Here is a 131894-nt window from a genome sequence, read left to right on the forward strand (position 1 = left end):
TTATGGGACAATACATTTTACCTTGCATAGTATGGAAAATACGTACCAAGGAGTCCGAACATTTCATGAGTTATGTGCCCTTTGGTGTGCTAATTTCTGGTTTCAGAGCTCTGAGTAAAAAAAATATTTCCTTAAATTCACTCATCTTGTTGCAGTCATTTTCGGGTTAAAACAGTGGCATTGACATTGTTTCAAGAATCAATAGATCTATTTACGGTAACCTTATGACTTTAGATGATATATTGCATGTGTTCTTGTGAGTTAAGAAATAATTGATGCCAGCTATACTTTATTGTAGTTTTAACATGGGTAGGCATTATATTCGTGATTATTTTTGCCAGAGCGATAGCGAGGGCTAAAATAATAAAGAATATAATGCCTACCCATGTTAAAACTAAAATACAGTATAGCTGGCATCAATTATTTCGATTCTGATTAGGACATTTATGGTAATTTCTATGTTTGCTGTGTATAAGTGTACACTGCTAGGGTCAATCCATTTTATCAGAAATATGAAACAGTTTTGTCATTTCAGTACAACAGTAATAATAACCTATATTTTATTTCATATTTTATATTTTATCGTCGGAACATATGTTTAAATGAAATTATTATATACAATATCATGCCTTTTTAAAAGGAGAGATGAAACATGTTTTTCAGAGGGAGGGGTTTTGAAGTTAGAACAGCTAACATGAATGTTGCGGTATCTAGATCAAATATGTCAATTACGAATTGTAACACATGGTTGTCATTGTAAAGGTATTTGTAACAAAATGTGTATCATTTTAGCATGTTTAGTGTTTTAATTTAAGGACATACATTAAGGTAGATGCATGGTATACCGCCATCTTGGATTGTACAATCACAGTACAAAGTCGGTCTAGTTATTTGCATAAATCTGCAAATTTGGAGACAGATTTGTAATTCAATGGTTAGACTGTTTTTTCTATGTAAAGAAACTTGATAATTAATCGTATTATTCAAAATATTAAACAAATATATTTTTTTTTTAAATCATTTTTTTCAAATGAGCAATTTTTAAGGGGAAATAATTCTTTTAGTACAAAATTTAAACTGGGCTAATAGGGATTTTTTTATGTTTACTTGTAGCAAGAAAACAAGTTCGGTGACACCATGTTTTCTTTTTATTTTCTTAAAGCATATTATGAAACCTTTCTTCTCACAATTTATTTCAAAATTTTATCTCATAGAATTTTTTTTATACACACTAGTGTGTTTTTTTATGAACAAACTAACCATTTTTTTTGCAATTTTCAACGCCTCATAGCTTGAAAAATAGCACGGTGACCCATACTTTTTATTAAATTTTTGAAATCTTCATTTTGGCAATTATTAAAAAAATCTGTCTCAAAAAATATATACTGGTGATCTACCTTAAATGCATATCAATTTGACGATATTCATTTTTCTGCCGTAGTCAATATACGCATGTGCAAACTAATTTTATTGGATGGTAAAGAATAGTTTCTTTACCAAGCTAAAGAAGCACGTCATATTAGAATAACCCATGAGTTGTTTACATGATTTTATAATGGCGGACGACCTTATAAAGCCCAACGCATGCGACGCATGTCTTTTTACTTGGGTAAAAGTTTCACAATGGGTATTACACATACTTTAGTATTAAATGAAATAAAACTCTAGAAGACCCAAAGGAAATACCAACCATACAAATTAAAGAGTAATAATGTATTATTACAGTACACGAGCAGAACACAAAACATTCATAACTCACACGTGGAATAAACTTGGAAAATAGTTATCAAGAGTACCAGGATTATAATTTTATACGCCAGACGCGCGTTTCGTCTACATAAGACTCATCAGTGACGCTCAGATCAAAATAGTTAAAAAGCCAAACAAATACATAGTTGAAGAGCATTGAGGTCCCAAAATTCCAAAAAGTTGTGCCAAATACGGCTAAGGTAATCTACTCCTGGGGTAAGAAAATCCTTAGTTTTTCGAAAAATTCAAAGTTTTGTAAACAGAAAATTTATAAAATGACCATATAATTGATATTCATGTCAACACCGAAGTGCTGACTACTGGGCTGGTGATACCCTCGGGGACGAAACGTCCACCAGCAGTGGCATCGACCCAGTGGTGTAAATAGTTATCAAGAGTACCAGGATTATAATTTTATACGCCAGACGCGCGTTTCGTCTACATAAGACTCATCAGTGACGCTCAGATCAAAATAGTTAAAAAGCCAAACAAATACAAAGTTGAAGAGCATTGAGGTCCCAAAATTCCAAAAAGTTGTGCCAAATACGGCTAAGGTAATCTACTCCTGGGGTAAGAAAATCCTTAGTTTTTCGAAAAATTCAAAGTTTTGTAAACAGAAAATTTATAAAATGACCATATAATTGATATTCATGTCAACACCGAAGTGCTGACTACTGGGCTGGTGAAACCCTCGGGGACGAAACGTCCACCAGCAGTGGCATCGACCCAGTGGTGTAAATAGTTATCAAGAGTACCAGGATTATAATTTTATACGCCAGACGCGCGTTTCGTCTACATAAGACTCATCAGTGACGCTCAGATCAAAATAGTTAAAAAGCCAAACAAATACAAAGTTGAAGAGCATTGAGGTCCCAAAATTCCAAAAAGTTGTGCCAAATACGGCTAAGGTAATCTACTCCTGGAGTAAGAAAATCCTTAGTTTTTCGAAAAATTCAAAGTTTTGTAAACAGAAAATTTATAAAATGACCATATAATTGATATTCATGTCAACACCGAAGTGCTGACTACTGGGCTGGTGATACCCTCGGGGACGAAACGTCCACCAGCAGAGGCATCGACCCAGTGGTGTAAATAGTTATCAAGAGTACCAGGATTATAATTTTATACGCCACAAAAACCGTTACATCTAAATGGTAAATTTAGACAGCAAGTTACAAATGTGACTATAAAAGATGCTTCGTTTGAAATGAGTGACAATATTTGGTGATGTTGTGCAGGGGTTCCTTCGCAGTAGTCTGATTTAAGGTACGGATATCAGGACTGGAAAATGCTATAATGTGTAACTAACAAACTGTATCTCAATAAATTCCAACTGCAACCGAATTCTGGAGATTTAGTGTCAGGGTGTTCGTAGATAATGACAGGACATAGTATAATCTTAACGATGTGCAAACAAAACGTCCAGTTAAAATCAAGCGGCACGCAAATGTTATCGATGCAGCAGTACTGATCATAGAATGATAGATTGAACTCACTCCGAAAAAATATGTTTTCGGGAAAGAAGGTCATATTCAAAGGGATTTTCAGGCTGATGATCAAAAACGGATAGTGACTATGTGCAGGACTTTCAAGAAGGAAGAGGTGCAAATAAAGATGACTTGTTTATCAAGGACATTAACATAGAGGAATTTATTGTTGAATAAAACAAAACAAATGAAAATGAGTTGTAAAATAAAAAATACTACACTCCCTACTCATCAAACAGTAGTCTTTGGTGCATCCAATTGTATTCGTCTTTGAAATCAGAAACAAAGTATAAAGAAGAGGTATCAGGCACCACTCATAATCAAGTTTTGTCAATCTGATAATATTGCAAATTCTGACTTTGTTTCTTATGAGATCATTAGGGACAAAAGACATCAGTAGGTACAGAAGTGACACTGAGCAAATAAGATCAAATCTTGTATGGTGCCTCTATACAAGCAACTAACTTGGGTTTAGGCTAGTTTAGTAGATAGATATAGGAAGGAGTGGTGTGAGTGCCAATGAGACAACTCTCCATCTAAATAACAATTTAATAAAGTAAACCATTATAGGTCAATTATGTACGGCCTTCAACACGAAGCCTTGGCTCACACCGAACAACAAGCTATAAAGGGCCCCAAAATTACTAGTGTAAAACCATTCAAACGGGAAAAACAACAGTCTAATATATATATAAAAAAAACGAGAAACGAGAAACACGTATAAATTACATAAACAAACGACAACTACTGTTCATCAGATTCCTGACTTAGGACAGGTGCAAACATTTGCAGGTTAGATTAGTTTAGTGTTTGTTTCTGTCTCATTCGTCCGCTGTGCATTTCTACTAGATCTAACTGTTTAATGCATGTCTACCCACTTTCTCTGTTCTAATGTTATAAAGACATCCTTACAACAATGTAAGTTAGAAAACTTCAAAGACAGCAACTTAATTTTCATACAGATTTAATTGGTTGTGAAATATAGCTTGTATTAAGCACCAGCAACATAAATCACAAGATTTGTAAGTTATGACAAAATCAATCACGAAGAAAAACTACAAAAAGATTTGGACAATGTCTTAATGTGGGCGTATTGTACTCTCTTTCACAGTCTTTTGATTCTCTTAAAAATCTTTACAATTAAGTTTTCTATGCAAACAAATGGTGATTTTCTTTTCATACAGATGATAAAAGATAATATGTAGGAATACCATATCACAATTAATTTCGACATTTTATTCTTTGCATCTCTGTATGAGTTTCTATTTAACGACTTTCATCTTTGATGAGTTTTTTTCAGATCATGACAGATATAAAAAAAAGTTGAAAATGTCAAGTCATCTTAGTACGAAATCACATCTATAGAAAATAATTTTCGTATTGGTAATACTATATAAACACGCCTAGTATTGTTTAATTTGATATGTTAAAGAATTCATTATGGCACGAGTGTTCTGGACAAAACAGTCGTCCATTATACAATTAAGTAAACGTGTAAAAAAGTATGTGGGTGCAACGTTCTAATCTATATCAAAAACAAGAAGCGAGAAACATTTTTGAACAACATCAACAAACGACAAGCTCCAAACTTCAGTTTCCTGACTTAGAACAGGTGCAAACAAGTGCAGCGGGTTTTAAGTTTTTAAAATAAGTACCAACTTTTACCCTTACCTGAAAAAGTAGTGTAACATCACAACACAGATAGATACGGTATAAAATATCAATTGAAATGGCTTAACTCAATCAAAGGACATATTAACACCAACAAGTGAATATGCACTAAACGAATAAACTTGATCTATGACAAAATGAAAATACAAAAACAATACATAAAAGGATGAGATAATAAACAATTGCAGAAAGTCAACCATATCCTTGAACAAAATGCCGCAATTGACATACATTTATTTATGTGTTGTAAGTAGTCGATACTTTTTTAATTACTTTTGCAGTGCTGTAAGGTTTTGTTCACTTTTCAAGTACTATTTCTTTTAAAAACTTAAGTTGATCTTCACGATGTCTTTAATTATTGATCAATTACCGACGTACTTATCCTGCAATTTAAAATCTATATGTTAATGATGGACTAGTGAAATTGATAATTTTGAACATGTTTGATGAAATACATGAATGTTTGATGAAATAAAAAACAGTGTTCAAAAATAAACTCAATATATGAAAAAAACAATTCAAAGAACACATTATCAAATTTAATATAATGCTTCCGAAGTGTGTTTTGGAAATATCACCATCGAGGTCAAATATTTGAAAGGCAAGAATGTATAATTTCTGAAACTCATAAAGAGATAATGACCATTAAGGACATAAAAATAACAGCCGAATATTATATTTTGTACAATTAGTAGGGATACTGATATTGTTTTGGTTTCGTTAATCAATGTAAAATTGCGTGACATTGTCAAACATATTAGAAGATACAAAGTTCGAACACAAGATAATCAAAAATAATATTTCGAGGACAAAGTAATTTTAAAAATAAAAAATGTCTTGAATAGCTACATCAGTAATGGTATAAATCCCGCGTCAAGGCCAACTTCATTATAAAACAAAACTCACACGACAGGATGCAAGAAAATCTTCACTTAACCTTCAGAAACAATTGTGTGATTATTCAAGGGAAGTTGATACAGCTTTTAGATAACACATTGTATTTTGTTATTACTCTGCACTCTAGATGGCATTGTTTATTGCTGGTGGACGTTTCGTCCCCAAGGGTATCACTAACATATTAGTCAGTATTCCGGTGTTTACATGAATATCAATTATATGGTCATTTTGTAAATTTCCTGTTTACAAAACTTTGAATTTTTCGGAAAAAAAATACGGATTTTCTTATCACAGGAATATATTACCTTAGCCGTATTAGGCACAATTTTTTGGAATTTTGGATCATCAAGGCTCTTCAACTTTGTACTTGTTTGCTTAAGAACTATTTTGATCTGAGCTTCACTGGTAAGTCTTATGTAGACAACACGCGCGTCTGGCGTATTAAATTATAATCCTGGTTCCTTTGATAGCTATTTATTTCCAACAAGCGCTTTTGTTATTACAGAACTATATACCCGATATGTTTCCTAGTTTTTGAATAATTCATTTTATTCAAAGTCATATTAAACTTCAAATTAAAAGAAATATGCATATTTGTTTTTTTATAGTTAAATGGCTAGTTTTTATTATTAATCTTTTGAATTTCTGAAAAAAAATCTTAAATTTGTTCAAATCTAAATGAAATGTACCATTGTTTATTTAAATTGTAGGCTTCAAGACAATAATTCGCCCACACGTTGCCCGTGGGCAGTTACTTCAGTGCCATCCTTCTCGGAAAAATCTGGTCATCGCAATACGCAAGTGCGAAGTAGAAACCCAAATTGACAGAGTGTTTCAACATACGTAAACATCGCTCTCATCGAAATGACTGATGTGGAGTTTATTGTCTGGCTATCATGATAGGTATTGCGGACTGCAATAACCTATTCTTGCAGTCTTGAATCTGCTTTTCCTTTCCCTTTCATTCTACTCCGACCTAGTTGTTGAGTGTTTGGCCGTTCGTGTAAGGCAAAGGGAGAATGAATGGCCTCTGGATCTGGCATGGATGTCATCGACATAAATATTTTAACCTTATATACACGTGCATACCAATACTTTTTTGTTTAATGTTTACATAATAAACATTCGGTAAACTTCTGCCTTACAACACAACCATTAATTAGCTGTCATATTTTCACATCACTGACCGAGTGCAATATTTGTTTGAGGATGATACACAATGGATGCGTAAAAATGCTATAGTCGTGAACAAAAGACTAAGTTTATAATATATGAATGCATTGGTTTAAGAATTGGATTAATATTAGATTTCACCTGTCACTCGTAATGACTTTAACTTGTTAAAGACTTGTTTAAAGTCAGGAATCGGTAATTCAGTGCTTATCATTGGTTGCTGTCTGTCATATTTGCTTTTTTTTAATTCTTTATATGTATGATGATTTAGTGATGCCATTGCTTTTCACTTTATAAAACTTCACATTTGTTCATGCCTGTGCTTATTATAACTTACTATGCGATATAGGGCATGTTCATGAGTGAAGGCTTACGTTAAACAAAATAGTCAACCTCTTGTAATAAATTTTGTTGTTACTTCGTGATTTCTATTTCAAAGAAAAGAATAACGGATTCTTCCCTTATTTCTTATTTAGATGACGTATGATCATTAATCAGCAAAACTCTCAGGTTTTGGCACTTAAACCAGATAAAAAGACAAAATAGAACAGCAATTAGTATTGCAATGCGAGGTCAGCGCAGCGATATGTATCAATTTGATGATAGAGAAATATAAGCATTTAATATTTCACTCCGAATCAATGTGTATCGTACATGGCCTTTATATATTGACCGACATGATGAAGCATGAAACAATTTATACAAGAAAACCAACGGCCTGATTTATGACAACAACGTACGACAACCACTGAACACGATGACCAAGACTATATAATGATAGAGTTAAATATATGTGTGAGTACACAACCCTACACCCAATCATGCAAGTAATGAAATAAGAACAAACTGCAAACACAGAACAGTCAGAAGTGGCTTGACTTGTGTTGTTAAATTGGAATGAAGAATACAAAACAATATATGAATAAAGTTAACACACCAAAAATGTCTAAGAGAACTCACAAAAACTTAAGGTATTTCAAAGCCTATTTCAAGCCTGAAATCTATAATAAGATTTTACAACTAGGAATACATAGGGGAAAGTAGAATGATGGTACTTTTCAGGTTTGAAAGACATTTGATCTGGATTTCCCCTTTCAATAAATGGAAAACCATTACCTAGTCATTAATTCTATTATTTCGGATTGATGAAAGCGATAAAAGTAGAATTTAATTCATCGTTTTGAGTAAAACCCATGAATAGTTGAGTACAAATTACGATTCAGTAATGTTTACTACCGCAGCTGATTATATATTATGCATGAATATTGTTTCAACCGTTACGTATATGGAAACATTGGCATACATTATTTGCCACTGAATTTGCAAAAATAATAAAATTGTTCAAACCAATCAAAGTTATGATTATTTTATTGACGAATGAGTTGAAGGATATAATCTAGGCTTCATAATTCTAAAATACCCTTGACCATATTCATGGCGATAATGACGTATTTGACCTTAAATGGTTATTTTACATATAGCTTTGGAACAGACAGATCTAACAAAAATGCTGAAACCCAAGGTAAATTTTAGAAAAGGCGAAGTCTATAAAAATGACTAAACAAAACATTTGAAATCAATTGAACGAAAGAAGAACTGTATTATTCTTGACTTTCTAGGGGTCTTTTACGAAAATTGTATACAAATTACAAAACAACCATCTGGCTCATCCAATTGAATGAGGTATTTTTAACAGTGATATGTCGACAACATCGAAATCACTTTATAAACTTGCTGTATACCCTTGAATTTTACTTTGGTATATCATGAAGTCCAACAAAACCTATCTATACCATTGGCTTTTCATCATGTTTGATGCAAAGATAGAAATGATCTCTCTGAACCCTCGGTTATTTCTGACCTAAAGTTCCATGTTAATCAAGTACACCTCAATTCTAGTGGATCATAATGGGTTATATCAAGTTCGTTCACATATACAAAAGCAGTATTACGAGTATTCAGTTGTAATAAGCCAAATACAAATTGTTGGTGCACACTTCGGATTTTTTAAAGAAAAAAACAGAAGGTTCCGAACAGCGAATAACAAGATTTATAAATCATCAAATACTATAGTAGTAAAGAAGCGCTAATTAAAGTGCAACCAAACATGCTGCCTTTTGTAACTGGATAATGCATTTATTGAGTAGTTTCAAAGCGATGCATTAGTGTTTTATTCTTGTTGTTATCTGAATATTGATTTTGTTTATCCTTTTTTATGAAGAATATTTTACATTTTACTTCCGTCTATCCGTCGACTCATTCGCTCGTTCCACTTTCTTTTTAGAGAGCGTATTTACCATATATAGCTTTGAAATTCCGAAACAGCGTAATCAGAAATACTGATGCAATTGGTTAAAATGTTAGTGTCAGAGACAACTGTTGGTATAGGATAATAAATCTCCCGCAATAAGATACCAGAGGGACAGTCAAACTCATAGATCTAAAATAATTGAGGTATTATAAAGGTGCATCCCTATCTATATCGACGTAAAATTAACATCATAATTATAATGTGCATAATTGATTATGATATTTATAAAACTATTGAACACGTAATAGCATTGACATTGACGATTTTAAACTGTGATAATATGTGTGATCTGTGATCTAAATTGAAAACAAACAAATGTTTATGGCATGTAGCAGTATTATCTGCAATAATAATTTGTCATTTTTCAATTTGATATTCCCTTTAACTTTTGATCAGCTCACACATGTGTTAGGTTTTTAGCTTGAAGTCTTTAATAAATGTCTCAGGTGTATATTTAAGTAGATTTTTTAACGCAATATCTTATCCTTGAATCTGTATATTCCGTTAGGTATATATTCCAAACATAATAAAACAGCAGTATCTACCTACTTTAACTCATTACAATCTTCAAACCTTTAATTTTATCTGTGTATCGTTTATAGTGACTCAAATCATGCAAACATAACATTATGCATGTTATATAAATATACACATCAGGAAATTAGAAAATGCACTTCCGAATGACTAGTTAATTGATGATTGTTTAACGTCTAGTCTAGCATAAATCAATCAGCCGTTATATTCCGCTGCTTTACGACGACTACAATAACCCTTGAAGGTAGGACAGATCCATATATATGGAGGAACTGAATAATTCGGGTAATGTCTAGCCACACCCTAGCGCTTGAATGTTCAGGAGGGTAATATGTTAATGTCATCAGAACATATCTTTGTTGAAGCGTATGGACCCACATGATAATAAGAAAATGATGTGTTATTGCCAATGAGAGAACTCAGCTATCCATACGAAGTCTTATTTCGTACGTCTTTAATGAAAAGAGATATTCTAAATGAGGACAAGTCAATCTCTAAAGATATCAGTCGGAAAACAAAACAATACAATAAGAAACAATAAGTTTTGGCGAACCAGTTGATCATTGAACTCAGAGCTAGTCTATTCAATAGGCCAGAGTCGAGACTTACATGCTATCATTAGACCATCAATATGGTTTACTTACGAAAATATTTATTATAAATATATTGTAACAAAAAGCACATGAAAATAGTTTTGGGAAATTATTATCATTTTGTAATACGGTATTGAGTTCCACTAATGAGTCTCATGTAGACAATACGCGCGCCAATTGTAACAAGTTTTAATCCGGGACTATTTGAAGAGTTTTTACACAGTAGTAGTATTGTTTTTTTTTTATCATTTTAGAAAGCTGTATGCTGGTTAATTCTTTAAAATACCGAAAATAAAATTTCAAGTCCTATAATTATAAGACACACATGTCATATGTGTAATGTCGTTTTCTGGAATGTTTCGAACAACGGTATACTACTATTGCCTTTATTTATCCTATATCTCATTTATATGGTTACCAGACTGATGATTGAGTTACTGCTAACTTAATCAAATGTGATACAAAATTATTTACATCAAAATAACTTCGTGTCAACGTACATGAAATGATATATTGAAGATATGGCCGGAAGTGAAACATGAAATGAGATATTGAAGATATGGCCGGAAGTGAAACATGAAATACGTTTTAAGGAACTGTCTGCTGTGAAAGCAAATACAGTTCGTAGAGGTAACAACTCAGATTTACACCCGGAGATTGATTTACGATTAGTATACAATGGATATTGGCATATAAAACGAAGAAATCTAGAAATAATGTTTAAATAGTAGAGATTGTTTAGCCACAATCACATCTATTCTTTAAAGAGTAGGCAGAAAAAATGACTATGGAAATCCCTGCCTTATAAAATTCCCATCATAGCCGTGTTCGGTATTTACAAGGAACATTAGACTTTGACATTTGATTACTCCAGAGACCTCTATTAATGATGAATGCATAATGACACTACTTAAGTTTCATTTCTGCCATAAATTGTAATCACATAAATTGAATATGAAATGGATATACTGTCACGCTTGTTAATACTTGCAGTAATGGTGGGCAATATAATGCACGAGAAAAGCATTAATAACAAATGGTCTAAGGTATGAAATAAAACATTAATGAGACTGTTTCAGTTTATGAGGAACTGACATACAATTCGTTATAGGGTTAGACTTTGATCATTAGATAAAACCAGTAAATCGTGATATGCCTTATACTTTTCTGGCAATCCCTTTCGTAGGTATCGTTTCTATGAGATTTAGTTTGTCTTTACAATTATAACTTGCAACATAATATGTAAGTTACTGTCGGTAGAACGTCTATATAACAGTCAGTTCTCCTGACATCTTTAGAAATGTTTCTTATTAAAGAGGGACGAAAGATACCAAAGGGACAGTCAAACTCATAAATCTAAAACAAACTGACAACGCCAAGGCTAAAAATGAAAAAGAAAAACAGGAAAAAAATAGTACACACGACACAACATAGAAAACTAAAGAATAAACAAGACGAACGCCTCCAAAAACTAGGGTTGATCTCAGGTGCTCCGGAAGGGTAAGTAGATCCTGCTCCACATGTGGCACCCGTCGTGTCGCTTATGTGATTACAAATCCGGTAAACAGTCTAATTCGGTAGGTCGCATTCATGAAAGGGAAGGGGATTGTAGTTACGACGTAAGGAACATATCCGATATCATTTGTAAAACGGTTATTCCATAACGGTCAACCAACTCGTGATGGCGTCCGTAAAATTTACGAGAGATGATTTCAACTTCACCATTTGGAACTCTTGGTTTAATAGCTTCCTTGTGAGCAGTAACCCTCAATCAAGAAAATCATGAAGGAAATGCAAGCACGGGAATATCGTATCAATTGGGAGATACATACCCCGTATGCAGGTGCTGCTGGAATGTTGCTACTTAGAAATGGAAGGTTCTCAATTGGAAAGCTGAAATCATCTCTTTTGTCGTAAAGTTATGAGGGTCGGTTGAAATAGTGGTTCTATACTAAAACAGTTTTGGACAGGTCGTACCTTAGAATCGTTGTGATTCTCAGTTCTATCCGGAACAGTGTTTTGTGAAGATATATTCTAACAGTTATATATCCTATAACTTTTGTGACAGTTCTACCTATTATGAAATATTATAGGGGATCGATGATACCTTAAATGAGGAATAATATAGTGTTGTAACTTGTTAGATTGATAGTGTTTTTAGTTTGTTTTAATTATATCTGTGTACTATATTTTGACAAAATATGAACACATGTAAAAATATACATAACAATATCTAACCCTTTATGCAACATAACATAAAGTTCTATAATGTCAAATCAACTCGTGTTTGATACACTCGTCTGGAAAATGATATGGTCACTATGTAATTCAAGTATTGTACATATAATAAGCGCTTCTCGTCATTCTGCTATTTGTGATAATAACTAAGGAAATATTAGAAGTACGTTCCTCTTACAGTACTTGAAAAAATATTATATATAACAATATTTTTTATGAGAAATTAGTAATAAACATGTAGCCATCTGAGAACTTAACTACACACAGAACTGTAAATATTTTAATACTTGATCATTTAACTCTAAAGAACGAACGACATAGGAGAAATCCAGCAAATACTCGTTCCAAATCACGATTAGAGAGAGCTGATAATGAACTTAATCGAGCGTCATTGTACATGTTGTTATCTTTTCAAAATTGTTTTTATCAATATCACGACAAGCTATATAGTACAATGGTTTATAGTATGTCAAATACATTTCTTATCAACATATATATTTCGAAAATCTGAAAACATTTCTAGATCGTATGATTTTTGTCAACAGTGAAAAAAACAAATATGACATTCAACAGAAGTACAATAAGAATGATATACTAACCGTTTTATCGACAGCATGTTGTAAAGCCTGTCATTCTTCATCTGTTCTTCCTCTTTCCTCTAGCCCATGGTGCGCAAAATATTCGCGATTTTATCAAATCTACGTAATTTGTTTTAGGAATTTGACCTCGGTATTTTTGACCATATTTTTTCAAATGCAAATTTATCTCTTCTTACTATCAAAGAAAAACATTTACCATACAGTATAATCATGGCTGGTATCTAAACATTTTGAATTGTTAACACATAATAAAACTGAGAATGGAAATTTGGAATATGTCATAAACTAATAGTAAAGATTTTCCATTCATGTTAAATCATTATCGAGTAGTGCATTATAGTTTTTTGTACAACCCAGCTTTTAAATGCACAGTAAAATGATGTATAGAAGATATATTTTAACTTATATTTCAGGAACTAAATTTAGATTTATTTATTGATATTAAATGTATCATATATTAATCCTTAAATCTTATGCGCAATTAAGTTTTTTTTTCTAGAATACTTTATTTAAGATAATGTCCACGAACGAATTATCAAGATTAACTGCAAGAACAACAATTTTGAAAAATATGAATAATATTTGTACCGCTTAGGAAAGAAAACAATCGCAAACATGAACCTCGGAATGCTTGCAAAAAATGCCAAACATCAAAATATTGGTGGTTGTTATAATTTAAGAACATATTTTGCATACATATTTTAGCAAACATTATTCATGTTTAACTTGAAGTGATTCTTTAATATATACAGACATATTCATATTAATAATAATCATACAATGATCATGGTCGGAAAGAAAACATTATTTCTTGTAGGACATCTTTAAGTTTATTTATGGATATGTATTTGGCAATGAGTTGGGTATATCTCACAGTTAGTAAATATCCCATCTGAATGATTCTTAAAAAACATCCATATTATCATGAAAGCACCAAGTTAAATTACAATACCTAATATATCTTCTGTTCATATGGAGATGACTATTTTATAAAATAGTAATTCTTTAATAGTCTGTACAATACTGAAGTACGATTTTATTAAATAGCAAACAAAAATGTATCCTACCGTGAAACCTATACCGACTGTCGCTGAAAATGATCCTGCTTGAAACTTGCCTTGGTCAAACTGTACTAGTAATGATGTTTTACCAACTCCGCTGTCACCCACCAATATCGTCTGAAAAATAAAAATGAACTTTTGGTAAACAATCTATCAACAATTTCTTAAACGTTGTTCCTATTTAAACTTTCCTAAACGTAGAATGAACAAATACAATTTGGTAAGATTCGATAACAGTGATGTTAAGATTATTATTTTTCGTAGACAGAAAAATCAAGAACTAATTAGCATTTTAACTTGACATAGGAAGCAATACGGCGATGTCACTGGTAGTCCTCAATTTTTCAGTATCTCACAACTTTTAAGCAGATTACTTCTAATTTTATTTTATCAATTTGGTGTGTCAGGCCCTAGATTATTGTAATTAACAATTAAAATTAAAAAAGACAAATTGTCCCTGATCAAATAATTTTCCAAGTTTGAATTCTATTGCAGATCAATATTATCTTGTGTCAAATTATTTTGTCGTCGAAAGTAAAAATTGTCACGATCCTATCCGACGACGATGGGAGTTTTTAACGATCTTAACTGGCTATACAGCCCTTGAACGGTCGACGGTAATCCTATCCAATATCTCTAGTCCCCTTTATTTACAATAAGAATACTTGAAACAAGCATCTGAAACCAGAATAAGACCAATAAGCCAACCAAAAACCCTTGATATTTTTTTAAGTATTGCTTGGTTTTTCGCAAACATGCTAATAAAGAAAGCAGATGTCTTTAAAACTCATAATAAAATAGTGCAAAATGTACATACAAATATCATTTATAATTAATAATGTCACAAGGAACAGGTAACATTGAAAACAGGTAGTTGCACTAACATGAGCAACACGACAGGTGCCACATGTGGAGCAGGATCTGCTGACCTTCCCAAAACATTTGGGATCACCTCCAGTGTTTAGTGGTGGTGCAAGGTCTTTGGTTTTATATGTGGTGTTTTGTGAAATAATGCATATTTTGGTTTCATTTTTGAGGCATGGATTTATTTGTTTGTCTTCGAATTATCAGTTTGAATGTCCCTCTAGTATATGTCGCTCCCTCTTTTGTAAATGGTTGGGTAAGGGAGACATGTGCGGCTTATAGTTGCCGTCAGCTAAAATTCGTAGTGGTTATCGGTAACACAGAGATCATGAAACACAAGTTCAAAGAGAGATAACTCTAAACAAATTAAGTATGAATCGGTCTATGACATGGCATTCATAATAAATGTTCAATACGAATCCTTAGGCACCCTCAAATAATTCGAAAAGTTATAAAAATGCAGGGAAACTTGCTGACTGAACATAAAATAAAGGAAAGTCAACTAATTGACTGTGAAAATTTTTATGATACGTATGGTTTGTCTGAAGAAAACCCTTACTTATTGAGCAGTACACGTGATTGTATGTATGTAATCTAGAAAAACCACTATAGTGTACATCAGTTCTTAAGAATAGAGTTTAAAACAATTCGTCCGATAACCAAAAAATTTGTACAGATATCATAACTATAAATGAAACATAAAAATGTTTTGTATACTTGGAGTTCTCATTGTATGAGTATAATCATCTAAAAGCTGTTTTTTATGTTACAAACTGAACAACATGACGTATTTAATCTCTCAAATCATTACACCTATCATTCAAAGTTAAAACTTTTAACAAATAATGATATATAATAATATATGGTGTGAATCCAGGAGAAAAACAAAGAGGGTAAACAGAATTGAAAAAAGCAAAACAAAAGCCATGATGATACAATATATTATTAAAAAGTCTTACAAAAAACAACATAGTAAGACAAACACCTTGCTACAAACGATGAAGAGGTGTTAGGCTTGTCTCAAAATAAAAAAATGTTTTATGATTTAAATGATTATGTTTATAACTAATAAATTGCAGGTATTACCCTTGAGAAGTTATGAACAAGACGATGATTCTAACATATGTTTAGTACATGTAGTAATACGTTTTCCAATAATCGGTTATTTTTACATATAGCCATGTTCATCTTGTGAATTATAATTAAACATTTACATAGAATCAAATAATGTTGCTTACTGATATAGATAGTATAAACCTATAAATAAAAGTAAGAATTAAAAATTCTGACTTATTTCCCATTGTTTAAAATCTGATCATAGCTCCTCTTCCACCAAAATTAAATAGTCCATCAGCTAGTTCTCAAAAGCGCGCTAGTTAAGGAGTTTGTGTTACACCCCAGGGTACCGCGATTTTTTTTGATAGAATTCAACTTCCTTATCTTATTGATAAAATACAAGGTGTTAGACTAAAAAAAAAGTGTCCAAAAGAGGATTAAAAACGTCCCTTCCAATGGTCCCCTCATTTAGCAATCACGACTAAGTAATTTGTAATTACATTTTTTAATATAAAGCGATTAAAAAAAAATAAAGTATAGGTTTAAACGACTAAAAGAGATACAAAACTTATCATATTAAATGTAACTCGGAAGATTTTTTGTTTAAAATGAAAAGTTTTTTACATTACAAACAATCCGATTTCTTGGGTTCAAATTAAGGCATATTTTCACCTTTCATAAAGAAATTCGTTATAAAATTACCCGTTTTAGCTAATTAAACTTGAGATTTAATCATTATGCAATGTTTAAATCATTTGCAGTATTTACATATCGTCTAAAATATGAATTATTTAATAAAATATATGTACGTGCAAATACTCGTGAAATACCGGAAATCATCAAATTACCGTCTTTGATTCAGTATACAACATGTACAATGTATTCACACATTAGCATTATCAATTTGCAACTGAAAACAAATATTTAATTGTCGATTTATGATGTTTTTGTGAGACAAATTATTTTATAAAGTGAATGTGTAACGAAATATTTATGAAAAAAATACAAATTAAGGTGATTTTGTTTGCGTTCAGAAAAGGTGCACTCTATCGAACTCAATAAAGGTCAGCTTGATAACATTTTGTGTTGTAGCTATGAAGTGATTGATTTAAGATTCAATCGACAAACAACGCTTTGAACGAACGTCAAATAGTGAGTTGTGGGGTTTGGCAATACTTTTTACTCTCTAAGGTTTCTTAGAGATACAAACAAAATGGCTTTGTTGGTTTCAGTTGAAATAAAGATTCTTACAAACGTTGGTTGCTAAATGCACATTAAAGAGCTTTAATATCATTAAAATGTCGAGACTTGGTAGGAAAGGTTAACCCTGAAACATCCGCCCAAAAAGAACTCGAATGAAGTGAGACGAATCTGATTTTTTGAAATTGTTTCAGACACTGCAGAGCTGGCCAATTCCATTATTACATCTGAGCAGTAAAATGGCTTGTTCTCGGGTTCTGTTGCTTCTTCCGAATTAATGTGCGACCTTCTTAACGCGTATGAAAAGGGAAAATTTGCTTCAAAAATTTTCATTACGGAACGGCTTATTCTAAAGTCAACCGATATCTTCAAAACACGCAAAAGAAAATCATTGCTTACATTTTTAAAAAAGGAAATAAAAGGCAAGCAGTTAATGGCTGATAAGAACAACAAAACATTGAGAGCAGATGAAAAAAATGTCGCCTGCTTGTCATAGCCCAGACAAGATAGTTGGTTATGCGATAGGTTCTCCAGTTTGATTTAGGTCCTCTTCCAATGTCTCTCGCAAACTTTGTACACATGTAATGAAAAATTAAAACCTGTCCTGAGTGGTCTTTTAGAAAAGGCTTATTCCTTAGGAAAGCATGTGGATATTTGATGACATGGCAGTATTTCAAACAATTACTAGGATACCAAGCACTTTTTTCGATTTGGCAATTGTTATTTTAAAAACCATCCTTTTAGTTTCAAAAAGTGGTCCCGCATTGATTTTATCACTGAATAGTATCGCACAATATTCATAACGAAATTAGAACGGCAGGTCCTTGGGAGGGCAAATCATTACGATAAGTTCTAAACCATCAGTCAAAATCGTGTTCTTGGGAATGGAAGAAATTGTTGTTAGTTGGGGGAAACAAAGTTGCTTTTGTTGAATTCTTTTGTTTTAAAAGAGTCCTATAGATTTACACTTGAATGTATTGATTTATTTGTATCACATGGAAGTATGTGCCACAAAATATATGTTGAAAATGAAATAGCGTAAAATGGTTTTAGCTTATAATCAAACAGGAAGAAGCCGATAAAGAAATGTTCCTTAATAAAATGCAAAAACATGCAGCTGACAAAGGTTACGACTCCATTGTTATTAAACCTTCTGACACTGTTGTGGAACTATTGGCTTACTATTTTCACAGTTGCATATCAATTCTAACATTGTAAGTCTGACATATACATCCTCCAAATGCTGATTATTAAATGTGCAATCAATGTGTGCAAACTTGGTGAGAATTTTTGTAGAAAACTGCCAGGATTTCGCGCCAATACAGGTTGTGATTCAGTAAGTGTTTTGTCTGGTAAAGAAAAAAAGCAAAGCATTCGGCTTTTCGACACGTTATGTGGAGTTTTCAGAAGGTCAATTCCATCTTGGTGAAACCTTGGAAGAGATTGGCGAAGAGGTTTTCGTGTTCTATATATGGCTACGAAACTAAAAATATCGATAAATAAATATCAGAACGTTTTGAAATGCAAAAGATGCAATGTTAATGCACATTAAACAACCCAACTTTCAGATGAAGATTTGGAAATCTGCTCTTAAACACAACACTGGTCTGTTGACAAACAACTATGATTGGATTGTTTAGAGCGCTATGATCAGTATCAATTTGCTTAACCAACCACCAGCGTTAGATGCTTTGGTAATTCTGATGTGCTGTTCATGTGAAGCTGGTTGTGCCAAAAAAGATGTTCATGTGTTCAACAAGGTTTATCCTGAACAGATAGCTGTATGTTAATGCTCGAAAGCTTGTAGATATAAGCATTATCAAATCGTTGATATTGCTAACGATGACGACGAAGATGATGGAAAAGATAATAATTCGGTAGATGCAGGTGACCAAACTAATGATGATTCTATGGATTGACCTTCTGTGTGACCTTAAAATGTGGTGATGCGGTTGTTAAATTAAAACCAAAAAAAAAAAAGAAACCCTGACAGTTTTGTGTGTTTTAATATGTGAGTTAATTCATGAATATGATGTATAAATTTGTGACAGAATAGTGCATTTCTGGTTACTTATGTTTGTGTTTGTCGTTGATTCTCGTTGTTTTTGTTTCTTATCTTTAATTTTTTTTCAACAGCCTTTATATACTTTATGCTGTATGTTTCAATGTGAAACAATATACCATTTTGTCAAGAAAATTAGTATATATGCTTATTTTCATTCAAAATCATGACTTTTTGGAAATTGACCCTCCCCCTTTTTTCTTGGTCCTCTACAATTTAAAAAATAATTAAAAATTAGCCTGCGTTTAAATAAGATATGATGTGTTCCATTTAATAAATAGTAAAGTACTGAATACTTGGTTATTTTTATATTTTTCTGTAATAGTGTGCAAAACAAAATTTTTGATATACCCTGAAATAAGTCCCCTTTTAACCCCTTTTGGACACTTTTTCAAAAGTCTAACACCTCTTAAAATGTTCTTCAAATATTACTCTTTAAATTTATACAAAAAAATTGCGGTACCCTGGGGTGTAACACAGAATTGAATTTTTGCCCTACCAGCTGATGGACTAAAATACAAAGTAAAACGATAAACTCCAATTATACAATGAGATTGTGGTTAAAGTATTTGTGGAATGAAGTCAATTTACGATTGAAAGCGATTGCACTCCTGTTGTTATTTGAACAGAAACATTGCAAATGAAAGTGATCGTCGTAACAGATTTTTTTTTTTTTAAACTTTACAAAGAATGATATATCTGTTACAGGCTAGACGTTCAACACCACATTTTATTGAGAGTCTTACTTATAATGTGTCGACAGTAAAGTATATGATCTTTATAGTGCAATATATCTAATCAGATGCGGATTTGCTTAACGTCTACATATCATATCTCCACAAATTAAAGTACGATTTCAATTGAAATGTCGATTTATTGGCTCGATTTCCCATACGAAAAAAAATCGCCAAGACTAAACGTCAAAGATTGGAACTGGTCATTGTAATGATTAAAACTCCCTCCCTATAGAGAGATATAATAGGCCGCAGAAACAAATGTGAGATGGCTGAATGTGATACGCATTGCAGATACCAGCTCTTGTAGATAACTGATTATCTTGACAATATCGAAGGTTTATTTTTTTTCTTTTCTTTTTACTTTTATTGTTTTGCTTTTGGTTTTGTGTATGAAAGTGTTTTTTTTAAAATATTGCTTTTATAACGTTTCTTTTTATTTTTCGGAAACTTACTGTGTGAAGATGCATCGATATAGCCCTCTGCACCAACCCGACGTGTTTGTCACACAATGATAAGAACACACCAATGGTACTCAATCGAATATGTTGATAGTTATATATAGTTAAACAGAATATAATAACAAAGCACCCTTCATTCATTCATTTATAGCTATTCTACTATATATGCTATTTTGAGTTGTAAATTTCCAATAACGTCATGCTTAGGTTTTTATATCACATCCTGCAATTTTCATGTTCAAATATCCGGTAACAATGCAGTGTATGGTTTCTATGATTAAACAGATGTAAATGCTGTCACAATAGGGATAATACAACGTTTTTACATCAATATTGATTTTTTTTAACTAAAATAAAATATTTATATTTATAATTTACATAAATGACAATCTAAGAGAGTATATACAAAGGTTATATTAGTGCAAAATGTTTTGAATTTTTATTCCATGTGTTTTCGTACTTGAAGCTCAGTATTCACACTGTTTTGTAAAAAAAATGGTTAGACAAAGGTAAATATAAGACATTATTCCATCCTTAGTTTCTTTTTTTTAATTAATATAGTAATGTCTTTCAACTATATATCCTAACCAATGTAACATATGTGTATTAAGCTCCCCTTTTCACCAATAAGACAAAATATCCTGTCAAAGATTGAAAATTGATAATACATTTGATTTTTTAAGTCCCAAACAACTACGAAAGACAAATGCTTAATATCAAGAAAATGATCAAAGCAACCTCCTTTAATGGCGATCACTAAAATTCTATCAAATATGATTATGTGTTTAAAACTTCTTGTTACTGTCCAAAACATAGTATATCATATCGTATACGCCAGATTTTTAACTGTCGTGCCTATTCTCACTGACATATATACAGAGGGTAAAATTATTGCTTACTGCAGATTCTGATCTTTGTAAACTCAGGCAGAACCCGATAATAAGGTGTCAAGCTTGATATATATAGCACCAAAGCACTGATTAGAGTGACACTATTATTGCTATCGATCCGTAAAGGAAAGACAATAAACAACAGGTAGCAGCAATATTAGACTCGCCTTCACCTGATTCATATTAATATTGTAACTACAACATGATAAATTATGCCCTAACATTTAGATACTATTGATTTCCTGTCGTTACTATAATTTACAAAAGCAATTTGATCTTGTACAAACAGATTCTTGTAAATTCAACTGATTTTGAAAGTAGAAGCTGTAAATGACAAGAATCTAGTGTTGTTATCGGAAGAGATTGTTTACGGTTTGAATTTTCCTCGGAGATCGATGGTTTGTTATTTTAATTTTTTCAAATTTTGTTAGCGGTAGTTTTTGTTGCACTTCAGTTTTTCTGTTGTTCCGTTGGTTTACTTTTATAACTGATGTGTTCAATCGATTTATGAATTTTAAACACCAGAAACTAATATCAACAAATATATGCTTCAAGTTTTCGACACTTAAAAACAATAAATGGTATAATCACGTGATGCATACGCTAGTTAACCCTTAATTTCCAATGCGCTTTCCATTTGTTGATATATTTAAAACTACGTTTGACCTAAGTAAAAAGAATTTGTGATTAGAATTATAAATTACCAATCTTCATTTTAAGGAAATGTCATTCTTGGAAAATATTTCTTTATTATGATAATGCAATACTATTGTTCAGTTCTAATGCGTTAAGGACAGTGCCTTATAAAAATTAGAATCACGGTTTCATTTAGAAAAAGATAGCGTCCGTACCGTCATATTATTTATAAGGTTATCCAGCACATTTTATTTATATATTCAATATAATGTAATGTCAGTTACAGACTCACATATTACATAATTAAGCCTAAAATCGCGTCTGGCGTGTTAAATTATAATCCTGGTACCTTTGATAACTATTTACCAGAACACGAAACAATGTGTAACATCAACCAGTTTCTCTATATAAAAAGAAGATATGTTATGTTTGCCATGTTTATTTTAAATCAAATATCACTATACCATTATAAAACAATCTTATCAATAAATAATAAAATGAGCTCAATAAAATAGACTATAAACAGCTTAACCAATCATTATAATCGCTTTGCCGTTATGAACGAGACATGTTGAATATAAGTCAATAAGACAGAACGCTAGGTTACAATAAAACAAGAAGATTATATATACAAAAAAAGAGGAAAAATGCATTGGGAAAAGGGGGGGGGAAAGACAAGAATCTTTATTTTATGAACAACGTACGAAAATAAAAATAAATCATTAAAAAAGAAAAATACAAATATAGGTTTTATTACAAGACTTCGTGTTGTAATCAGAATGGTACGCGTTTCAAATGTCCGACTTAATCGATTTTCTAACACGATTTGTTATTTTCTGTATAGAAAATAAATTAAAAAATGCCAACGGGTATATCGTTTGATATTTTCTTTCCAATGTTCCAAGTATTAACACGCAAAGACAGTATGATTCTGCTTTTAAGTATTTTATCGTCTGATACGTATTATAATCATTTCTACGTCAACTATACACTCTTGCATCATGCATTTCTAACGTTAGTCACTTAAATATGTTTGACTAGAATTAAAAGAATCTGTAATTAGCATCCTATATTAGTAAGCTTCTTACAGAAATTCAATGTTTTGTGAGAAAGGTGTCTTTGTTATTATTATGCAATAATATGCACAAATGCGTAACGAAAATTGCCAGTGAAAAACGGCATCTCCCCTACACAGCTTCAGTTATTAAAAGACGGTCTCTGTAATGTCAGATTATTGATGAGGTTAAGCAGCACATTCTATTGAAAGTTGAATACAATATGTACCCAATTAGTGTTATTGATTGAGAAGCTCGGAGGAAAATCTCTTCAGACGTTAAATCATATGTCATTTTAGAATATTTCCAATGAGTCGACTTGGTAAAGGTTTGGCAGTAAAAACCAATATTAAAAGATATGTAAGTTTGGCTGTGAAAAATGAACATGATCATGCATAAGCTTTCGGTTAGAACGTCAAGGTTAAGACAATAACAATCAAAACCAAGGAGTAAACAAAGACTCACAAAACCAAAGGACATTTAAATCAACAGTTATAAATAATAACTCAGAAAAACACGAACTCCACTAAAAACCCGGAGTGAAATATGGTACTTCGTGTTGGGAGAGTCTAACGCTACCTGAGCGTTTAATTAAGGACATTTTCAACACATTTTTGGATTTGGAACGTGCAAGTCATATTATTACATTGAACAGAAAGCTGTGCAAATAATTCTGACTACAAACAAATTATTCATAAGACGACAACCAGCAAAAGATATACATATTATAGCTAGGACTAAACGTATTTTTCTACTGTTTCAATCAAATATTTATATTTTCATATAGACATATAGATATCATAAGAATTATCTATCTAAGTAAATGTTTAATAATATATTAAATATAAAAATCACTGCACTGATTATGCCCATAATGGGTCCTCTATATGAAATTGATTTATCATGTGTCATGTATCATATAAACGTAGAGTTTATATAAATCCTAAATGCTTGTTGGACACAAATAAACATAATAAAGACTTGGTTTGCAACTGTAACAATAAATCATATGAAAAATTAGCTATTTCCATAACTATCTTAAATAAAAAAAATCACTCTACATTTCAAATCAAATATCGCTAAACAATAATAAACCATTTTATTTTTCAATCAGGGGATACATAATGAAATAACCTTCTTGAAATAAACTAAAACGAGCTTAAATATTCCAGTCGTAAATCTATCTTATTTTTGTTTACCACAGGATAAAAAGAGAGGCCGTAACAAAAACAAATGTCGAAAAACAAATACTGAAACTTAAAATTAATAAAAAAAACACCGTCCCAAAACAGGTAAAATTTCATATTTTCCAAAAGAGTAAACATTTTCGGTTCTACTTGGTCTTGATGCTTATGGCCAATAAAGGTCACGAAACGAATGTCGATTTTGGATTCGACAATTGAAACAAAATCGTGTTTATTTATATAATTGTAATTGGTAGCTGAAGCGGTTTTATTTGCCATCAATGTATCTTTATTTCACACATAGAAAATATACGGACGAACGTTAAAAACTACAAACACCATTTCTTTCAAAAGATGTTAAAACCACTTTCAATCATAAGTGCAAATTTGATTTGAAAATTTATGACATTGTCAATTCATTACACTGTAAAATAGATATAAAATAATCCTTGCACTTTTCAAGCTATCAATTGCAAACTGCATTCAATTTGAAATAAAAAAAATACTTTGGCTAATGTCGTTCTCAATTGATTGCATTGATGTGTGCCAAAAGACATTTTGTATGTAAATGTCATCATGTATCATACTTCGAGCTTTGCTTTTTTGCGTTCGTTTAGAATCAATACTCCTTTAAAAAAAATAAGTCTAACTTAATATATGGCGTGCTTTAGGGATATATCAGTAATGACAACACATTAACTAAAAGAACATTTTTTAGCAGGAGAATATCAAAGGCTGTAACATCAAATCAGTAAATTATATGATATTTAAAGAAATCTTTTGTCTCTTACACGTCGGGGCATGACTTCGGCTTTATTCCGCACTTTGACCGGGTTGTCGTCCCTTTGGCTTATTGTCCATTTGTATTAGCAATTTTATTTGATGAATAGTGTACTTTATAATGAAAGAAAAAAAAAACCAGAACAGAATGGTACAAACTGATTTACAACCGATTACAAATATATCACATTAAAGAATGGAATAGGATTCACATGTACTTGGTACATTACACCAGCTAAATTCTTAAACAATATCTCTGATTACACATTCTGCACTGATTAATTTACGTTATATGTAACACTTTATTCAATATAACATATAGACAAAAATATCTAAAGTGTCTGAATCCAAGAAAAGTATCACTAATCTCACGCGACAAAACTAAAATGTGTAATGCACTGTGATTGTTGGAAGGGATTTCATTGATATCATTATGTAATACCCTTTGCTATAACGCGCTAAGGACAATGCCATTTGAAAAATGACATCCCTCCTACACAGATTCGTAAAGAAAAGACAGACTCCGTAATATCAGATGATTGATGAGGTAAAGCAGCGCATTCTATTTATATTTTCAGTACAAAGTAATGTCAGTTACAGTCGCTGTTAGTGATTGTGTACGACGGAGGAAAAAAATCCGACTTTGAAAAATATGTCGTTTGCTTTCATATCCAATAAATTTATTGAGGTATAGACAAATATATTTTATATTTTTTCTCGTCTTTTTGCGGCCTTATTGTTACGATTTAATGGAGTTAATAGCTATGTATACCCCAAGACCATTTGAAACAAATGTTCATGATCATAACGAGACGTGGTGATGAAAAAGTATCTTTTCAATATAGTAGTCGTAGTTGTCAGTCTGAATGTTTCGCGGTGATGATGGTGTTGATGATGATAACGTCGGAGTAGGAGAAGGTAAAAAGAAATCTTTAGATATATATCAGGAGAAGAACTATTGAATGTTATATGAAAATGAACTCTCTCTTGTTGATGCTAGACCACTACGGGCACGTTGAAACGGATTCTGTTCGTTTCGAATTGAAAAATGGCACTCTACTAGGGCGCATTATTCTTACCACGAGCAGATCATTTTTCAAGACCGCGTTCTTAATAAATCAACAGCAAATCGTTATTCAAGTCTTTGAACTGACATGCCATGATCAAACCCACGGCCTCCAACTCCCGAGATGAGTTTGCTTTGACGATTAAATGCATGTACCTATAATAGATGGATGCTGTCGAACGTATAGTCATATATATAGTTTTTGTCTTAGCTTGTAGACCACAAAGTGCTTAAAATATCCACATCAAGTGTTTAACGAATACCATGTTTAAGCATTCTTTAGAAACAGAAATAGAGAAATAGAAAATTTATGTAATTGACTTGAAAGTGCCAGTGAGTTTATACAGAAACGTCCATGAACCTATGTCGGACAATTCAACGGATAAATTATGTTAATAAATTGTTCAAAAAGGACAGTCAACTTTTGTCGAACTTTAAAATTGAAGACTGGTGATGCTGATTGCATTTTTTGCTGTCCTAATCAAGCGTAAACCATGTAAAAAAATAATAGATATTCTAAAGGCACCTGAAAAGTTCACTACAGGATTGAAAAGTAGCGGTGGTCAATAAAGGAATGAACTGTAAATCTATAGTATTTGTAAAGAAAGCCTTGTCAACGGCAAAGACTGAATGCTACACGACATTTTCTATTGATTGTCGCAAGAGATTAAGCTACATATGCACTCAAAGGAATGATGAAGTCTTTGATTTCTAAAGGTTTAAAAGGTACAAAGTCAATTGAATAAATAATTCCTAGCAAAATATGATGATAAAAGTACAATAATTTTCGAGTAGCTTTCGCTACTTATACTATAGGATATTATATTTTTTTACTACAATAATCCTTCAAAGGGAGTTGTGTATGACAGATTAATAAGTAATAGTTATTCCACGAGAACGCGGTGTGTCAGTGAAAGCTCATCCCGAGGGACGGAGGCCAAAGGATGTTTAAATTGGAATTAATGTGTCTAAATGATTATACACATTACAGATGTGTGAATCTTCTTACACACAAGAACACCTGTCAATTTCAATCAAACATATGCATGCCTTGTTTTATCACCATAACAACAACAATATGCATCAATATCTTATAAATCTTAAATTAAATATTGCTAAACAATAAAAAAAAAATAGTATGGTCCAATTATGCAATAAAAAAATGTATAACATCCATTACAATATTATACAACTATCTTAAGCAAATATTCCAGTCGTACATCAATGAAACTTTTGTTAATGAAGGAAAACATTTGAAACATGAGTCAACGAGACAGGAACCTTACTTAGAGTAAATAGAGACCAGTTTAAAAGCCCAAAAAAAGAAACGATATCAAAGGAAACTGTATGCATAATACACATCAGAGGAAGACAACCATACTATACTATGCCAAAAATGAAGAAAGGACAATCACACAAATCGTTATAACACTTGACTGCATATTTGAGCAACACAAACGTTACCAAATACTGAAGTGAACTCGAATGTTCCAGAGGAGTGGCAGTAAATTCTCCGACAGTGACAATTGTATTGGTCATGGCAAGTGAAGGTCAGGGAAAAGATAGAAGTGTGGCAACTACAATTAAATCAGATGAGTAGTTAAGATCTTCTTTAACAAATGTCAAGCTCTATACCCTTCAAATTCTGTAAAATGTGTGAATAAATCTAAAAGAGACATATATCTGTTGTCACTAATTGTTAAATTACACACAAATGTAGTGTCAAGTTTTCTTATAAGCACAACACATTATGTGTAAAGGGATACAGCTACATGTATTTGAGATCCCGGAAAAAATTCCCTTGCATTCGTGCTTTCAAATACATTATCATTTTGAATTAAGAAGGAGTTGATATGCCAATGAGACAACTCTCCATCAGCAATGTTTCGAAGAAAATTGTAACTACCCTTTATAAAAAGGAGCTATCATTACTGGATGAAATAAAATACAAAAAGATATCTTGATTCAAAGTCTTACATTTTGTCTATAAAGAGAAAATTTCTTATAAAAAAAAAATGACGGGGAGAAATCATACGCTGGTTTTATATTGTTGCTTTGCTATTATTACAGCTTTTGTTTGTTGTTATTGCATAAAGTCTTGTGTGACTTTTATTGTTCCAATACTCAAAATATTAAACACTTTAACAAACAAATACCCACACACTTTGTAAAAAAGTAATGATCGTGTTAAATCAAAAGTTTAGTTTCTACTTGACAATTTCTGACTTTAAATTCATTGCATAATAGCGTGCGTGCACTTTACAACAAACCAACTTGCAGACTACCAGATCATCAATATGATAAAATACTTAGACTAGTGTCATATTCAATGTTTGTATTAGTGTTCATCAAAAGACATTTTATATTTAAATGTCATTATGTATCAGACTTTCAACCTTGCTTTTCTGTGCTTCTTAAAGAATCAATACTCATATGAAGAAAACCCAAAGTTTTATCAAATATATTGCGTGCTGTAGGTATATACTACAAATGAACAAAATATGAACTAATAGAACATGTGTTAGCAAATGAATGTCAAAGGCAGTAGAATCACGTTAGTAATTGACATGAAATCTGCAGGTATTTATGACGGTCTTAATGGGGGTACTTCATTTATGTGTATCTGGATTTTTTTTTGTTACGGTAATTTTTCGTTGTTTTTGTATGTTCATTATTTTTTATTTATTTTTTAAAGAATTTAGCGTTTATTTATTTTCAATGTTTTATTTTTTTCGTAAATTTTTCGCTTATTAAATGTTCTGTTATTCGCACTATATGATCAGCTGGAAAATGTTTTACATGTAATGGCGACATAAAACAAACGTATTTTGTTGAACTGATAACTGTACGTAATATGTAACACATGTTTTTGATCTAATTTATGGATTCACTAATAAAAAAGAGGAACTATGGTGTGGTAACTCATGACACAAAATATCTACACTCACTTGACAAACTCAAAACTACAATAGAAGAAACAACTCTTTTATAGTTGCTCCTCTCATATAATTACAATCAGACTGTCAACACGAAACAATATTTAGCTAAAAATGCAAGACACCTTTTAGCAGCGTTTGCTGCATTCGGGTAGCATACATAAAATAAGGAGATGTGGTATGATTGCCAAAGAGGGTCCAAATGACATGGATTTCAACAGCTTTCAGACACAGTTCGGCATTTAGCAATGAACAAAACACATACTACATACTCAGCTATGAAAAGCATAACCAAATCTAATTTCAAAAATTGATTGTTTATTTAAGCATGACAACTGTGACCCATTGACCCCACCGGAGACATCATAAGGAGTATAAAAAAACTCTCTCTTTATCAAAGCATGAGTAATCATCAAATTGTACAAAATTATTGTCTCTGTTGCTTTACATGATTTTATTAAGTTAGTTTTTCAATAAGACAAAGAAATGGTTATTTTCCTGAACGACTTTGTAAATTAATAATATTGAAATGTTTCTTAACTATCTTATTTGTTATATCATATTGACAAATGGATATTATAGAATATTGAAAAAGCATTAATTCGTTCATTCAACATGCGTTTCGCTAAAAGAATCAGCCATGCATTCATCTTCATAATATTTATCGATATTCTAACAAAATCTAAAAGATCAAAACTAAATCCGCATTTACCATTTTATAGCACGGTGTTTAATTTACAACAATATTCTATAGCTCACGGTTTATAAAATCGGAAATCTAATTTTCCATTCTGAAAGCTTGTTTTTGTTTAATTGTCCGTCAATGACAGTAGTAGCGATACAGATTAGTAACACTTATTGACTCCTACTGAGGATTCGTGTACAATAATGATGATGTATTACTTTTCACAAATGTCAACACTGATCAATACGTTCACTTTTGTTGTTGTTTTAAGCTACAGAAGTTGCGTATTGAAAGCACTGACTGCCGAATTTTGTATCCGTTTTAGCCGTAAATGAAGAAATATATTGATAATAGCATTGGCTTGAGAGTGGGTCTTTACGAGATTTTGATATCGGATAGCGCTTCAATTGTACCTTGAAGAACACCGATGCTCGACTGATATACAAAAAATTCCAGCAGCAATATTGGCAAAAATATCTAAACATGTCATAATTTTTCCGACATTCAGAAAAATATCATTGTATGTATTGTACAGTTATACGTATAAAGTGCACATCCATTTCTAGACCAAACGTTACCTTTATAATACATACTGTTTAAAATTGCTACAAAAATACCTTTAACATATCAATTGAACCTGACAGCCCTTTTTGCGTCACTGTATTGAAATTCAATTGTTGATAAATAATACTGATTGAATCACTTTAATCGAACATTTAATAGGTCAATTTGATTTTTTTGTCAACATATCACCATGGTCACCACGTGTACAGTTGTAGCAGTTGAAATTATGATAGGTATATTAATTACTAGTCTAGACTAAGTATACTCTTTCTTCATATAAAAAGCAATTGAGACTGAACTAGTTTTGCTAGTTCTGACACAATGTTAAGTATCATACCAATAGGATCCTGGCTTTCTTATTTAATTATGAAACATGATAAAAGTTCAAATTGAAGGTATAATATTTTGACGACTGTCAAAACTGATATGATGAAGAAACATCACGTTACACGCTTCAAATGTTATAAATTCCTGGACAGTACATGTAACTCAAGATCAATAACAATCAGTGATCATTAGTACTGCGTTCATTTCACAAGCAGAGATGGTAAATCTTTTGAACACTATTGAAGTAGCATTTGTACAATAATCTTAAACGATTATGTCTCGGTTATTGCATAGAAAGGTATATACTATGAAAATTAGAGCGCGGGGCTTTGCCCCAAGCTCTTATTTTCATAGTATATACCTTTCTATACAATATCCAATTTAGCACATATTTACAACTTGAGTAATCCTGTAATTAGTCTATTGATATGTTTTGGATGACTGGATGTAGCTCATTTACGTAGTTTTATAAATCTACTCACTATAATATCATTGTAAAAATGGGATTTCAAAAGGCCCTTGACTTTAGAATGTAAAGAAGGTAGCTGCTGGTGTAAGTATGTTTTTTTTTTATATAAAGCGTTGTTTTACTATACAAGTAAATTTGAGAATGGAAATGGGGAATGTGTCAAAGAGACAACAACTCGACCAAATAAAAAAACAACAGCAGAAGGTCACCAACAGGTCTACAATATAGCGAGAAATTCCCGCACCCGGAGGCGTTCTTCAGCTGGCCCCTAAACAAATATATACTGGTTCAGTGATACTTATTTACATGGTAAGATGACAAAATGAATTGACCAAGAGCAGACAATTCTTAAATTGCAGTGAACGCTTTACATTCTTACAAACATTTTTTTAATCTCACATAAAACCTAAAGCTAATACTATCTTGAAAATGCTTTTAAATGAGTACAAACAGTTGGATCCCCCTCCCACATCTTTGGTTGAAACACCTTTTAAAAATGTCTGGATCTGCCCCTGGTATGTACCCGTAGGTAGTCTAGTGGTTAGTTTATATGCATGAAATATTTGTCACTGGACACTAGGCAACCAATTATCGACCAATTTATGACTAAATATATCAAATTGCTTTATAAATAATTTCCTTTCAAAAGATTCATGGTTGACACTTTTTGTGTACAAAGTAATTGCATGGAAGATAAAGGATTACACATTTTAGATTGAGTTGTACTTTAATCAAGGTATAAAGTACCATAATTATTACTCTTTATTTTAATGAAAGAAATATTTTAATTGTCAAAACAAAATTTAGATTAGTAGGATGTTAAAAATCTGTTTGAAAACTAATTACAAACTATTTAGTTAAATTTGGAACACAGAATGTATTTCAAAATAGCCAGTAGCAATTTTTGTTCTAATATCGTGATTACAATACAATGAAATCTTACCCTTGTGGTCATTCATGCGTAGTTACTTAGTACACGGGAAAATTATGTACTATGAAAATTAGAAGGCAAATTCAAGCAATTTGATTGGACGAAAAGTTGTAAGTATGTGCTAATTATGTCAGATAAATAATTATATCGCAAGAAAATATTTAGGAACCCCTACAACGATTTACATGTAAAAGGAATAAAAATGTACACATGAAAAACGGCAACAACGTAGCAAACTTTTTTTTACAATGCAGCAAACCTAACAAACATGTAACTACAAATTTAACCGTACGGATAGACACAAATTGAATATATAATAATTTTAACTAACACCTTTCTGAGTCTATGAATAAATTCTGTTAATTAAGAAACTCAACCATGAGTTTGTCTTTGCTATTTTCTGTAGAAAATTTCGATTTCAAGATGCTCCCAAAAAATGATTGTTCAAATTTTAAATGCGAGTTAATATTTTTGTAATACTTATTCTGTCTACATTTTCACAGCACACAGTTCTAAATACAGTATCTAATAACGTCCGGTATTCAACGATATTTGCATTTTCCTAAGGAATACTTTATATGTACAAACCAACTCAACCTTGCAATATCTAATATCAAACAAGAGATAAGAGATCGTCCATTGACATCGACCATTGTAACCGGAACTGCAAAGGACATTGAAAATATATGAAAGTTAAAGCAATGAAAATTTAGTGTTAATTGAACTGTGAGCGTTTTTCAATCCACAGTTAAGCTAAATATCTTCATCAAAACTCTCTTCAACAAAAGAAAGTGAGAGTATACAATATAAGATCGTTTTAATTTTAAAATTTCTGGTACTAGATACATTTTTGATTATACGTCGATCCAAATATGTTGTGGTTTTAATAAGAAAAAAACCCAACATGGGTCTTACAACGTTTCATATATGATTTTCCTAATTATAAAGTTTACATAACTGTATAAATTACACCAATCACGGTCCAATATGCTGCATCTTTGATAACAAACCTTATAGATTTAGAAATAGAGCAGACTATTGCTGCTACAAGGAACGACTCGCATAAGCAAAGTGGAAAGGGATTAAAATAAGTTGGCATAACTTGTTTTCCAATCCACTATAAACATATATGTTCAATAAAATTGTATTCAAAAAGTTATGGATAGATATTAAAATATATTATTTCCTGACAATTATGATACTAAAGTAGTTAATGAATCATATCTTCTAAAAAATGTATAAGTGCATAATAAAAGTTATTAATAATGGTCCATTCAATTACATTATGTCAAATGGTATTTAAAATGTAAGCAGATAACAATATCAGACTCAGTTGTAAAATCATGTAATGCATCGGATAATTATATCATCGAATATTTTATTCTCTAATGAAACATATTTTATTTTCTGAGCAGTTTATGGCAAATTTGGACAGATGTGTATGGCAGTCAGCGGCATGGTGAGTTAAAATAATAATTGATAACGTTACAACAATTAAACTTTAAATTCCCACAATGCAAAACACGACACATGGTTTGCTGTGCTGTTCCTGGAATGTTCCCGAGGAGGAATGGCCTGACGGCCAGAATTGTAATTGATTAGTACGCATGTGTTGAGTGCATACAATTGCAAATTTAAAATTTAATGTAAAGTTTACAAAATGTAGCATGATATTGATTTAAGTTACCTCGAAATGTGTTTTTGAAATATGAAATACATATATACGCAGACACATACGAAAATGTGGTATGGCTGCCTATGAGACAATTCTTCACCAGTATCGATATAATAGCATAAAAGGTCACTGTACGGCCTTCAACAATGAACAAACTCATACACAAAATAATATACGAGGTTCCGTTTTTGTGAACAGCGGTATACTACTGTTGCCTTTATTCAAAAATGGTAAAAGTTTTACAAAACAAACGTAGGAATTACCGGCGTGGTTCATGTGCATGTTTATAACCGTACTATAACCTATAAAAGTTAAATTTTATAAATTGTGACTTGAATGGAGAGTTGTCTCTTTGGCACTCATACCACATCCTCTTAAATATATGTACAAAACAGTGAAGGGAATACATATGATATAGGGAAATACCTGATCAATTACTTGGGGAAGGTACAGAATATAGTAGGGCTAAACGTGTTTGGTGACTCCCTAACCGTGTGACCATACACCATAAAGAAAAACTATTAAAACTAGTTAAAAATACCTCTTAGTCAGTTTTCAAAGTCTCTTAATACCAGTAATTTTGGAAATCTTTGACATAAAATTTACTTAATTATAAAAAAAAGATATAAAACAGGCTCTGCAACAAACTTATAGATATTACATTCCTTGTTCGCTTTTATAATTCTTAAATTCTTTAAAACAGTGACGAAACCTGATATTAAAGCTTAATCGATTGTCTTACTAATGTCTTATAATTCCTTTTGATCCGTATATTTTCCACATATAATGAAAAATCAATAACCGATATAAGTATTTCCTGATTTTTCAGTCAATTTATTAGCAATTTACATTTTATTTAGAAACTAAATAAACCCCGACTTACTTTGGTTATATTGAGTTTGTCGGATAACCAAGAATTGTAAATTGGATCCATTGATGACTTAATCACACGAGACATAGGCTGTAGTCTATTGATTGACGTCCAAATGGAATTTCTCGCCTCTAAAGGTGAGAAACAATATATATTTTATAACATCAATATACGTAAAAGCAGAGACAATCGAACTGCCTATAATTGTGAATTTATTGTTTCTCACGTTTGATATACGTTTATATTTAGGTCAGCACTTTATAAAAACAAAATCTTGCTTTTGAGGAGAATATTTAACCAAGGGTATATTGGGGTATATAAATAGGGTTATGTTGAGTTCTCCTACCGTCAGTTAAACCAATGACGAAGAGGTGTACGTTAATCTTCTTGGGATGTATTAATAACCAAACACTTTCGGTCAGAAATTTGACATTGATATATCCACGTATTTGTAGAGTGTAATGCACGTTCAGAGAGTGTACGTCACAATTTTTTGCAATAAAATGTCTAACATATTTTCCGTTACCAATGACAGCCTATGTTTCAAACCGTTCGCCACTTTCAGTGAAATATTAACCCCTTAACGTTATATAAACAACAATATTATCACTTCATCCAGAGTGTCAAATGGTGAAATTGAAATCATCTTTTCGTAAATTTTACGGACTTCATCACGAGTTGGTTGACCGTTTCACAAATGATATCGGATATGTTCCTTACGTCGTAACTACAGTCCCCTTCCCTTTCATAAATGTGACCTACCGAAAAAGACTATTTACCGGATTTGTAATCTCATAAGCAACACGATAAGTGATACATGTGGAGCAGGATCTGCTTACCTTTCCGGAGCACCTGATATCACCCCTAGTTTTTGGTGGGTTTCGTGTTGTTTATTCTTTAGTTTCCTATGTTGTGTTGTGTGTACTATTGTTTGTATGTTTGTCCTTTTTTTATTTTTAGCCATTGCGTTGTCAGTTTATTGTCCGTCCTTCTGGTATCTTTCTTCACTCTTTTATTTTATTTTATTTAAGATGTTGAGAAAAAGCAAAAACATAACGTTAACCAAAGAAACAATGAAATGGGGTCACGGTTATTTGAACACTGACAGACAAATATGTACATTATGCAATAGTTCATCTAATTGAGACAATGCTTATACTATATGAACAACGGATGTATCCATGATGAATTTACGTTGATCACTGATTGGAGAAATGAACAGTATTACATGCAAGTACAATAAGGTTTATGTCTACCTAATATGTAAATCTAAGTTATATTTGTCAGTATGAATTATAACTTAAATTAATATATACGATATTATTCATAAGTTACAAAGTTTTCAATATATATTAGCAAGTTATGTCATCAGCTTTTGAATAAATTGACCATTATCTAGTAATGAAAGATAAATCTATTTGTCGGCAGTCTTCAGATAATGAAGGCATAACATGCTCCATGTCACCTTAAACGATTCATCCTCATTAATTCCTTTCACTGTCATGAGCAAGTAGCATCTGTATCTGTCAGTATTAGTGTCAGAGAGCCAATCCTCAACATTATCACTGCTTCTGAGGGTCTGATTGTAAGATCTACATTTATGAATTCCTTAAATTAAAGTCTTAATGAATTATTTCTATGTTATTTTTTTACCCAATTAATCTTTAATATTTATACAGCACGCCAGTATTCTCTATTGTTCTTATTTGAACTTTTTGCTATTGCTAATATTTTGGATCATTATTCTCAATTCTGTAAATCCGATTCTCGCAAACAGAAGTTCTGATTTTTATATCTTACAACAAGCTAGTAAAAATCTAGAACTTAAAAGTTTTAAATGGACTCCTTACGTCATGGTTTATTTTTTAGATCTGTTGCTTCTTTAAAAAAACCTCAGCAAAGCGATCTTGGCGAGTCTCAATTTGGTCAATAAAAATGTCAAGTGTTGGTATGGTGCTTAAAACCTACTTCAAAAAGTAAAATCACAAAAATACTGAACTTAGAGGAAAATCAATTCGGAAAGTCCATAATCACATGGCAAAATCAAATAACAAAACGCATCACAAACGAATGGACAATGTGGGTGCAAACAAAACTGTGCTTATCAGCAGTCTCCACAATCAATTGTCGAAATGACAAAAGTAATAAACGTATGAGAGCATCAAACCGTAAAGGGGACACTTATCTTTGAACGTCTTGTTTGACCTAAAGCTGAGGGTATTGTTATTTTAGGTTTATGACTATTTCATACTACTTTTAAATTGGGACATACTTGAATAATGCAATTGTATAACAATTAAATGGATTGCTCAGGGAATTACCGTATATAATTTTTATTCTACGCTGCCAAACGTATTTCGGTTCTAATTAACAGTTATTGAACAAATGTTGCAAACTGATAAATTTCAGCGACAATCACGTTTACCGTACTCGAAATTGCACTTCGTCTTTGTTCTGCTTGTATTAAATATTTTTTAAAGATCGTATTTACTATAATAACTCAAAGATTTTATCATTTGCAAACGATATAACATGCAAGGAGCAGCTCTTAATGATCATTGAAAACGGTAAATAGTGTTATACCAACCTTGTGGATGGTGTTTTCATCATATGCTTCGGTATTTGGTGATGTACGGCCGTTTGCAATCACCTTTAGTCCTGGACCGGAAGTTCCTTTATCAGCCATAATATCCTAAGTTGGGAAACTTATGAATGGATAACAAGTGGGAATCCTACACCCAAGAGGTCATCCGAAATGATCACGTTTTGTTATTAACACAGCAGATCGACAAACCCATAAACTAGCTTGTCCGTTACAAACATTCAATAATGCTTAAGTACTTTATCGCACAAGAGCAATACAGACTTAGTCAAACAACATAATAACACATAGAAAACAAATCCAAAATCTGTTATAAAAAATTTCAATCGATAGCTCGTACATACAATTAATACAATCAAATTCTCTGTAAGATCGGCTTTCCAAAACAAGCATCAGTATCGCTGAAGAAATTATTGAACGATTTTTTTTCTGACGTAGTGGAATTGAACGTGATCAATACTCACAGTCCAATACGTTATATCTCAATCATTGAAAGGAAACAATAACTTATTCATTGTTTAGTTTTAATTCTGGTCAAAGATTATGAAGAACGGATTGGATATTTATAAGTCTGTTCAGGGCTGTCAAGTAGTATAGACAAAAGCACTTGTCAAGGATAATATGGAAATATATATGAGAGATATCAACACTCAGGAAATAGATTTAAATTTACCATAACATAGATGATGGAGCTATCATAATTTACTTTGCATATCATTTTATAATTTCACGGCAAATCAATGGATTTTCACAGATTTATTTCCGCTAATAAAGAAGCGTTATTGATAATATGTCGATTCGCTACAAGACTGAGTTGTTTTTAGAATAATTCTTTGTAATCATAGAGTAAGTAAACAGAAGGTTATAAAAATGCGTAATCTCGGTTTCAATAATGCGTATTTTATAAAACTGTTATGGGTATGAATTCTAAATAACGGACACAAGAATACTTGAGTGTACCTTTTTAATTTGTAACATTGGATTTTACATCCTTTAAAGCAAAGTTAAGATAATTCTTTATCGCAGATTTAAAAAAAAAAAGAATCCTTGATAACTAACTTACTAACTATAGAAATCTTTAATCAATTTTTAGAATTCGTCAATTAAACATGTTAAATTTTGATTCAAGGTTGGGCTTGTTTGGCCATGTGAATTCAACAAAATAAATCATTGTATGCCATTACTAATAATATGTTGTTAGCATCAGGATGAAAGTTTTCAGAAAATATATGAATGATACAGTATGACTGTGAAATCATAAGTGATTTTTGACATCTTTTTGAATTTCAAAATATGATAATGGCTAGAAAATGCCTTACTTCAACAAGTGGATTGGGAGGTGATGTAAGGCATCCAAAACGAACTGTCAGTTATTTTACCTAATACTCATATCAAGAACATTTTGTAGTTGACACATGTGTTTTTCATTTAAAAACGATAGTTTGCTGCTTTGTTTGCATATTTGTCATGGAAGCTCTACTGGTGTAAAAAAATAGTTTTAGGCACACAAAACCTTTCCCCTCATATCGAACGGTTATGTAACAGTACAAATGTAACAAATCAGTTGAATATGGCAAAATTTATCAGATTGATACAAATAGAAATTAATCTTACAACAGTACAAAGTAGTTGTGTTCGGGTAATTATACATAAAGAAAAACAAAAATGTCACTTAGTTTAGATCAGAGAATACACGCGATTACTGAAATTCAATAACACTTTATGTACAGAATCATGCATATATAGATGCATATGTGTAATATGAAGTATAATGATCTTAAATTATTTACAATAAAAACAATATTCAGACCAATAAAAAGAATATTCAAAGATTACCAAGCTGATCGTATCCAAATTTACGGGCTCATTTTACAACATAATCGTAAAATTTAGGATGTATGATAACTAATCCTATAATGCATAAGAAATTATTTAAACGAATTTTCATTATGATGGTTAACCCAGAATAGCGCATACGAAGTCTAAAAGTTAGATAGTGTTAATCTCATTTTTTGTCATTATATATAGTAAAACGTATCAGTAAATGCCAATTAAAAAAGAATCTACTTTGGATAAAAATCAAACTTTTCGTTTAAGATGCTTATCAGATTTTTGTGGATATTCTGATGCAGTGTAACTGAATGATGGTGAAATTATTTGAAATGAAAGCTCTTTCTTGGAGTTTTTTTTACACTTTCGATTCAAATAATAAAATGTAATTGTTCGATGGAATTGACAACAAAACGTGGAAGAATTTCCACAAATAATCGGTTTTTAATTTAAACATTCATATCTGTTTTGCTTGTCTCATTTATATTTCAGCAACAGAAACATGAAATTGAAATTTAATTTGCTTTTCGTGGTAACCAATACATGCAGCAAACTAGTTTATGCCTTTAAATAATTGAAATTTTTAACAATCTTTTGGTGAGATCAATTTTAACGCTACATCAATTTCAATCCAAAATGAGACAATGATGCAGTTATTGCAAAACTAAAAACAGATTATCTATCAATTCAGATTTAACAATCTTTGCAAACAGTTTGAAGAAGTGTTCGTTTAAAATTTAACTGAATGTGCAAAACAATAAGCTTTATAGTCAAACACATGTGTAAAGGTTCGGCGACGTAGTATGAAAGCGGTATTTATGTATTGCGAAACCTCTTCTGACAGACTGGTTTCATTGTTTAGGGTCCATGGTTAAAATCTGACTGGGAAATCAATGGGGTGAGTGATAAATCAATTTAAAAAAAAATCCTTTTTGTTTAGGTCATTTGGGGAACTACATGTACTAGTATTGATATAAATACATATGAAGAAAATGTTTTACAAATCTCAATTGTATCTAGATTAAAAAGGATAATTGTCATTTCTAATTAAAATTAATTTGAAGGTATAAGTATGATTAAGTATGACTACTTTTTCAATCTTATCTATTTTAGCTTAATTAAACACATATTAAGTATGATCTACTTATCCCTTCCGGAGCACCTTAGATAACCCTAGTTTTTGAAGGGATTCAATTGACTCAGTTTTTAGTTTCCTATGTTGTAATATACCTTTAACTTTTTTCCTCTTTTTGCAATGGCGTTGTCAGTTTATTTTCAACTTATTACTTTGAATGTCGTTTTGTTATCTTTCGTCTCTCTTTGAATAAGAGTCGAAGAAACAAATTACCGCATACTAATAATATCTATTTTTACCTTCATGTCAAACTAATGTGCTCGGAAATCTTAACGTTACTGTTTATTTATTTATTACACTTTTTTTTCCAATTTTGACCTCATTTTGTTAATCATGTTTGTAGAAGTGTAGTATGTTACGTAATATTAAGTATTTAAATATAAGTTATCTTATCAAAATATATTTTGTTTAAATTTGGTTATATCTGTTTGTTTTTAACAACAATGGCTTTTCTCGATATTTATGTTTGACATTTTAGTTTTCCGTCTTGAAATGTTGAATAATTCATGTTGAACAGTGTATAATTGCTTTTCATCATGTTGTGATACTATCAGTTTCATTCAATATTCATGCCGTCGCCAAATTAAAATAGCTGAAATAATTCAAATACGAAAATACGAAAATAGATTGTCTTAAATGTTTTGAAAAAACAACAACATTTGACATCAACCAATGAACTACATCTTTTTTGTATCTGGTAAAAAATGTAAAAGATGTCGACGATTTTGAGTATTGGCAATAAAAAAGACCTTGTTAAACCAGATAACTTTTGTAAGACAAAATGTAAATGACAAATGAATGTACCGGACAACATTTCCAACTTTGTTTTATTCCCACAGAAATTCAGCTGTCATAAAATATACGTCTTCATGATAAATATGAACTAAAGCATGCGTAGCCATTCGTTTAGTTTGAACACACAGAAACATCATCATATTTGATCTGTCAACCTTATTTGACGAGTTGAATCAGATTATAAATAAATTGCTTTCTACATGGATTTTCCTGACAGATCTTTCTCTCTGCATTGAACATATTTAGAATGATTTATTGATTGGTACTAATTCCTTTTACGTTCAATATCATTTCAAAGAAAGGAATGTACATGTATTTCCCACATTAAAATTTCTTCTTCATGTCAATGTTTGTATTTACTTCTGTTTGCACCTATCCTAAGTCAGGACTCTGAAGTACAGTAGTTAACGTTTGTTTATGTAATTTATACGTGTTTCTCGTTTCTCGTTTTTTTTATATAGATTAGACCGTTGGTTTTTCCATTTGAATGGTTTTACACTAGTAATTTTGGGGCCCTTTATAGCTTTTTGTTCTGTGTGAGCCAAGGCTCCGTGCTGAAGGCCGTACATTGTCCTTTAATTGTTTCCTTTTATAAATTGTTATTTGGATGGAGAGTTATCTCATTGGCACTCACAACACCTCTTCCTATATTTATTATGACCCTTTTTTGTTCTATCTAATCATCAAGGTTTGTCTCGGATATTCAAATATTTTGATATAGAGCATCACTGAAGACACGTGTATTGTCGAAATCCCAATCTTTGAAATACTTGAAAAATTTATTAATTACACTTTGCAATGAAAACGAATTTCCATTATAAGTAAAACAATCGTAAAATTGTAAATATAATTACGTGGTCGATATTGGACATAAGTGCTTACATCTTTACCATTTTCTGTCTGGAACAGTGGTGTGGTATTGGCAATCATATTACATCTTCTTATTTGTAAATAGTCACTTAATAATACATACCATACAAAATGTATTCAACGATTGTATTATTTCTAATATTCAATGTCAAGAGAAACTGATCGGCATTTATCCGGAGTAAAATGCTTTATAACAAAATTTCTTTTCTACAATCGTATTGACAATGGTTATATACAATTGAATCCTTGTCAAGAAAAGAAACTGAATGTCTGGTCCTGAATGATGACAACCCGTTGAACTAAATTGGATTTTTAGTAATTCATAACATGTTCATTTTTAAAACCACACTAGTAATGAAATCATTCATCTTAAAGATACTTTCAATTATGTTAACCTTCTATGTTTTCGCGACTTTTGCGAGTAAAAAAAATGCGAATATAAATTGCCGAAAAATTTTAGACAAGGATTTTTCCTCATCAAACTACATCAATATGAAAATCGCGAAAAGAAATTGAGGCGAAGTGGGCTAGAAAGGCTTAACGCGTTTACAGGTTTTCAATCTTTACATGATACATGATATTATGTTTGTGTTAACACAGATTAAAACGTAAATATACGCATAATGTTAAGTGTTTTATTTAAAAGATAGATAATTCATAATATGTAAAGCTCCTTTGATATATATAATCGTTGAAGACAACAGTCATATATTCGCATATATACCTTATATTAAAAACTATAGGTAATCACTGCAGAATGTGAATTTATTTTTAAGTTTCATTCAAGAGACACATAATCTTATAATTAAACAACTTATAAATGTTCCTTTGATTGGAGCAGATCGTTCTGTAAATAAAAATATCAGAAAATGTTTAAACAAGCTGCTGAAACCGTTTAAAAATCTTTTCGCCAATTCAGTCGGTTGAAGAAAGATTATGTCTAGACTAGTAATGCAGTGTCATTTATCTGATGAGTTGCATGTCTTTAATCGCCAGCATAATTCTTGATAAGGATTCCATTATTTATTCATTGAATTGATGATAGAAATATAAAAAAAATATTCTCCAATTCTAGATTCAATCTTGATAAATCCTTTTGCACTATAACAAACTAAACTTGAGTTACGGAAATTGTTCATTTCGCTTATGGCTTTTTCATTGCACGGCCTCTTGTTATATACTCTTGTTCCTGTTTATTCTACCGTTTGATATGTTTCGAAGTGAGAAATATATATAAATACGCATAAAATTTCAACATAATAGCACGCTAGCAAATATCAGTATGCAGTTTTAAATTATTTTCTGTTTATATCGGTAAAAGTCCGGATTAACCATTTAATTGGAAAAGTAGTTCAATATCAAAATTGCACTCGTCAGCTTTCAAAGTTAACAGAAATCAACACGATCGATTAAAAGTCAATTGCCATTCCGTTTTAGGTGATATAGCGTGTTTTGTAAGAGTATCAATCTGACAAAGCATGTAAAGCATATCCCCAGTTTTGGGAAAAGTTTTTTGTTGCTCAGTCTTTGGTTTTCTATGTGGTGCTTGTATTTTGTTGTATGTATTCTATAGATATAGGACGATGTGGTGTGAGTGCCAATGAGACAACTCTCCATCTAAATAACAATTTAAAAATTAAACCATTATAGGTTAAAGTACGGCCTTCAACACGGAGCCTTGGCTCACACCGAACAACAAGCTATAAAGGGCCCCAAAATTACTAGTGTAAAACCATTCAAACGGGAAAACCAACGGTCTAATCTATATAAACAAAACGAGAAACGAGAAACACGTATATATTACATAAACAAACGACAACTACTGTACATCAGATTCCTGACTTAGAACAGGTGCAAACATTTGCAGCGGGATTAAACGTTTTAATGGGCCCAAACCTTCTCCCTTTTTCTGAAACAATAGCATAACATCACAACATAGAAAAACATACGATAAAATATCAATTAATTCAACCTTTGGTATCTTTTGGTTTAAGTTTGTTACTCTGATTTTTTTCTCTTCGTCGATTTATGACTTTTGAACAACGGCATACCACTGTTGCCTTTGTGTGCCTCCTTTCTATTTGTTAAAAGTTTCAATTCATGTTTATAATATTTGAAAGCAATGTTTATCTTCACAATTAGTTGCAATGTTCCAGGTAGGTACAGGAATTGCATTCACGATTTAAGATAGATAGTGACATTGATAGATGCTCCACAATTGAATGATATGCTTTTAACGCGAAGTATCGTTCATTGCAGACATTTGTCGTTTATATATACTGTTTTTGCATGTACTGTGAATTAAATTTTATAGTGCAATATTCGTTTTCCAATGAGTTATCTGCATTATCTACAGACATGCAGTTAATAACATCGATATCGCTCGCTGAATTTATTCTATGTGAGATTTATCTGATGATGAATTTCTTTAACAAATCCTTAGATTACTTTTTTCTGTCTAGAGAATAATATAAAGATTTAGATACACCAGAAAAAGAGTTATTTATGGTAAATAGCCATAAATGACAAATAAATAAATATATTAATTTTAAGTAAGACATATATTTATTATAATTGATAGGATTGAAATATATTCTATCACCGATCGAATGTGTGTTACGAGATTCCTACTCTAAAATATTACATTTCTTAATTGAAAATTCGAGACACACGGACGTTTTGGATATAAAAAAATTCAACTGTCGAGATAAGAAAAATGCCATTTTTTGCACAGTATACGATTCTCTAAATAAATTATTTGTTGACGATATACAGACAATTTTGCTGGATGGAGAGTTGTCTCATTGGCACTCATACCCCACATTTTTTATTTATATTTTGGCTGAACTATATTTATAGTATACATAAATGATATATTTTTCCGAGTTATTTTTGTTTATTTTTAAAATGTTGAATGTTGAATATGTTGACATATATATTTCCCAGAGAGTTACTCTATTCAATCAATCTAAAATGTATCAAAAACGGTCACTTTATTGCCTTATTTTACGTCTAATTTTGTGATGTCGTGTTGATAGACTGATTTGCTTACTTCATTTAGTTTTACTGCTCATTTTATAATTTAATCTTGTGATAAGGTGTAGCCTGATATGCCTATATGTTTACTGCTTGCATAAATGAAACTTTGTTTTATTTGTTCAACCATGAAAGTGTATCATGTTTAAAGAATAGCTTTGTTAAACCAGACAAGCTGCCTACGTATTTTTTTTATTTGGCTTATGTTATATGCTATGAGGCATCTTAAATGCATGGTATTGATTTTTGCAGTCGATTTCAAAATTTTTCAGATGCATATCGACCTTATTCAATCTTTTAAATTTGATGACGCAATACTATGCAATATCGTTAATTACAAACATCCATGCGATAATCAGAAGCAGTCACCAAAATATTCGTATTAGCCCCCTAAGTACTATTTTGAAAAACACAAAATTTACAAAAATTTGACTCTTTCATTATACTGTAAAAAAAAAGAAGCTTTTTTTCTGTAACAATTGAATGATATCCTTCACGTCGTAAGAAAAACAATTTGCAACTCCCTAAAAGTTGTGTTCAAAAGTCTTAAACACGGACACAAGACAAAAATTATCTTATCCTTATGATTCAACCATAAAATAGGTTAACTGTAGTAAACTTCATAAACGTTGTGACAATTATCACTCCAGTTTTTAAGATAAAGGTTAAACATTCTAAAATGTGTGTCTTGTGTCATATAATAGTTTGTATGAGTACATCATTTTTTCTTTTATTTCATTACGGAACATATTGAAAATAAGTTTATGTCGATATTTATTTATGAATAAAAAGAATAGTATGAACACTGTTACGTTACTTCGTACATTTGGTGTAACCGTTAAGTTTTGTTATTTTATTTTGCAGCTTCAACTTCATCTGTGCATTTATCAAAATCCAACCGTTAACATTGTCAGTTTTTTGTTTTTTTTCTGTTTACTCTTTTTTTTTAATTTATTTGATAATGGTGATGGCGTTAAAAAAAACAGACAGGCGATATACCAGAGGAAAACGACATTTGCTAGTAACCCCGATTCTGATGAGAAAAAATATATACTCAATGCTACATGTTGACACATAATTTTGAAATCCTTAATAAGAGGGAAAAGTTTTGGTACCGATCTCATAAATCAATTTATACAAATCAACGTATGAAAGTCACAAAAAATAGGGACTCGAGCAGAACACAAAAATTGAAAACCTGTAGGACAGGAACACAAAGAATAAGTAGTAGTTACATGAACAGGAGTACAGTCCTGTGCTAATCGAATGGTACTTTTCAAAAATGACATTTTATTTCACTTGTTATAAATGTAGTTATTCTATACTAGGCTAATTGGTTATCTTCTATTACCAGAAATTGATTAAATTAGTTGGGAAATGTTTTTCCAGCAGATATAATATGTCTTCTGTATGTTCTGATAGCATAGCAAATTATGGCATAGTCCCTCGTTTATATTATCCGAACAAAGATTTGGAAGAATCACTGCGCAAATCAACTTGTATGGATACACAATTGTCTCTTAAATTTTCAATTGTCATATAAATTGCTTTTACTTGATTTCGTTATCTGTTTTATTTGCTATGCTTTCAGTTTATTGGAAAGCATTGATGACTCAAATTAAATTACAGAAACAATAACATGCACATTCTATGCATTTACTTGCGTGCTGAGTTACTGTTTCAATTTTTCAACTTGACACGTTATTGCAGAATAATATCAATAAAATGCATAATAATACTTTAAGATTATCAAACAATCGAAATCATAATTAACAAATAAACAGCTGAAAGAAAACGAAATTAATATTAACAGATAAACATAAAACCGAGGATCGATTATATTTATCAGATGTTTAAAAAGTACTCGTTAACGTCCAGAAATTTGAAGTTGACAGTTGAATCCCAGTGATAAAATGTACCATTCGGAGGGATAGAAATTCTACTTTTGACTAAATAGGGACACATGTTACATTTTCCTGCTGCCAATTATGTAATTCTAAATACAAATAAATGCCGAGTTTTGCTACAGAACATAATGTTTAAGTACATTTGACATATATTGCATAAACAATTAGGTTTATTGTTAAGAGAGCAAACAGGATAAATTATTGTAGCTGTTTTTTGCAACAGAAAAAAAAACGAAAATGAATTAAGAAGCAACTATATAACCTTAACAACTGGTTGCTAATATAAGGGAAATGTTGTACTATTGGCAAGTCATAAACTGTATACATCTGAAGAACATGTCTACTAGATTATTGAAGATTTGTAACTACGATGTTGTCTTCCTTTAACTAATGCTGAATTTAGTATATCGGGTAATGCTCATTTCAATGTTCTTCTATGTGGTTGTAGCATAACAGAAAACACTATTGAAATTATTATACATTATCTGAACAAAGCATCCCAAGAACTTAAAGAAAATGAACTTTTACAGATAATCAAATGTCTTTTGAATTTCCAATCGTCTGATAAATTGCTTTTACTTTATTTCATTATCTGTTTTATTTTCTATGCATTCAGATTCTAAGAAAGAACTGAGGACTCAAAATTAAATAACTGAAGCAATAACAAGTTTCCATTTGATTCTATCCATTCTTTCCAGTTGCTGCATTACTTTTGACATTTACATTTTAATGCAGTGACCGCGCATAATTCCTCTAAAATGAAGAAAGACAGTTTTAGAATTGAAATATTATGTCAAGTACCGTCCAATCGAATTTTTAACTAAATCTAAAACAACAGATCATCCGTTGAAGTTTTGCTTACAAGAATTTGACAACAACCTGTGTGACAAAGGTCGTATGAGTCCCTCTAATAACTTAAAAAAATATTGAGGCATCATTGTCATAGGCGTATGCAATAATTAGGACAACTAAAAAGTAGAAGAACAACTCGTCATATGTACATTATGTACCAAGCTTAAAATTGTGTATACCAGACGCGAGATTCGTGTACAAGAAACTCATTAGTGACGCTTAAAAAAATAGTAATAAAAGCCAAAAAAAGTACGAAGTTATTAAGCATTTAGGACCCAAAGTATAACTGAATGTTGTCAGATCCATGCAATCGAAAGCATTAGTACATGATCTATGTTTCAAACAGTTTGAGTACTTATATGAAGCATGTAATATAATGACGACTCACACTGTGGGCCTTTAACTCATATAACAATTTTGCATTTGTTTATATACTGTGGATTCATTAATATTAGTTGGATACCATTTTTGGTGTATTTCGTGGGTATAGGGGAATTTGAACGAATTATAAATTTTCTTAAGGAATGTATGCTCGAATATATATATCCACGAATATAGAAGGTTTCCTCAAACCACGAAAATTGGCACCCACGAAAATAAATGAATCAACCGTACTATAATCATTATACTGGTGCGTAACACAAAAATGAACAGTTATTGAATATCGTTTGATATGTGTGAGCTTTTGATTTTGCAATTTACTTAGGGACTTTCCGTTTAGAATTTTCCTCGGAGTTCAGTTTTTCTGATATTCTACTTTTTATTCTACTTTAACCTGTTGAACAAAAGTCATAACGTCCTATACATATTTTATTCATTCAGCTAGGTTTAGCGCTAATGGACAAATATTGATTTCCATATCTGATGTAACTATATTTAATTTGGTTATCTGGACAATTAATCTTTATATAGTGTCAGAAAGTAAATAATTAGAGTAAATACCATTGTCATAAATTTCAGTATTGAAATACTTCATTTTCTTCCAGGGAAAGTTTGATGATATTAAAATCACTTCATCGATATTCCGATCGTTCTTCAGGGAGATAGTTGGTTTTTTTTTGCATTTCAAACGAACGTCTGTAGGAATGACATATACTAGGTAACTCATCTTCTACAAGGTATATTGACAGAAATAAGATATTGGAGAACACGCCAACGATATCCAAAGCAAGATATATCGAACATCGAAAGGACAACTAACAAAATGCAACTATGTTCCAAAAGTATGCCAGGTTTTTAATTGACCCCAAAACAAAATTTACTGTAAGGTAAAAAAGGACATTTTTTTCAGATTTCACTATTGATAAAATAAAGAAAACGAGTATTCAAAAAAGAACCCGACTTAACATTGTTAATTTTACGCGCTTTATAAACAACAACACTGTAAGAAATATGATGCGATTTCCTATTTCTAATAAATAAAACAATCAGGTGCAACCACTTACTAAACCAGTTATGTGAATCTTTGAAATAATTAAGTTTAAGTTTGAGTGAATTTGTGGTCATAAATCCTTGACTTTATGTTTGTTATTGTAAGTTGTTTTTTCACATTATAACGTTTTCTTAACGTTAATATCAATTCCAGTTTTCCATTTCTAAACCAGAATAGAAACCATTACTAATACTATTATATTTATTTTTGTGACAGACACAGACAAATAGAATATACAGTAAAATAATTATCTGTTTATTCCCGGTTGAATAAATATAATTATACTGAATTTCTGAAAATATCTGCCCACAAGCTCCAGGGATTTACATACTATAAAGGAACTAATGATGTGTCATAGTCTAGTAGGCGCTGTTACAGAGAAACATTTATTCTTTGACATTTTGATTTTGGCAGATTCATTGAAAGATTCTGACACTGAATCAGCGAAAAATAAACTTCATTGTAGTCAATAATGCATACAGCAGCAATAATCTGCATAGCTAGTAATTCAATGTTGTTGTTTTTTTCAAAATAAGCTTATGCGATTCTAGTGTATAGTTCATAATTTGTTGTGGGTTTTAATTCGAATTAAAGTGTAGATTCGCATTGAGGGTGATATATACCAAACATGAGATACTGACCGTGTAGACGTTTTCGGTCTCTCTTCATTTTAGGGTTATTACATTGTCATAGGATATCATAAGTTCGTTTTGTTTTTGTATTTTGATTTTAGGGATAAATGTACAAGAGTTTATATAAACAACCTATTGTCCACTTGATGTCCAGTTCTTTTGCATAACCGATTTACGCATTTAATTTTAGAACTATTTGTATAATTTCACAGTGTCAAATTGAAAGAATTAAAACAAATATATGAAATAGACTACTCATGAAATCTCGTAAACTATCAAGTCGAATTGAGCAAATTGAATCCAGCCCATTAATCTTTTACACAAAACAATGAAGTTCAGTGTACCATCATAACTTTACATTATACAATTATCAGCAACAATAATTGATAATCCATGTCTGTTTAATTGCATCAATATGGGTTATCAACATGATCTCGACATTTAATCTTTACTAGGTGTCATTAAGTAGATAATTAGAGGAACAAATGAAAGTAAAGTAGATCGTTTTGTTATAAATTCCTTTACTGCAGGATTCTTTATTGGTATTTACATAATCTTCAATTCACATCCAGACTCTTTGACCTAAATGTATGTCTATATATCTTTGTTTATTTAGTTAAATTTGATTGATGCTGACCACTTGTATTGATTACCATTAGAAGTATTGGTAAAAATGATAATATGAGTGAATCGTAAAAATTACAAAAAAAAGAGCTCCGATGAAAATTTTAAACGGAAAGTCATCAAGCAAATGTCAAAATCAAAAGCTCAAACACATCAATTAAATGGATAACTGCTGTCATATTCGTGACGTGGAACAGATGTTTTCTTATGAAGACGTGGATTTAAAAGTTAAGCCTCTCACGCGTCACTCGTCGCGCAGTAAAACCACTACAAAATAGGTCTCCGTTTTTTCTAAATTGTACAAATACGGAGCCAAGTCTTGTTGGAATTGAAATGTTTATGCAGAAGCTTGTGTTATGATATCGCCTCGCTCTTTATAAAGATCGTTTGCAATAACGCTTGCTGTATTAATAGGAGGCCTGTTGCGGTTTTTTGTTCTTCTTCATATTTTATATAATTGCATGGCATTATGTTGAAAATGAAATGGATGTCTTCAATTACAAAATATTTATTTGAAGAAAATATTATATTTTTATCTTGCCGTGAACTATTCAATTTTAAATCTTGGTGTAAAGAGTCAGGTTCAATTATCATTTTTTATAAGATATCGTCATATTCCTAAAACCTTTCTTCTGATAATACATGTATCATATTTTTGTTAAAATTCTTGTATTTCAAATTTTTCATAAAAAAGCCACCAGTTACTATATACGGAGAAAAACAGTATCGAATTGTTAGTTAAATGCGAGACGTTCATTTTCAATATCAACATAAAAAATATCGATTTAATCATGTTCTTATCATTTGAATTTCATTTGACAAATATTACAAATTTATTGCCATGCATCTGAAAATAGTTTCATTTGAAACATTCAGTATTTTCCTACAGGAAAAACAAATTCTGAAAAAAAAGATAGCCCAAAAATTTAGTGTATACTTTCGCAAAGCAGAGAAAGAACCAGGATAATAACCTTTTAATTCCTTGTTTGCACAGTTGTATAACAATAAGTTAACACCAATATAGGATTTGACGACTATGTCTGATTGAACGTGTATTATGTTTTAGAACTTTGGTGTACACCTTTCAAAAGTTAATAAAAAGATATTATACGAACTCGTTAAAACAAAACTTATATATCGAGATTGTTTGGGTTTTTTTAATAAGCCATGATAAACTGGTATCTTCTCAACAGAATTCAGCGTTAATCCTCAGACAGTACGTTTATTCGAATAAATCTGTCCTACATGCAAATATTTTTTTCAATCATTGTTGTATCACGATGTTCGAGTACTTAGAACAATGAAGGAGCATGACATAAAAAAGGCGTTTTAAATTTTCCTAGAAATGGTAATAAATCGAATCCATATAATATGAAACACATTTGTCTAACTGTCAACTGATTTTGCAATACAATGTCTCATAACACATAAACTCGATGTCATTTCTAGACATTTCTACCTTTGATTAGGTCTAAAAAAAAATAGATTGAGCATTTATGTTTCAATTATCTGCTACAATTGTATCGTACAAGAGGGACGAAAGATACCAAAAATATACGAGTTTGGAGTATTTATAGCTTTTTGTTAGCCAAGGCTCCGTGTTGAAGGCCGTACCTGTACATTGACCTATAATGGTTTACTTTAAATTTATAGATTATTATTTGGATGGAGAGTTGTCTCATTTGGCACTCACACCACATCTTCCTATATCTATTTGAGTTAATATTTAAAATCTGCATTAAAATAGCTTTATCTGATGTACAGTAATTGTCGTTTGTTTATGTAATATATACGTGTTTCTCGTTTCTCGTTTTGTTTATATAGATTAGACCGTTGGTTTTCCCGTTTGAATGGTTTTACACTAGTAATTTTGGGGCCCTTTATAGCTTGTTGTTCGGTGTGAGCCAAGGCTTCGTGTTGAAGGCCGTACTTTAACCTATAATGGTTTAATTTTTAAATTGTTATTTGGATGGAGAGTTGTCTCATTGGCACTCACACCACATCTTCCTATATCTATTAAAAGAAATTTCTGCAGATTCTGTTAATTTCATTGCAAATCCCAAACGACTAACGTATATTATATTATGTTTATGAAATATAAAAATATCCAATTGTTATGCGTGATGAATTGTAATTATTCCTAATATATAAATGTGTTCTCAAGCTCCGATATCTTCGTTCGTATTTATTTATAATTCTCAAAAATGAATAGAAGATTATACCAAAAGTTAAACAAAATGTCATTGTGGCAATACATTTTAACATTATTCAATAATGTATAATCCACGTCTGCTTAATTGAATAAATGAGTATTATCTAGACAGTCAGTTTATTTTAAATGTAAGTCAGAAAATTATAAGATGAATAAATAACAGTTATGTAGACTGTTTTGTAAATTCCTTGAAAGCAGAATTATTGTATTTAGTATTCTCGTCATCTCCATCACAAAGCCAGACAGTTTGTCTTTTAACTTAGTCTGCTTTTCTTAGATTGTTCGTTTATATTTCAATTATTCTGAACAAGTGTATTGATTACCATTGTCATTGCAAAAATTATTCTGTCTTAGAGTCAATCAGTCTAAAAACTGTAAAAGAGGATAGGTTGACCGTTGTTATGAGTTGACACGTAAAATCGAGAGTAGAATTACAATTATGAATTAAAGTTACATTTCTTTTACAACCATCATTATGTTATCTCGTGTTCAATTAAACTTCATTTTATCACTCACGAAGAAGCATATGAATAATAAAAACAATATTTTAAAAAGTTGAACAAGATTGAATAAAAAAAATTTAGCACGAAATTAATTTGTAACGTTACATTACTTTTACCTAATGACATGCTTATTCTGTTTTACACGAGTATACAAAATAACATATGCAAATCACTCGCATGATATTATTAGCTCTTTTATTGGGCAAAATAATATTGAAATTTAAAAAGTATGTTTGTTCCTTAATATATGAGTTTGGACTGATCTATAATGCTCATGTCCTTAAAAAAAATTTGGAAAATTGTTTTACCTCTGATCGCTAAATGCTTTTTATTTCTTAGAAATTGTAGTGAATGACGACAACAGATGAAAAAAATAATAAGGATATGTGTGTATTGACATTGAAATGTATGTACCAAGTCAGGAATGCGACATTTGAAATACATTTGTTAAATGTGTTTCAGCTTTTGATACTGCGACTTGATTAGGGGTCTGACGGTTTGAATTTTTGTATTTGTGTCATTTTAACATATTATCACTACCTTCAACACATTGATAAAAAACTATCATTTTTTATATAAGCAAATGTGTGAATCCAGTCATCTGAACAAAGAAAATGCGTTATGATTGTAAATGAGACAACTCTCTACAAGAAACCAAATGACACAGCAATAAGCAACTAACGGTATCTTTAGGTCTATAATAATGGGCAAAGTCCATATCACGTAGTCAGCGGCACTTGTTTTCCATTAGTCTAATATGTTTAAGAATTTGACTTTGTCATTTTTATGGAACTTTCCCTTTAAAATTTTCGTTGGAGTTTTTTTATTTTTATATATATGTTTACAAAAATGTGGTGAACATGGCAAATTATGCAATACCTTTGCATTAAATAAACACAGCAGACCTCTTTTGTCATCTTCTTTAGGGTATGCAATACAGCATGTAAAATAAGTTGGTATATATATATATTGCTTAAAATAATGTTTCATGATGATGTACTGTTGCTCTTCAATCACGTTTTTATTTCAATAAAATCTTGATTAATTATCGTCTTCACATTTTTTATTAAATGAAATGTTGTAGTTAGTGGAATAGTTCTGATAAATCAATTGTCTTGCAATAAAATTGTTTGCTTAATTTCAGAAACTAAGATAAAGACAACTATACATATGTCGCTCTAATTTTGTAATAACAGGAGAGGTTCCCAATTTCTCATTACAAATGTAATCAGTACCCTTATGAGGAGAAAACTATAGTACACTGTCATCTTCATTAAAGGTATAATCTCGCAAATGAACATAATAACTACATTGACTTCAACACGATCACGTACTTAGAATTTCCTATTACGATGTTGCTAAAGGGTGTTTTCTTAAACAACAGTAACTAGTTTGCTATGATAGAAACACTTTGATTTCAAATAGGTATAGTTCTTCTTCATGTTAAATACATTTTTTTTTACTAAAAAAAATAAAGAAAGTAAAAAAAACCGTTTCAGATTATCACTTTGTAATAGGCGGAGACTAAATATGACTGCCAATTGAATAATTGGAAACATCAAATAACAAGGATGCATATAAACATCAGTCACTGCAAAAATGGAGAAAACTAAGAATTTAATACTTTTATACACACGGCTATTTCAATGATTTTCATTTTATAGTACTAGTATGTACCTGCAAATATCTATGCGTTTTATAACACTAGTGGAATATATCTACATGATTAGTGCATTCGTCACAATAAACTGTGATCAATTCAAAACAACTCTGCTTGCGCTTCCTTATTCTAATCGCTTTCAATGTTATGCTTAGCGTAAATGATGTCTTTTTATAAAATGTGTGTGTGTTAATTTCCTTTTTTGTCATGGTTTTTACAATTATTTCAACATGACATAACAAAGTCTGACAAATAACCTTCCGGGGACTTGAACTCTATCGGACATAAATAGTACGAAACACATAGTTAAAACAAAGCACTCAATATCCGCTATTGCGTGATGTACAGTCGTATTGGTTGATATAAAGTATCAACATTTTTTAAAGGAATACCACATGTGGACCACCAGAGATCACCTTCGGTTCTTTGTTACAGTTTGTTTTGTTGAGTCTTTAATTTTCTTTTTTGTATTTTGTATATTTTGACTTGTAAGTTTGAATATCCCTTCCTTGACATATATCGCCTGTCTTACATTTTAAATATGTGTATAGTTATGCTGATGTTTATTCAAATGTTGCCCAAAAAAAAAAGGCGCAATATATCAAAGATATTAAAACATTTAAGCGAAAGAAAAACCGTCATCGACGTTGCCAAAAAAAAAAACCCGAAAAACGACAAGAACTTCAACGACGATCTTCAAAACACAAGATATTACTTTTTAGACTGGGAATAACAAGCCAACCCAAAACAGGGGCTATATCAGATGATCTTGCATGCATATTCCCGAAAATCTAAACTGATTTGTGTCACAACTACTATATATACTATAATTAACTCAGATTCTACATTATGTTTTCGGTATGGTTTGCAGTACAAAGGAGGTTCTTTGACGAGAGTTTTGTGATAAAATCATACACAAAAGAGTCAATCTATATACAGAATTATCATCGTCAGTCCCTGTTCTTTTTTCTCCAAATAAATAGCATTTAGTGATCAGAGGTAAACAAATATTCCTCAGTTAATGATAAGACATATGCATTGTTATGCCAGTATAAAAATGCTAGAAATGTCAATGAATACATTAAGGTAACCCCTTTCAACTTCTATAGATCTACACTGACTTATGACTATCAAAACTATATAACTACATTTCTTTATAAAGTATTTGAAAGGCTTTCTTTGGCTTTTGTGACATTTGGTTGTAGAATTATGTAAGGATGGTTTACTGTTAAGTATTTGAAATATTCCGCAATGTAGAATTATTCACATGAAGGTTAATTCAGAGAACCATCCGAGACGCACGAAGTGTTACTTTGATGTAAATGGAATATTTCCAATTATAAAGAGCGCTAAATAATTGAAATTTATTGAGGTAATCATAAATATGGATTTTAAGTAGCTTTAATGAATATTCTATATGCGAAAGTTTTTAATTTATTGGATATTTGTAACTCCCAAAAGAGACTCAGTTTTACTTTTGATGAATGCATCCTAATAAATTTATTGATAAGAAAACTACCATAGAAAACCCATAAGAATTGTATAAAATTTCCCCTTATTCATTTAAAAATATGTTTTCTATCATTTCTGTAAGAAATTGTTGGGTAGTTTAAAAATAAGTCCACTGCTACCTACCTTACACATTCCGGAAGAATATTACTCCTAAACACAGCATGAATTAACGCTCCTTCTTATTCCTGGAAAAGGTAATAAAACAGATGTACAGAACAATTTAAAGGTTAAAAGTTATTTCTCAGTCGTATGTCGTTCCAGTTTAACTCAATTACACAAATCGATATAATATACTTGTACGTCTCGTGACGATAACATCTCTGTGGAGTTTGACTAGTTATGAATGAACTGTAAAAGATGTTGCACGAGCGTAAATGTTGACAGACTACTTCGGAAACTATCTTATGTTTGGTGTTCCAGAACTTTTCACAAAATCAAAGAGCAATATTACTAAACTATCAGACAAGTGGGTTAATCTCTTGTGAGTTAAAGTGTTCATTTGCGTATAATTCCATCAACTCTCTTATCAGTTGCTCATCGAAATCTCTTGTGTGAAAAATTAAGTATACAGTTTCTTTCATTGTTTAGTTAATGGAATCTGTGTTTGTCATGTTCCATACATTTTTGTGACGAAATCAATATGATAAAATGTTTTAAAACAAATATGTAATTTAAAAGTAGGATTACATTTTCACTGTTTTCACAACATTAGGTAATGACAAGTATAAAATATGATACTTAATTGATTACTATGTTCAGTCCAATAATATCGATATTGTATTGAAAACTGATCATGACTCTACCGGTGTTGTTCTTGTTACTTATTATGCAATGTTTGCTACATTTGTTGTCTCTTTTCAAGAATATTTGGAAAAACTAAAATTTTAAAGTCATTTCATAAAAATTTTAACTTGATACTGGTTCTACTTCTATCATGAAAGTTTGTAAACAGTAGAAAGTTTTATTTACAACCTCATTAATGCGTAATTAACATGATTGAGTACTTACTTCGAGACATTGCTGTTTTATTCATATGAAACGTCATGTTCATACATAATTTGGTGGTGAAATACTAAATTGATTACATATTTTAGATACATATTATATTGTATGTATCTCTCTAAGGTATGGCTCTGATTCATCATGTTCATTGTCCAGTTTCGAGTGTACTATTGGTCTTTTGGAAAAATAAAATGCTCCTTAAAGCTTTATAAGTATAGGATTTTCAAATTATTTTTTTCTCGAACATCACCTAAGAGAAATTAGTTTCCAAAATGAGCAAATAGTACATGAAAAATAGCACCGTTTGATAATATTATCAATTTCATTGGTTTTGGAATTTGATGTACCTGGCCAAATATAATGCATGGCGTTACAAATTAATATTCCTTTGACAACATTAAAGACCTGTCATAAGTCAGGTTTTTCTTTCTTAAATTATACACTTCACTCTGTGGTTGTTGGTATTAAAAAAATAAAACACCAGTCGATTCTCATACCTGAGAAGACTTTCCTTTTTATTTTTCGAAATATTGGTCTTGACAAATGGGAATTGTGGATCCTCATCCAGCGGAGATCAAATATTATATACATTTTTGATTGATCATATGGAAATCTATTTCGAAAAACATTATCACGTTGTTAACCCTTTCTAGTAATTGTCTTATCCTAAGGTGTAAGTGAAACAATCATTTATAATGTATTGTTAAATAACATTCAGCTTCTAAAAGCAAAATACATAATCTGCTGATACCGATGAGTATCAGCTAGTTTTGCTACCTGACTGATATTGCTATAAAATGGATGTAACCACTTCTTTTAATACGTTCCCTATGTGTACACTGAACAATAACGTGGACTATGTGCACGTATTTAATGTATGAACACTTCTAAAACTGTCAAACTTATTAGTGCATTTTTTCTATTTGGTTTCACTTGATGTAATAACATCTTCATTTGACGATAGGTAATATTGATCAGATATTACAGAGTTTAGCAAGTTACAGTTAGTATTTTTATAGCTAGACCAATTACTTTAACTTTTCCTACAACTTTAACACGAATTTAATTGATCAAGTCTTCAATAAAAAATATAAAAGACATTAATACGGTAATGGAATTGCTAACTGCTGAGTTTACCGCTGAACCGAGTGAACATATCATATATATTGTGTTCTACTGTATTTACTAAAATGGAACACTGTCATTTTCTAATAGCTGTTAAATGGAAACTTGGGTACAAAAAATAGTTTTGTGTTTCCGTGTCATATCAGGAATCCTGTAAGAGGTTGTTGCAGTTTATATTTTTGGATTGAAGCATGTACGTTCTAGATTAAAGACAATTCTCCTCTATTTGTGCACCAAGGAAGCTGTATGTTATCATACCTAATTGAACATTCTATTAGATATAAATTGTCTAAAATATAATATACACCGCGTAATAAGCTTTACAGTGCTGTCTCAACTTCGAGTCGAGACAAGTTGTGAACAATATTTGATATGTTTTGAAATGATGTATATAAACAGATAAATGAAATAACAATCATTATGATTTGGTGCGTCCAATGCCGATTTACCTTGATCAGTATTGATTGAAATGCAATGCACTATTTCACGTCACTTTCAGGGAAAGAAACTGAAGCGAAAGCATATATATATCAAATGCAATAAATAGCACATGGTTGAAATTGATTGGAAAAAGATATCCGCTAAAGGTTAAAACACAAATTGATAATTAATTAAAAGGCGTTTTTCTATCCATGCATACTCCATTGTACTCATTTTGCAGTCACCGTTTCAATAACGTGTTCATATACGTATGAAATTGTGGATGAGCTGGCACGTATGAATCATAAAGTTTCATTTGATTGGAATAATTACGTAACATCCAAAAATATTTCCAATCGCAAATTAAAAACCATTCATGTTTATCTATGAAATATCATTATTTTATGGATTGTTTATGCAGAATCACACAAAATACTTCGCAGAACAACACAACTAAAGGGCAGAACACATCCATGTGTTGCACTAGTAATGTTCTCTCTATGCAGGCTTTTGTAGACAAATTCTTATGTAAAGTCTTTCTCATACGAATGACAGAACAACTCGGCAAAAAGTATAAGAATGCTGCATATATGTTGAACAACATGTCATACAAACGTCTGTTTTTATATCATATGCTGCTTCATTGGGATGATCGTTTTGTTTTATTCAAGGACAATGATACACAAAACGAGTTCGATGTCCTCGTGTGTTTTTATAAAAGTGTAAAAGTTACAGACAACCCAATCACTTTGTTGACTTGATACACAGTTCAAAGTTATTTCTGAATAACTAGATCTTGAATTTCAGCCAAGTGCTTTATTTGTCAATAGTGTCTCGCCACTTAAAATAACAAACAATTCTCTAGTACTGAGTTCATTAGTAATGAATTTTTCAAAAGTACAATGACAAGCAATTTGTCGATGGCGGTGTTATTAGACAATTGATTGAGAGGTTGTAATGTTTTCGAGACCTGTTCAAATCGAGCATTGTTTGGTTTTTTTTTTTTTTTTTGGTTTGGTGTATTTATATACATTACAAGTTATTTGTGAATCAGTAAATCATTTTAATCACTTATGCGTTTGACTTGGCTGCAATTGATAAATTATTAAACACTTCACAATCAATTTAAATGGCCACTTCAACATCATTTGGAATGCCCTTTATCATGATATCTTGAGGTCTCACTTGCAGATACGCACACATGTAATAGATGCAACGCAATATCACTCAATCAGACGTTAGGAAATCCTTTACTTCATACGGAATTAGCTAATATTTACCAATGAGAATCTATTACTGTGAATTCATCATTATTCGTTGTATACCAATTTTTCGTGTATTTCGTGGATACCTGTTAACCACGAATTTAATGTACATCAATTTACAAAAATCTTTTTAGATTTGAAATTTTTCCTCCATCCACGAAATAAGATGAATCCACAGTATTTGCTCTTCCCTATAGTGACGTGCCCACATGACTAATTCAAGTAATCAGACTTGGTCTCAAGTGGCCTGGTAATTGATAATGAGAAAAACAAATGGGTACGAAATTGTAATCAATACCATTGCCCTATATATGTATATGAAGTTGAATTGTGTGGTTCATCGTTTTTATGTCATGACGACAAACAAATTGAACCACGTTATTCCAGTTGTATAGATTCAACAAAATCTTTTAATGTGAGCAGTATTAATATTTGACAAACAATCAGTCGAAAATTTTTTACTTTACGATTTACCAGGATTTTAAAAACAAGTAACATATCGTACCAAACATTGATCAATGTGCTTATAAAAAACGCATAGTATCATCATTTCTGTTTCCGTCTTAATTCAAACATTGATTGAGTTATCATTGTGCCTAAAAAGTCCATATCGAGATAAATGTATGGCTGTCACATTATTGAACACTGCCAGCCGTCTTCAGTCCTTCATTTAATGCCAAATTTCTGTCGAATTTAACTTAACATTTTATTTATTCAATATATGTGATATTCATTGTGCTATATCAAATTTTCAAAGAGAAGAATTTAAAAAGTATAAATAATAAGTTTCACATACCTGCTATTGTTATTTTTTAAACCATACTAAAATATGTTGATCTTATTCGATTGATGATTTTAAAGTAAGTTCCGCGGTCGTTGGAATCTTTTCTTAAGGATGTTGCCTCTACAAAAAGCAGATTAAAACGAAACTGATATTTTATATTTCGTGATTTGTTTGATTAATCGCGTGTTGTCATAAAATCATAAACCGGATAAAGGATTCTCGACTATATTTACTTAAAACGGCACTTTATCATTGCCGGGTTTCTAATTAAACCGATATCAAATATTAGAAAGGTAATCTACCTAGAAATTATTACATGAATACTGATGATGATCAACACTGATATGAAATAATAATGGCAAAAGCATATATCAAAGGAGTGTGAACTCAAGAAGAACCATGAGTAGGTGGGTCGACATGCTAAGTGTCTCAAAGTATATATGCACCTTCCGCCTTATGCATATGTGTAATGGGGAATAGGACACAAATCAGAAGATTATGCTAGTATCTGAATACATATTGGACGCTACAAATTGTGGCCAGCGAGTTAGACATCGACACATTGGATCGCTGCACCAACTCCTGATTGTGACCATAATATTTGTGATTTAATCTAACAAAACTATTACGTGATTTTGTTAGTGGTTGTTTGGTGTTGTCAACATTTACCTCCCTTTTTCAGTTAAACATTATTTACGTGATTGTAATTTCAAATGTAAGTGATCTGCTAGTGACACAACATTGATCTCAATTGATATATGAGAGGTCGAAAAAAAAGGTGTAGAAAAAAAATCAGTGACTAACCAAACGATAAGTCGCAAACAAATTGAAACACGACAAAAGAAAAATTATTTCCCAAACCATTACATAGAAAAAATGAGCAATACAAAAGCCACTGAGGAAGGGTTGTGTCAGATATGATCGATAATTGCAATTATATAGATTCACCTAAAAATGTCAACCAGCAACAACGATAATTGAGACCAGTCACGATTATTGTTTGAAAGTGAAAATGTGTTTTTCATCTATGATTGAACTACTGTGACATACATTTACAACTTAAAACAGATTTTACAAATCTGTTACATAATCACATTGCTCTATAAAGTTGCTATAGTAACTTTCCATATATAGAAGAAATGGCCTCTCAGAAGTTTTTGATTAATGCTTGAAAACACATTATCTTTAGGTTCTTGGAAAAAAAATCGGCAAGTGATTTGCACTTACAAGGGCATTTCAAGAAATCATTCGGAATTAGATTAATTACCACAATGAACCAAAGTAATTGAATGTTAAAAAGGAATAATGAAACAAAACTACAGTCCGAAGAAATCATATAACAAAGAGAGAAGCAACAATCTTAAGTCGAAGAAAATCATAGACAACCATGCAAATGAAAAACGACGATTACACAAACAACAAATTAACGGTTTCAAGTTACAATGGACTGAGTAGCATTTACCCTACAAAAACATACTAAGAATCGTGATCCAGAAAGATATGCACTTTTGTAATTAGAAAAAAGACATAGTTTGATATGATTGTGAAAGTAACATATTGAAAATAGTACACCGAACCGCGACTAAATGATTACAATAATTTATTAAGACATATTTTTCTTGTATAAACCGTACGACTGTAGAAAATATCCAAAGCTTTAAAATTAAGATTCTTCTTTTCATATGTTTAACATTAGGTTGCTTGCTTTGAAAGATTTCCTTAATTTTGATAATACCGTTTTAAGTTACAGTCATCTTGGAGGTCAATGCACTGCGTATTTAAGTGGCATGTCAAATATTTTAACATCACTATTAACAGAAACAGGATATAGCTACACACATAAGTTTGCTTATGGAGTGACCCAAATGGTTTGTTCCATCAATGTCAATTATGTTTTTGTATTACTAATTAAGATGAAAGCCCAATGGGGAATTATTTCATTTTGTATGTCAATAACACGATGAGGATGTGTGCATAGAATATACAATGAAGTGTTTAGTTAGCTAGTTTATGTTCTCAATCTTTGCAACACATGTACAACCTGAGCTAGGTTTTTTTGCTATATTTAACTGTAATTCTATAGTAAAAAAAAGGAAAGGAAAAAAAATCACAATAAGTAATATTTAGAATAGTCTTTACTAATATATGTGAATATGGGCTTTTTCATTGTGGCAGTGAAAGCAAACTGAAGCTCTTCATGATTGGCATTTAACGGTCACATTCTTATCGACAATGACAATGAGATGTATTATATTTCTTAAAAAAACTGCTACACACAGGACCAATATTCACCGCTGAAAATTTTCTGGTCGACATTACAAGTCTAATGTTTGTGAAAAGCTCATGAATAGTCGCTCGGACAGTTATGATCTCCAATCATTTCTTGTAGAGAAACTATATATACACAGAACAGCGTTGCTTTTAATTTACCTTTTTATGTTTATATGCCGGTTCATCACCATGATAACCAAATGAGAACGTCGTCTGAAACTTGAGACAACTTCATCAAAAGTATAAGTATACATCAGCTCACGTCAATCTGATTAAGATTGTTTCTTTTTCATCAAGGAAACTGTCTGATTACTATGACCTTGTTATTCTGCTCGATAACTTTGAAATATAAAGACATCAATTATAGAAATGTGGCAGAATTAATTGAAAATGAAGAGATGAAGTTTTAACAATGTTGAAAAATATCAAATTATAGGAAATTATTTTTAAACAACTTTGATAAATGAAATAATCAAATAACACTTTTAATTACACCAATATTGTCGCTGGTTTTTTTCTTTCTTTGTTTTATTTTCTTGTTTCACCGATACGATTTCAAATGTAATCAGCAGCTAGTCTAAATTGCAATCTGTATGTATTTTATATATCTATCTGACAACTATTTCCTGTTTGTCGATACTTGAAAACGTCTAAATGTGTACTTAACAGTTCTCAGTAATACCCAAAAATATGACGTACATCATATTTGGTAAGCAGTTTGACAGTGATGTAACGTGTGAAAGCAATTTGGATGATAGCCGCCTTCTTCCTGTTTCCTATACGTCACACATATCTCCAGGACCACGGACCATAGTTCGTCATACTTGAAAGGTAGCTTGACTGTGATAAGTTATAACGTGTTGACGCTTTTTTATAGCTGTCAGACACCTAACTCCTGTTTATAGATATTTTGAATAACGAGTGGGAATATACTCATCACGACAAGGCGTGTATTATCGTTATGTAATATATGCACTGAAAAGGAGGCTGTTCAAGTTGAACATGGAGCTTACAAACTTCATAAAATGGACATTTGATTAATTTCAAATGTCTATAACAGCCTATATAAACATTTAAACATTTATATGCATGTATGGTTAACCTAATTCAGTTAACATATGCTGTAAATAAGGAAAACGATAAATATTCCATTATGTAAATTCATTCTAAGGTCAGTCAGAAAACATGGAATATTTAACTGGATTGATACCACGGTAGTCTAGAAAAGTGATTATTCGTAGTAATGCAGTAATAACTAATCTTAGAATTTGAAAATCACAACAATGACTGTATTACACGTTTAAATGAGTAAATATATGACGACATACAGGGCATGACAGTTAGGAGGTAGTTCATGAATAACTTAGACATCATTGGCATTTATGATTGTTCGGATTAGTTCTGTTTGTCAGTCAAGAACAAATATTGCATGCAATTTCATGCATGATGTAGACACAGTACACCGACATCTGTTTTATTCACTGTTGGCCTTGGGTACGATGAACAAACAAGATCAACATCACTGGCACGCTAAGGACCCTTACAAGAATGACATCCATACATAAACGACGGAGATATATCGATGGTTCCGACCATAACAATTGAGACACACATAACGTAGAAAGAATACACTTTAGTCAAATGCTTTGAATCATCACACTGGAGGCATTATGTAAGCCTTACACATGTCTATAAATCAAACACATGATAGTTTGTATAGCTGGCAAACGGTTTGAGTTGAGAGTTATGGAAATAAGGGGTCCTTTACAAGAACATTCCAAATGAAAGCAATACTCTGAATAATATTCTCACTCGCAGAAATATAATGTTTTCTTATTCCTGATACGGAGTAAGTGGTATAACCCCCATCTTTTCTTAAAATTTCCTGTTCAGGAATATGGCACTTGTTATCGATAGTCTGTTTCTATGTATGTTGGAGTATACCTCAGTTATAGTTTGTAACCCGAATTCATTTTCGTTTAATCTATTTACGACTATTGAACAATGGTATACATGGTATACTAATGTTGCCTTAAAATTTATTTGTACCATATGTATACAAACAGGTACATATAAATGAAATATAACACCATGGCTTACAAATCAATTTCAGGGAAAATTTGTTTTAATATGAATATAACTGATCACTGACAAAGAATATTCAAATACAAAAAAATATCTATATTATGTAGACTAGGTGTGTTGGTTTTAATAACATACATCAAATATGTAAACATACAGTCATTTAAAGAACAGTTAATTGTGCCCAGTCTGAGGGATTTGTAACCTTATACTAATATAATAAATTAGAAGATGTGGTATGATTGCAAATGAGACAACTCTCCACAAGAGACCAAAATGACACTGAAATTAACAACTAATATATGTCACCGTACGACTTTCAACAATGAGAAAAGCCCATATCGCATAGTCAGCTATAAAAGGCCCCAAAATGACAATCATTATGTATAATTCAAACAAAAAAATAAAGGCCTTATTAAGGTAATTTTTGTAATTAATAATCTATAACAAAGGCATTAAACATGTTAAATGGTTGACATGGTTAAGTAGTTTTACCAAATTGAATTTATTAAGTACCAGTAGTACTCGATAACAAAGGAATAAACAAAACAAAAAGAAGTAAATACACGAATAGAAAATATGGAGCCCGTCTTAAAAATTAACGTTTAAAAGGTTTATTTTTTTAATTACACATTAGTTTTCACACAACACAGTATTACTAATCATGGTTATAAATAGATGGAAAACCATTTTAAACTTTCTTCCGGGTTTTATTCCAATGAAACATTTTGTTATTGTACAGTTGTGGTCAGTATGGAATGTAGTTATGAGCCAAAGGTAAAATACCGAAGAACATTATCTGAAACATCCACCACTGAATTATTCTTCAGGGATTTTGAAGAAAAGAAATTAAATTTCAGCTTGTGTGAAACGGAAGTTCAAGAAATCACTAGTTCCGTCTATAAAATAGTAAATAGAGTATTGGCAAAAGTATCGGATCATGATAACAGATTTACATTTTCTGAAATAATCAAACTAGGCAGTATTGCAGAAGTAACGAAGTTGATTGAACCCAATGAATTTGACTATTTATGCGTTTTAAAAGATTTTTCAAATCCAGATATGGTCAGATGTAGAAAGGTGTGTTCACATAATCCAGGACATGCACATATTTTCATTGAGGACAAATCCTTATTGCGGAGGTGGGAGGATTTTATTGATGAAGGTCAACTGCTTGCAAATAAGATTTTTGCTGAAATTTCTAGTATAGCTAATACCATCTATATGAACATGGTGAAAGAACAAACAAAAATTAAGGTCGATACAAGTTTTGGTCATCTCCATTTTGGAGGATTTTCAGTTACAGACGGAGGTCCAAATACAGTTTTTCATATGTACTGGATCCCTGTTAAAGAAGGACAGAAACTTGACATATGTGTTGATGTTTCGCCAGCTATTCGGTATTTTGGGATGGAGGATATATCATTGTCCCCTGTTTTTGCGACAAAAAGTGCGTTTCAAAATTTAAACAGTGTTCTACTGGTTCCTGGTTTACTGCATAAAACTGTAAACAAATGCATGGACAAATGTTTTCGCATTTCATGCACCGAAATCGAAGTTCAATTAGTGAAAACTCTTTCTGAACAACACATAAGCTGTTATAAGATATTGAAATACATGATCAGTTACATAGGTCTAGATTTGTCGGTTTCAAATTTGATGTATCTCCCACTAAGTTCGTTCATTCTCAAGATGGCCGTCATCCTACATGCTGCTAATTGTAAAGACCGACTGACAAAGAAGAAATGTATGGATGACATCGTCGATTTTATTCTTGCTTGCCTCATGCCAGATGACCGTCAAAAACCCTTTATGCGAAACATTTTTTTAAAAGAACATAATTTGCTCTTTAAATTAGAATTTATTCAGCAACATGACATTACAGCAATGAATTTTCTAATGCATATTCAAGTATTAACAGGCTTGTAGTGTATGCCCTTATATATTTCAGTTATTGGTTGTTTGCCTGTGAGGGAGCTTTCACATGTTTATATCTTTATTGTTTACGATGTTGGGATGTATTGATACTCATCCACGCCTGCTATTTTTTATATTATTGCCCCCTGCTATGGTTTTTATTAGATTTCTTACAACCACTGTTTTTGCCCTGTGTTTGTTATACATGTCAGTTTTGTTATATTTAAGTCCATACGTCGGGCCTTTTATTACAGTTTTTGTAAGAGTTCTTTACTGCACTCCTAATTATTCCCTATTCCGTAACTGTGATCCTCATTCAATGTTACAACCTCCGGTCTTTTGTATTGATCCTATACCCCTATTAAATTATCATGATTTTACGGAATGGAAAAAATATTATCAACAACACAACTTCTAGGTTATCTACGTGCATAAATAAACGTATTGGTAATGCCACTACAGCCAGATTATTTAACAAAAATGCACGTGGATATCCACAAATTTTCCCGTGCAATGCCAAAAAATGACTTACTTGTTTTAGATTAACTTCTCAAAATACTATAAGGTCAACAGTGAACGGGAGAACCTTTTCGCTCTCCTTTTCCTGTGATATTACCTGAAAAACTCAAAACCTAATATATGTGGTAACTTGAACCCAACCTAAGTGTGGTATTCAATATGTGGGACAGACGGGACGAGAGTATTTCAGAAGAAATCAAGAACATCTGTACCGCTTTCGTAGACCCAAAAAATTCAAAAGTTTAGTATATCAGCATTTAGATAAGCATAATCATAATCTGAAATATATAAAATTCCAACCGCTCGAAACCGTTCAAAAACAACCAGGAGAATCACACAAGCAATTTGAAAAATCACGCGAAGTTCGCGAATTGTTTTGGATAAAAAGACTTCAAACAGCTTATCCTCTCGGTCTAAATGATAAAATATTAGGGCAGGGGAACATATCTAAAACTCATATCGATGTCATTAATATTGTTGATAAACGACTTAGAAATAATAGGTCTCATGGTAAACGCAAGAACCGCAATCAACGTATTAAACATCGTATAAATTATACACTTGCTGATCTGTTATCTATAATAAAGAATAATGGCAGACATCAAGTATTATGCAAACTGGGTCAGATACCTATAAGTAAATTATATGCTATTTTTCTTGAGTGTGATAAAATTTCTTTTTTTAGTCCATTTTATGAATACACCCGTATTATTACAGCCTTTTGTCATCACAGGCTTTTTCCTATTATTGATAAACCTGAAAATCGTAAACGACATTTTCTCAAATTAAAATATATAAATAGAGGTATTGATTTTATTAATTTGTCTAGCATATTCAATGACTCTTCTGTCTATAGCTTAATACCTCCATATTTTGATAATATAGAACAACCCATTATTTCGTATTCTTATAAAAAACCGAGCAGAAATTTGATTTTCAATTATACGTCAATTACAACAGACGTCAATATAGAAAATAATGTTCCTTCCACTTGAGATTGCGAAACATCTAGTTTTAAATATGTTCCCTATGGTCATGTTATCACAGGAGACCTCAACATAGTCGATGACCGTGAAGTCATAACTTTTCTAAAGAAAGGACCGAAATACCGTCCTCCATCTACAATAGATTGGAAACAGTGTCGTCAGGTCATTAAAGACGCTCTGTCTGCCTATTGTAAAAATTGGTGCAAACGTGAAAAATCCGATAAAAAATCTTTAGACAGTTATTTGAATAAAATTATGAATACTGTTGATATTCGAATATCTCATTTAGAAAACAATTCTGAAATTAATAATAGGAACCATGATATACCCATTTCTAGAATAAAAAACAAACTCAAGGTACTCGCAGAGCGGTTTGTGTTCGTACCGGCAGACAAGGCAGCAAATAATGTAGTGGTGGTGTGACGCATATACTACACGAAAGTTCTTCAAAACGAAATAATAAATTCCTCTACATTCAGGTCAGTGCGCACCACAGAGAGTCAAATCGTTAACAAGCATACCACTGCCACTACCCAGCTTAAAGCATCTTCCGAACATTTGAAAGTCCCTACCATGTACTGGTTACCGAAATTACACAAAAAACCATTTAAATTCCGTTTCATCTCCGCTTCGAGTAAGTGTTCTACTACTAATCTATCAGTGCTTCTAACCACCTCCCTTACTAATATCAAAGAACTGGTTATTAACTTTTGTAATAAAGCTTATGAAAATAATGGTATTAATTATTTTTGGAGTGTTAAAAATTCTTTAGAGGTTTTAGATAAAATACATGCTTTCAATGGTCCTTACAATTCTGTTGACAGTTATGATTTTTCTACTCTGTACACTACACTTCCACACAATCTTATAAAGAAAAAGTTTTTGTATTTGATAAAATGGTCTTTCGAAAAATCTCATTGTAATTTTATTTGCTGTAACTCGTTTAAGGCCTTTTTCTGTAACGAAAAAGGAAAGTATGCTAGATACACTTACTGGAAATGTGAGGATATGATTGAAGCTTTAAACTTTCTGCTTGATAACATTTATGTACGTTTCGGCGATAAAGTGTATCGTCAGGTAGTAGGTATTCCTATGGGCACCAACTGTGCCCCTTTAATAGCAGATTTATTTCTATATTGCTATGAATCTCAGTTTATGACCAAACTCAGTAAAGACCCATCATTGTTACATTTGGTTGATACATTCAAAAATACCTACCGTTATCTGGATGATATTTTTTCGTTGAATAATCCAGAGTTCTCTAAATATACTTCAGAAATTTACCCAAACGAACTTACTTTAACTAAATCTAACATAAACAGCAGCAGTTGTCCTTTTCTAGATTTAGACATTTCAATTTCAAACGGGAAACTTCACACTAAAATTTACGACAAAAGAGACGATTTTTCATTTCCTATTGTTAATTTTCCTTTTTTAGACGGCGATGTGCCTTTGGCTCCATCATACGGTGTTTATATATCGCAACTCGTTCGGTTTGCCCGTGTGTGTTCTGATGTCATAGATTTTAACGAACGTAATCAATGCATCACTGGTAAATTGTTGTGTCAGGGATTTCGATACCATAAATTACTTAAAACTTTTACTAAATTCTTTCATAGATACAAAGATTTGATTAGTAAATTTGGCTATACCTGTAGAAAGCTTATTAAAGATGGTATTTCTCATCCTAAATTTTATGGTAATATTGTACTTAAAGCGAGGAAATCACTATGTGATCCTTGTAAACTCATCGAACCTTTAAACAAACTTATAAGTAAGGGTTATCGTACCAATATTGTAATTAGATCTCTGAATATAGTTCACATTGGCACTAATATTGATTTTGTCATTAGCAAATTAAAACATAACTAAATTTCATTATCTTTTGAGGCGAGATGTATAGGGGACACAGCCACGTTAACTTTTATTTCTATAGAAGTCGCTCTTCACTATACTACTACCTGTCGATACATTTATTTTTGGCATTGCACAAGTCATGTCTTCTTTGACTATTAATGACGTTAAAATACTAAATCCCTGTGATGTGTTTTAGTCGATTTTAGTCTCTGATGCATGATTTTTTACTATTAATTGGTTTTGGCTTTTAACTAGCTGTCAGTAACTGCGAGTACTCTCAAATCGTATTTTCTTGTTAATTCGACCTGTTGATACTGTTTATAATGCTTTTTTGTCATTTTTTATTTATATGGATCTTGGCTGTATACCAGCTTTGATTATTTGTAAACTCTTCAATTTTTCACTTATTCTTACAACATTTGTATAAACTTCAAGATTATAAAAAACCGTTTTTTTTCTAAAGTGAACATTGATTGGTTAAATATTTCTCAGTGTGTTTGTATTTGTTTGATAGCCTTTTGGTCATGACTGTTTGTCTCTAATATTTAATTAACTGTGCATTTGTATTCAGATATCGCAGATCAAATTTATTCGTTCTTTGTGTAATCATACGTTTTTTGATTGAGTTAAGTCTGCTAATTGATATTTTATCGTATGTTTTTATATGTTGTGATGTTATGCTATTGTTTCAGAAAAAGGGAGAAGGTTTGGGCCCATTAAAACGTTTAATCCCGCTGCAAATGTTTGCACCTGTCCTAAGTCAGGAATCTGATGTACAGTAGTTGTCGTTTGTTGATGTAATATATACGTGTTTCTCGTTTCTCGTTTTGTTTATATAGATTAGACCGTTGGTTTTCCCGTTTGAATGGTTTTACACTAGTAATTTTGGGGCCCTTTATAGCTTGTTGTTCGGTGTGAGCCAAGGCTCCGTGTTGAAGGCCGTACTTTAACCTATAATGGTTTAATTTTTAAATTGTTATTTGGATGGAGAGTTGTCTCATTGGCACTCACACCACATCTTCCTATATCTATTTAAAGAATTTCAGCGAAAACTTGATGAAGAACATCCTTTACATTACAACTATGATAAGTGCTATGAGCTGCTTGAGATTTTAGTAAAACGTTTAGAAGAGGTGAAAGGTGACATCTATAGAACCTTTTACGCGCACTATAAAGCTCACGGAAGGTGGAATTTTGTAAATGGTTCCGCTCGTGAACTCGTTGATTTGTTCGAATACCCAGTTCCAATTTTCCGCCAATAAAATCGTATTCAGAAACTCGACTAGTTTTACAGGATAAGACAGAGTTTCTCTCATAAACAAACATACCTCATATTTGTTGCTAAATGGTATGTGGGCTTAAAAGGACCACTTAATAAAATAGTTGGAAAGGAATGTTTGTGTCATTCTTGTTTTTTTCGTTTAAAGATAGTCAGACACTTATTAATTTATATAATGTACGGAATTGTATGTCTATTCAGTAATTTCGAAACCTTCAGTTTTTCGCAATTTTAAATAACTATTATGATTTAATGATTGTGTCAGTTGTTTTTGACTTTCACATTTAATATCCACAATCAGTTTAAATCCTTTCAGATAGGCATTTTTTTTAATTTGTGACATTGACTTTGAGGACAGCTCATATTTTGCATCACGATTTTAGAAGGTGGGCAATATCATTACTCAATTTCATAAATATCATACACACAAACAGACACGTTTAATCCTAAATACAATGCACTATCCCATGAAAAGGGTATTTAAATTGGGTCGCATGAACAATACTATTAATGTGCTTCATGTCATGAGATGCATGTGCGCTAATGCAACTGTATATGATGCACATAGTATCAAAAATTAACCTTCATAGTACGTCGTTATACAAACATGTCAAAAGAAAGGAAAAATCATTGAAACATCACCGATTGCCAATAAGATGGATAGACGGAAAGGCGACTATGTGACAAAATTGGACTATCATAAATACTCAATCAAAAATTAATAAAGGCAACAGTAGTATACCGGTGTTCTGAAGTAAAACCGAGGGAAACACAAGTTTAAGAGGAAAACTCAAAAATAAACCAGCTAAAAGCTTTATTTGGCTGACAACCAAGAAATGATACTCATATTTCTTTTAGACAATTGTTGTACACAAAAAACGAAAATATGTAAACAGAACAAGCATACTTTTTTATAAAAAAAATTCTATAAATCTTCACAATATGTCAGAATAGTTTTACACAATAGTGAAAAGAGCAAGTAATACTTCCATCACATCCTCTATTGTTTTCAAAACGCGAGAAAACAATCAATACTAAAAGTGTCAAAGATGCTTTATCATATAGTTCAACACATCAAAACAAGATTACAGACACCATATCCTGATTTGTACAGAACCTATATGCAATGCTAGATTTTGAACATGTATGCTCGCAGGCACAGTTTACTGACATAAAAAAACAGTGATTTGACATTTTTTCTCTTTTAAATTTTGCATTTCCTAGTTCAACTGGTCGTCCTTTTCGGTTCTGTTGTATGAATTTTATTGTGTTATACTTTGCCTAGATAAGAAAAGTGTTATTCAAGCATATTAAGCTGGTATCACTCCTCCAAATTATGTCAAGGGCCATGCTTTGTTCTTTTCTTTGTACCGTACATCTATTCTTTCAGAGAAATCAAGTATTGGTGGTTAGGGTGTTCTTTTGTATTGTTTAATATTTTTAGACAAGAGGCTGTCACAACAACAGCAAACCGGATTTATTAACATTTATTTGTGTCCTGGCAATATGACAAGAACCATTACTGATGAATGGTGAAAGTGAAAATGGTCAATATCAAATTTGACCTCCATTTTGTCATCAGTATCAATATATTAAAATTTGAAAAGCTTAGATTGAAAGGTTCATGTGTAAATACAACAATGTGAATGGATAACCATTTGAAGATCTTTCAAGAACCATTACTCCTGAACGGTAAAAGTCCAAATAGTCATAACTGCACTTGACCTCTATTTTATCATCAGTAACAATATATAAAAATTTCAAAAGCTTTGGTTGATTGGTTCATGAGAAAATGCATGGACACGACTGGAAACACCATTTTTCAATCTTACAAGAACCATAACTCCTGAACGGTAAAAGTCAATATCGTCATTATTAAACTTGACCTCCATTTTGTCATCAGTAACAACATATTAAAATTTTGGAAGCTTTGGTAGAACAGTTCATGTGTAAATGCACGGACACGACTGGAAACTCCATTTTTCAATCTTTCAAGAACCATAACTCCAGAACGGTAAAAGTCAAAATCGTCATTATTGAACTTGACCTCCATTTTGTCATCAGTAACAACATATTTTCGCCGATAACTTTTCCGTATGGAATGACCTTTCTTGTAAAAATCCTGAGAAGCTTTGGTAGAACAGTTAATGAGTTAATGCACAGACAACATTTGATTGCCGCCCACCCGCCGTACATCCCCAAATCAATAACTGACATGTTTGTCACAAAAATCCGGTTAAAAATCATGTTATATCCTTTTGATAGAGTACTAGAATTCAAATCATTAGTTGAAATCCGTACAGTAACCCAATACATGTAGTTGTTATTAAACTTCTGTATCATTTAGTCTCTGATAGAGTAATTGTAAAGCAAAATTATATCCGGGTGAAATTTGATCCGGAGGAAAAAATGTCACAGTAGTTGTTGTTATTTTTTTATCTGGAGGAAAATATTTCCCTGTGATATTTTCTCCTTTGCCGTGAAATTCTATCTGGGTAGTTAACTTATTGAATAGTTATTAGACAAATACTTATCCTTTACAAATTCTATGGAATAATAATAGTGTATTTGAATAAAAGCGAAATTGTTGTTTTTTTTTTTTATTATAATGGGAAATAATTTCACAAATTATCATTGAAAAAAATTCCTGAAATATTGAAGTCACTATCATCCTTTTAAAACGAAAAATTATCATGAAACATAGGGAAGAAAACCAGAAGTAATTTCACAAAGATCGTAATTGTGAAAATAATATCATGATTATATAAGGTTAGTGAAATACATGTAAAAGTGAGTTGTTTTCAGATCTCAGTACAAATATAAATTAAAAAGTAAGATAGAAATATAGTTGTATTACTACTGTTAACAGTAATAGAATAATTTTATTATGATGATATTTTTAACTATTAAATAGTTTTGTCTGGGGACAGAGATGCAGTTGTTGATTATATGGAAATCAGATAAATCATAGCATAACAATATATTTGAACAAAAGCCTGTTTAACAGCTGGATAGTATTTACCTGCGAAATGTTATCTTTCTTATTAAATCAAGTTGTAAGTCATCTTTTAAAAAAAAAAAAAATATATATATAAAAAAAAAGATTCAAGGAAACATTTCACTATGAAATAGATTCAGAAATATATTATATTAATATCTTTAAAATATAAATTGCTCATAATTACCTCCCTTTGATAAATTATGCAAATTTGTTCTACCTTTGTGAAACATTTCATAATTATAGTCAGGTATATATTGATTGTGAGTAACTTACATAGTAGTTACTGGGACTCTATTTCACACGGTTCTGTGAAATATAGTACGGCAAATATATACCGGTACATACTATCCGCATAACACAGATAGATTTTCACTCGTCTGGAAAAAATCTACCTGTGAAATACCATACCTGGAAAAAAATTACCAGGACAAATTATCCTCAGGATAAAATATCACAGAGGAAGAAATAAACTGTTACATAATCTCATTAGCAATCATACCACATCTCTCTTTTTTATATTTGGTTGAATTTGTCTGGATTTAATCCATTACCTTCAGCCAGGTATCTTCAACAAGACCATAGAGGCAGATATAAATAAAAGATGATGAGCAACTTATTACATTGTACACTTTTATTACAATGTGTGACAGAAGGTACATCAGTAACAATATAATGAATGAATTCAAATGTTTGAAGGTTGATAGTGGGTGGTCTTCTATTATATAAAAGCATTTTATCAAGTCCAGGGAGAGACGAAATTTCAATACAACCTTCTCTTTAACACTACCTTCATTCAAATTGATTATATGAGGCCAGGATTTTTTAATTTGTTGGTTTACGGATCTGCTGACCCGATTTTGCCGATTTCCAAAATAAAAATAAAATCGAATTTTCAGGCTTTTTTTTTATTCTCGCCGACCCTAACAAATGCATTATCCCTGAAAAATAATTAAAATATCCTTTTTTATGAAATGAAATGCATTAACCTCTAACAGAAGTGATGACACTTTCTGTTGTGAAAAATGAAACTTTCAGTTTACGTTTCTAAAAATAGACAAATCAATTATTAATGACCTTGAAATGTCGTTTGCGCAAATAATTTTGCGGAACAAAACCTGTGTTTAAAACCAATTACACAATAAGTTCGTTTCCCTTATTTGTCACCAGTCCGTAAGATGCATGTTCTCATATAAATAGACTTGTCCAAATGTGGACAGGTGGAAGTTCAAGACATCAAGTTAAAATACTGAATTTTAACAAATCATTTGATATTTTCTTGTTTTATAGATAATAAAAAAATATCGTCCATTTGGATAAAAAAACGGGAATGCAATGCAACAGATTATTTAACCTGATATTCTCGTTTTTCCAGTGGACGAGTCTATTACATTTTTGACACGTGTGTTGGAACTTATTTTTGTATGACGTTTTTACTTTTTTCTTTCTTTATCAGTTTTTGGTGCTTATTATTTTTCACCAAGTTTTGATTAAAAGCTAAGTCAAATAACTGACGTGAATCTGTTTTTCTTGTTTGTGAAATGACAATTTAATTTCGTTTTTGTCAGTGTACCCCCCCTTTTTTTTACGGGAAATTATTAGACAATGTCATGCGATGTTTACAGCTGAGCAATAATATTTCATCAAACTAAAATTTAAGAACGATGAAAAAATAGTATGACAAACATATTATTAGAAAGGTGAAATATATTTTTATTTTGCATATCAGTTTTCTGTCTTGAAAGATCTTTTTTTCTTTTTTTTTCCGACCGACCGACCCGACTTTTTCATGGAGAAAATCCGTAAACCAACAAATTAAAAAACCGTGGCCTGAATGTTAGGAGATAAAGGTATATGTCAATAATACAATAACCCAACAAAACAATTATACAAATAAGACATATAGAATTCAGTGATCATGATTTTTTAATGTTAACAAAATAATGAATGATATAAAAATGACCCTCAAAATAGAAGTATCATAATCATTAACAGAATTTGAGTGTTGGAAACATATTGATCCAGGATAAACAAAAAATCTTTTTATTATCAAAATCAATAATAAAAAAGTTATCATAATTCCATGCCCCAAAACAAACACAGCTGGTCTTCATCCAATCATAACATTATTGGTCTTCTTTGAAATTCACATAATCTGTGAAGACTATCATAAAATATATGTCTTGATATATGTCTTGTTAGTGCAATTATTGCACATTTTCAATTAAAACAGTGTTTAAAAAATTTAATTGTCTTTTAATTTCCTCGACCCCCTCTGAAACCTCCCCCTCCTCGTCCTCTGAATCCACCACCACCACCGCCTCTCCCTCCACGGAATCCTCCTCCACGGCCACCACCAAAACCTCCACCACCACGGCCCCCACCAAAACCACCACCACCACGGCCACCACCTCCTCTTCCTCCTCTGAATCCACCACCACCTCGGCCACCTGTAAAAGAAAACATGGTTGAATATAAATATCAGTTGAGTTTTCTAAATCAAAAATCATAAACAAAACATTAAATGGTGACATCCAGTTAACTGCAATATATTTTGACTTTTACAATTTGAATTCCTTTACCATGTATATATCACCAATTCTAACATGACATCCTTCAAACGCTTTGAGTACACACCTGTGGTAAAAAATGAATATATTGCATTGGCTGTTCAGATCGTACTCCCACTTCATATGTTTTTTTATGAATGAAGTACCCGACGTCGTAGAATGGTGACGTTATAATTTAAGCATTTTACGGAAAATACACGCTTCTGATACCGAAAATCATCACAACAAGGAAACGTCAACAAACAATGCTAAAATGTGGTATAAGTCGATTTTTTTATACATAGAAGACATATAAGTTAATTATAATTAAAATTCATCCAAATCTATCTAAATAAGTTTTGTGAATAGTTTCAGCATGTCACTTTTTCTGTCTGCTCCGTTCTTTTACGCCAATCTAAAAGTGCGTTAATTTATGAGAACGGCAAATAATGGCCTCCACCTAGAGCGCTTCGATCCAAAACAATTGCCGTATTTGTCCTATTAGAATGGAAATAATTCATGGGGGCTTGAATATATCTAGATTTTACCACGGGTTGTCCCTTTATGCTGATATTTTACCCTTCGCTATCGCTCAGGGTAAAATATTTGTCATAAAGGACCAACCCATGGTAAAATAACGCTATATTCAAGCCCCCATGAATTATTTTTTAAATATAATGTATTATATATGATTTCAGATTAGGCCAAACAAATATAGTTTTATCTTCTCCCTCATTAGCTAAATTTTGCATCTGATTCTCACATTATTAGAATCATTTTCATAGATAATTAGTCATAATGTATAAATGACTTTTGGCTACTCCTCAAACATAAAGCATGACATTTTTACCTTATTTGCAGTCTGTGCAAAACTGTTTAAGGATTTGATGGTCCGAAAAAGAAATTTAAACTTTTCTACTGTACATTTTTACTAAGAAATTAAAAAGTTTTGTTTGACCGACTGATTTTTTGTATTTCTCAGATACTGTGGACTCTTTTTCGTGTATACCAATTTTTTGTGAATTGAGGAAAACTTACATTTTCACGGATTTTTGATTTCATGGTTTTACCAATCTCTCCATAAAAGCCTTTGGGAAAATTTGTAATTCGTTGAACATTTGAATTTGTAGTTTACCTGTTCCCATGAAAATTGTCAATAAATAATAATGATTCTACAGTACACGTCATTTTTACCATACATATCATTAATGTAACAGAAAGAACAATGTATGGGAGACAACTCTTACCTCCTCTGCCACCACCCCCTCTTGTTTTCCCTGCTGAGCCGGCAGGTTTAGGTAAAAATCTTTGTAAAGGTAATAACTTGGCTGGATCTATAAAGAACTGTAAATAAAACAAAATAAAATTATTTGCCTGTAAAGGGAATAATAAAAAAAAACTTTTATTATGACCTCATAATCATAAAATGATATATCAATTATTCAATTTTTCAACACATGTTACATTTTGATCACTTTATATACTGGATGTGATTAAAATCACTCTTGTTGGTGTTAAGTGATTCGTTAATATTGTAAAACATAATGAGTGCTGCTGACAAGACTCTGGGTTTATGACTATTATATATATATTTCCAATGGAATATACAACAGGTTATATTTCAGAGTGAACCACCAAAATCGTTTTGAAAAATCACCATATGAGTTGAGTTTTTTTAAAGTAATCTTAAAAATAATATGCAGTAATATTAAACCTTACCTTAGATAACTTTGCAAATGATTTTGCTTTCATATCATCTGATAATTTTACTGAAAAATACTTCAAACAGTTAAGGAAATTATTTTAGGCATAAAAGCTTTTTTGCTTCATAGTAGAATAATATATTGTGTATTGTTTGATAACATTTGGTTGAGGCAAACTAAAATTAGAGAAGGACAAGGGTTTAACTTAATGTCTCCTCTGCTATGGGTTATGAGTTATTTTTTGGTCTAATCATGCTAATAGAAGAAACTAATTTAATTCTTGAGAATTGTATTATGAATACCTCAATTAACAAACATTTTCAATACATTCATGAATATACACATGATACAGGATTTATTCTTTAGTGGTCCCTTTCAATCATATAGCATGTATAGTTCCTCACATATTTGTGTACTTGAAGTCTTGAATATGCCTGTACCAAGTCAGGAGCCTGTAATGCAGTGGTTGTTGTTTGTTGATGTATGACATATTTGTTTTTTTATTCATTTTCATACATAAAATAGGCTGCAAGTTTTCTCTTTTGAATTGTTTTACATTTGTTATTTTAGGGCCTTTTATAGCTGACTATGCCTAAAAACTAGCATTATATACTGGGATTTAATTGTGTAATAATTATTGAGGGTACTTATTGTCAAATAGTTTAGTCTATAGGTGAACCACTCATTTATAAAACTGTTCAGCAAAATACTAGTTTTCATTAGGCTTGTATGTAACCATAAAATGGAGTAGTCACTAGATTTGTTTTTACTTAATCAAATTTAGTACTCATGATATAAAACTAATTAACAGTATTTAGTGCAAAAACTACTAAAGGATACAGATTCTGTAATGGAGCCAAATATTTCATCTACTTTTCCAATCTGTTGTTTGTTCTCTAAATACACTGGTGCATTGAAATATGGTACTTTCTCGTTGGTATTTAGACATACCAGGTCATCTTCACATGTGTGTTCCATTGTGCCAATCTCTGAAATTAACAGATGTATAACATGTACTTATATATATGTGAAATTAATTTGACATTAATATACATGTATACATAAAAACATGATAAATATGAAAAAAACTATTCTCTTTTTATCATTGTTCAGAATATAGATATTTATTTTCATGTAAACTTTTACCTTATTTTTCCTGAACATGCTGAATATGTGTGAAATATTTAAGGAATGACTAATTTTTTTCTGTCTATGAAGAAATAACATAAAAAATATTAGTCATTTCTTATAATTTAATTCTAAATTCCATTTTAAACCATAGAAAACCATGGGAAAACGTTGATAACTTCACGGTCACATGACTAAATTATGTCTATGGGCTCATAACAAATTAACGTCAGCCAATCAGAAGAAGTGTTACATCCAAAATTAAATTATTCAACAATCAACAAAAGTTTGCACCTCACATATTTATATGGTAGATTTCTTCAAAACATTTGGGTTGGAATATGTGTGTATTTTACATCATTACAAAATTCACTAACATCAACCAAAAGTATCTCCATACTAAAATGTCATCATTTACAATATCAGGGAAGGCATTTGAAAAATGTTTCCCCAAATAGTTTTTCTCAGGTAGATCTCTCAGTTTTGAAGATACATGTATAACAATATTTTTGCTTAAAATGTGGAATTTGTAGGTATTTGGATCAAACTTGAAAATCTTTGAAATTAATTCTATGTAATATTTATGTATGTGTTGCATTTCTATTCAAGCTTTTAGGTACTCAGTATACATTAACTTTTTCCTATTTAAAAATTCTTATAGATTTATTACCAACGACATATTCTGGTGGTCCATAGTCCTGTTGGAACCTGCCTCCTCCACCCCCTCTTCCTCCTCCTCCTCTTCCTAAAATACAAAAAGAATGTGAGAAAAAAGAAATGATAGTTATATCCTTTGATTGCACTACTTAATTTTAAAAATTTGAAATAATCTTGATAAAGGTAGACAACTCCTATTTTCTATAGTTCAGCACAATCCATAACTTTCAGCAGTAATAACAAATTCTTGTGATGTAAGGATTAACACAGATTAAATCAATGATAAGTCTTTAAAATTTCTAGCATGATTTTTTTATATACCGGTACCAATCAAGATCTAACAGCATTTAATCATTCTGAACAATTTCAGGTATATGTAGCTATATGTATACACATTGACATAACTGTGCTAAATTGTAACTTCATATAAGGATACTTTGTGAATTTATACTTAGCAAGCTAATAACATCAATAATGTTACGATAAACATTTAAACAATTTTCAAATTCTGAAGAAAACAGTATTGGATTGTTATCTTGAGCATGTATGAATTTTCATGGTATAAAACTTATAGACAAATCATCTTCAACAAATTTTATCCAAATAAGTCAACATCTTTTGATCAGCCCCATTAATCTTACCTCCTCTAAATCCACCTCCACGACCACCACCAAATCCTCGGCCTCCACCCCTACCACCACCTCTTTCGAATCCCATAATGCGAAGACACTGAAATAGCAAATATATAAAAAAAAAATATAAAAATTTCCAATGTTCCATGAGGTTGTTAATTCATTTTTTTTTCAAGGTAGTATGATAATCAACAGTCAGGGGACTTTATACTTAAATGAGTAATTTTGAAAATCACCCGATTCAAAAATCATTATGTCCATAAAGATTGGAAGATAGAGTTGACTTTCTTTATTAATCACCTATTTAAGTAGTACAAATTTATCACTATAAAATGTAGAATACATAATTTCATTTTATTGTATGCTTCAAAAATAGAATACCAATGATCCAAGGACCAATATATTGTGTTCCTAAAATTATCAGAACCGCTTTAGACTTACAAACACTCTGAAAGTACATTGTATATGGTTGGGCATCAACATCAACCAAAAGATTAGTCCAAATAATTATGACGTTTGGCAAGGCTATTTTTATTTTTTTTCTGGGACGCCTTCCTACAACGTCATAACGCCGAAGCCATTTTTTACGTCTGGAGTTTGAGAGCAAATTTTGGGGGGAACTTTGAAACCTAATTTTGACAAGAAATTTTTATTGCCGGTTGAAAATTTTTACGTAGTTACAAAGCCCTACCTTTTTTGTGCTTATTGATGTAAAATATTTCCAGAAATATCCAAAAGAAAGGATAAAACGAGATAAGATTCCATTTGAAGTGGGGGAATATTTATTTTGTTTGGAAAAGATTTCCCACAATTACCAACGGCACGTGACTTCCGGTGAATATAAAATTTGAAATCCGGTAGTTTTTAGTGGCTACGAATTTCCGGAACGTTCGATTAACATTATCCGGAATTTCGGGTCTGTCAAATATTAACGGATTTCAAATTTTATATTCACCGGAAGTCACGTGCCGTTGGTAATTGTGGGAAATCTTTTCCAAACAAAATAAATATTCCCCCACTTCAAATGGAATCTTATCTCGTTTTATCCTTTCTTTTGGATATTTCTGGAAATATTTTACATCAATAAGCACAAAAAAGGTAGGGCTTTGTAACTACGTAAAAATTTTCAACCGGCAATAAAAATTTCTTGTCAAAATTAGGTTTCAAAGTTCCCCCCAAAATTTGCTCTCAAACTCCAGACGTAAAAAATGGCTTCGGCGTTATGACGTCGTAGGAAGGCGTCCCAGAAAAAAATTAAAATAGCCTTGCCAGACGTCATAATTATTAAGACTACCAAAAGATTGAAAAACTATATAAACAAACTATAAATATTGTAGAAAAGAGGGATATCATGATCTCAGTGTTGCCTCCTGATTTTTTACACCTATAGTAGGAACCATCCTTTTTGTCAATAGTGGAGCGCTAAATGATGCCAAATTGCAACAAAAAGGGGGAGGGGGCATTCCACATTTAAAAAAAAAAAGAAAAGGTAAAGGCGTTTTGACCTGATCTATTTTAGTAGTCATTTGCAGATACAGAAGATTATGATGTTATAGAATGTACAGCTACAACATCATTATTCATCTAGTGGAGATCCAACCTGGCATGCTTTTGTGATCTCATCTGACTGTTCACAGATCTTGCTAGCTGCCTTGTTGGCAACACCTCCTACTGTACATGTTAAAAAAATATATATGATTTAGTTCGAGGAACCTACATAGAAAATTGTTTAAAATAATGATCAAGAAGGTTGTTACCTGATAAGTTAATTTGTGGAGAAAAGTTTCAAAACAAAACCATGTGCTGCCTACGATAAACAGTTTCCGGTAAAATGTCGTAACATGTGTACGATTTTATATTTGTTTCTGGGACGCCATTGATATAATATTTACATTTATGGCAGAAAAACTTTTAAAAGGTGATGAATACGAATTTAAGGGCAAATATTTCAATATATAATACAAAAAATAATTAATTACGACAATAAGGCTTTTGGTAATCAGTTGAACGCTTAATATGCCGACCGTTTATGTTAAATGTCAAGCACTCAAATGACACAATTGTGGGAAAAACGTTTGGGGCTGGATTGTCTTCATCGTCTGACATTTGAGGGCCCAACTTGAAAGAAAGACCTGAAAGGAGAGGAAAAAAATATGCCCCGAGACGGGAGGTATAAGACCACCAATTATCTCACAAAAATGTTTAAGTAAAATGACTATCTTTAAAAAACCAAGGATTTGTATAGTTAGACTATACAAATCCTTGATAAAACGTACCGAGCTAAAAGCCTTTTTTTTTGTATACAGAGTACAGTCTACATGTACTTATAATAGAATAGAATCAATCAACAGACACTTGTCTCTAAAAACAATTTAAATATATCCTACCGTAGTCTAAAATCGTTCATCTTGTCAGTTTGTTAGGTATTTGTGTTTGAACTTAACTCACGGGGAAACTCTACATTGACGTCACTACGCTACTTCCTGTGTAGAAAAACAGTGCAGAATATGGTTTTTTTTCTGCTCTTTTGAATAAAAAAACATTTCTGAAGGTTAGTTTTCTTTGTTGTTCTCCATTATCAGTCAAGGGTCTAACTTAAATAAGTTATCAGGGGAAAATAACATGCATGTTGTTATTACAATTCAATTCAATTCAATATTTTATTGGAAAGAGCACAATAGAGGCGTGATCCAAATACAGACAATTATAAATTATAATATTAAAACAACATATAAATGAAATAAAGATTCATGTAACAAGTCATGAGCCAATTCTATGTATACAAATACATTATAGACTGATATTGATACCATAGACTTATATTTCAGTATTATTATAGATTTTCGTATATTTACTTAAAACACACAATACAAGATATTTATATATATATATGTATATGCACAAACTACTGTAAAAGATTATTATCTGATGAAACGGTATGGTGGTCTCTCAAATCAAGAGCTTCTTCAATATACATACAAATAGATTTTAATTCCTTTTCAGACATAGGATTTAACATTTTGGTAAAATTTTCATCCAAATTATTTGAATTAATACAGACACTTTCATGAGTTGTCTTCTCTTTTTTCCTGAATCTGTAATAACATATATATGTTGGTTATCAGTGAAATATATAAAAAAATGTTTTATCTTTAATGGGCACTTGGGAATACTTAAAAACTTTTGTACAGTAGCTTAATAAATTACCTTGATAACTAATTTTCTAATTCCATTAATACAATTATGATTAACCATGGTAAATCAATGAGACAAGGCTTTTAAGGGCAAACTAAGCTGTAATAACAAGGCTTATGTTATTACAAGCATGTAATTTTTATATCAGAGTAAATGAGACACTTGGAATCTTGCACAGTGCCTCATTACAAGCTCTGATCATCATTTCTTACAATGAATTGAAATGCATTATTATGCAAGTGAGAGCAAAGCCTTTAAAGAGATATAGAGAAACTGCAATAACACCCATTGGTTATTTCAGAAATGTATTTTCTGTAATAACATAGGTGTACTATGCATGATTGGTAAGCTATGAGCTGTTATATATTTGCAAAGATTAGTATACATAAAGAAAATTATGATATCAATAGAACTTGAAAAAATTTAACAAAATAAAGGTTGTATATTTTCCCTTTGAAACATGTAACATACATATGTTATTACAGTTTTTTGATATTTCAGCTCACAATAACAACGTGTTTGTTATTTTTCTCTAATAACTTATTTAAGTTAGACCCTTGACTGATTATTGCTAAAAATGCCAATTTTCGAATGCCGTTTCAATCCCGACTTCCGAATGTCTAAAAACATTCTAGAACTTCACAAAATTCCACTTCCGGCCTCCACTGCTTTGTGTACGTTCCATTCAGCGTCATCAATCTTGTGGCAGGCAATACAGGTCAAGCAAATCGTATTTTTAGGAATTTTAAAATGACATGCTCCTTACGACTTTCGCGATTTTCCCGCTAAAAAAACCAACCAAATTGAAAGGAAAACTAATTGAAAAAATGATGCGCATGCCATAATTTTGTACAGGAATATCGTGTAGGTTAATAAAAAACAATTTACATTTATTTTTCATAGAATTTTCTTTTTAATCATTATAAAAAGATAGATATTCTGACCATTATGACTGTAGGTAAATATTCATACATAATTCCATTGATGTCAAAAGGGATGGCAAAAAAATAGCAATATCCCATAAAGAAATAACGTAATTGACGTAGACTGAAAAATCCCCTAATTGACAGTAGAGCAATTTGATTGGGTAGAACGAATTGACATCACATGATTTTGACACCATTGAAATTTAAATGTAAACAAACAAGGTCAGAAGGTTCAGTATGGGACAGCATCGGACATTTAGTTACTGACAAATAATTATGAGTAACCAAGCTTGACAATGCATGGTAATAAAAAATGAAAGCTAAGTCTACAGAAAAAAAAAAAAAAATAGCCTTAGGATAACGACTTATCATTACACCTGGATACATCATCCTCAAGGCTTATGACCTCTTTCTGCTGGCCTGTGTGAAACTGAATTGATGAGGTGAAAACATACCTGTGTGAAACTGGAATGACGGAATAACACTTGTAATGACCGAATTTATACACCTAATCTCTATTTATTCCATTCGGATAAGTTCTAAAATTACACAACTTTTTCATCCAGTTGAAGCTATCTGGGACCCTGTTTAAACCATTCACCATGCATGATACTTTTTAATGAGACCTGTTTAAACTACCGTAAATACTTCAAACAAAATATTTTTTACTTCAATTTTAATTTCGAAAAAGTGGATCATTCTATATCAAAGTTTCTTGATGATCACTCTCTAAAAGTTTTTTCTCCCTCAGCTCACTACTGATGACCTCCATTTTTCAGCCAGTGACCTAAACAGGAAGTTGTATAAATGACTGTTTTCCCGGAATGGACTAAATAGTGATAAGATGTATTGTAGGCAGTGTCTGCGCGTACCCTCATGCGGGTAGATATTGTAAAAATGCCGTTCGCAGGCTACGCGTACCCACATCCTGTTTCATAATAAAATGCAATCGGATCAGGAATAAAACATGAAATATATACAGAATTTGTCGCAATTAGTGAATAAATTGATTGAAACTACTCAAAAGTTTTATAAAAATTTATATAGGTAAGTGAACAGTTTTATTTCAGTATAAATAAATATTCTTAAAATGGAAAGAGTGATATACAATGTACATGTGGGAAAGACATTTCATAGGTACACAATGTATCATGAATTAGAACAGTCGATTAATTTTATACAATTAAAGTTTAACAGAATTCATTTTATCATGGAGGCAAACAATTCCAAAAATTCGATAGGAAAAAGGCATAATACAAGGTATTTGTTTAACAGTGTAGTTTTAAATCTAATTTGGCACGTTTCATTCATTAGTCAAGTCTGAGACTTCTATGCATGCTATGTGTTATAGTAGTCTCAGGTCAATTTTTTTTTCTTTAAGTCGAATACTTCTAGTTTTCCCATTTTAAACTGTTATACGCCTACTTTTAGTATAATTCAAATGGAATGTCCTTTCCACTTTAAACATGGCATGACTAAAGATGGACAAAACCTGATTGAGGGAGGCAAAATGTTTACATGTATTTGATCATATTCTCTTTTTCGTTTTACTAAAAGTTTATTTTAAAATCTCATATGTTTTTTTAGCTCACCTGGCCGGGAGGGCCAAGTGAGCTTATATGCCATCACTTGGCGTCTGTCGTCGTAAACTATTTCAAGAATCTTCTCCTCTGAAACTACTAGGCCAAATACTTCCAAACTTTAACTGAATGTTCCTTCGGGTATCTAGTTTATAAATTGTATCCGAAGTTTGATCTATCAACAAACATGGTCGCCATTGCCAAAAATAGAACATAGGGGTCAAATGCAGTTTTTGGCTTATATCTCAAAAACGAAAGCATTTAGAGCAAATCTGACATTTAAAAATCTTCTCCTCTAAAACTACTCAACGAAATTCAACCAAACTTCAACTGAATGATCAGTAGGGTGTATAAAATAAAGTTTGTGTTTTATTTTCTATTTCGTCAAAAAACATGGCCGTCATGGCTAAAAATAGAACACAGGGTAAAATGCAGTTTTTGGCTTATATCCCAAAAACTCCAGCATTTAGAGCAAATAAGACAAGAAGTTTAAGTATTTATTAGTTCATGGTCTACCTGTCCTGAAATTTTCAGCTGAATTGGGTAACTGGTTTTTCAGGTATAATGCCCCTGAATTGATGATTTTAAAGAAATTTTGCCGTTTTTGGTTATTAACTTGAATATTATTAAAGATACAGATAAACTGTTAATAGCAAAAATGTTAAGCAAAGTAAGATCTACAAATAAGTCAACTTGACCAAAATTGTCAATTGACCCCTTAAGGAGTTATTGCCCTTTAAAGACTTTTTTCACAATTTGTTCATCATGTTGACTTGCTTTAAAAAATCTTCTCCTTTGAAACTGCTGTATCAATTTCAGCCAAACTTAGGCTGAATGAGTTTCAGAGTATCTAGTATAAATTTTATATTTTATTTCCTTGTATGTCAAGAAACATAGCTCCTATGGCTAAAATAGAACAAAGGAGAACATGATTTTTTTTTGCTTTTGAAGAAAATAGGACGATTCAAAGAACATTTAAATAAATTGAAAAGCCAAAATAATCATTGATGAGAGATTTAACCAAACAAATTAAGGTGAGCAATTCAGGCTCCTGAGAGCCTCTTGTTTTTCAAATTAAGTAAAATTTAATTCTTTATATTTGCATTTACATTTTATAAAAGTATCAATTTTTATCCATGTTATCATGTTTTTCTTTTTACAGGAATTGTACAGTTTCATTTTCCACCAATGTGCATTTACTTGTAATGTTTATTATGTATTATTATTAGATAAATATACAATTTGAAAATATAATTTTTCATACTCTTCACTCTTTCACGTTTGATTCCTGATCCCATGACATTTTCATAAAACAGGATGTGGGTACGGGTAGCCTACGATTGGCAATTTGGCTATTCGTACCCGAATGCGGGTACGCGCAGACACTGTCTATCTTGTAATGACCGAATAACACTACAAATTTCAATATTAACACGTGTTGGTAACTTTTAAACATTGATTATTAAATAAGATTATATTATAAGTGTATTTAACAACTAAAAAGTGATTTTCAGAAGGCAGGTACCTGCTTTCTGTAAATTGTAAATTTGTTTTACATGCGCACACTTATAAAAATTGCAGTTTTTATCCAACGCAATCATACATGTAGGTTTGAATGTAGTTTTCAATTTAGACTTGTTCAAATAATTCTTATATATATATTCAACAATTCTCTAATAAAATTGATCAATTATAGTGATAGGAAATTTACCTCTAATGTTTATCCTGTGATGATGCAAAATAAATAAATACAAAAATGTATCTGTTACCCATGGTGGTAGCGCAGATAAATGTTAAAAAAAGTAACAGAAATATCGTAACACTTCTGATTTTGGTACCGTTGTTGGGGATTTTAGTTGTGACATCATTTTCAACATAAAAAAAAGGAAACACTATACTCAGGTACCATTGGTTTTTCTTTACATCATTAAGTATTAATATGAGGCAGGCATTACCTGTGAAAGGGAATGAAGCCTATTAGTTTTTTTTAAAAAGAAACAGAAATACTGTAATGTTTCCATTAATGTTGGTCCTGTTGTTATACTCAAAGTCTCATAACAAACGAGGACAAAAGAAAGAAAGAGATTTCTGCACAAATGCGGGAAAATATAAAAGTTCGGAAAAAAAAGTTAACGACTTTGAGTTCATTAGTACATTGGAAATTATCAATTTTTTTATTATTGATTTTTCTACTGTTATAGGGAACTTCGTCCCCTTATTAAAATAAAACAGTTAGGATTGATATCTTTAAAACTATTAAGCCTTAAGATCACAAGTTGGCTTGTTATTTTCTTATTAGATACAATGTACTGCATGATATAAAAATGAAATAGACTAACTGTCAGTAACTGATCAGATGAGTTTCTCATTTTGTTTGCTATTAAATTGTTCAATTTGAACTTTTAATTAAACTATAATCCATGAGAAAACAATAAACAAAAAACAAAGATAACACAATAACCTGACATGATTGTTATCTCTGTAATTAGGGTAATATTCAGCTTTGAAGAAGAAAAAAATCCTTAATTGTATTTTCTTTTATTGTTTAGATCTTACAGAAGAAGATCAAAATCAAGATCAAGAAGTACTTCAAGGGAGAGAAAGAAGAAACACAGAAGTAGATCAAGGAGTCCTAAAAAAAGATCAAGGTCTAGAGAGAGAGATAGAGAAAGAAGAAGGTCGAGATCAAAAGAACGACGTAGATCTAAAGAAAGGAGAAGATCAAGATCAAAAGAAAGACGAAGATCAAGGTCAAAAGATCGTAGAAGATCAAGATCTAGAGAGAGAGACCGCAGACGTTCAAGATCTCGTGATAGAGATAAGAGGAAGTAAGGGTTTCATTAAGAATATGGTTTTGAGGGTTGATGAAGGGGTGTGTTTTATACACGAAATGCATACCTTTCAAGGCCTAATAACTAAAGGAACATTAATATGGATGTAAATGTGCATGTAGAGTCATTTTCTATATGGTCCAACTGATATTAAAGTAACAACAAAAAAAGGAAACTGAATTGGACCTTAAATGCCTTAGTTAGGAGAGATTACTCTTTAAATTGATAACATGTTTGTATAGTCAGTTTCCACTATTGCTACAGAGGAGCTATGGTTATATTCATGAAATAGATTACATAAAATAATGTACAAGTGATTAAAAAGAGTCTCTCCCTATGTTTGAGTCCTTTAATTTACAAAAGTTGAAAGAACATGCATGTTTAGTATGGTAACTTTTTGAAACATTGTCAGAAATTTATAAACCTTTTCTGTTGTTAAGAAATTCTCTCCTTTTTACATACTAATACTTTTTTTATTCATTTAATTAAAATTATTAAGTGATTTTAATGTATGTTAAAATTATATCTTATGTCTGTGTTTATTTTTTTCCAGAAGATCAAGATCAAGGTCACCAAATGGCAGAAAGAATGATGATGACCGTGTTATACACAAGGAAGGGGCTCTCAATGTTAAAGATGAACCCCTTGATAAGGTTTGTTATACTTAATAGATATAGAAAGATGTGGTTTGCGTGCTAATGAGATAACTCTCCATCCAAATAACAATTTAAAAAAAAGTAAAGCATTATAGGTCAATGTACGGCCTTCAATACAGAGCCTTGGCTCACACCGAACAACAAGCTATAAAGGGCCCCAAAATTACTGGTGTAAAACCATTAAAACAGGAAAACCAACGGTAAGATCGTATATAATCATACACATGTAGTTACTAGTAGTTCAAAAAGTTGTAGATTTAAAATATTTTACAATTCAAAAATATGCTATTTTGAATAGACCGAATTATATTAATTTTTGTATGTTATATTTCATATAGTTGTGAATCTTATTGCATTTTATCAAGCAGTTAACTGATTTTAATATATTCTGATGTATATTTTATCAAGCAGGTAACTGATTTTAATATGTTCTGATGTATATTTTAGGAAGAAGAGCAGAAGAGATTGGAATTAGAGATGGATAAGAGAAGAAAAAGAATAGAAGAATGGAGAGCAGAAAGGAAGAAGAAAGCTGAATTGTTACCTGTTAATTTTGCCATTCCTTCTAAGAAATGGTCTCTGGAGGATGATGATGAGGAAGAGGAGGAGGAACCCTCTCAGACAAGAGGGGACGGGGATGAGGAAGATCCTCTTGATGCATTTATGCAGGTATATTATTCTGCAGGGGTTGACCAATAATTTTACTAATATCATTTAGGTATGCAAACCCTAGAGTTTCCTAATAAATTCTCATTTTTTAAAATTGCAGTTTTCCGTCCTATAAAATGAGTTAAAGCACATAGTAGTGCTAATTGGTTCTAGTTGAATTGAAACAGTTTGAACAGGGATGGTAATGACTATACAGTATGGTTTCTCTCATTGTTAAAGGTGGTATAGGGGTCTGTATAACTAAAACAAGTAAAATATCCCTTGAGGAATCATAACCTGAAAAGATGATTTTTGAGCAACTTCTGTATTTGTTGTATACTTTTCAAGCATATTATTCCCAGAAACTTAAAAAAGAACCCACCATGAAGTGATTGATCCTTATGGTATGCTTTGCATGTATCAACTTTGTGGGTTTTTCCCCTGTCAGTGGGCAAACATGGCTATGCAAAAATGATCACCACTACGATATTTACAAAAAATAAATTACTGATTTCAGTAAAGCTAAAAAAAAACCATCTAAGTTTCATACACATTACGACAGGTGAGTGACCGAGCCCTTTATGAGCCTTTTGTTCATTACACCATTTTATTAGTTTATTATGAAAAGATTTATATTGAAATTAAAATAGTTACTATTTGAAATTTTTGAACAGATAAATATATTATTATAAGGTAAAATTATAGACAAGTTTTGTATCAAATAAAGGTCTCCTTTTTCCTAATTTTCAAGAGCACCTAACTACCCTTTAGTTCCAAAGAAATATTTTTTGTACAACAATTGCTATAATACAAGATACACTTCATTTTTTTCAGACTATTGATAAAAAATCGGAGAAGAAGGATGTGAAACCTGCCAAGACAGAAAATGCCACCAACGTAAGTGATTACTAGCTTAAACTATTGGAGTGTGAGATCATATATTCGAGATAGAAGTTAGAGATATATATAAAGTAACCATACATTTATAGTTTGCTGTTCGGTGTGAGCCATGCCTCTGTGTTGAAGACTGTACCTTGACCTATAATGCTTTACTTTTATAAATTGTGACTTGGATGGAGAGTTGTCTCATTGGCACCCATACCACATCTTCCTATATCTATTGATCATTGTTCAAGGCTTAGAATTAGGAAGAATGCTTGTTTTGTCTTCAATGAAAGTGAACGATCATTTTTGTTTCAGTACACATAATTAATTTCATGCAATGCTGCATGTCTAGACCTGTTATTGGTTGTGTTTTCAACTGTTTTGATGCAATACATTATCATTTTAAAAAGACATCATTTATCATTTTTTTTTGGAAAAATCTCAATTTCAAATTAAAATGACCATCCTATAGCACAGAATGATAATTTAGGAAAATAATTCTCAGAATAAAACTCTTTATCATGTTTACACTCTCCAAAAATGATTTATATGCAAATGAAAGATAGAAAGCTATTAGTTTTGGGAGTCGATCGGTCAATAGATATAGGAAGATGTGGTGTGAGTGCTAATAAGACAACTCTCCATCCAAATAACAATTTAAAAAAAGTAAACCATTATAGGTCAATGTACGGCCTTCATCACCGAGCCTTGGCTCACACCAAACAACAAGCTATAAAGGGCCCAAAAATTACTAGTGTAAAACTATTTAAATGGGAAAACCAACAGTCTAATCTATATAAAAAAACGAGAAACACGTATATATTACATAAACAAATGACAACTAATGTATGGTTACTAACAAGGTCACTTTTACTACAGTTGAGAGATATATATGCCATTATAGTAGGATATATGCTAATTTATTTTTCCAAATATATTAGTTTTTTCAACTATTGAAACACAAGTGTTTTCCTTAAATGAATGTGCTGTAATAGGAGCATTGGTTGGCAGTGTCAGCTTTCTACTTGTTTAATATGGTGAATATTTTATTTTATAGGGTGAAACAAAGAAGTTTACAATGATAACTGCAACCAAAAAGAAAGTTGATAATTCAATAGTGAAAGGAGAACTCATGGAGAATAATTTTGATGCTATGGAGGTAATATCTATTCTTAGGTTACAAAAAAAACCACATTGTAGAAAGACTTGTTATAGGTAACAAAAGGCTCCACAGTTTTATCACAGCAACATATCTTAAATATCATTTGGTCCATAACAGTATAGTTAAAGTTAGCTCATGAAAATTCAAAATGTATGTAGTTATCGATTTAACAAGAAAACAAATAGACTGTAAAACATGCGGTGCACATGCTTTTATCTTCTGTTGTGGGATAATTATTAAACAGCTGCATCTTTATCCCATTGACTTTTGAACACAATTGAATTAAGCACTCTGATGATTGTTATGACAAGCAAATTGGACAATGAACAAACAGAAACACTTTGCTATAAAAGATATTTAGAAAGTCAGTTTTATTGAGTCCAAGATAATTTAAGAATTTGAATGAAAGGAGACCGTGCTCTCTCCCAACAACACAGAAAGAACTCCACAGAAATATCTACAAGTCAACACTATTTTTGTGCAATTTTTATTTTGAGAATGAGTGATAAAAATACAAATGTGACCATTGTCATTGATCTGAAATTTATATATAGAATATAGAAAACAAACTTTCAAATGTATTTTATTTTTGGTAAAATTAAAATGTATTGTTTTCTTTCTTCCAGTATTCTTCAGAAGAGGAAGAAGATGATTTGGAAACCACAGTGTTGAGGATTGCCAAAGAGAAAAACAAGAAAAAGGTAAAAGTTTTTACATGTATAATGAAAATATCCTTACCAGCTGGAACTACTTACACTTAGAACTGTGTGTGTGTAAGCTGGAACTACGTACACGTAGAACTGTGTGTGTGTGTAAGCTGGAACTATTTAAACTTAGAATTGTGTGTGTGTAAGCTGGAACTACTAACACTTAGAACTGTGTGTGTGTGTAAGCTGGAACTACTAACACTTAGAACTGTGTGTGTGTAAGCTGGAACTACTAACACTTAGAACTGTGTGTGTGTAAGCTGGAACTACTAACACTTAGAACTGTGTGTGCGTAAGCTGGAACTACTTACACTTATAGATCACCAATAGGTCTTCAATTCATCGAGAAATTCCCACACTTGGAGGTGTCCCTCAGCTGGCCCCTAAACAAATATATATAATGAACGCCATACTAAACTCCTGATTATACACAAGAAACTAAAATTAAAAATAATACAAGATCTGTCTTAAATCTGAATAAGTTGTTCACCCAGAAGTTGAACATGTGGAGATTACATCAAGTTGAAACTAAATACATATGTTTATTATAATACGATTTATAAAATTATATTCCACATTATACATTTTGTAGTTTTATTTCCTTATTTTTAATTCACTGATCAAATAAACCCTTACATTCTGCTGTTTTGGTCAATATAGTTTACCACGAAGTTGTCATGGTTGTGGTCACGTCACTTTGAAAATTAGAACACATGTTCATTATGGTGAACTACAGAATGTAATAAAGTGTTGTGCCACTTAATATAGTAATATTTTGCTCTGATCTTCACTTATGAGTCTTATTTAGATGAAACACGGGTCTGGCTTATCAAATTATTAGCCTGGATAGTGGTGTGTCCCTAGATATAGTCAGTGTACCCCTTGATAATGGAAGATAACTGAGTAAAAATACTAAAAAATTACAGGAAAGTATGTATCCCCCATTTCCATTCTCAATTTTATGATTGATTAGAAAATGCCTTATTAAGTCAAGTGAAATTTTATTTTTGCATGAAGACATGAGGTCATGAAAACTTCAGGTTAATAATATATTGAAATAGTTTAAGTTTATATCCTGATTATTTTGTTTTCTTCAGGAAATGATAACAGTAGACCACGACAGGATATATTATGCACCGTTCAGGAAAAACTTTTATGTTGAAGTCCCAGAGATTGCCAAAATGACACAAGAAGGTAACTTTATATCTTTATAAACTGTACTAGCAACACGGACAGCAATCATTTTAATAGGACTTAACACATTTTTGTTTTATATACACATCAAAATAACTTGTGAAAATTCTCCAAGGTTTTATCATATATCTTAAAGCTTGTGAATCCTCCTGACAAACACTTTGTGCACATAGTGAATTCTATAAGCTTTTTTCACACAGGAATATATAGTTGAATGAATGCTGGTTACCCATCCTTGTTGTTTATTTATCTCATGAAAGTAGTCAGGAGAACTAAGTAATTAAAAAAAAAAACACAAAAAAAATACTTCTGGAAATGCTTATAACCAAACATAATAAAGGAATTCTTATGCAAATTTTATGATATAATAGAGAAGATGTGGTATAATTGCCAATGAGACAACTCTGCACAAGAGACCAGACAACACAGAATGCTAAGAAAATAAATAATAAAATAGATAATATTTATACTTGACAAAAGTAATGTACCTGTTCCATATTTTTGCAGAGGTAGATGCTTATAGACTAGATTTAGAAGGAATTAAGGTACAAGGTAAAGGCTGTCCTAAACCTATTAAGAACTGGCCACAGTGTGGGTGTAGTAGTAAAGTCATGAGTGTTCTTAAATTGTAAGTTATCATTTTATTTAAAATTTGATTTAAGAATGTTAACCAATTAATTCCATAATGAAGATCTAAGTAAAAAATTTATGTAACTTTATTGTCAAAAAGCTATCCTTCACCATTTGAAGAAGATGAAACTTGAAACAGCAGTCCAATTACAAAAATAATATTAAGAAATCAAGATAGCACCATACAGTTTAAAACCAATAGACAGGTGTCTATAACAATTTGTCAAGCTGTACATTAGACTAAGTGTATAAAATACGTGAATAAATTAAACAGAAATAGTCAGATATCATCCATCATCACCTAATTCTTCAAGTAACAAAAAAAACTATGTTTTTGTTATTTTCATGCTGAAATTCAGTAATTTTAATAATTGAGCGTGTTTTGAACATCAATCACAATGATAAATGCTCAAATTGACACATTTCTGTTTTATCTTTACCCTTCCAGACCCTCATATATAACCATCTGATATATTTCCAGACATAACTATGAGAAGCCTACACCTATCCAGGCCCAGGCTATACCAGCCATCATGTCTGGTAAAGATCTGATTGGTATAGCAAAAACAGGAAGTGGAAAGACTCTGGCCTTCCTTATACCAATGTTTAGACACATCATGGATCAGCCGCCTTTAGATGAAGAGGACGGACCAATCAGTAAGTTTTACTCTTAAAAAGTAACAAATTTCTTCATTGATAATAATAAGAGGTATAGTTAGTGAAGCAGCAAGTAATCCAATGATATATATAACAAAGAGAAATCTACTTAATATCTACAATATTGAGTTCTCTACAATAAACAGGTGTCAACACAATACTGTAAACCAACTTATTTTTATGAATTCTTATTTCACCTTTAGCACTTTCTAGCCCATTTTATGATTCTTCCAAGTTTGACTTATTACAAAGATTTATATTCACGTTATTTTTCTACTAGTAAAATCATGTAAATAAATTGCTTGCAAAAATTAGTTGGCTTACAGTATACATGGTATATCAAGCTCTGATTTCCCAAGGTAAAACAAATTTTCATTATAATTCACTATTAAATCTTATAACAGGTAGTGAATATGTATTTGTAGATCACAAATCAGTTTTACACCTATAATAAAATTGAGAATGGAAATGGGGAATGTGTCAAAGAGACAACAACCCGACCAAATAAAAATCAACAGCAGAAGGTCACCTATACCTTTTCTAAAATAAAATAATTATGTTTAAGTTATGAGCAGCAACCTATCAGGCAAAAAACCAAGAACTTATATATATATCTTTAAAATATGGTAGTGGGCTTTATATGAATTTTCTTGTTCTGCTTATGTTTTCTCAAGTTTTCTTTATAGATGCAAAATAAATAAATTGTATTGATAAAATTGAGATTGGAAATAGGGAATGTGTCAAAGTGACAACATCCCAACCATGCAGCTAAAGGCCACCAATGGATCTTCAACACAGTGATAAAATACTTCACCTGGAAGCTATAAATAATTTTATGATATATTACCTTAGCCGTATTTGGCACAACTTTTTGGAATTTTGGATCCCATATGCTCTTCAACTTTGCACTTGTTTGGCTTAATAAATATTTTGATATGAGCGTCACTGATGAGTCTTATGTAGACGAAACGCGCGTCTGGCGTACTAAATTATAATCCTGGAACCTTTGATAACTATGATACATGTACCGTGGATTCATTGATATATTGGATACCAATTTTTGTGGATTTTGTGGGCACAGAGGAACCATGAATTTAAATGTTCAACGTAGTACAAAATTTCAATAGGAATGTATGCAAACTTTTCTTGAACAACGAATTTATATATCTATGAATATGCAAGTTTTCTGCAATCTACGAAAATTGGTACCCACGAAAATAAATGAATCCACAGTATTGAGGTACTAAAATTGTTGATCATTTCACTAGCTACTAACATACTTTTTCCTTTTCTAGCTATTATCATGACACCTACTAGAGAGCTAGCTATGCAGATCCATACAGAGTGTAAAAAGTTTGCCAAAGTATTTGGTATAAAGTCTGTCTGTGTGTATGGTGGGACTGGAATCTCTGAACAGATCGCTGAATTAAAAAGAGGATGTGAAATTATAGTGTGTACACCTGGCAGAATGATTGACATGTTGTCAGCCAATAATGGTATGTTTTTAGATTTGGTGGGTTTGGTTTAGATTATAAGTTGAAGTGCATACCATTGGGTAACAAAATGTAAGATAAATTTTCTATTCTCCATTTGAAACTACATTTATCTAAAATTGTCTTTGGTAACTTGCTGTGTTGAACAAAATAGTTTTCATGTACACAAACATTGTTTGTTTGAATTCAAAGTAATTGACTTAAAAAAAAGTATTTGGTGCTTTACCTTTAATACAATTTTTAGCAATAGTGTATTCTGTTAGTCCTACATATTTTACCATAATTGTTGAACAAAATGTCTTCTTATTTGGTCTGAAAATTTTGAATGAATACCCCCAACTAAAAACATTACAGATCTCCACTGATAAGATCTTAATTATGCTAATTTATTGAGATGACAGAGCTCCCATCTCTGTCTGGTTTACCTTTCTTTAGTTGACATATAATTAGATTCCCTTGACGTTAAAAAATACAGAAATTTACAATGTCACTAAGCCTCTCAGTCTGATATGTGATATCTTGAGATATTATGTGTGGTACTGTAGAAACTTCCAAACTTGGTAGTTGCAGATAGAATTTACAATTTCTACAAATTTCTGATTAAATAAATGACCTTTGATCTTTATGTCATAAGATTTCGGTATTTACATTACTTTTGATTTCATCCATAAATTAAGAAAAAAAAAAAGTAAATTTCCATCGGCTTTGATGATCTGAAACATATGATGCATATATAGATAAATAATTGTTAAATTATTTGACTCTTTGCTGATCACCATATGGGCTGGGTGGGGAACATAGTTTCCACACATACGGTGTAATGTATTTACTTCTATTTGCTCAGGACATATAGTAACTTCACAGTTTATTTCAGCCAGTCTAATGAATACAGATCATCCAAGAAGATTAAAATGGTATCTAGTTCATCAGGATGTTTTAAGACATGTTATTATCATGTTTAGATTTAAGATGGTGTTTGATATATGATATTGTTAATCCTACAGTATCATATGTGAAGTTTATATGCATTAGTTGATTTCTGTACCTATAGTGACATAGTAAAAAAAAAAAGAGGAGAAAACAAATTTCAGCATTTGTTCAATGTTTTATTTTATACATTCAAGTATCTTTTAAACTGATATTTGCCAAACTGTAATTTCGGATAATAATATGACATGGAAAATTGTTAAAAGGGACTTTTAACTTATAATTTGTATGAAAATTTGTATAAAATACATTTTTATAATGTTTTTAAAGCTTGTATTTTCTACTGGTAAGTACTGCACACGTTTTCTCTCTGAAAAAGTTGAAATTTACACACAAGATATTTATTGGAAATGAAAAAAGTTAAATGAAATAAAAATTTGATTTATTATTATACTAATAGCCTTTACATTGAACCACTATATTTTCAGGCCGTGTAACAAACCTGAGGAGATGTACTTACATTGTGTTGGATGAGGCAGATAGAATGTTTGACATGGGTTTTGAACCTCAAGTAAGTAAACTATAGGTATTACAGGTTAATGGAAGAAGACTCAAGCTTAATATAATTCATTTAGAAATCTTCTCCATAAAATTTAGATATAATGTCCTTACAACTGATTGTTTTATTAATGGTAAAAATGAAATGAACATTTTGGTACATTGTTTTTTATGCCCCTGATGTAGCGGAGGGGGCATTAAGTTATACCCTTGTGCCTCTTTACATCCCTCCATCTGTATGTCCCAAAGTTGGTTTCCTTTCTTTAACTTAGTTTGCTTCAACAGAATGTTATTACACTTAGTTTCACCTTAAATTCTTTACAAATTGTTGTTCAGAAGTACTGCAACCATTAAATTTCCATCGTATCTTAACCCTTACCTATCACCCAAATAGTTTAACTAATATGGAATAGCCTTTTAAAAATAGATTTTATGGATGAATGAATTCTTCAAATTTTTTAAATCTATTTTCCTCCAGGTCACCAGGATAGTTGAGTGTGTACGACCAGACAGACAGACTGTGATGTTCTCAGCTACGTTCCCCAGACAGATGGAGGCCCTGGCCAGAAAGATCCTACAGAAGCCTATAGAAGTACAAGTTGGAGGGAGGAGTGTAGTATGTAAAGATGTTGAACAGCATGTGGTAAGTTACAGTGAAATGGACTGAAGAATTTGACAAGCATATGATTTTAGATTTGTTGCTATTTTTATATATCTGGTATCTCTTCATTCACAGTTAATGTTTAAAAACTTTACCTTTTCAGATCATTATTGATGAAGACCGAAAGTTCTTAAAACTATTGGAGATTCTAGGTGTCTACCAAGAAAGAGGAAGTGTTTTGATATTTGTTGATAAACAAGAACATGCTGATGACCTGATGAAAGATTTGTTGAAACATTCGTATCCCTGTATGTCCTTACATGGAGGGATTGATCAGTATGATAGAGATAGTATTATACAGGACTTTAAAACAGGAAATGTCAAACTTCTGGTAAGATCATTAAGGAACTTCATCAGAAATTGGGTTTCTTAACAGGCAATATAAAGAAAGAAATAGAATCATTGTACAGAAAATTAAAGAAGCATGTTCATTAAGATGTAGATTTGAAATGACAACCAAAATTGATTTTTTTTTTTTTTTTTAATTGTCAACATACATGTAAATACATGTTTATTTCCAAAAGCATTATTGTATTTTTATAATACAGTACAAGTAAACCAACAACTCATGAGCTACGTTGGATAGAAATTGACGTATGTTAATGAATATCAATACATCTGTTAGCCTTTTTTTGTTTAAAAAATTACTATATGCAAATCTGTAAATGCCATTAAAATATGAGGTGATATAACAACCCTACAAAAAAGACCAGAAAATCAACCTCCAGTTTTTATTTGTATATTCTAAAATCAATCAAAGTCTAGATCTCTTACATGTATATGAGTACTAACATAAGGTTGCAGAAAGAATTAAATTAGTTTTATTTGTTAAAACTTTTCAAAATTATGGATCCTCAATACTCTTCAACTTCTTACTTTATTTGGCCTTAATTTACTTGTTTTGGAGGTCAATGATAAGTCATTGTAGACCAAACCTGCATCTATCATACATAATTTAAATCCTGATATTTATTATGAGTTAATTTTATCAAACACAGCTCACATAATTTGTTTTCTCGGTTTTATTCAGATTGCCACTTCTGTAGCTGCTAGAGGTTTAGATGTAAAACATTTGATCCTGGTCGTTAATTTTAACTGCCCTAACCATTATGAAGATTACGTACATAGATGTGGGTAAGTAAAGGACTCTGTATTTCGTAGAAGAAAAATCATTAAGTGGCTAAGGCTTTAGTTTTGTAGAATTTATTTTTTAGCAACAGTAATTTTGCATGAAAATTTACACATCTGTAATGTTCTATTTTATGAATAAATAAAAAAAAAGATGTGGTATGATTACCAATAAGACAACTCTCTGCAAGAGATCAAATTGAATAGAAATTAACAGCTATAAGTCACTGTATTGCCTTCAACAATGAGCAAAATCCATACTGCATAGTTAGATTTATAAGGCCCAAATATCACAAATGTAAAATAATTCAAACTATAAACTAACAGCCTTATTTTAAAATGTACAAAAATATAAAAAAAAAAAAGGAAAAAGGAAGACAGCAACAATTAACAACCAATGAATTACAGGCTTAGGACAGGTACATACTTACAGGCTACATTCAATAGTTGTCAGACTTCAATTGCTATAAACATATATATTGCTTAACAATAAGGCCATAATAAATAATAGGTTTGTTTGCCCAAACCCTACCTATCCAGAAAAAAGCTGCCTACTCAAATTCTTTTATTGTCCTGATTTGAAGAAGTATTTTTTTAATCAAATAGACATGAAAACTAATTAACATCTGATACTTCAATTTCTTTTTTCAACTGTCTCAACCTTTGGGTAGGGTTTGGGCAAACCAAGATATTTTTTAAGTGTGGCCTAATTCTTAAAATTTTATTCAAATCTTATCTTTGTCTGACATTATGAACATGAAGTAGTTTCATTTTTTAGGAAAAAACTAAGACTGCACATTTGTATTTTGTTATATGTCAAAACTTATTAATTTATTAAATTTCAGGCGGACAGGTAGAGCTGGAAATAAAGGCTTTGCTTTTACCTTTGTAACTCCAGAACAGGAGAGATACTCAGGGGACATAATAAAGGCTTTAGAACTTTCAGGAGCAGAAATACCATCAGAATTGAATACTATTTGGGAAACATACAAAGTTAGAGCAAAGTTGGTTAGTAATTTAAATGTGCTGAATATCTATATTTTCTGTGTATGATTTTTATAAGTATAAGTATACATGGTATATGACACCCGACAAGCAAAAACGACCCTTATGGCAAAAATTATGAATTATAAGATTTTTAATTAATTAAACAGAAAATACTTATGCCAACACAATGTAAAAAATTTGAAAACGATCGGTGAAAAATTAGTTTAGAAATTTCAATTTTGGTAACACATGAAATGTGTTCTAATGTAAAATTCAATGTAACGTTGAAATTATACAGTTTGACGTCGATTTAAGTTTGCTGCAATTTACTAGTACTTTACTCTTCTCCTGGTGCTTGACAAAATGTAACCTGATATCCCTTCCTAGCATATGGACGATTTCTTTAATACCTGTATAGATGTTCCTACCTAACACGTGCAGTTCTGGCTGCATGAATATCTACAGGACGAGCCAACTTATCGAACTATTATCAAGGACGATGGAGAGTATCTATTTCTTTTATTTTGTGCATATTTTTTTTGGCAAAATTAATTTCTGATTTATCATGAGCAACGATAAAATAATGGTACTTTCTGATACCATAGAATAGGTTAAATCTAAACAGATAACATTGGTTTCTAATCTATCCATTTTCTTAGTAGTTTCATCGTTTTCTTGCTTACAATGTTACTTATTGATGATGATGATGATTTATGGAAGAATTCTGTCACATGCGATACAGTATCACAGTTTGATCGTCAATATTTTTTTTTTGCTTGACAAAATCTACCAAACGTTAAGTATGACCAAAGGCTTATTTTTTCTAATATTGTCCAGTTACTTGTAGCACACACAAAGCAAGATAGTCAGTCATATACCGATTTTTTCTCCTACAATAACAGAACAATAAAGACTTTCATTTGATGGATTTCAAATATAAAGGAATTCTTTTTATTTTGGTAGAAATTGCAGTGTTATCTAAAATGTAATAAAAAAAACCAACACTGAAGTGTGAACTCCTGATTCTTACAGGGCACTATCTGTTTTTCATGGGGTTCGTGTTGCTCAAACCTTAAATTTATGTGTTATTTTTTGTATCACTCGTTTGATTTTAAGACATGGTCATCTGAGTTTTCTGTTTATGATTTATGATTGCACGAGTGGTGTTTGTTTATATTTATTTGATATTAAGGATCAACTTGACTCATTTTTACTCTTATTTGAACTTTCTCAGGTTCAGATTGAATTAATTCATATTGCCAGTTAAAACAGTTTGGCCATTCAAAATCAAATTGACAATAAAATTAGAAATGAAATATAGATTAAAGGAGCTCAATGTGGGAATTTGTCGTGGAAGGTCAGTATTTTGAACATTTAATCTAAAGGAATGGAATGTATTTTGCAAATAGGGCATTTATCACTGGTATTAATTTACAGCCAATTCTATTCAGTGTGAAGGCAAAGGTAATATCTTTGGTAAGCTTGATTCGAGAATAGCTTAACCGTGCATGAAGTCATTTTTAGTTCATGTGAACTACACTCCTTTAAATGTAAACTCATCCGACAGATAACCAATCTATCTGTCTGTTATAAGACCAGGCTACTCCGAAATGATTGTCGTATACCTTAGCTAACCAAAGTTATTACCCTTGCCTACACACTCAATGGAATCGACTGTAATAAAATTAATTGTTTCAGATTTTTCATATCGGGACCTTTTATAGCCGACAAATTCGAACAATACGGTATGTTTTATCTCAATGTTGAAGGCATCTACGTACGAAATGGGACTAGTATACTAGTATAAGAGTCCCACCTACGACATAAGAATATATAGATGCAAATATTATGTGCGGACAGCAAGGCGACCAGACATTTGTCCAATCTGTTCAGTGGACATATCTTGTCAATAAATGCTCCGCGTTGAAGACCGTACTTTGACCTATAAGGGTTTACCTTTTTAAATTATGACATGAATGGTGAGTTGTTTCATTGACACTCATACTCATCTTCTTATATCTACATCCAGTTCCATTTGTCTGAAATGCTGTGCGTACATATGTGTCAAAAACCGACTGTTTTGATTCACAAGAAGATAACACAATCTGAGGTTCAGAGTCATGTCTGTTATGAGGTAAACCATGCAGACTAGCCTATTTTTTCAAATATTGTACCATATTTGAAAATTCCCTCACACCTCTATTAAACTTTTGATATTTTCTTTGTATTTCTATTACAGTTGATGTGTTTAATCAAAGATTTTAAATGGGACTCTCGAATACTATAGGTAACAGCAATACATCTCGACAAACTTACCTGTTATCAAAAGTTTATGTAAAATTTTGTTCGCTTTCGCTCTCCGTATCTAGAACGGGATATATCTACGCCTTTTTATTTTAATTTACCAAATACGTATCTTTGCCTTCTTTGGATAGTTCATTTCTACATGTATTATCTTCAATGTTATCGTTAAATGAGAACTGCAGCTGCGTGTGCAATTTCGTCCGTTTCAGATATATTTATTGCAATAAATATATACGCATGTAAATGTTTACAAAACAAACTATAACGCACGTTAAACTAAAAGTGATTTAAACGAAAAATAACATTTAAAAACTTAAATATATCTCGAGTGCGAAACTTCAATCTGTCCGTCTTCGTAATAAATATTAACTATTTTTATGTATTACTATAATTATAATAAGTTTCGCTGGATTTCGATTCGAAGTGAACTTGAAAATTTCAATATTATGCAAAAGTAAAATAGATCGTTTTTTAACATCTAAAGTATGACATTTCAAGATTTGGAAAAAATATGTCCAGAATCATCTTTCTTGAAAATTAACGCAACATTGCAAAATTGCATTTGTTTCTGTTTCTGTTTCTGATTTTTACATGACGTTTAAAAATTCCATTGAAAGTTTTTTATCGGATTTTTAACCTTATCTATCCGTGAATTTAGAGATTTACACGACGGGTGATACAGTCAGTGACTTCTGATCATTAAGTCAAAAACATCAATTTAAAAATTGTCTTCTCGTCGTTGTATAACCTTCCGTACTGGAGTTGCATATTTATTTCAACAAAGTTAACAACTCAATTTAAGTCAAACAATATCCCGCATCTCGTTTTATTCACAATCAAAGAAAATTAAGACAAATGAAATTGAACTGCGACCATTAAATAGTATACATAAAAAAATTATATTTGACAACAGTGTAACAATGATTAACCAGCTTAAGCAATCTCGTGTATGCATCCAACATTGTTAATCATTTTTAGAATAAGCTTAAGCCTCTAGCATCTTTTATTTTCGTTGTTTTTTCTTCCTTTCTTTGTTGTTTTGTTTCTTCATGGCCTATCACACAGACCATTTAAGAATAAAAGATTAAAAGATATTTTTTTTCGAATGGAAGCAGGGCACCTATATTTTGTTCACTTTTAGAAAATGTCAAATAATTATTACGATAAAACTGAATAAAATTGAGAAAGGAAAATTAATGCATAATCTGTCAAAAAAACACTAGCCAAAGAATCGAATTGTAGGTTTATTATAGTTGTTGTGCCGTATGAGCCGAGCTTATTCCATCCCCTTTCCACTTAGAAGATGAGTGGCTTGGACCTCTGAAGCCGATTTTGGCGATTCTAGTAGGAGATTTAAGTAAACTTTAAAGCATTTAAAACAAGTGAAACTTTTGAGTTCTGCTTACTGATGATACCCTCGCAGAGATATTTCGGTAAACAGGAAGTTGTTGGGTGATGAATCTGAAAACGCATCGCACGATATAACTGAATTATATAAACCCTGAAACCAAATTATAGAAATATTCATGGGACAAACGGACGGACTGAAGGAGGAATTGACTAAAGGACAGACACAGGTAAAACAGTATGCCCCCACTTTTTTAGCTCACCTGGCCCGAAGGGCCAAGTGAGCTTTTCCCATCACTTTGCGTCCAGCGTCCGTCGTCGTCCGTCCTCCGGCGTCCGTCGTCGTTAACTTTTACAAAAATCTTCTCCTCTGAAACTACTGGGCCAAATTGTACCAAACTTGGCCACAATCATCATTGGGGTATCTAGTTTAAAAAATGTGTGGCGTGACCCGGTCAACCAACCAAGATGGCCGCCACGGCTAAAAATAGAACATAGGGGTAAAATGCAGTTTTTGGCTTATAACTCAAAAACCAAAGCATTTAGAGGAAATCTGACATGGGGTAAAAATGTTTATCAGGTCAAGATCTATCTGCTCTAAAATTTTCAGATGAATCGGTCAACTCGTTGTTGGGTTGCTGCCCCTGAATTGGTAATTTTGAGGAAATTTTGCTGTTTTTGGTTATTATCTTGAATATTATTAGCTCACCTGGCCCGAAGGGCCAAGTGAGCTTTTCCCATCACTTTGCGTCCGGCGTCGTCCGTCGTCCGTCGTCGTTGTTAACTTTTACAAAAATCTTCTCCTCTGAAACTACTGGGCCAAATTAATCCAAACTTGGCCACAATCATCTTTGGGGTATCTTGTTTAAAAAATGTGTGGCGTGACCCGGTCAACCAACCAAGATGGCCGCCACCGCTAAAAATAGAACATGGGGGTAAAATGCAGTTTTTGGCTTATAACTCCAAAACCAAAGCAATTAGAGCAAATCTGACATAGGGTTTATTTATTTTCAGGTCAAAATCTATCTGCCCTGAAATTTTCAGACAAATCGGACAACCGGTTGTTGGGTTGCTGCCCCGGAATTTGTAATTTTGAGGAAATTTTGCTGTTTTTGGTTATTATCTTGAATATTATTATAGATAGAGATAAACTGTAAACAGCAATTATGTTCAGCAAAGTAAGATTTACAAATAAGTCAACATGACCGAAATGGTCAGTTGACCCCTTTAGGAGTTATTGCCCTTTATAGTCAATTTTTAACCATTTTTTGTAAATCTTAGTTATCTTTTACAAAAATCTTCTCCTACTGGGCCAAATTCAATCAAACTTGGCCACAATTATTATTAGGGTATCTAGTTTTAAAAATGTGTCTGGTGACCCTGTCCATCAACCAAGATGGCTGCCACGGCCAAAAGTAGAACATAGGGGTAAAATACAGTTTTTGGCTTATAACTCAAAAATCAAAGCATTTAGAGCTAATTTGACATGGGGTTTAATTGTTTATTAGATTAAGATCTATCTGCCCTGTAATTTTCAGATGAATATGACAACCCATTGTTGGGTTGCTGCCCCTGAATCGGTAATTTTAAGGAAATTTTGCTGTTTTTGGTTATTATCTTGAATATTATTATAGATAGAGATAAACTGTAAACAGCAATTATGTTCAGCAAAGTAAGATTTACAAATAAGTCAACATGACCGAAATGGTCAATTGACCCCCTAAGGAGTTATTGTCCTTTATAGTCAATTTTTAACAATTTTCATAAAATTTGTAAATTTTTATTAACATTTTCCACTGAAACTACTGGGACAAGTTCATTATAGATAGAGATAAATGTAAGCAGCAAGACGGTTTAGTAAAGTAAAATTTACAAACACATCACCATCACCAAAACACAATTTTGTCATGAATCCATCTGCTTCCTTTGTTTAATATTCACATAGACCAAGGTGAGCGACACAGGCTCTTTAGAGCCTCTAGTTTTTTAAAGTGAGTGATATCATTATGAACTGATATTTGTTTCATATTTACAGTTTAAACGCATTGCAATTTTTTATGCCCCACATACGACAGTAGAGGGTCATTATGCTTTCTGGTCTGTGCGTCCGTCGTTTGTTCGTTCGTCGTACCGTTCGTTTGTCCCAGTTCAGGTTAAGGTTTTTGGTCAAGGTAGGTTTTGATGAAGTGGGAAGTCCGATCAACTTGAAACTTAGTACACAGTCATGTTCCCTATGATATGATCTTTCTAATTTCAATGCCAAATTAGAGTTTTTAGCCCATTTTCACGGTCCACTGAACATGGAAAATTATTGTGCGAGTGGGGAATCCGTGTACTTGGGACACATTCTTGTTTGATATATTTTCTGATAAAATACTCATAGAATGTTTTCATTTGAAAACATTGTTTATTGTTTTATGTACAGTAGTTAATATTGCGGATTAAAGCGTGGGAAAATAAAAGACGAAAAATTTCAGACAGACTTTCTTCTCTGTCGTACCTAATTTCTTGTAAGCAAACTCTCTCATGTGATTAACCATATACGAATTTCCGCATTTGGCATGCATAATGATGTTGTGCCAAATATTAGATTATTTTCTTGGGTTCTTCATACAATAACTTGCCGTATAAAAGTATGAAAGAAATCTAGCTGCGGAAAAAAACACTTTTAGTGTTTTTTAGAAAATATTTAAGTGTTTTTTTTTCACACAACATTGGTATTATTTATATATATTGTAGAAGGTTAATACGTAAATCATCATATATCGTGGTACTATGTCATAATGTGACTTGCTGATGTGTGGGATTTTATTATATTGTTTATAAATCATTCCTCTCAAGACAGTAAGACTATACAGCGTGTCAAAACAAGCATATGAAAAGTTTTAATAGAAATTTATCACAAAATTAAATTTTAAATCGTAAATACGGCATTATTTTACAGAAGTATTTAAATGTATTAATATAAGAATAGACTGTTCAGTTCACATGGATAACGCTATGTTTAGAAAAAATATCTCAATTTCAACGTGCAATTTATCGGTTTGTTCTACGTTACATTCTAGCGTTGACTACCGATAACGACGTCAAATGCGATAAGGGTGGTTTTTGCTTGACGGGCGTCATATATATGAGGTTAGAAAAATGCTTTAGGACATTCAGATTGTGCAATTATGTGAAATTGTGAAATATTTCTAATTCTATTTTTATCAGAATTTATTCTTTACAATGCTAACAGCAATTTATTTTAACAATTACCTTATTTTGCTTATGTTTATATACGATACAATCAAAAGTTAAAATATTCATGTTATCTTTGGGAAAGTCATGTTAAAAAAAACGTATTGGGTTATATTAACCAATTCAGCATCCTCTTAGTTGTGAGTGCCTTTACAGTTGCATGTTTTATTGCATACAGTTCTGACTTCCCTTAATGGGATTCCATTGAAGGTTATATTAAAATAAAAAATCCACTTTATAAATTCCATGTGTCCAATATCACTTTTCTTGATTTACAAGAGTGTTACTTTGATACTGATCAGGAGAATTAAAATTGAAAAGCCAGCCAGCAGAGGTTGAAATTTTCTGTAGAAAAACATTAAAAATTAGATTTTCTTATTTCTATTAAGTGAAATGCATTCAAACAGACAGAAATATTGTTTTAAATACTTACCAGTTTTGCTTGGTGAATTATTTTTGTGTATGTGAATCTTGTAGGAGCATAAATTGAAATATTTTGAAACAAAAGTATCTCTTACAATAAACAGTATTTTTTTAATTTTAGGATGGCAAGAATATAAGGAACAGTGGTTTTCATGGTCGAGGGTTCAAGTTTGATGAGACTGAGGCACATCTGGCTGATGAACGTAAGAAGCTACAAAAGAAGGCCCTAGGTTTACAGGATTCTGATGATGACGATGCTGGAGTGGATGTAAGTGACAAATAAAGAGTGTGATATAATAAATCTTTTCATGAACCCCTTTTATTGTCAAATTTAAAATGCAGGGCTTTATAAGTGTTTTAATATTTTCTAATTGAACTGTTGACAGTGGAGAAATATATTGTATATAATGAGGTTCAGTGGTAGAGGATTTTTTCATGATTGCGGTTTATGTCGCATTAAGATAGTGAAATCAGAAGAAAGTAACAAAATTAGATTTCTTGGCTGAATTTTGACAAATGATGAACTCAGATTTATAAAACTACACACATTGATAGTAGAAAAATAACTTTTGGGGGAAAAGAGTAATTAACTACTCTCATGTATGTAGTGATACTGTTTTTCTTATGCATTTATGGTTTCAAACACTTTAATGCACTTTTTACAAGTGTAAAATTGTCGTAATTCATAAATTTATTGATGACAAGATAAAAGGGTGCACACATTTTTCACTAAATATCATGAATTTTCTTTTCTGTATAATACGGTTTCTTGGAAATGTATTGTTTTCAATGTTAAGAGTGCTTCATGCTTTCGAAGTCATAATTCAAATGTTCTATAAAAAAAGTTTAACGGTTGATCTATCAGAAGTAACAGGATAAACATGCTTTTTAGCTTTCCTGGCCTTAAGAGCCAAGTGAGCTTTTCTCATCACTTGGCGTCCGGCGTCGTCGTTAACTTTTACAAAAATCTTCTCCTCTGAAACTACTGGGCCAAATTAAACCAAACTTGGCCACAATCATCATTGGGTATCTAGTTTAAAAAATGTGTGGTGTGACATGCCAAACCAACCAAGATGGCCGCCATGGCTAAAAATAGAACATTGGGGGGAAATGCAGTTTTTGGCTTATAACTCAAAAACCAAAGCATTTAGAGCAAATCTGACATGGGGTGAACTTGTTTATCAGGTCAAGATCTATCTGCCCTGAAATTTTCAGATGAATCGGATAACCTGTTGTTGGGTTGCTGCCCCTGAATTGGTAATTTTAGGGAAATTTTGCTGTTTTTGGTTATTATCTTGAATATTATTATAGATAGAGATAAACTGTAAACAGCAATAATGTTCAGCAAAGTAAGATTTACAAATAAGCCAACATGACCAAAATGATCAGTTGACCCCTTTCGGAGTTATTGCCCTTTGAAGTAAATTTTTAACCATTTTTCGTGAATTTTATATATCTTTTACAAAAATTTTCTCCTCTGAAACTGCTGGGCCAAATGAATCCAAACTTGGCCACAATCATCTCTGGGGTATCTAGTTTAAAAAATGTGTGGCGTGACCTGCCAATCCAACCAAGATGGCTGCCATGGCTAAAAAGAACATAGGGGTAAAACGCAGTTTTTGGCTCATAACTCAAAAACCAAAGCATTTAGAGCAAATCTGACATGGGGTAAAATTGTTAATCGGGTCAATATCTATCTGCCCTGAAATTTTCAGATAAATCAGAGAACCCGTTGTTGGGTTGCTGCCCCTGAATTGGTAATTTTAAGGAAATTTTGCTGTTTTTGGTTATTATCTTGAATGTTATTATAGATAGAGATAAACTGTACACAGCAATAATGTTCAGCAAAGTAAGATTTACAAATAAGTCAACATGACCAAAATGGTCAATTGACCCCCTAAGGAGTTATTGTCCTTTATAGTCAATTTTAAACAATTTTCATAAAATTTGTAAATTTTTACTACCAGTAACATTTTCCACAGAAACTACTGGGCCAAGCTCATTATAGATAGTGATAATTGTAAGCAGCAAGAATGTTCATTAAAGTAAGATGTAAAAACACATCACCATCATCAAAACACAATTTTGTCATGAATCCATCTGCTTCCTTTGTTTAATATTCACATAGACCAAGGTGAGTGACACAGGCTCTTTAGAGCCTCTAGTTATGTATGCTGATTGAATTTAGTTTGTAGATGTTACATATTATAATGAAGAAACTGTGATTTTTTTGTTAGAGTATATTAATTAACCTTCTAATATAGTTCAGTTTGCAGATTTTAAAGCAATCAGAATACAGGAAAAAATTATGTGAAGTTTTACCCTGAAAATGCACACACCTAAATTACACAAAAAATACTTGAATATACTTTAAACCTATCAAAATTGATCTAAATCTTGTTTATTTTTGTTTTTTTAACTCTAGAATTCAGAGAAAACTTTACATGTAGTTATTTTAGAACTAATATTAATTTTGTCATAAAATATTTCAGATTGAAGAACAGATAGAGAATATGTTTGCTAGTATCAAACGTGTCACCAACGTGTCCCATCCTGTCCTGACAAATCCTTCACAGAATCCTGCTGCCATAGCACAACAGACAAACCAACAGAAACTAGAACTAGCCAAACGTCTAGCAGCTCAGATCAGTAAGAAGAAAGGACCTGATGCACAAGATATAACACAGATAGCTGCTAGATCTCTGATGACTGGGGAGGGAACAGCTCCTCTTGTTGCTGTAAGTCAGTTATATGTTTAAAAAATGTTGGGGTTGGATCATGTAGCCACTAAAAATGCTTACCCATTCAGACACTAATATATGGGTGTTTGTTTTACTCATGTTTTTGTTTTGGGTAATATGCATTTTACATGTTTTCAAATCTTTAACAGTTAAGTATGTATAGAAATAAGAAGATGTGGTATGCATGCAATTAGACAACTCTCAATCCAGGTCTCAATTTGTAAAAAGTAAACCATTATAGTTCAAGGTACAGTCTTCAATACACAGCCTTGTCTCACTCCAAACAGCAAGCTAGAAATGGCACCAAAAAATGAGTAATGTAAAACTATGCATTGTAAAATAATTTACATATATGATAACTGATTTATTTTACAAAATAGGAATACTCTATCTTGAGTAACCTTTGCTTTTTATACAAGAACGTGTCTCAGTTTTGTTGCTTTTCTTAGCAACAACATATCTGGTTATATATGTAAGTTATATACATACATAAAACTTATATTAGGGTACATTTAGAAGTGTTTGCCTATATTTATTTTTTAAGGGGACAAAACTGTGAGATTAGTTATAACAATTCTAGCATACTCATAAATTAATTCTAGTATACTCATAAATTTGTCATACAACAATTCAATTCTGAATTTACAGTGATATTGATTACATGACTCTGTCTTCTTCAGTCTAAGACGATAGCTGAGCAGGTAGCTGAGAAGTTGAACGCCAAGCTAGGGTATAAACCTGTATCAGAGGAGGAAGATCAAGAGAACGCAGCAGACATGTTTAAACGTTACGAGGAGGAGTTGGAAATTAATGACTTCCCACAAACTGCTAGATGGAAAGTCACATCAAAGGTAAACTGTACAAACTGTTCAAAATGACATTGTATGATATATTTTTGTGCAGTATTTATGCATCTTGACATATCACTTCTGAGTCTCAGTAATACTCTATAATATTTGGGAAGCTGAAATTGTATGAGTTGAAACTACTTTTTAAATTTAAAATGCAGATGGTCCGTGCTATGGAATGGGTTTATGAGATTTGATTTCCAAATGAATTTCACAATCTTTCCAATACCAAAAAAGCAACAGAAAACACATCCGCGGTCTATTTCTATATAGTTATTCTCAAAATATGCTAAAAGTCTTAAAAGCAGAACTTTATATATGTAGGACTCTAAAGTACGATGGTACTCTAAAGTGCGATGGCCACGCTAAAGTTCGATGGTCTACGCTAAAGTACGATGGTGTCTCACGCTAAAGTACGATGGTTGTCTGTTTGCTAAAGTACGATGGTATAGCAAGCTAAAGTGCGATGGAACAAAAGAGAAAGGTTTAAGGGCACTAATGTTAAAACAAGTCTTTTTGCAAAATTTAATTTGCTATGATATAACATATAATGCGATAGGCTTTTACTTTACCGGTAGTATTATGTGACTGTTTCTTAATTGAGAAGACTGACCTAGTAATAATTGCTGAAAAGGTTATTTAGGTGTCACAAAATACTATTTTCCCGTTAAATGAATTTTTAACAATTCAGGCGTATTGGATTGGTTGTTGGTTGCTTAACGTCCAGTGGCAAATATTACATGCATGTTCAGGACGAGGGGCGTATTGAATAATTGTGGTAGCTTGCCGCTTACACGGCCTATTAATGTAAACACATCCCCTTAAAGTTGTTAGTTGCAAGTACAAAACTCGGTCATTGTCGGAATAAATAAAATTTATTTGTACAAGCTTTTTATTTTTAAATGCGAGAGAAAGTTTTTTTTTGTTACAGCTTTCCCCTTTATCGTTGCGAGTGTTAATACATGTTATATTTTACTACAATGTACACACTGATGTTTTAATGGACATTTTATGATTTATGCTTGACTGAAAACGTGTACCTTTATTTCATCGACGTTTATGCTCTTCAATAAAATCAACAATATTTTAACGTAAACATTAGTATGCATCTGTCCGCTTTGATTATTTATTTCATCTTCCGGCATGTTCATTTTTGGTTTGTATAAACGACGTCATAATCCATCTTCGTTTTGTACGTCTATACTTTCGCGGACCATCGCACTTTAGCGTATGGAGGCATCGGACTTTAGCGTAGACCGTCGTACTTTAGCGTGACCATCGTACTTAAGCGTCCCCATTGCACTTTAGAGTCCTACATATATAAAAAGGTTTCTAGTTGCAACAATAGCTTTTGATTTGCCATTACAGCTAATTTCCTAAAGCATGTAGAGCAAGACTTTAGTTAGCTTGCTTGCTTTGTGTTTATATTGCACAATCATTAGGATAACACCCAATTAAATTCAAATATTATATATACAGGTTGAACTATGCCTAAATATGTTGTTTAAAAATGTCAATCTTATTAAAAAATCTTGCATAAACAATTATACAGACAAAGCAAGCAAGCCAAAAAAAGTTTTGCTTTACATGCATTAGCAAATTAGCTGTAAATATTAACTGCATTGGTGGTCTGTTGACATTTTCTTTTTCTGGACAGATCAAATTAATAGACCATGAAATTATTATTTGCTGTTTCACTGATACCCATATAGCATTTAGTGGCAAAGAAAACCTCAAAATAAATTGTCATGTTCATGAATGACTTGTAGTTTTATGAAATTTTATCTACTCAAATCAAAATCATTTTGTCTGTTAATGATATCATGCTAAAATAAATATGTATGTACACTGAAACCTGTCTTAACAAAGAAGAACTGAAAATTTATAATTAGACAGATGTTTAATTTATAAGGTCAAACAAATGATAATTTTTCAATGATTTTTCTGTTATACAAGTTCAATTTTAACCATTTTTATACGCCCGGGACAGGATGTATTATGGTATACCTCTGTCCGTACGTCCGTCTGTCGTCCACACTTCGGACAATAACTCAAAATCACTTTCACCAATTTCCATGAAACTTAAGTGAATTGTTTATATCTATTGACCTAAGCTCCCTTTCGTTTTTTTTAATTTTAGATTTTAAGTTTTGAATTTATGGGGCTTTATTCATAAAAAAGGGGGGATTTTCAACACTTCGGACAATAACTAAAAAAGGCTTTCACTAATGTCCATGAAACTTTGGTGAATTGTTTATATCTATTGATGTAAGCTCTCTTCCGTTTTTTTTTAATTTCAGATTTTAAGTTTTGGATTTATTGGGCTTTATTCATAAAAAAGGGTGGATTTTCAACACTTCGGACAATAACTCAAAAAGGCTTTCACCAATTTCCATGAAACTTAAGTGAATTGTTTATATCTATTGACGTAAGCTCCCTTTCGTTTTTTTTTAATTTAAGATTTTAAGTTTTGAATTTATGGGGCTTTATTCATAAAAAAGGGGGGATTTTCAACACTTGGGACAATAACTAAAAAAGGCTTTCACCAATGTCCATGAAACTTTGGTGAATTGTTTATATCTATTGACGTAAGCTCTCTTCCGTTTTTTTTTAATTTCAGATTTTAAGTTTTGGATTTATGGGGCTTTATTCATAAAAAAGGGTGGATTTTCAACATTTTGGACAATAACTCAAAAAGGCTTTCACCAATGTCCATGAAACTTTGGTGAATTGTTTATATCTATTGATTTAAGCTCCCTTTTTTTTTTAATTTCAGATTTTAAGTTTTGGATTTATGGGGCTTTATTCATAAAAAAAGGGGGATTTTTAACACTTCGGACAATAACTCAAAAAGGCTTTCACCAATGTCCATGAAACTTTGGTGAATTGTTTATATCTATTGATGTAACAAATAATACTTAATAAAATCTGATGAAAACATAAAATTTGTAAAATCTTTAGTTCAATTTAAAACATTAAATTTCTTGTAAAAAATAGGTTCCATGAATGTCATACGTTTGTACTATTATTGAATGGTTGCAAGGATGAAAGCACATTAGCAGTCCCTGAGATACTAACTGTTCCCTGAGGCATATATCATTTTATGCTAAACATTTTTACTATCTAAGCTATGGATAAAAATCAAATACTGTTTTTGCATATAGGATGTTTTACTCTTGTTAAAATTGGTTGCAATTGAAATCACAAATGATACCTTAGCATCGCAGCTTTTTTATAGAGTTAGGTTTCGGTGGAAGGGTTGAGCGCAATAAAAAATGTTATAAAACATAACTAGTCTACAATAGCACATAATAAGTGAACAAGTGACAACTTAAAAATCCTAACATGTGACTAAATATTCCTTAAATGTTAAAGGGTGTAATTTTATGAAAAAAATAAGGAAATCAAGTCTCCTAAACATTTATCAATATGATCATCTTATGAATATTCTAAACAATAAAAAGGTTCAATCAATATACCCCAAAACAATTACCTTCTTTCAAACTACTATAAAATTTGGAAATCAGCCATAGAATTACTAAAACCCATAATCATATATCACTTTCCTTATATTGCATTGAAGACTTCTATGTTATATGCCAATGTTAATGATATTTGTTTTTTATGCTAAATATTGAAAAGCTGAACTAGGTTTAATCATCAACGTCTTCTTCACTGTAATCACTGTCCTCATCAGAAAAATCCTCATTTTCATTCTCAGAAGAGGCCTCCTCATCATCAATGAAATCCTCATCCTCATCATCAATGAAATCCTCATCTCCATCATCAATGTAATCTTTATTTTCATCATCAATGAAATCCTTACTTTCATCACCTACTTCCTCATTTAGATCATAACTTTCAGTAGAGTCACTTTCACCATCTTCACTGTTATCTTCTTGCTGCTCCTCATTGTCATTGTAGTCTTTTTTGCCATTTTTATACGCCCGTCGTATTTCAGACGGGACATATTATGGTATACCTTTGTCAGTCCGTCCGTGGTCCACACTTCAGACAATAACTCACATAAGCTCCCTTTCCATTTTATAAATATAAAAGATACTTGGTACTCAGAAAGTGTGTTGTGAACAAGATAGAATGTATGGATGAAAAATTAAGACAACAAACTTAGTTAAATTTGAGGTAGCCTTAATAGTGCCAATTTTTTTGTGCATTTTTATTTATTATTTGGGGGGGGGGGGGGGGTATTTGACAGGGCTCACACTATTTCTAGTTGATCATATAAATTCATTAAAAGACAATTTAAAAGAGCAACAGGCATATCATGCGCTAAAGCGCAGCCCTTTATTGAGTTTACACATGATGAATATTATACAGTTTTACTGTTGTATTTTATGTTAGTACTTAAGAGACTATAAGTCAGTAAACCATTGAAATCTATTTTTACAGGAAGCCCTTGCACAGATCTGTGAATACTCTGAGGCAGGTATTACAGTCAGAGGTACTTATGTACCTCCTAAGAAGGAGCCTCCTGAGGGAGAGAGGAAATTATACCTGGCTATAGAAGCCACCAGTGAAATGGCCATACAGAAAGCTAAGAAAGAAATCACTCGACTGATCAAGGAGGAGCTCATTAGACTGGTATTTATATATATGTTTTGTATGGACTATTGTTTTGCATTTTGTGATTTTGAAACTGAACAAGCTTTTAATGTAAGTACTGAATTCGGCATTCCACTTATTTTGAATCCTAATTACTTCCCATTAAAACTTCTCAAGCTCTTTTGTAGAATAATTGTCTTAACAGACATCATTGGCCACCAACAAATTGTCAATATTTGCTGTGACTGCTGTATTCATGAGTTTTTTTTTCAAGAGAATGAACAATTAATTATTATTTGTTTACAGTTAAAAACATACAAGTATATCATATATATTGTAATTTGGATACATCAGATTTTTAAGAAGCAGTGAGACACTGGAAGAGACTTTTTGTTATTTAGTTACTGTGAAAGTACTTAAATTCGTGGGTATCGATTTTCGTGGTTTGAGCAATATTTACATGTTCGTGGGTTTTTAAATTGGTGGATTTTAGTTTTTTTTTTAAATGAAATATTAAAACCTATAGAAACGAAGGTTACAAATAGTCTGGATTGCAGGAAATTGCAAAGTAAACATTGACCCATGTAAATCGTAGTGACTACACTAATTATCCCAAGCTGAGACTACGAAGATAAAGTGATCAACAGATTAAGGACCATCAAAGGTGTTAATTAGGCCATAAATATGTCACCTAAAGAAATCAGTATCATAAATGTATCTTAAATTGTCAAATAATTCTTCTCAAAATCAAGCCCAGCATGACATTATTATTTCTCATATGTACAAGAACTATGAGGATATAAAATGAACACTTTATTATACTAGCATATCAATACCGGAAATCTGATTTTCATCGAAAAAAAATATTTATATGAGAATAAAAATATAAAAAGTTGTCCAGTTTAGGTTATTAAAGATTAAATGGGTATACTCCTGCATGCAGTTGTAGTGCTGTGACTGCTATTGAAGTATTCTTAGATTCGCGGTTATTCAATATATTCTCTAGATCCTATCAGAAGTCAAACCTTCATGGGGATCTTTCCATGTCTTGATTTGGACAATGGTTGTTTTATTTCGTTGGACACTTAAATTCGTGGATAAAGTCACCCACGAAAACCATGAAAATTGGTACCCCACGAATACAAGTACTTTCACAGTATTCACCATTAACTTCTTCAGGATGTTTTGAAAATGTAATAAGCCTATCATCTCTGTTTTACTTATAAAAATTATATAATTGTTTTCTTTTCTTTCTTTTTTTACAGCAAAACTCATACCAGCCTATCAACAAAGGAAGATACAAAGTCATATAAGAAGACATGCTTCAGACAATATGCTTTATCTCAATATTCTGATGTATCATGTAATGAGTACCTCAGTAAAGTGTTTTATAGAAATGTCAATGTTTTCTGTTTATCATGTAATTACTACCATCTATGAAATCATGGAATAATGTTTTAAGCTCACACTATACATGTTTTTAAATACTGCTATCTAAACGATACTTTTATTGTAGAAGAAATGTTTTATTGTCAAATTGTCAGAAATAAAAAATAAATTGACAAAAACCTTTTGATATACCATTTGATTTAAGCCAATTTTATAAAGATGTGGGTTGAGGTCTTTCAATTCTGTGATCATAAATGTTGTAAGCCATTTTGTCTCGCCTTGACTTGGGTAAAAAAGCTCAACATAGGACTGCTGTTTCAGTCGTCAACAATGTATTGGTTTGTAATAAGGTCTAGTTTATGGTGAACCAAATAGTAGGTTAATGATATTTTATATGCAGTTGTATAAGCATTGGCACATCTCATTTCCAAAGTGATTATTTGACCCTGCGAACGCAGTCATGGTCTATTGACTTCAAAAAAATTTCTGAGTTGACATGTATAAGTTGTGATTAGGTCAGTTTATAGAGAACGACTAGTACATTGTAGTAAGGTCAAGTGAGCTTTTCTAATCACTTGGCATCCGTCTATGTTGTCCTCTGCTGTTAACTTTTACAAAAATCTTCTCCTCTGAAACATCAAGGCCAAATTTAACCAAACTTGGCCACAATAATCACTAGGGTGTCTATTTTATAAAATGTGTCCAATGACCCTGTCAATCATCCAAGATGGCCAGTGCCATGGCTAAAAATAGAACATTGGGTAAAATGCAGTTTATGGCTTATATCTCTGAAATTAAAGCATTCAGAGCAAATATGACATAGGTAGAACTGTTCATCAGGTTAAGATATATCTGTCTACTAATTTTCAGATGAATCCAACCACCCGTTGTTGGGTTGCTACCCTAAAGTTGGTTATTTTAATTAAATTTTGCAGTTTTTGGTTATTTTCTTGAATATATTTATAGATAGAGATAAACTGTGAACAGAAATAATGTTCAGCAAAGTAAGATTTACAAGTAAGTCAACATGAACAAAATTGTCAGTCGACTTCAGAAGTTATTGCCCTTTATAGTCAATTCTTATCAATTTTTCGTCATTTTTTGTAATCTTGTACAAAAATCTTCTTCTCTGAAACTTCTGAGACAAATTTTACAAAACTTGACCATAATCATCCTTAGGGTATCTTGTTTTAAAAAATGTGTTCATTCACCCCGCCTTCCAACCAACATGTTATATATTTACGAGGTACGAGATTCACCCCGCCTTCCAACCAACATGTCATATATTTACGAGGTACGAGATTCATGAATGGTGGAGGGATTTTTTAGCAGCACAGAATTTTGAATGTTTTAAGTGTTACATCGCACCCAAAGTCTTAAATTAACATTTTAATAGTTACTTTACACACTTTGAACTGTAATATAGACCTTATAAACTGTAAATAATTATTTTATGTCCATGTAACTGTCTCCAACGCGCGACGTGGCGTGAGTGTTGGCTACGGTTTGTTTACCTTTTGCTTCAATATAATCATCTAGATTTTACCATTATCACCCCTTGTGCGTCATTTTATCATTTTAGTGATATTATAAACTTTTTATTAATTTACCAGAACTTTTTATGCCATTCTAGTAAATCCAATATGGCGACCCACTAAAGTCCGTGCAGAAATTTGGCGCCATTTTTTTCATTGAACATTTGTACAATCATCTCACATCTGAACATTTCATTGCCATATTAGTCTTCATATCGCTTATATATTATAATCTGCAATTTACTAATGACAACAAACAAACTTAGAAAATACATTGCAAGACAGCAACCTACGGTACAAGGTATCCAAAGAAGAACTCCTTTGTTGTTATCTGACAGCAAAGGAACAAGGCTTGAAAGAGAAATCCAATCAGACAACGCAATCCATGACAAAATTGTCTTTAAATGCAAACCAGGGGCCTCTACACAACAGTGTGTTGATTGGTTAAAAGAAAATTTTAAAACTGAAATCAAAAACTTTCGAGATATTCATCTATATGTATGGGCAGCTACATGCAACCTGACTACTAAACACAGAGGTGGCTCTATTTCTCTAACAACTTCAAATAATAGTTCAATAGATCTAGTACTACAACTGTACAGAGCTTCATTGAAAAATTTCCATCCTGCCGGGTTACCTTTTTGAATATCCCAGTATATTCCATATTCAAATATAACGAAAATCTAAAGGTACCCAATCCTGAGGACGTAATTGAACAAGACCATAACTTACTCCATCAGATCCACATTCTCAACGCTGAGATAAACAAACTAAATCGTTCATTGAGAGTCACATCACCAGACTTTAATGTAAACCTATGTGTTAATCCAAAACACACCACACGTAGAGGACAAGGAATTGCCTCCAAATTATCCTATAACTTTGAACTTTATCAGGACGGGATTCATCCCAGATATTTACTAAATACAGTTTGGTTACATAAACTTGTACTACAAATAAGATTTGATTGCTGGTTTGTTTAAATTCTACCTTAAAGTGGTCAGTGTGGATGTTCCCACGCTACACCAATACCAACCTATATTCAGAGATCCAAGACATACTGTAGACAACTTTTAAGTAAGTGTATATATAGATACCTAATTTTATTAATTTTATCCAAGTCAACGGTAAGTGTGGATGTCACCACGCTATACCAAATCCAATCGTAACTGATTTGCTATTAATAAAATTTCAGTAGTCCAATTATTCATCAGTGGTAAGTGTGGATGTATCCACGCTAAACCAAAACACATTCATTAATATAATCCGCCGCCCTAGTAAAGCTGATTTATTACTAAGCTTCTCTATACCAGAAATTAAATTGTGCGTTACACAACACTTATAAGTGTGGATGTCACCACGCTATACCAACTCCACCTCATCTATCTGATTGATCAATAAAATTTGTATCCATAGTAGCTTTATTAAAAAGCTGTATCAAGATTTCATATATAACAGAACCTATTCTATACCAGAAATTAACTCTGCGTTTCATAATACTGGTAAGTGTGGATGTCACCACGCTATACCAATTCCACCTCATCTATCTGATTTATCAATAAAATTTGAATCCGTAGTAGCTTTCCCAAAAAGCAGTATCAAGATCTTATATAAAACCGATTTTACTCTATTCCAGAAATTTAATTGTGCGTTACATATATCTGGTAAGTGTGGATGTCACCACGCTACTCCAATACAGACTCGATATTAAATCCTGTTGCCCTACAATCTTTCCAAAAAAGAGGTATCAAGATTTCATTTAATACATAATTAACCTAGCTAGACCTATATATATATACTTAATACCGAAACTATAACTCATACAGCATTATTACATGGTAAGTGTGGATGTTACCACGCTATACCAAATATAATTAATCAAAGGAGGTAAATTTTAACATCATAATTTTCGTGAAAGATAGAATAATTCTGTGGCTCCCATTGGAACAACTATAGGACACAATAACACAAACAGCATCAGGTATTAGACTCAGGTGTTGTGGTAAGTGTGGACGTCACCACGCTATACCATAGATATACATATAATCCAGGAAATCTTTAGCTAGCTTCTCATTCTTTTATCTAAAACACAGCTGACTCCATAATTACACAGACCTTCTTATTGTGGACATTGTTAATATCTCTAGCGGTAAGTGTGGATGTCACCACGCTATACCTCATCAGAATACAGAAATATATAGTCTAAACGCTAAACTTCTTACTTCAAACACATCTCTTCTCTTGTGGATATCAGTATTACATAAAGTGGTAAGTGTGGACGTCACCAAGCTATACCAAAATCTTCATCTTCTTTACAGACAGCCTCTTCTAACATCTCACACATCTGGTTGCATTTATTCTGGAGGTCCGACCTGTTGTGGAATTAGGCGAAATTTTTCTTATATATAAATAAAAATCAACTAACAGCAGCTCTAAACAACGTGGTAAGTGTGGATGTTCCCACGCTATACCAAGATCCTATCTACGATACAATCCAACATCAACTCTGATCAGAAACAAATATTATCATTGGTAAGTGTGGATGTCACCACGCTATTCCATCATCTCAAGCTTTATCTGATAAAAACATACCTAAAATCAATCTTTCTATTATGGCAAGTCTAATACCAACTAGAGACCGGATACATACACAAGTCTTCACTCCATCTAAGGTCAACGTCTCAGTAAAATCCTACTTATTGAATGAGCAAAAAGCCATCGGGAAAATAGTGGACGCCACCATACGACCAACAGATGTAGACTTGCAATATAAACATGGTAATATTATCTTGGAATTCACTGCAGCAACCTTTCTGCATTTCAGCAAAACTCTACTTCAACATCTTGAGGCACATACTGATGTCACATGTAGCATACATGATAAACAGGACAAATCTGGTAAGGTGGTAGAACAATCTATTGCAGTTAAATGCAATCAAAACCAGCGTCAACATTACAGAATCAATCTATATAATACCACCTGTAGAGTGGAAGTGAATGGACGTAACTACCACATGTTTTTTGATGAATTACAGGCTATATCTAAACAAATGGACTGCATCAAAGACTATTCATCTGTCAATAAGAAAATTAGGGAAGAATGTATTAAATTGCAACAAACATCTGCAAAGAAAATAAATAAAACATCTCCTCCTGCCATCCTGAACAACGGTGCATCCGATGATCAAACTGAGACTACCAACACACTCTCTAAAGAGCTGACTGTAGTGAACAAAAACCACCAGGACACAGTTAAAAAAGGTGCTGACAAATCAGATCCAGACAATATTTGTCCTAAATGTAACCGAACACTACTTTCACGAGGCGTGTTCTGTATTAAAGGCAACCATTGGATTCACTATGCCTGTGAAAAGCTAAAAAAATCTGAAATTGAAGAACTTGAAAAAGAGTCGAACAACATCCAGTACACTTGTACCATATGTAATGCAAGAGACTCTATACCTGCTGATGGAAATATACCAACCAGGCAATCACAAAAAGTCAAGAAACTTATGCCAGTTGTCATTCCGGATGTTGCATCACCAATTTCTTGTGTCTCTGCTGCCAGGGCTATCTTAAATGAGGAAACAGTCATCAGAGATCAAATAGAGGACCTGCCTCAACCAACTGTACAGTCACATCTGTCACTTACAAACAGAGTCCCAATAACAGTCACAAGAAATGACATTTCCTTATCTGACAAAGAATTACGGCAAAAGGAAGGCAAACTGCGTAAAATGGAAGAGGAATTAAAAAAGGAAAAAGTGACAATTAATGATGCACTGAAAGACCAGGCACATCTAAAAACATACTCCCTCAGTCTAGAGGCTAAAGTAAAAGAACTGGAAAGCTCGAATAAGATATTAAGGATGAAAATTGTAGGTACACAACACTCAGGCTCTACTGAAACCATGAACAAACAACCTCAACCTATCTTTCAAGAAAATCAACCAGTGTATACTCCTCAACACACAAATAGTATGGATACTTACATCTCATCACTGGAAAATAACATCATCAAAGATAGAATAACCCATATTGAAAATACTCGTCAGTTATATAGACAAAAGCACGACATGAAACTGCAGTCCATTCAACAGAGGCTCAGAACTCTAGAATTGACATTGTCACAATCAGCTAGTCCACACTATCAGCCATATCATACAAGCCACTTCCAAATGCAGTACCCAATTCCACAGGGCCCTGCCTACATGGCTAGATTACCTACATATCCCCATCAGTACAGACCAATGAGCACCAACTGGCCAGGTCAACCACAACACACGCCAGCTTACCTTCCAAACATGCAAAGACCAATATTTCCTTCGCATGGATTACCTCCACATCCTTCAAATATTCCGCCTCCGTCTTATTTCCATCATCAAACAACGGTAAACAACCAACATAACCGTCAACTAGCCCAGCAAACATTTACAGGAGTAAACCTGCACTTCAGGCATGACAACAAAAACAACCAAACCGTGAATACTGATATTAATTCCACAACAGGGCCTCAAGCAACCAATTTGGTCAATCAGCCTCATAAATTTGTCACAACTACACCTCCGACAGAAAATGCAATCTCAAACATGGCAACAACACCAACCATGTTAAATTCTACAGATACATCTGAACTTCTTAACACAGTAAGTGAAATCAAAAGGTCACAACAAGAACTCACAACAGAACCTGAGGACATCAGCAGTATGTTAAACAAGGAACAATCTATACCTGACAAAGAAGTTCCAAATGTTCAAAGAAATCAAATATCACAGGAAGCTATTGGACCCAGCTCAAATACTGAGGATTATCCAACAAATCAGCCGGACTCTTTTTTAGGACTTTGCCAGAACATCCAGATAATCACATAGCACAGGATGCCTCTACTTCAACTTTACTAAGAATATCCTCCTTCAATTGTAAAAATGTATATAACTCCCAATCTTGTATAAAAGACATTTTAGATTTTACCGATTTTATATGTATTCAGGAACATTGGCTATTCAAGTTTGAACAGGACAATATAGGAGAACTCTTTAACAAAACATCTTGGACATGCAAGTCAGTTGACGAAAACAATCCTATACCTCCAACTCAAAAACCTAGAGGATATGGTGGAGTAGCTATACTTTGGAAACAGCATCTCGATCATCTTGTAGAAAAAAATAATGATGGCTCAGAGAGAATTATATGTATAAAGATAAATGTAAAACCAAAGCCAATTCTGTTAATCTGTGCTTATATGCCATGTAGAGGGTCAAAACAGGCAAACGAACATTCAAAGAATTTCTTGACCAGCTCCACGAGATAATTGTCAAATACTCCGACACATGTACACCTGTCCTATGTTGAGACTGGAACTGTGATCTGATGAAAACATCTATTAAATCAGCACGGTTAAAGGAACTCGAAGACTTCATAAGTTCTAAGAAGCTATTGTCTAAAGCAACCCCATTAACATTCATTCATCCAAATGGCAATGAAACATCAACAATTGACTATATCTTTGTACACGACAGTCTAGCCGATAAAGTTTACAACACCATTAGACTGGATATGTTGTCAAACAACACCTCTGACCACTATCCTCTTTTAACGGAAATTGAAACCGAGATTGTTAGCAAGGAAAAACAAGACCAACCAGTAGTGTCAAATAAAATCAAATGGGATAAGATAGATTTACAACAATACCAAGATAGTTTAACAAAATGCCTTCAAGAAAACCCCATTGACTACTTGAATGATTCAACTGCAATAACAAGACTTATGGAAACCATAGTTACAGCTAAAAAAAATATAGTACCATCATCTAAAATATCAACCCATCGAAACAGACATATCTGGAATGATGAAATTGAACAATCACTGAAAATGAATAAATCATCACTTGATAAATGGAAATTAGAAGGAAAACCAACAGCTGGCGAAACTATGCAAGAAAGGAAAAAAACTAAAAAGCAACTGCGCAAAGCACGGAGACAAGAAATTGCGCGGCAACGAGATGAATCGCTACAGAAGATCATGAACGCTAAGCAAAGAGATAGCAAAATATTCCATAGACTTGTAAATGCACAAAGGAAAACCAAAAAATCTTCCATATCAGATCTGACTGTAGAAGACAAAACCTATTCTTCTCGGGAAGAAATACTTCAAGGTTGGAACGAGCATTTCAGCAAGCTCGCAACACCTGAGTCTAATACCACAAACTCGGATCATGCCAACAAAGAATTTGATATAGACATTATTGAAGAAATCTGCAAACAAAATGCTGTACCATTAACTTTCACAGCTGAAGAAATTGACAAAGCCATAAACCAACTGAATACCAACAAGGCACCTGATATATACGGTATTACAGCAGAACATGTCAAATATGGTGGAGATACATTACTGCAGGCAATAGCATCTATAATCAACAACATCTGCTCCTCTGCAACCATACCAGACTGCATAAAACATGGAATCTTAACACCAATATTCAAAAACAAAGGACTACCAAATGAGGCCTTATTAAAATTATAGAGGAATCACTGTACTCCCAATTATCGGGAAAATCCTTGAAATACTACTGAGGAAACTGCTAAGAGACATCATAGATATTCTCCAAAACCGATTACAAAGAGGTTTCACTCCTGGGGTATCGCCTTTATATAGCGCAATCATACTCCTAGAATCCATAGCAGAATCAATGGACCAAAAGATTCCTGTTTTTGTAGCTCTGCTAGACGCCAAATCTGCATTTGATGTTGTCAATCTTAACAGCTTACACCGTAAACTCTTTCTATCAGGAGTCAGTGGGACCCTCTGGCTACTTATCCGCCAACTGAGTACATACGCCACAACCTCTATAAAATGGAACGGTCTAATGTCAAAACCATTTCCTGTACAACAAGGAGTAAGACAAGGCGGCATATTAAGCACCGAACTGTACAAAGTTTACATCAATGATGTATTGGACCAATTAGTAAACAGTGGCCTTGGCACCTACATCGGAAATATATACTGTGGATCCCCAACTTGCGCAGATGATGTTGCTCTCATTGCCAATTCTCCTAATGACCTCCAAACAATGATAAGTACGGTTGAGAATTACAGCATGCAAGAGAAATACTCACTCCAACCAACAAAAAGTGTTGTATTAAAACATGAACCACCTTCAAAAGATACAGGCTTCAGCTTCAAAATTAATAACATAGAAATGAATGAGCCAGATTCAGCTGTGCATATTGGCATAAAACACAGCTCTGATTTAAAAAAAACTATCAGCATCCATGTTGATGAAAACATCTCAAAGGCAAGACGAACTATGTATAGCCTGATGGGGGCTGGTCTGCATGGAAAGAATGGGCTAAATCCAATAACATGTCTTCACATTTTCAACGTTTATGTTCTTCCCGTTCTTATCTATGGAATTGACATTCTTCTTCCAGACAATAAACAATTAGAGCCACTAGAAGTATTCTATCGAAAATCAATTAAACAGATCTTGTCGCTTCCCAACAACACGGCGGACGCAGCAATTTATACTATAGCAGGAGTTATACCACTCCAAGGTATTATACACAAAGCAGCCTTAAACATATACAACAAGATTTGTGGTATGGAATCATCCGTTGAAAAAGATCTGGCAGAAAGACAACTCTCGATATCCGGATTTAACTCCAAAAACTGGTTTTCTAAAATACGTTGCTTACTTGCACAATATAACCTACAATCAGCTCATGAACTTATACAGAACCCGGTCAGTAGATACAGATGGAAAGCAATTGTTAAGAAGGCAGTGGACAACGTTTGGTATGAACAACTCAGGACAAAAGTATCATTATTCAGCTCTCTTCGCAATTAATCTGCAAATAATATTTTATGGTACAATATTCATCCATGTCTGGCAAGTGTTGGTACCTCTGCACAAGATATTAGCCGCCTACAACCAAATTAAAGCTATTAACAGGAACTTATTACCTGCAAAGCAATAAGGCTGCATTTAACCAGAATTCAATAGATCCAACTTGTCTTCTCTGCAACGAAAATTCAGAAACTGTTGAACATTTTATTCTAGATTGTAAACCTCTGAATAATATTCGTATACCATACTTGTATGAATTAGACTGCTTTCTTCGTAGCATTAAAAACTGTGATAAATGCTTTAACCTAACCAGCTTAGTAATAAATAAACAGCTTATTTTAGACCCAAGTAGATTATTATGCGCATGTGGCTGTAGATGCAAATGCATGGACAACTGCTTCTAAGTGGAGTATATAAATAGAAAACTGTGCTATGCGTTACATACCAAAAGAAATGAACTTTTGAAAGCTCTACCGTCAAACAAACGAAAGGGCCATTGAATGTAGCCAGCATTCACCCCACGGGCGTAGCTTTTTACTTTTTTGTTTACCAAAAACCCCTGTAAATATAGTCCTGTAAATATATATATTGTGAACTTTTAAACCGATTCCGAAAAGAAGTGCTCCTTTGAAGGAGGGAATTCCTTACACAGATACAGATACATGGCGGACATAGCTTAAAATAGAACATAGGGGTAAAATGTAGTTTTTGGCTAATATCTCTGAAACTAAAGCATTTAGAGTAAATCTGACATGGTATTTTAATGTTTTTCAGGTAAAAATCTATCCTTCAAATTTTTAGATGAATATGACAACATGTTGTTGGGTTACTGTCCTAAAATTGGTAATTTTAAGGATTTTTTTTTAGTTAATATCTTGAATAATATTATAGAAAGAGATAAACTGTAAACCGCAACATTATTTAGCAAAGTAAGATCTACAAGTTAAATCAACATGACCAAAATTGTCAGTCGACCCCTTGAGGAGTTATTGCCCTTTATAGTCATTCTTTATCAATTTTTCATCATATTTCTATATGACCACTAAATCAGTGTATATAAAGTGCGAATCCAGCTAGTTAATTTTCACTGTCATATGCAGGTATGTCTATTGTAGAATAAAGGATCATGGGAAAACGGTATTTGTTTAAGCCTCGGTCACACCTTACCGGATAGCTCGAACGGACGCCTAACGGATAAAACAAAAGTTATCCGTTGACAAAATTTTTATCCGTTGGGAGTCCGTTGGTGTACTAACGGACATGTAACGAATGCCTAACGGACACACAACGGACATTGAACGTACGTGAAACGGATACGTACCGGACAGAACGGACGTCGAACGTACATCCAACGGATGAGTACCGGATAAAACGGACACATAACGAAAGCGTAACGGATAAAACGGATGAACAAAATATTCTGAAAATTAAAGGCAATAAACCATCTAAAAATTAAAGGCAATAAACCATGAGAAATTTTAATTGGCATTTGTCCGTTTTACATCCGGTAGGCATCCGTTTCATCCGTTATCCGTCCGTTAATGTCCGTTTCACATCCGTTTTATCCGTTAGGCGTCCGTTAGGCGTCCGGTAGACGTCCGTTGGTGAATTGGTCTACCGGATCTCCAACGGATGCATAACGGACACGTAACGGATACAAAACGGACGAGTACCGTACAAAAAGGACGTGTAACGGACGCCTGACGGACGTTCAACGGACATTTTATCCGTTGGACGTCCGTTCAAAGTTTTGAACATGCTCAAAATTTTCCACCGGACAGAACGGACGTCAACGGATAAAACGGACGCTAAACGGACGTCTAACGGATATGGACGGACGCCTAACGGATAAGAACGGACGTCTAACGGACATGAACGGAAAGAATACAATATGACAACAAAACGCTTCTCAAAATGTCATATTGTATTCTTCAGATTACGTTTTTCCTTGATTTAAAAAAAAAATTAAAAGATATTTTTGCATTTTTTTGCTGTTAAAGATTGATATGGCGGAGTTTAAGTGCAATCTGTGTAAAATTGAGACCAGTACATTTGAGGACGTTATCTTACACGCAATACATACACTTGCGAACAGAGAAATATGCATCTTGGAACGCAATGGTGACCGAAAAGCTTATAAAAGATTAATTTTCCCAGTTGTACCCTCAACTGCTTCAAATTCCATATTCTGAAAAAGATAGTTTTTGGTAGAATAAATGTTCTTGACTCGATTGTTGCTTGCATGATTTTTACTGTATAAGGTGAAACGGTATGTGACATAAATAATCCACAGTCATTAAAACATGAAATGTAAAGTGTGTGGGCGAACTTTTTTGTTTGCATTGGTACGTGACGTAGAGCACCCTTGATACAAAAAAAAATGATCCGTAATGCACAGCTCGATACCAGAGGAAGATTTAGGGGGGACAGGGGGTTGCCCCCTTTTTGGGAAAACATTTGTTTACTTTTATATGGAATCACTGGAGTGGAGCCCCTCTTAAGCAGTCAGTGGGCCCCTACTTAGGAAAATTTCTAGATCCGCAAGTGGATACTACCACAGAGGTCAAACAATGCACATTTGGGTAATTGTACACGACATGCATGCTACAATTCATGTTTGATGATCTGAGACCATTTGGACTTCTATGTGGGCTATTTCGGTAATTTGGCAAAAAATCCCCAAACTGGATACACGGTTAGATTCAGCATGTCAAAGAACCCCAAATATCCATAAGGACTTTTGTCTATAAATTTGGAGACCACAATTTTGAAAAAGGGACCAAAAATATAAAAATGCATGCATGGGATACATTTGTTATTGAAGGCATGACTGTAACAATAGGATGAAGATAAATAAATTCCTTATTCTGTCTCATTGGGGGGAGGGGGGCCTGATCCCTGATCCCGCTTACTGTTTTGTCAGATTCCCGTATCCCGCTTATACTATGCAGTTCTCATTTTTTGAAATTTTCCGTGTCCCGCTAGACTTCATTTCCCGTTTTCACGACACAAATCATTTGACTTTCACGTGTTATGCTTACAAAAAAATCGGCAATCCCGCGTCACGCTTATACCTAAACGCGACCCACTATTCTACTTTTTTCTGACTCATAATTAAGCCCATAAAAAATATATTAAAAAAGTAGTGTGTTTTTTTTAACCCTTTTTATCCCGTCTCGTTTTGTTTTGAGCCATAGATAGATATAAGAAGATGTCATATGTGACAATGAGACAACTCTCCATCCGAGTCACAATTTATAAAAGTATACCTTTTAATATACGTCAAAGGCTTTCGGGT

The 131894-nt window shown here is 32.0% G+C and overlaps 3 protein-coding genes across 3 annotated transcripts; 2 read left to right on the top strand and 1 right to left on the bottom strand.

The window, feature by feature from the left end:
- The first annotated feature begins 65979 nt into the window (after positions 1 to 65979).
- Positions 65980 to 71971, top strand: LOC134724793 (uncharacterized). Its single transcript, XM_063588042.1, has 2 exons — positions 65980 to 67240; positions 71628 to 71971. The coding sequence occupies exon 1, from the start codon at positions 65989 to 65991 to the stop codon at positions 67237 to 67239; it is 1251 nt and encodes a 416-aa protein (XP_063444112.1). The 5' UTR covers positions 65980 to 65988; the 3' UTR covers position 67240; positions 71628 to 71971.
- Positions 71972 to 75476: 3505 nt separating this feature from the next.
- On the bottom strand, positions 75477 to 83373 carry LOC134724794 (H/ACA ribonucleoprotein complex subunit 1-like). Its single transcript, XM_063588043.1, has 7 exons — positions 83293 to 83373; positions 81545 to 81632; positions 80917 to 80991; positions 79959 to 80107; positions 79135 to 79194; positions 78663 to 78759; positions 75477 to 77316 (listed from the first exon to the last, which is right to left on the bottom strand). Exons 2-7 carry the CDS (start codon positions 81618 to 81620, stop codon positions 77123 to 77125), a joined length of 651 nt encoding a protein of 216 aa, XP_063444113.1. The 5' UTR covers positions 81621 to 81632; positions 83293 to 83373; the 3' UTR covers positions 75477 to 77122.
- Positions 83374 to 83549: 176 nt separating this feature from the next.
- On the top strand, positions 83550 to 119392 carry LOC134724795 (probable ATP-dependent RNA helicase DDX46). Its single transcript, XM_063588044.1, has 21 exons — positions 83550 to 83705; positions 89786 to 90064; positions 90621 to 90720; positions 91171 to 91392; positions 92206 to 92268; positions 93314 to 93415; positions 94045 to 94119; positions 95223 to 95319; positions 95827 to 95947; positions 96431 to 96606; positions 97902 to 98102; positions 99515 to 99597; positions 100063 to 100227; positions 100349 to 100576; positions 101276 to 101379; positions 102219 to 102381; positions 109796 to 109942; positions 112167 to 112412; positions 113096 to 113266; positions 117674 to 117865; positions 119092 to 119392. Exons 1-21 carry the CDS (start codon positions 83689 to 83691, stop codon positions 119137 to 119139), a joined length of 3000 nt encoding a protein of 999 aa, XP_063444114.1. The 5' UTR covers positions 83550 to 83688; the 3' UTR covers positions 119140 to 119392.
- The last annotated feature ends 12502 nt before the right edge of the window (positions 119393 to 131894 follow it).

The sequence above is a fragment of the Mytilus trossulus genome, chromosome 7 (assembly GCF_036588685.1).
Source record: "Mytilus trossulus isolate FHL-02 chromosome 7, PNRI_Mtr1.1.1.hap1, whole genome shotgun sequence".
Lineage (NCBI taxonomy): Eukaryota > Metazoa > Mollusca > Bivalvia > Mytilida > Mytilidae > Mytilus > Mytilus trossulus.

Bases quoted from the DNA above. Each gene is read 5' to 3' on its own strand.
- LOC134724793 (XM_063588042.1), top strand. From the start codon at position 65,989: ATGGAAAACCATTTTAAACTTTCTTCCGGGTTTTATTCCAATGAAACA.
- LOC134724794 (XM_063588043.1), bottom strand. From the start codon at position 81,620: ATGGGATTCGAAAGAGGTGGTGGTAGGGGTGGAGGCCGAGGATTTGGT. The intron at 80,108-80,916 runs GTAATAAATCTA...TGTTAATTTCAG, and splicing joins ACCACCAGAATATGTCGTTG to AGATTGGCACAATGGAACAC. The intron at 77,317-78,662 runs GTAAGAGTTGTC...TTTCTTTTACAG, and splicing joins AGGGGGTGGTGGCAGAGGAG to GTGGCCGAGGTGGTGGTGGA.
- LOC134724795 (XM_063588044.1), top strand. The intron at 91,393-92,205 runs GTATATTATTCT...CATTTTTTTCAG, and splicing joins CTCTTGATGCATTTATGCAG to ACTATTGATAAAAAATCGGA. The intron at 113,267-117,673 runs GTAAACTGTACA...CTATTTTTACAG, and splicing joins GATGGAAAGTCACATCAAAG to GAAGCCCTTGCACAGATCTG.